The sequence below is a fragment of the Orbicella franksi genome, chromosome 1 (genome assembly GCF_964199315.1).
Source record: "Orbicella franksi chromosome 1, jaOrbFran1.1, whole genome shotgun sequence".
Classification (NCBI taxonomy): Eukaryota; Metazoa; Cnidaria; class Anthozoa; order Scleractinia; family Merulinidae; genus Orbicella; species Orbicella franksi.
The window spans coordinates 13,176,561-13,289,060 of NC_138145.1; the positions used below are offsets into that span (position 1 = coordinate 13,176,561).

General features: G+C 39.5%; 10 protein-coding genes across 14 annotated transcripts in view; 8 read left to right on the forward strand and 2 right to left on the reverse strand.

Moving 5' to 3' along the window:
- Positions 1–3,230: 3,230 nt before the first annotated feature.
- LOC145479826 (uncharacterized) lies at positions 3,231–6,259 on the forward strand. The gene is made up of 2 exons (XM_081458322.1): positions 3,231–3,278; positions 3,666–6,259. The coding sequence occupies exons 1-2, from the start codon at positions 3,231–3,233 to the stop codon at positions 6,039–6,041; spliced, it is 2,424 nt and encodes an 807-aa protein (XP_081314448.1). The 3' UTR covers positions 6,042–6,259.
- A 2,294-nt stretch (positions 6,260–8,553) lies between these two features.
- LOC145491690 (uncharacterized) lies at positions 8,554–27,436 on the forward strand. Of its 4 annotated transcripts, XM_081470939.1 has the most exons (5): positions 8,554–8,681; positions 8,886–9,007; positions 13,269–16,113; positions 16,295–16,385; positions 21,163–27,435. In XM_081470939.1, the coding sequence occupies exon 5, from the start codon at positions 21,175–21,177 to the stop codon at positions 24,625–24,627; it is 3,453 nt and encodes a 1,150-aa protein (XP_081327065.1). In that variant the 5' UTR covers positions 8,554–8,681; positions 8,886–9,007; positions 13,269–16,113; positions 16,295–16,385; positions 21,163–21,174; the 3' UTR covers positions 24,628–27,435. The 4 variants fall into 4 exon arrangements, with proteins under 4 accessions (XP_081327065.1, XP_081327058.1, XP_081327071.1 ...); XM_081470932.1 differs by lacking the exon at positions 13,269–16,113; XM_081470945.1 differs by lacking the exons at positions 13,269–16,113; positions 16,295–16,385 and having other exon boundaries at positions 21,163–27,436.
- Positions 27,437–34,031: 6,595 nt separating this feature from the next.
- Positions 34,032–40,848, forward strand: LOC145491724 (retinoic acid receptor RXR-alpha-B-like). Its single transcript, XM_081470976.1, has 4 exons — positions 34,032–34,307; positions 37,480–38,250; positions 38,487–39,101; positions 39,862–40,848. The coding sequence occupies exons 1-4, from the start codon at positions 34,262–34,264 to the stop codon at positions 40,107–40,109; spliced, it is 1,680 nt and encodes a 559-aa protein (XP_081327102.1). The 5' UTR covers positions 34,032–34,261; the 3' UTR covers positions 40,110–40,848.
- A 2,931-nt stretch (positions 40,849–43,779) lies between these two features.
- On the reverse strand, positions 43,780–62,364 carry LOC145491715 (sarcosine dehydrogenase, mitochondrial-like). The gene is made up of 13 exons (XM_081470965.1): positions 61,010–62,364; positions 59,511–59,861; positions 58,792–58,971; positions 57,969–58,298; positions 57,283–57,590; positions 54,004–54,145; positions 53,128–53,211; positions 52,674–52,787; positions 47,577–47,715; positions 47,015–47,128; positions 45,992–46,139; positions 45,290–45,715; positions 43,780–44,810 (listed from the first exon to the last, which is right to left on the reverse strand). The coding sequence occupies exons 1-13, from the start codon at positions 61,154–61,156 to the stop codon at positions 44,546–44,548; spliced, it is 2,748 nt and encodes a 915-aa protein (XP_081327091.1). The 5' UTR covers positions 61,157–62,364; the 3' UTR covers positions 43,780–44,545.
- A 1,153-nt stretch (positions 62,365–63,517) lies between these two features.
- On the forward strand, positions 63,518–75,305 carry LOC145491734 (mitochondrial adenyl nucleotide antiporter SLC25A25-like). Its single transcript, XM_081470987.1, has 11 exons — positions 63,518–65,145; positions 66,742–66,868; positions 67,607–67,694; positions 68,568–68,682; positions 69,015–69,123; positions 69,638–69,687; positions 70,126–70,278; positions 70,376–70,483; positions 71,237–71,404; positions 72,399–72,549; positions 72,985–75,305. The coding sequence occupies exons 1-11, from the start codon at positions 64,900–64,902 to the stop codon at positions 73,164–73,166; spliced, it is 1,497 nt and encodes a 498-aa protein (XP_081327113.1). The 5' UTR covers positions 63,518–64,899; the 3' UTR covers positions 73,167–75,305.
- Positions 75,306–75,399: 94 nt separating this feature from the next.
- On the forward strand, positions 75,400–77,327 carry LOC145491753 (protein usf-like). Its single transcript, XM_081471004.1, has 2 exons — positions 75,400–76,276; positions 76,909–77,327. The coding sequence occupies exons 1-2, from the start codon at positions 75,940–75,942 to the stop codon at positions 77,325–77,327; spliced, it is 756 nt and encodes a 251-aa protein (XP_081327130.1). The 5' UTR covers positions 75,400–75,939.
- A 1,361-nt stretch (positions 77,328–78,688) lies between these two features.
- LOC145491744 (uncharacterized) lies at positions 78,689–83,959 on the reverse strand. Its single transcript, XM_081470994.1, has 6 exons — positions 83,251–83,959; positions 81,278–81,433; positions 81,050–81,132; positions 80,435–80,535; positions 79,594–79,935; positions 78,689–78,776 (listed from the first exon to the last, which is right to left on the reverse strand). Exons 1-6 carry the CDS (start codon positions 83,333–83,335, stop codon positions 78,701–78,703), a joined length of 843 nt encoding a protein of 280 aa, XP_081327120.1. The 5' UTR covers positions 83,336–83,959; the 3' UTR covers positions 78,689–78,700.
- Positions 83,960–83,992: 33 nt separating this feature from the next.
- LOC145491763 (transcriptional adapter 1-like) lies at positions 83,993–94,878 on the forward strand. The gene is made up of 10 exons (XM_081471016.1): positions 83,993–84,151; positions 84,231–84,267; positions 88,240–88,294; positions 88,934–88,999; positions 89,246–89,346; positions 89,790–89,843; positions 91,503–91,658; positions 92,126–92,274; positions 92,601–92,757; positions 93,748–94,878. Exons 1-10 carry the CDS (start codon positions 84,087–84,089, stop codon positions 93,916–93,918), a joined length of 1,011 nt encoding a protein of 336 aa, XP_081327142.1. The 5' UTR covers positions 83,993–84,086; the 3' UTR covers positions 93,919–94,878.
- Positions 94,879–97,037: 2,159 nt separating this feature from the next.
- Positions 97,038–106,232, forward strand: LOC145491768 (uncharacterized). 2 transcript variants are annotated; one of them, XM_081471036.1, is made up of 3 exons: positions 97,038–97,522; positions 101,200–102,331; positions 102,712–106,232. In XM_081471036.1, exons 2-3 carry the CDS (start codon positions 101,224–101,226, stop codon positions 103,755–103,757), a joined length of 2,154 nt encoding a protein of 717 aa, XP_081327162.1. In that variant the 5' UTR covers positions 97,038–97,522; positions 101,200–101,223; the 3' UTR covers positions 103,758–106,232. The 2 variants fall into 2 exon arrangements, with proteins under 2 accessions (XP_081327162.1, XP_081327155.1); XM_081471029.1 differs by having other exon boundaries at positions 97,038–102,331.
- Positions 106,233–109,478: 3,246 nt separating this feature from the next.
- LOC145491783 (large ribosomal subunit protein uL29-like) overlaps positions 109,479–112,500 on the forward strand; it is a 3,265-nt gene continuing 243 nt past the window's right edge. The window contains exons 1-3 of the mRNA XM_081471047.1: positions 109,479–109,510; positions 110,115–110,251; positions 112,172–112,500. The exon at positions 112,172–112,500 is cut by the window's right edge and continues 243 nt beyond it. Of these exons, the coding sequence (XP_081327173.1) occupies positions 109,508–109,510; positions 110,115–110,251; positions 112,172–112,403 (372 nt within the window). The 5' untranslated portion in view covers positions 109,479–109,507 and the 3' untranslated portion in view covers positions 112,404–112,500. The remainder of the gene's footprint in view (positions 109,511–110,114; positions 110,252–112,171) is intronic.

The following is a 112,500-nucleotide window of genomic DNA, read 5'->3' on the forward strand; positions in this document are numbered from 1 at the left end:
GATTTGCCATGTTTTTATGCATTGTTTAGGCTCATTTCTATTGCAAGATATGCTTTTAAGTCTCCATGAATTCGCTTTTGAGGAACAAAATATGAAATTTACCGTGAACATGTTGCTTACTTGCATTCTATATTGTGACACCGGGCCCGGCTGTGACTAGAACTGTTTACAAGCACAGTAGGTAGATCCTTATCACGGATATCATATTTGTTCTCGTACGATTTCCTTCGGAGACGCCGTAGCTTTACTTTGAGAAAGCTATACGTTTGTCTAGAGACACTCTTATGTTTCTTGCAGTTATCTGATCGAGCTTATGTTTCTCTTGCTCGATGTATAGGTTTATTGCTACTTTGGTTGTTCTGGCACCACATGATTCAAATGTAACTGTTTACGTGCAAGTCCTGTTAACTGTTTTGCGTGTTTTATATGCCATTGTTCGGCTTAGTTCAGACAAGACCATGGTTGCGATCCTCCACGTGGATCTCATCAGTTGCCGGTATTTCTAAAATACTCTGTACGTCTGAAGTCGCTAGCGCAACACGTACCTCTGTGAGAATGCTAGACATCCTGCGGCTTGGCACAAACTTCTTGTGAGACTTCCGGTGTCGAGAAAACCTCATTTTGATTGGTTACCCGCTCATTTCCGGAAATGCAGTGAAGCGCAACTAATCAGGAGGTGTTTCGCATTTTAACGGGCTTTTCGGGCAGGCGTCTTCTCATTTTCCCCCTCCCCCATCCCCCACCGTCTAACATGGCGGTCTAAAAAGGCGGTCGCAAGGTTGTAACGCTAACTCGCCCCAATAAGACGCCTGCACTGCAGGCTAGCTCTCCAGTGAATGAACCTCTAGAAACAGTTATGCGTGTTTTGAATGACTGTTCAAGATTTTATCCAAACGCTAATCGTCGTGAAGTTGTGTCGGAAACGTCTTGTTAGCATGTTGCGTGACAAATAGGGCGTGGCGATTTCACATTGATGTAAACTGAGCCAGTAGATAAGAATTAACAATTACCGGAAATTCCTGTGTGGCCAAACTAAGATAGCTAATACAAGAATAGGATCAAGTAGAATTACGGACAGTTCGAGAATTGTACTTGATGTGATTAAATGGTGACTGTGTGATTAAAATACTTCTAAGACATCTTGTGACTTTTGGAGAGCACTAAAGTAGAGGGGACATTCTCCAAAGTTGCTGTGGATTACTCTATACATCGTTTAGTGGCCTGCGTAACTTGGCGGTTTTTAGGCAATTTGAACGCGCTAAGAAAGCGGCGAAGCCGCGATAACGAGAGCCAAGTGCGGCGTAGCCACGAGGAGCCTGGGGGGTTCCTGCTCGTTTTCGCGGCTTTGTCACTTTGTGCGCTCGCGCTCAAATTGCTTAAAAAATAGCTAAATTGCAAGCTACGCAGGCTAATCCTTTAGTTGACTCATTACCAAGGCGAATGCTGAGAGGATACGGCCGCTAGAATCGCTGGTGAGACAAATGCAACATTTACTACTTAGATGGGAAATGTTTGCATTAAGAGCAGTTCCATGCACCTCAGTGTACTCCCATTAGGGCTTTGCCAACTGTATCAGCTTCTAATGGAAGAGTGGGTCGTCCAGCCTATGATATATCAATATATCTTGTAAAATCACTGCGTTCACCCATACTGGTTGTGCGTACAGCATAGTTATTCCATGCTTCAACTAGGAGGTTTAACTGGTTGTTAATTCTGGAAAGAAATATGTAATACAAACAGAACATATCGATTATGCTGGTCGATTCCAGGATGCCATTTTCTTCCATCCGGTAGAACAGAGTGTAGTAGAACTGATCGACTTCAACAAAGACCTCTCTCCAGAAACACTCAATTCACTGGTTGTGTAGAGACAACCCAGCAATTTTGCTTCCCCTATTAAATCCCCTGTGCCATAGCATAGCTCTTCCTACCTCTAAATTTTCATCCCCTTCGTCTGAACACACTCTAGAGGACAACCCATAACTTTACACAGCAGTTAAGAAGAGAGTGAGCCCAGTCTCAGCAGAATTGTTTGTTGCACAACTTTAAGTCTAAAGCCCTATCAAAACCACCGTGTATTACAAACCTCTAACTGATAAGGCAGTGTAGTCCATCAATGTGCCAGAGAGAATTAGGTCCCCTGACGCTGTCAACACGCCTTGTGATGGTATCGAACCACCTCAAATCAGACCCTGCTGGGTCAGTTCGAAAAAACTGTCCTTTCCCTTACACGCTGATGCTGAACGTAGATATTTCTACTTCACAAATGACCCAGCATGATACTGATACCAGAATTGGAAAACCCACGTCAGTCTTATTTCTCGGGTTGTTCGAAAGCCGGTTAACGCTAACTCAGGATTAAAAGTTAACACAAATATAAATTTTTCTCTATAAAAATGTCTTCCACTGCTTACGTTATATGTATTTTGCGATTACTCAAGTTCAAAACTGAACTGCAAACATTTCCCATCTATGTAGTAAGTATTGAATTTGTCTCACCAGCAATTCAAGAGGCAGAATTCTCTCAGCATTCGCTTGAACACCTCTGTCTTAAACGGTGAACAGAATCCACAGTAACTTCACGACGAACGATCAAGTTCTCTGCCATGTTACGATTAGCGTGAGGATAAAATCTTGAACAGTCATTCAAAAAACGCATAACTTTTTCTAGAAGTTAAGTCACTGGGGGAGCTGCAGTAACAAACATTAAATAGCAGATAGACTAAGACAAGGCATTTCACCACTGCCGCCATAATGCCGATTTTTAGTTAAAGTAAGTTTCAATGCTATCATACACGAAGGTCCGTTCTCTTAAAAAGGCACATTTCGTGCTAGAATATACAACTTAATTTCCGAGACCCGCATATACGCGCATTTTTAGCACGCGTATATATGGGTCCTTGTAGGACGCGTATATTTGGGCATTTATTTCGCATGTCCCCGCGCTTGAATTTACGCAAATCTGTGGCCCTTTAAAAATGCGTATATACGCGATCTAAATGGTCGTATATATGAGCTTAAAGCCCATACGTAACGTATACGCAGCAGAAAAACCCGCGTATACTCTGTCGTAATTTTGAAACGAATGGCCAACCATATTCAGCAAGTGACTGAGACAAAACTCGTTCAAAACCGGTCCAATAATAAAAGTAGGTACGCAATGCGTACGTGTGTCCACTGCTATATTTGCTAGATTTCAGTAGGGTAGGAATGTGAAGAACTCATCGGAAATGATGAAGTTTTGGACCTGTGAGGCTCACTGCATGCGAAGGGAACTGGTACATCTTCAGTATGTTTATGAGGGGATCGTGCATTGAGAAAACATAACTTGAACAGAGACTGACTGATTTTGTAAAGAGGTGAACTTAGTTTTGTTTTGTCAATTAAATTTAATAACACCGTAGGTGGCCTAAGCTCACAAATGAGCGTCCCTGTTCATACAGTAGTACTCAGGTTACGCAACAGTCGAATCAAAAGGATTTGTATCTGGGGAAAACGGCTAATAGATGAACCTATAAGAAATAACACACAAATGGCAGTGACAAACATGTCACTGTAGTTTGTGTGTTATTTCTTATAAAGCTACGATGGCCAAAGAAAAAGAATATTTAAGATAAACCTACCTTGTGTCTGTGGTATTTTTCCTTCGTTCCCGTTGGTGACAGCAAATAATTGCCAGCTTTAGTTACCAGGTTATTTTAATCGTTACAGATATCGCTGAAGAAGAACATGCTGACAAACCGCCTACTCCAGTCCCTTCTGAAAGCAGTGATACAGTGTCGCGCTCTAACATAACTAAACTGCGAGTGCAAAACATCTGCTGTGCAATGGAAAGCAAGCTAGTTCTGGATACTTTAGAGCCATTAGATGGCGTCAAATCAGTTTCAGTCAATGTGATTGGTCGTATTGCATATGTTCATTACGATCCGGAAGTCACGTCACCCAACGAAATGGTCAGTACGCTCAACAAAGTACACCTGGGAGCGAGCATCATGGAAACTGGATCCCATCATCTACAGGATAGGAAAGTGCCGTTCTCTTTGTATTGGTATGTCGTTTATATCCTCATCCAAACAATACTCTTAACTGTAGCTGTTGCAGCGTTCTTTACTCAGAAAACCTGGTTTGAGTGGGTGGCAATCGCAGAAATTATTTTCGGCATTGGCCCAGTACTGAAGAGAGCGTTTATCTCCATCAGGACCTGCAGTGTTGACATCAATATACTCATGCTCATTGCCATAACAGGAACGCTGGCCATTCAAAGTTGGCTTGAGGGCGCAGCTGTAGTTTACGTCTACTCCATTGCTGACGCTATGCAGGAGTTCTCCATGTACATGGTCCAGCGGACAATCTCGGGGCTCATGCTCAAAGCTCCTCCGGTGGTGATATTAGCTAGTTCCGGCGAATGTGTTCCAGTGGAAGAAGTTACCATAGGAAGCGCTATCGCCATTAGACCAGGAGAACTGATTCCATTGGATGGTGAGGTCGTGAAGGGGAGAGCTGCTGTAGACGAGAGTTCTGTTTCAGGCGAATCTGTCCCGGTTGAGAAATCAGAGGGTTCTAAAGTGTTTAGTGGAACGGTCAATCAAAATGGATACCTAGAGGTAAAGACTACATCTGACTCGACCACCTCCACAGTCTCCAAGCTGGCAGAACTAGTCCAGGAAGCTCAAGCTGGTTCAGCAAGAATCGAAGTTGTTATAAATACGTTTTCGAAGTACTACACTCCGACTGTAGTAGCTGGAGCAGCACTGATGTTCCTTATCCCACTGATTCTCGGTGCAGCAGGTGTGGGAAACTACTCACAAGAGCTTAAACAATGGGGCATTCGAGCGCTTGTTATTCTCGTCATAGCGTGTCCCTGCGCCCTGGTCATGTCCACCCCGATTGCTGTTGTCTGTAGCATTACTGCGGCTGCGCGGAAAGGAGCTCTGATTAAAGGAGGAGTTCATCTTGAGACTCTGGCTCAGCTAAAAGTTCTTGCCTTTGATAAAACTGGAACTTTGACCGAAGGGAAGTTTCGGGTCGTCGATAAAGTAAGTCCTTTAGATGTTGACGAACAGGCTACGTTACGCCTAGCTGCCGCGCTTGAAAGCAAGTCCAGTCATCCTCTAGCGGCCGCCGTAGTTAATGATTTTTTTGGTTGCATTGCTGGAAATGTTGATTCTGTGACTTTACCGGAAGTCTCACGCTTTGAACTTGAGGAGGGGCGAGGGATTTCCGGTGTTGTGGAGGGTCATCTGGTAGAGATTGGCAACTATGAATTTATTGATCGGCTGAGCCAAGAGCTGGACAAAGACATGGAGAAAAACTACTTCACTTGGAGCAACGAAAGCAAAACCGTGATCTTCGTGTGCGTAGACGGTAAGCTGGCTATGATGATAGCTCTTGCTGACACCATCAGACCCAACACTCTTGCTGCTCTTGATTGGCTGCGAGGACTTGGCGTCCAGACTGCCATGATCACAGGGGATAACTCGCGCACAGCCTCGGCCGTGATGAGTAACTTAGGCCTGGACGAGTGCATTGCCGAGATGAAACCGCAGGACAAACTATCGTGGATGAAAGAGAAGCAAGATGGAGAAGATGACATAGAAGATGAAACAAAGCAATCTTGTTGGTGCTGCTGCTGTCCTGTTCCTCGTCCCGGCTACGTTCGTGTTGGATCCAGTGGTAAAAAGCAAAGCATTGTGGGTATGGTGGGCGATGGTGTCAACGATGGTCCAGCTCTGGCCGCGGCGAATATCGGGATTGCAATGGGCGCTGGAGGAACAGCTTTAGCAGTAGAGGCGGCAGATGTGGCGTTGATGAATAACAACTTGGCTAAAATACCAGAGCTGGTGGAACTTGGGCGATACTGTCGCCGTGTTGTGACCCAGAATATATTTTTTGCAATTGTATTCAAGCTTGTCATTATGATTGCAGCAATTCTGGGGAAGGCTTCTCTGTGGATGGCTATTCTAGCGGATGTGCTGGGTCTTCTGTTTGTGCTACTAAATGGCTTGAGGCCATTATGGTGGAAGAGTGACGAAAATGACTAAGCCATGAAACTGAACTAACTGTTTATCATAGTTAGTTACGGGCTTTAAATACATGGACACATCCATGTAATAAAAAAATTTCGGGAAACGGACTACTTACGCGATAAATTGGAAATCTCGAGTTGTTTTAAAATACATCTGAGTTACGATTATGGGCCCGGCGCCGATGAAGTTGTTGCGAATTAGTCAGTAATCAATTAATTTGATTATTTGGGGGGGGGGGGGTTCTTCTCGTTAAATATCATTATTATTATCATTATTATTATCATTATTATTATTATTTACATTATCATTATCATTATCATTATCATTATCATTATTATTATTATTATGATTATCATGATTATTATGATTATTATAATCAGTAAGCAGCCCGCATCAACAGAAACGTACGCATCATTGGGTCTTAGATTTCCTATCCCGTTTCTAAACAATGCTGTTTATTAAAAACTGGATCATTGGATAATGCAATACGAGAGTTTTGATTCGCTTAACCATCATGGGTTTTGAGCCATTATACTATGCTCTACAAATATGATAAGCGTACGCGTGATTTTTGGGGGCGTTTTTATTTTTCATTTCAGTCTATTTTTCCATATTTTCTGAAAATTTTTTTTATAAAACAATCATTCCAGGCACGCTTGTTGGATATGAGATGCTTATAGCCAACTTGACGCTGCTCGTCTCGTTGGCTATCTACCATCTCATATCCGACGCGCGCTCGTGGAATAATTGTTAATTGAATTACGAGGTCGAGGTTTCTGTCGCGTGATACTTGACGAGGGCGCTAGCCTGCGAGAAGCCTGTCATCGTTGGTGACAAGAGCAAAGCGTCGGCGAACCAAGCACTTCGTTTCTGACGCATCTCTCGTGACTTGCTCATCGACTTTGGTCCTGCCGAAAACGCATGAGAACCTGCTCACAGGCTACGAGGGCGCAGGCCGAGTCACATTTCACGTATAGAAATCTAATGCGTGTTTATGTAAAGTTACATAAAATGTCTAAGATAGTTGTCTCCATATAGACAGAGTTAATGCACCGATATAGATAGAAATGTATTGCACTGTAGGAATCACGATCACAAGAATAGATATATTTTAACTTTGTTTCAAATAGTTCTTCAGTAACATACATTTTAGCACCTGTTTGAGAGTGATGACACTACAAAGTGACATGGAATTAAAGGGTATTTTCATGCACAGTGAAGTCCGTCGCACAAGTTGCAATTGCAAAACGCCTGCCATTCTTTCCTCGTGCTTTAAGGACTGACAGGGAACAAAGACGAGGATATGTCTCCATTCTGAAATGTTTTGGGAAACTGAGAAACAGCTTATGAGGCAATTATGAGGCCGACGGATTTGTGACCCGCAGTATCTTATCGAGAAACCTGAAATCCGTTCTTGTCGTCGCTTCATGGAACATTTCAACATGTCGTCGCTGATGGAACATTTCGACATGGCGTGCTAGAGTCTACAGGAGCCCGACTTAACCTAACAAAAGGAAATTAACATCCGATCCTCACCAGGAGAGATCATCGTCAAACTGCTGAAAGTCTTGAAACCTCATTTGAACATTCTTTATCACCTTGAAGGAACATGTCAGTTAAGAGATGTGCAAAACACAAGATTTTGAGAATAAACACAGCAGGTCAGGCCTTTCGCTTTGATTTTGCTTTATTATGCTCTTTATTATGCTCTTTTGCGGTTTTGTTGGTGTTTTATAATTTATCTTTTGTGTGTGTCTGAAAAGTTTTCACCTACTCGTAGATGTAGGCGAAACTTAAATTTTCACCAATATTTTATTTTATTTGTGACCTATTTTAGCTTATTTTACTTTTTTCCAGTTTTAAGTTTTGATGTATATCTTTAACATCCGCCTTTCTAACGGAGTCTACAATTGAGGAATGTGAGCAATGACAAGAAAAAGAGTTTATTTACCGAGTCCCCAAGTCCTAACTGGAAAGTGCGGACTGTTTTTGACACAAGTTTACAGGTCTTGGTGGCAAGGGCTCCCCACACATCAGTTGCCATCAGATTTCCAACTTCCAGTGAACTTCTTATGAAAGCCCGACGTTCATAGTTCGCGCGTCCTTCTACTGTTATTTCCTGGTGTTTCAGTCATGGTAATACAATTTAGACAGAACCCGATCATGCGTATTCGTTAAAATTCCCTAAGTAGCTCTTATCCTACTGTTGCTATTATTTCAGTTTCTGGAGTAGTGGTTGATTAGCTGTCCGCAGGATCAACCGAAGTTCCTTTTTGTCTTATTTCCAAATTAGTCATTGGCGGTATTTTTTTTTTGTTTTTTTTTTTTTTTTGAGCCGTTAATGCATTGGTGTTTCACCTTGACTCCATCTTGATACACTAAAAGGAATGTAAAATGAAGAAAGGGTTACTTTTTTGGTTATTTTTTTACGTTTTATAACTTTTGGCCATCGCGCGTGGATCCTTACATCAGCTCACACCACCTGCCTACTGCGCAATTTTATCACTGAATAATCGCGGGCTCATTGAATGAGTTCGCAGTTTAGACGTGTAGACCGACGTGTACGGGCTAAGACGTGTGACTCTCACGTGTGGCTCAAATTTGAGATTTCTCAGCGTCGACGCTTCTATCTTGAAATCTTCGTTGGAAGTAAAGGTATTTGTTTTTTTATGTTTTCTTGTATTTGCAGTTTTTATTTACGTGCACATCACAAGCACTCTTAAATTTGCTTGTTACAGCTTTGTTAGTGATTTGTCGTTTCAAAATCAGGGAATCAGCTGCATACAAAGCTTCATCGAATTATTAAGTCTAAATAACCATACGTTTACGTTCAAGATTTGTTTATTGTACCGCTTTCAGTTCAGCAGCTTCAGGCCGGGCTTTGTTGTCCGCTAAGTGGCGACTGGAACCTTGTTGGACTCTCGTATTCATTTGACTCAATAGCTGTTAACAGTGATCAGACAAAGCTCTTGTTTATAGAGGTGAGTTAAAATATTTTCCAAATTACCTCCTCTTGTAGTCATGATCATGAAGTGATATATAGATAAGTTGTATTTTTCTGAAGTGATATTTTATTTGATAGAGTGAGATGATAGCTTTCGTATTGGCGTAATTTTAATTTTGTTGTGTGGCATGTATTATATTAATTATAGTTTTTACAATAACTGTCTAAAATCTTGCGTGCTGATCGGCTCACTTTGTACAGACAGATACAATTTTAATTTATGAAAGATTTCAAGTTCAACTTTCAGCTGTCAAACTGTCAACTTTTTAACCAATGGAATTTTAGTGACTTTTCTAAGTAGCCAATCAAAAAGCAAGAAGAACTATTGACAACATTCATGTCATTTTGAACAAAATTCACTTATCTTTGTTTAAGGCAAGTTTACGTCGTCTTTTCCCCTCATTTATTTCCGGCATTTGACCATTTTGGGGTCTTGTTATTGTAAAAACAAACTGATGTCAGTTTTTTATGCATTCTCTTATTGATGATAAATTGCGTCATAACATTGTCAAAGTTTACTGTGGAACCACTTGCTTGCGGCTCGTGGTTCCACAGCCACTTTGACAATGTTATGACACAATTTATCATCAATAAGAGGACAGACGCATAAAAAACTGACATCAATTTGTTAAATGTAATAGTTAGTGGTATAACGAGTGTTAACAAATTGACAAAAATGATATCCCACATGTGAGGATTTCAGTTTTGATAACATTTTTGTCCCTTTAACTGCTCTTAAATTTGTTGGTGTATGATCTGGCCAAACATATTCATATCTTCTTCGGAAATCTTCGGAAAACTTCGGAAATCTTTGGAAAATGTTCGGAAATGTTTGTTTGGCCTTTGGACAAATTTTGGAGAATCTTTGGAAAATTACCTTCGGAAAGTGGTCCTGGAAGTCTTCGGAAAATCACCAAAATGTTGTTGTGTATTGTGAGAATTTTATACAATAAAAAGAAAATTACATGGTGACTTGGAGATACAAGTTTCTCTCGATGTGTGGAAAAATATTTCACTCATTCACTGCGCTCACTCCTGAAATATTTTTCAACACCTGAAGGTGAATTTCATATCTCCACGCAGCCATGTAATGTCCTCTACATATGATAACTTCCATGATTTATTACTGAAGATATGCACAGCAACATGGAATCTGTCTTTTTTTATGTAAATTAGAAACAAAAATATTCGTTAATGTGCAATCTATATGTCTGTCTTCCAATGTCACATTAAAGTAAGGTAAAAGGGTAAAATCTGCATACGGGCCAACTGGCTCACCAGACCAGAACTTATCCCAGGTTCTGTAGCATGAAGTGACTAGGAGTATTTTTACTCCCCCCTGGATGGGATTGTGGAGGTGCGGTGGCCTCATAGTTAGTGTACTCCTTTCCGGATCGAGCGGTCCGGATTCGAGCCCAGGCCAGGGACATTGTGTTGTGTTCTTGGGAAAGACACTTTACTCTCACAGCGCCTCTCTCCACCCAGGTGTATAAATGGGTACCGACGAACTTAATGCTGGGGGTAACCCTGCGATGGACTAGCATCCCATCCAGGGGGGAGTAGAAATACTCCTAGTTGCTTCATGCTACAGAAACCGGGATAAGCTCTGGCCTGGTGGGCCACTTGGCTCGTATGCAGACTTTACCTTACCTGGAAGGGATGCCAGTCCATTGCAGGGTTACCCACAACATTAAGTGCACCACTACCCATTTACACACCTGGGTAGAGAGTTGCCAGCAAAAGCATAAGGAGTTAGGCGCCAATGAAAAAAGTTTGGTTGCATTGGCTACCCCAGCAGTCGCAAAGCCGAGCTCTGCTCAATCTCCTGAAAAAGATCAACTTAAACTTTATTAGGTGAGCAAACATTTTCCCTGGCTGCTCTGAGACTATAGAATGCTTGACCTTGGGAAGCGTGCAGTATGTAGACATTTAAATGAAAACTGAGAACTTTTAAGTGAATACAGAAATAAGATTGTATTTTACACAGGGGACCCGAACACTACATTAGCAGTAAAAATAAATGTGCTGTTATTTACCTGTGTTCTTGAGTTTTTTTATTCGTTTAGAAGGGATTTGAATGAAGCGAAGGCGGTTTACATTTCAAATGTTATCTTGTCTGCCGCTTTGTAAATGTGACACTCCGATTACATCTCAAGTTTCCATTATCATTGTTAACTATTAATTCTCATCGGGGGAGTGGCAGCACGTTAGAGAAAAGAGAGAAGGGGTGAAACTTGCTGAGAGCTTTCGTCTAGTCTGTGACTACAGTTGAGGTGACCAGCCTGCGTGGATCCTTGCATGGATATGTACAAGTAAACACAAGACAATGGACAGCAGCCCGGCCTTGACTGCAATTTTCACAATGAATTTTGCAAATCTTTCAGCAACAGAACGGAGCAATTTCAGCTTTGCGTAGTGGTGAGCCGACATATATTTTTCATTTTTCTGTTTCGTTTTCCAACTTTTCCAGTTAAACAAAACATAAACATATTTTAGCCAGGAAATCCCTATGTTTTCACGGCTCCTGGCCGCAGTTATCAAAAAGTAAATCAGTGAACCAAATAGTGAATATTTTCCCATTTTGCATTGATATTTGGTTTTTTTCGAAGATTTATACCTAACTGGAGATTTATCTCACGCGAAGACCAGGTAGTCTGTGCGGTACGTTCTGGGCCGGGTCGTTCAAAACTGCAGTTAAACTAACCTCTGATTAAGCCTAATTGTCGATTAAATTTCCAAATCGTGGGTTAGCTAATTGGGGATTAGAAAACAGTTGTTCAAAAGGAGATTAATCCACCGATTAACTAATCTGTGATTAAGGGTAAAGTGGGTTATTTTCATTGATTATAATGTATTCTTACGCTATTTAACGTCATAGAATTGCGCGAAACTTTTGTTTTCAAATGGCCTCCCTGGCAAATAAACTGCCAGTGAAACTGTGGCCTTGTTTACTCCAACTGTATTGCCGATAACTTGAAGAAAATTGCCATTAGCATGAAATCTTAGTGCTAGCAGCACTTTGGTTTATTGGTTCAAGAGCATGGCCACGCTTCGTTTTCTCCGCAAATCTGCCTCTATGAGCTTTGTGATGTATTCAATGGATGCTCTCCCGAATCTCTAATGAGTCCGAAACTCTTGCCCACTATAAGCGAGTATGTTATGATTATCTCGATAACATTTGTCCAACATGAGGGAGATGAAACAACAAGCTGGACATTTTTGTTCAAGTTTAATCGGCAGATTAGGGAGTTAATCCTCCTCCAGAGGTGTATTAAATTTAACCTACCAATTAGAGTTTGACTAATGCTAATCGGGCTTTGAGCAATGCAATCTAATTGCAGATTAAATTTTAATTGTCCGTTAAGCAATTTAATCCCTGATTAGCACTAATTGCAGTTTTGATCAACCGGACCCTGTTTATTTCTAATGCACGTGGCTGTCAAAGGTAAACAAAAGAGTCTGTCAAGAGAAGAATAGGACCATTTTGATGAAGCTCATGCTCAAAAATTTAAAAGCGCTTCCAGTCAAGTCAAGTGTAGTCACAGATGGGATGAAAAGCTGCATCTAAAAACAACTCGAAAATGAGCTGAAAAAAGGCGCCCAAATAAACAAATTCATTTTCACCTGAATATCAATTGTTTAATCAATCGAGAGGTGAAATTCTAACCGATTATGTTCAGCAACAAAAGAATTAGACACCAAAATAAAACTGACCTCATTTTAGTTTCATCCCTTATCTCTTTTCTCCTTTCTCTCCCCGAACTATTAAAATAGTTAAGGACGGTAATGGAAACTTGAGACGTAGCGTCACATTTACAAAACAGCAGACAAGATAATATTTGAAATGTAAACCGTCTTCGCTTCATTTAAATCCCTTCTAAATGACTAAAAAAAGACACAGGAACACAGATAAATAACAGTACATTTATTTTTACTGCTGATATAGAGTTCGGGTCCTCTGTGAATTTTATTGGTTTTTACTGGTTTTCATTTGAGGTTAGGATAAAACTGCTTATTAGTTACATACACATAACTGTGATGGTCTTTCACCTGCAGTTCAAGTCTACAAAATTCATATAGTCACTTTCATATTTTATTGCATGGCTTGTGTTTTAGCCGATGCAATGATATAACTCTGATTGACTCGAGGTGGCTCCATAGTGTAATCATTTATGGTGTTGCACACGCAAGTGTTATGTTTTGAATGCTGATTTTGCATTTTTTTTTTTTACACCCAGTCCTCTCAAACTTAGAGGCACGGTGGCCTCATGGTCAGTGCGCTCGACTCCAGATCAAGCAGTCCAGGTTCGAGCCCTGGCTGGGGACATCATGTCGTGTTCTTAGGCCAGACACTTTACTCTCACAGTGCCTCTCTCCACCCAGGTGTATAAATGGGTACCTTCAACCTATAATGCTACCTACCTCACAAACTTATTACATGTAATAAGCAATGATTAAATTTGTTTTACTATAGTCTCTGTTAAAATTTTGGGTTTTAGTCTTGAATTATAAATGCCCCAACTAATGTGTTTTTTACTTTTTTTATGGCTTTATTTGTGATTTTCTTGAATTTCCTTCAGTGAAATCTTCCAAAATTTTTACAGCACATCGCATCCTGCAGGATATGAATTTTAAACATGAATGAAAAAGGGTTTGTACAGCAGTTTTCTTCAATTTTTGCAAATTTATGTCTTTTACTGCTGACAAAAACACTGGTCTTATAGATTTCCCTGAAAAACAAGCTCCAACTAAAGTAAAACATTTACTACCAGTCTGCCAAATTTTATGGAATTTCACTGTAGGAAATGCAGGAAAATTCACTGTCAGTTGTGCTTTTTATGTTCATTTTGACGCCATAAAATATCAAAAAACACTGATGTTTTCCTTCAAGCGCATGCAGATTACTTGAGCTTTCATCCTTACTGCGTGCAATCGTAAAACTACAGGGAGCCACCTTAATTTTAGGGCATTATTCTGCTGTTATGCTCACAGGCTGACTACGTGGCTAGCCACCCAATCCATCTTCCCTAAATCTGCCCCTGACACTTTCTGTTGTTCCAGTAAATTTGCTTGGCTACTGACCAAGTGAGTAGGAATGCCCTATAAAAGTGTTTTCCACCTGCATGTACACTTTCATGTGCATCAAAATCATTTTTGTATGAAAAGTTTTGAATGAGGACATGTTTTAAACTGAGGCAAAGGCAACTCAGAAATGGCCTTTTAGTTGGTAATACAAATCATAGGAATGTGTGGTTTTATGGGCTAAATTGACTTTAGAGACAAATGTGCAAATGCTTTTATCTTGGTTGAAATATTTCTTTAGCAAACATTTCACCACCATTCTGTGTACTCTCAATGATCATCTCAAATGGAGCTCATCTTTCTTTGTTTTTATAAGACCCGTCATGGGTTTTTTCTTGGTTTCTTTGTGTAACAAATGTCTTAGTAAGTTGGAATAATGTTCGTGCCCAGTGGCCCATCAGGCTGGCACTTACCGGTATCTCCAGTTTCCATTACTAGCATATAGTGACTAGGAGTATTTCTACTCCTCCCTGAATAGGATAAATTTATCTGATTATAGACGGTTATCCTGAAGCAAGGCAACCTACGGTTAGGAAACTTCATTAAGTAGGAAAATAAATGTCTTGTGAAGTGGGAAATACTATAAGTCTGAAATTTTGAAAATTTTGATACAAAAGCTCTTGTTGATTCATAAAAGCACGTTTATTATGCAGTACATAAAAACTACATTGTAGACGAACTGTTGTACTAGTAAAAGAATACAAGCTGATTTTTTTCCAACAGTTACTAAATACTTGTTTCCAGTGAAATCTTTATTGACAAATAAAATAAATTTACTGACAGATAAAATAAATTGGCAATGTAACAAGTTATTTGAAAGAGACACTGCATGCATGCTAAGGAAGTAGCTGGGCCATGAAAAGAAAAGTAAGCCAACTTGAACAGTTAGTATACTATAATAAGCAGCTCCACATGAAAGTACAGTTCATTAGCTTTCATTTGAATGGTCACGCACTAGGGTATCATCCACAGACTCAAAAGTTCCTTCGCGAAAGTACTTGTCAGTAACAGCTTTGAACATTTATATTGTTTAACGCTTGGGTTTTGTCCTTAGTCAAAAAAGTTTAAAACATCTTACGCTGCGTCATAATAATATTGTTTGATTGCTGTCATTTCAGTGGTAAAGGTCGTCACACACAAGGGGACTTGTTGCGGGCACCTGAAGCTGAGAGAAACCCCCTGTATTTTGGCATAAAAATGTGATAAAGCGGACACAGTTTGAACGAGCAGTGCACACATTGCAACATTAAAATTGTTGTCATTTCGTCCCTGCTTCATGGCGCACGAATTCAAACCAGCTGAATTTCATGCAAGAGAAATTTTTTTTGCAAAAACAGGCATTCCACTCGTGGAAAATTGGCCCTCCATCATGACCTCGCTACATGTTTCACGCAACATGCTCCCCTGGTGTGTGCCGGACTTTATACCCAAGGGAAACATTGCATTACCTAAGCTTTGACTTTAGGAAGGATATATTTAATTCAGAAATACACGAGTATAGTTCCAAAGTAGTTCAATTTCTACGTTTTTAATTATTTTTTTTTTTTTGCAGTCATCTGTTTACATGTAATATATTCATCATTGCTTCTTTAGAAGTGTAAGATAAGGAAGGTTTCTCACGAGTTTAAAAGAATGTGACAGACTTCTTGTTATTCTTTTAGATGAAGCAGATCGTGGTTTAGTAAAGATAATCGGCTTTGTAAAGCTGATAATTTTGGATGTTTCTCTCTAAACCAGTTTTTTTTTTATTGATTTCAAATGATTGACAAGTCTCTTCAAAATGACGCAAGTGTCCATTGTGAGTGAACCATATTTAAACAGAGCAGTTTGCATTTACATTCCTGTTGGAGCCGGTTGACTGCACAAATTTGCATTCCTCAGAGTTGTTTCAAAAGCTAGTGATCTTGGCTTGGGTTGTGTTTTGTGATGCGCTAAGCGACCTGGAGATTGAAGGTGTAGGGGCATCTAAATTATTGCTTCTTTGCTTTGTGCTAATTATTTGTGAGTTGAGACGCTTAATCTTCTAGTTTCAGACTTGTGAAGGTTGTGGTTTTCTACAATTTTCCTGCACATAACGTATTTTAAAATTCATGTTTTCTGTCTTATGAAAATTCAACACGACGGCGAGTTGGTCACCCGCTCTCGGACGTGTTTCAAATGTCTCTCCTTTCTTTCACACCAGCCACACCTTGGGTGATTTCCAATTGCAGCAAAGGAGACTGACCCAGCCTGCGTGCTTTCGTCGACAGTTTTATCAAGGCAGCGATTGATTTGTAAGTAATATCACAAAGTCTTGTTTTTAAGCACTAATCAGTCGATTAGTGCACGGTACACGCTAATGTTGTAATTGATCGTTCGGCGATCGAAGACGGCTCTTCAATTAATTACTTATTTAAACCCATCGTCTGTTGCTGTCGCTGTATTGCTAGTCAAAGGTTTAATTCTGTGCGTTTTTAACGGACCTGTTTTGAACGTATTCGTGTGCAACATTCTTAAATTCTGGGTTCTTCTGGTAGGCGCTGTTACAAAGAGCGCACGGTCGCCATACCACGGCAAGCCCAAAGCGAGTCTTTAACATATAAGTTCCAAACTCTTATTTTTTTGTGTGTGTGGGTAATTTGTTTAGCTCAATGCATTCCGCAAAAGCTTGAACGTTCAGTGACTTCTAAGAAGACTACTGTTATTCTCTCTACATGTTAGTTATTAGGACGTGGGTGTTGTTTATTTATCCACATCAGAAAGCTAGTTCGAATTTGTAGAATTACAACAGAAAACGTGTTGAAATATTAAACGGATTACGAAGGTCTTTTTTTTTTTTCACACCATAAATCCCTCGTAAATATGGTTTCATTGATACTTTATATAACAAGCACTGGAAAGTCTGGAACGTGTGTGGAACGTCACGGATTTCCTATTTGTTTGTTTTTTCTAATTTCGCACAAGGATGCATGTATTGAAGGCTGCTAGATTTTGAAGGTTACAGTCAATAGCCCAATGTCAGAGGTTACTGTTGTTGTAATCATTTTGCACACATCCCTTCGCCGCGCAAACAGTCTTTTTAGCATTTACACAAGAGAAAATGTCGAAAGAAGTGTGCTGCACTATGGTTCCATGATGTTTTCATACGTTCACGGTCTTTGGGAAATTTCCGCCAAGGTTTGCCAAAATTTGTCAGGGTGTTGAGAAGATAAGAAAGAAAATTGTTGTAATTGTTGTGTCTACCATTGTAATCCTTCAGCTAATATTAAAAGAAAATATTTAAAGCGTTATAATTTATAGAGGGATAAAGTGAAGTTTGGCTCAGCGGAGAAAACCATTTTAATGTAAAGCTGGAAATGTTAACTCTCCTGACTTGTTACCATACATTTATATTCTGGTTAGTTTTGAGAATTTGGCAGTACATCGTTATGAAAACCTCTTGGAAGGGAAACGAATGATCGCCTGCACAGCTCCGTATCACAGCAACGTGATGTTTACAGTCAAGATTTATCGCTCAGTGTTGTTTTACTTGTGCGGTCCGCATGCTTGGACTTGAAATTTCGCCAACATTGAAATTTTTTTAGGACGCTTGTCTTGTTTTCAAAGCCGAGATAAATCTTATCTCGCTAGATAAAGCACCATAACATTTCCAAGAGTTTCCTTTGCGTCGTTGGCGAGAATTCAGAAATGTCTCTGATACTGACAACCGAATTTTCAAACATTTTGTCTGCTACACTTAAGGCAAGGAAATTTTTCTTTTCTTAATCATAGTAAATGACTGTCCTCCAATATGCAAAGAAGTCAGATCGATTTTATTGGGGTTTCCTGATTTGCAAATGACGCGAATTTAATTTAGCTTTTTGTCGAAAATATGTAAGTAGTGTTTGGGTCGAGGTAAATTCTCTCTCTCTTTATACAAGATTTGAAAACGCCACTGCAGGTACACATGTATGCAAATCAATTATTAAAGAGTTTCTGTTTCGAGCCGCCTTGTATAAATAAACATCAAAATTCATGGAAATTAGCTACAGAAAGACATTCGTTCAGCTGCTAAAAATTATCGAGGATTGCGTTACGGAAATGGACCAATGACGAGGCTTGTTCTTTCACCAATCTGTCTTTCACAAGCCCATTTCTTCGCGTGTTGCACACTTGATCAGTGTGAGGAAAACCGAAACGACACAAAGGTATGATTCTCATAGTGGTAGGTCATTTATTTTGTAGTTACAAGGATGAAAAGAGCCATGTTCAGCGATGATTTGTTTTCATGGTGTCGCGGTATCTTTTACGATTTACACAAAGGTAGCGTTACCATCGACTAGTCTTCCCTATTCTTTGCTTTCGATCCACAACTAATTATTTCACTTTGAACTTTGTGTTACGCACTGTAATCAAGGGGAACGTTGTTCAGAGGGGTCAGAGAATCAGAAAAGGACAGAAAATTGTTCCTTGCCATGATACGTCAGCAAATTACCCACTGCTATATTTCGCTTCGTCATTGATGTAATAAACGTTCGAAAATTGCATCACGCATAGAAATCGAGAGCGAATAATCTAAGAATCTGCTAGTTGTTCAAATTTATCGTAATCCTCTTCTCAGACACTTCGAAAACGCAAAGAATCGGCCACCATTTTGTTAGCAAGCGCACACTGTTAGGTTATTCAACGGGCTGCCGGTCATTTAGCCACAGCGTATTCACCACCTTCAATAAAATAGACCGTGAGTGGTGTAACCAATAAGAGAACGACATTCGTGATAGAACGCTAATAGATTTATACTAGTACAAGTTGCACTTCTTAAATCGAGATCAACTTGTTGCGGTTCTTTGAGAATCTAAATGCAAAATTAAATATAACGTGGGTATTTTATCCGTATTACTCGACGTGGCATGTAATATTCCGCTCATCTCCCCTTATATGGCTCGGCAATATGTCATGCAACACCGAAGTGTCTATAAGTGGTTTGCAAGGCGCGGGTTTTAGGTTTCGATCTTCGCTTTGGATTTGGAGTTAGTACCTCTTTCCTTGTCGCCTCGAGAAGACAAAGCCATAAATGCGGTGTAACTCTTTCCGATTTTTAGTCGCTTATCCAAGGGCGCGGGTATTCGACAATGTTTATAAGGGAAGGAACGAGGTTGGAGGTTGGAGTGCTACCCCGGGGTAGCTGACTTTTGGATCATTTTCTGTAATCTAACTCTGAATTCGACCTGGTGTTAAGGTTCATTATTTTATTAATCTTAGTTTCCTAGTAGGAGATGTGTTCACTTGTAGACACCACTTTTCCTCTCGGGTATTTTTTAGAGTGAAACAATAATTTTAATTATCTACAGATTTTTTCTCCATCAGAGAAGGATTCGCTTTTCCCTCCCCCCTCCCCCCTAGACAGCGGACCCCTCCCCATACAGCGGGAAAGTAGAGGCCACAGTTCGGACATGGAGCTTGGTTATAAACGTATATCACAGTAGTCCTTAGTTATGCCAAGACAACAGTCCGTTTTTAGTGCAGAGTGCACTATTGGGATGGTTATGGGGGTTGCCTGCCGCTAAGGAACTAAGGCGCTATGGCGCTATGGCACTAAGGTGTAAACTTTAATGTTTGTTTAATTAATTAATTTCAATTAATTAATTAGTCTAGAGCCAAGGAAGTAATGGGAGTAGGGTGGGAAAGGTACATGTGTACTCTACGTAAAACACATTCCATCGCCGTCGCTTAACTTTGAACATCGCAAAGCTATATATTTGTTTCAGGTAACCCCTTGCTCTCCTTGTGGTACCATTCTCCTTAGAACAAAACTAATTTGCCCTAAACGCATGCGTAGATTAGTTAGCGGTCGTGGCTTCTATATTAGGTGAAGGATACATTGCATACGGAATCACGCCCAAATGTTGAGTGGTTTTCCTTATGGTAGAGCTCAACATGTAAGACGCATGCGTTCTAGCATTGTTAGTGTTATACACTATCTTTACACGCAGTATTATATATATCGTGTCATGTGACCAAGGACGGCAGTTATTTTTCAGGTAGCGCCAGTTGTCCCTTTTTATTGCAAAAGTGAAACGTTACTGTGGCTGCGTAGCTTTTAGAGTTACAAACAGGTCGGTTCAACAAATATCATCTGCTGTTTTCAATCTACAATAGTGTGCTTGTCAGAGTTCAAATATATTGCTTCTCCTTAGCGACTTGTTTATTTCTTGCCTTAATTGTGTCTGTAAGAGAGACCAAAAAGTTCTCAAGTTAGTGGCGTTAATACTCCGCAAATTGTGAATTTGTAACAAAAGAGACTAGGAAAATGCTCAAATATTGCTGCAGACGCCGTGGCACCTAATGAAAGCGCAAATTAATTTAATCAGTCTTTGAGGAGACTCATTCATATCGGCCAAGTAGCGCTGTTTATCTTCAATACTTTTCGTTGAAAAGCTTCTCAGCCATCAATATCGTTGTGTGTTAATTTTGAATTGTTTTATTGTTAACAACAAAGGTGGCAACAGAAAAAGAAAGTGGTATTTCGTGACTATCTGATAATTAAATTAGTTCTTTTTCATCGGTAAAAATTTGCATTTTTAGTAAAACATCGTCTGTGTTCCGTTTCCTCATCACTACATTAGATATTTAACTTTCTTTCATTTATCTCCAAAAAACAAGGACATCTTCCGTATGTTTTGGAGAAAACAGGGGTTTCATATTACATGGCTTTGCGAGGAAAACAAAAGTATCAAGTTACAAAGTTGGCGTGAAGAGCTAAATTGTCACGTTTGCTGCTTCAGCGTATTGTTGAATTTAAAATGAACGAAAATCAACTTAAAGCACCAGTAGTAATTAATTTGTGCGTAATGTTTGGACCTTGAATGAAAATACAACCTTGAAACATACACACTGCAAAGGGGAAAAGCCGTAGCAGACTACCAAGGTAGACACAAACCGGAAGTGAACCGAGTAGGGGTGAGTACTTATGGGACTACTGTACCAGAGCTATCAATTGCGCTCTGCACTATCTGAGATGGTCTCACTAGTCTAATTTTTAAACCCACTTTCTTTTTAAAACCATTTTTTTTTGTAATCTTTTTTCAACAGTGGTAACCAACCATGTGCCAGGAACATCATTGTGACTGCTGCTCAGATGAATTACCAGAAGACTCGTGTGCATGCGTCGATTGTTACCATGGCGACGAAGACTCCGAAGATTTTAATTATTTCTCGCCAACTGTGAAATGGTATGGCATCGCAAATCCGACAGATATCTGTCCATCAAAGAAACGTTGTTTCGACAGTTGGGAAAATGATTGTAATGAGAAAAAGCAGACCGACCCATGCCCTCCAGCTCCTTGTGCAAAACAGTCCAGCAGTTCTTTCGACAGTGGGAAAGGTGTGTGTAGTGGAGAAAACCAACCCAGCACAAACCCTTCTTCTTGCGCGAGACAGCCATGTGACGAGGCGACTGACCCTTGTCGCGATGAGTCGAGCTGCAAAAGCAATTGCTGCTCTGAAATTATTGACGAAGAAGAAAGAGGTAGATTTCAGCCAAGCGAGTGCAACTCTCCGGAAAAGACACAGCAACAGAAAGAAGATGTATGCTGCGACAAATCATCGCGGCCACGAGGTCAGGATGCTGCCGCTTTGGAATCGCCTTCATGTGGAGTCTGTTGTTCCGGAAACGAAACGTCACGCAGTGAGACGAGTGAGGCAGCTGATCCTTTGAGAAGAACCCCCCCTGACTGCTGTGAAGAGATATGCAGAGATGACTGCTGCAGTCCTTGTCAGTCAACATGCAACTGTCCAGATGAGGACACTGGGAGACCGTCCAGTTCAGCTGCTGCAAGCTCAGTTTCTACTTGCTGTGATACCGGAAACTCTTGTCAGAGTCCTTGTGGTCAGGGCAAACTCCCTGATGGTAAATGTCAGTCACGCAATCCAGCTATAACCTTCAGCTGTTCGCCACACGAAGACAGGTGCTGTGACAGTAAACGCTGTAATGGATCCACGAGCAAGTTATCTGCAAATTCCTGCTGCGAGAAACATCTGCTCACCATATCAATTGAAGACTTTTTCCCTCAGAGTAAATCCGGAAGCAGAATCTCAATGACCGACTGCAGCGGTTTTTACCCGACCACCCCTCCCACATCACCGCGAAGTCTTCCGGAAAGTGACAGCGCTGGCGGGACGAAACCAGTTGTACGCGAAAGGACAACCAAACTGCGAGTCCAGAACATCTGCTGTCCGATGGAAAGTATGCTCGTTCAAGACTCCCTAGAGCCATTGGAAGGCGTCGTGTCAATCGCAGTCAATGTCATCGGTCGCGTTGTATACGTTCGTCACGACCCGGAAGTGACGTCAGCCACCGAGTTGGTCAATACACTCAACCGCGTGCACCTGGGAGCGAGCATCATGGAAAGCGGATCTCGCCAGCATGGAAAGGACAGTGAAAAGATGCCTCCTTCCTTGTCGTTGCTTTTAGTTTACCTTTTGATCCAAACCATTCTTTTAATGGTAGGCGTTGTAGCATTCTTTGCTGAGACGTCCTGGTATCAGTGGGTGGCAATTGCAGAAATTGTCTTTGGCATTGCCCCAGTGCTGATGAAAGCATATGTCTCCATCAAGACCTGCAGTGTTGACATCAATATGCTCATTCTCATTGCCATAGCAGGAACGCTGGCCATTCGGGAGTGGCTCGAGGGCGCCGCTGTAGTGTACATATTTTCCTTCGCCGAAGCACTGCAGGAGTTTTGCATGTACAAAGTTCAGCGGACTCTCTCGGGGCTAATGCTCAAAGCACCTCAAGTGGCGATATTGGCTAGTACCGGCGAATGTGTCCCAGTGAAAGAAGTTACCATAGGAACGGCTATCGCCATTAGACCAGGAGAACTTATTCCACTGGATGGCGAGGTCGTGAAGGGGAGAGCTGCTGTAGACGAGAGTTCTGTTTCAGGCGAATCTGTTCCTGTTGAAAAAACAGTGGGTTCTAAGGTCTCTAGTGGAACAGTCAATCAAAATGGATACCTAGAGGTGAAGACTACATCTGACTCGACCACCTCTACAGTCTCCAAGGTGGCACAACTAGTCCAAGAAGCCCAAACTGGTTCAGCAAGGACCGAAGTTGCCATAAACCGGTTTGCAAAGTATTATACTCCAGCAGTGGTCATATTAGCCGCATTAGTGTTCGTTATTCCAGCCATCCTTGGTGCTGCAGGTGTGGGAACTTACTCACAAGAGCTTATAGAATGGGGTCGACGAGCGCTCGTTCTTCTGGTCATAGCGTGTCCCTGCGCACTGGTCATGTCCACCCCGATTGCTATTGTCTGTAGCATTACTGCGGCTGCACGGAAAGGAGCTCTGATTAAAGGAGGAGTCCACCTTGAGACTCTGGCTCAGCTAAAAGTTCTTGCCTTTGATAAAACTGGAACTCTGACCGAAGGGAAGTTTCAGGTCGTCGATATTGTATGTGCCTTTGGTGTGCATGAACGAGCTACGTTACGCCTAGCTGCCGCACTTGAAAGCAAATCCAGTCATCCTCTGGCGGCCGCCATAGTTAATGAATTTGCGGGTTGTGTTGCGGAAATGGTCAAGTCACAAAGTGTTACTTTACCGGAAGTGTCACGTTTCAAACTTCGCGAAGGGCTAGGTATTGCCGGTGTCGTGGATGGTCATCTTGTCCAGATTGGGAACTTTGAATTCCTTCATCGCATTTGCGGCAAAGAGCTGAACACATACATGGAGAACAAATACATCACTTGGAGCAACGAAAGCAAAACCGTGATCTTCGTGTGTGTAGACGGTAAGCTGGCTATGATGATAGCTCTTGCTGACACCATCAGACCCAACAGTCTTGCTGCTCTTGATCGGCTGCGAAGGGTTCGCATCCAGACTGCCATGATCACAGGGGACAACTCGCGCACAGCCTTGGCCGTGAAGAGTAAATTAGGCCTGGACGAGTGTATTGCCGAGATGAAACCGCAGGACAAACTATCGTGGATCAAGGAGAGACAGGATGGGACGCAAGAGACTGAGTGCGAGGTGCTTTACGATGATCAGGAATCCACAAGGCGTTTCTTACCTAGTCGCTGTTCACGTCGCCGCTACATTACAGTCAGATCACGTAGCAGCAAGAAAAGCATTGTGGGTATGGTGGGTGATGGTGTCAACGATGGTCCAGCTCTGGCCGCGGCGAATATCGGGATTGCAATGGGCGCTGGAGGGACAGCTTTAGCAGTGGAGGCGGCAGATGTGGCATTGATGAGTAACAACTTGGCTAAAATACCAGAGCTGGTGGAACTTGGGCGATACTGTCGTCTTATTATGGCAGAAAACATCTCGTTGTCCGTCGTTCTTAAGCTGGGCATAGTCATTGCAGCACTGGTAGGGAAGGCCATGCTGTGGATGGCTGTTCTGGCAGATGTACTGGGATTGCTGTTTGTGGTATTGAATGGTTTGAGGCCGTTATGGTGGAAGACTGCCAAGAAGGATGAAGCTAAAACCACGGATGTTGAACTCGCGTTTGCTAAAAGCGCCCGGCCACTCTACTCTTACGAGTCTTACGTGTAGGAAAGGATTTCGACGTTCACGGGAAAGGTCGAGGTTTAGTTGTTCGTCGTTTCTATTCACTTTCTTGTTTTAAACTTTGTTTAGAGTACCATAACATAACACAAGCTCCTGAAAGAAACCTTAAATTTCAACCGTTTAAAAGTTCATTTCATCAAGTACTCATTCTGTCAACTTAGCGATTACTGGGACTGTGGCCAATGGTCGTCGCCTTCCCGAATAATTTACGATGAACATTGGCCAATCAGGGACGAGCACTCTCGTACATTTCCGAACGTGGTGACGTCAGCACGTCATTTGTAAGAACTGCTCATATTACAAGGCAACCTTCCATGGACAACCGCTGTCCAAGAACAGGGTGCAAATTGTTTCTGACTTGTTCTGAGGTGTATTAAACGCTGTACAATGTAGTTCGTTGTTTCCTATCGCCACATGTGTATAACGCTCAACTATGAAAGGTAGTTAGCTCAGGGAACTTTGAGTATCAAACAAGTGTTTGGGGTGTTATGATTATCAAGATTAATTATTGAGATAGGAATGATTCTTATCGGTAGCATTTAAATTTCACCGATCAGGAAATCATTTTTTAGATAGTTACTGGTTAATATATTTAAGATATATTCTGTAAAAACAAGAAGAACAACAAAAAAGAAAAACAAAACATGATGATATTTTTGGATTTTTCAGTTTGGATCAAGATTTAAATATTGGGCTTTAAATTTGGAAAATCAGTTCATGGGTCAGTCTAGTACTACTCCACTAGACTCATTTTAAAGAGTGAAATTATATTCATAAATCAACATTTACTTCTATCCAAAAGAGTCTTCATCTTATGGTCTTGACATGATTCTGTGTTTTGCAGTGTTTCACGTCTTAGATATAACGTTAATATGTGCACAAATACGTAATTACTATAATCTGTCTACTCCGAACTGTTAGCTAGAAATCAATGGAATTTGTTTCCAGGCTCTTTTTATGTGTGCGATGTATTTTGTTAGGTTTGTCATCGAGGGTAGCATGCAGAGAGAGCCTGGGGATGAACTCTCGCCAGGTTATCTAATTAGAATTCTAACCTGACTCCTAGACTTAGAAGAATAACACAAAAGAAAGTACATTGAGGTTGAAAGATGAATAACAATTTCTTTTGTTTTATGTCTTTCAGGCCTAGGGCTAAACTCGAAATTGGCCTATTGTGAATCAGACCTTTTCAGATCTTGTAGTGGTATCTTCGTGTATTTTCGTGCATAGTTTAATTGCGTCTTAGAAATTCCATTACACATGACTTTTCTCAAGATGAAATAAATCAATGAGATGATTTTGAATGAAGTAGTGCTGGGCTGCCGAACATATAGAACTCAACTCAACTCAAATATGCCGTGCAAGAAAAATTCTACCAGAATGCCTAAAATAGCGTTTTTGAGGTTTCGAAGATTTGAATTTCTCCTGGGAGAATTACCACGGGCACGGGGGCGTAGCTAGTTAGGGGGGTGGGGGAGTCCTGCGGTGCTGTGAGCCCCTAGACTTTCTGAAAAGTCCTTCGTCTTGTTTATTCAGTACCCGCCGGACGAAGGACTTTTCCTGCTTGATTGCCGCCAATTTTAGCGACCCAAAAACGGGTCGCTGCGCTTCAACCAATCAGAGGTCCCCTGGATACCCCTTGGGGACCGAATTGTCAAATTTTGCGCAACGAAACGTGACTTGCGGTTAAATTCAATACGGGGTCGATTGCGAAAGCTATTAACGAAGCTTCAAAGGCCATGGGATAGCATGTATTGCGTGACTACCAGAAGAAAACAGTGAAAGCATATCTGTCTGGAAGAGATGTGTTTGCTTCTGCACCAACCGGAGCTGGGAAAAGTTTGACTTTCGAGCTAGCTCCGTATGCGTTTGATTGTTTGAATGGAGATCATGCGAATAGCAACTCCATCGTCTTGGTGGTGGTTCCGTTTATTTCCCTGATGAAAGATCAGGGAGACGACTGTTCTGAACAACAGTTACAGTACATTTTAGATCTTAAAGTTAAACTGGAAGTCCGGAGGCGATTCTCAACAACTATCGCCACGCTCGCTCGGCCGCTTCGCGACCTTATAAACGGTCGCCTCGCGGCCTAACATATTCTACCCTGAAATTCATGAGGTCGACTTGTGGCAAGTCTAGTGAGCCGCTGTTGTAAGTCTTTTTTAAGCAAACAACCTACAACAGGGGGCGAAAACGACATGACAATCTAGTGAATACCCTCATTTTGACACAGTGTGACCAACCCCCCTTGAAAAATCCTGGCTAGGCACCTGGGTCATCCCTACTTTGTCATGTACCGAGCAACATCACTTAACCCTACCAGCTACACAGGTTTGGTTACATCAAAAAACAGTAAATCAGAGGGGGGTCATTGTATTACTATCAAATCCCACCAGTCTCCCTCCCCCTCCCCAAAAACTAAACGGTTCCCACTCCCTTATGTATCAAGGGTATACGTTCAGGCACTGCTTCCACTCGCGAAGATGAGTGAAAGGTGACACAAAATAATAAACACTGTCGCGCGCTTGGCATCCATGACAGCAAACATTGAAGAAAAATTAATTTGTCTCCAGAGTCACCTTTTCCTCGTGCTTAGGCCCCCTCGGCTCTGAGACACGTCTGGGGACGAGAAAGCCCTTGGCACCAGACGTCCTCAAAAAGGAATAACTAAGTGTCCATGTTGAGACTGTTGATGTGAGAATAGGACATCCTCAAGTGAACTCAACCAAAAACTGATTATTCACCCCGATCAATTTATTCAACTTAACTCAAATCTTCTTTTTTGGGTTAAAAAGCCGGATTGTAGTGCCGGCACTGTTTTGCATAGACTTAATGGGCAGGCCATCAATGTTATGCCTTCCTTATCGTTTGCGGTAACTTATGATCTGTTTAGGTCGGCATAACAACCAACAGCGATGTCGTTGTCCCAAAACAGAAGCAAAGAATTAAAATTTTGCCTCGCTGATAAGTTATTCAGAAGCGTATCTAAATGAAATATTTATTTTTCTATCAACTGAGCACCCCTATATATATCTTTTTTAAAAGAATGAAATAAAGATCTGGTTGCTTCTCCGCTACAGGAACGAATAAATGTGAAGGAACAAATTTGTCAATGCAGCTGTTGATAACTTTGTTTTTAAAAGAAATTTCATCAAGACCAGCGCTTGCATTGTTGACAAAAATAGAAAATTGCCAGCTTAAATACACACGAAACAAGACAACCAGTGTAAAAATCAGATTTGGACATGCCGTCACTCTAAAACGTTATGCTTCATAATATGGTTGGATCTTTTTTTCTTTTTGACGAAAAATCGTTACGAAATATAACTGGAGGCAGAGGTGATAACTTTCACGGAAGTTCTGCTCAGTGTCTTTTATTTAATCTATTTTAAGAACAAGCGTATTAACTATATTTGCAAGATAGATTACTGGAAGAAAACCGGAACAGTTTCGTCGTTTTCCTTGTACTAATAAAACCGAAGTAGTGCAATTGGTTTTCTTAATCAATCGGGCTCTGACAGCGCGCAAAATTTTCAAGGCTTGTGGAAATGTATAATTTCAGAAAAGGACGAAAACAACAGCCCGCTGACGCAGCGTGTTTTGCGTGGGAGGATGCAAAATTTTGTCACACATCCCAGCATGAAGTTCGGGGGTTTTTTAACAAAAAGGGAAAACACCAATGTTTTAAAAAGGCGTCTGAAGATGTTAGTTCTTTATTAACTCAAACATGTTCAGAAAAAGATTACGGAAGAGTCCAGTTTTACATTAAGGACTGCTATTTTAACATCAGGGAAAGCTTGCGTTGAATGTGTAATTTCCCATACGAGATCTTTCTTATTAATGCGCCTCTATGTATAAAAGAGAGCCCTTTCTCGATCAGTGGTTTGAAATGAAAAACAGTGATGTGTGTTTTCCACTTCGGGAAGAGCTAAAAACAAAAAGGCCCCTGCCGGTCATCTTTGGTGTCGCCGACAAAAAGGCATTTCATTATCTGGAACTACAATTTAACTTTCAAATATCATTGTTCAATTTTTCCTTACATCTGATCAATACCTTTTTTTCGCAAATTTTTCTATGCTTCAATGGTCACTGCCCAAGGAAATATAATTATGGCATTACGATAATCTTCTTCGAAGAATGTTTTCACTTGAGAGCAATTTTTAATTATTACTATTTAAAAAAAATGGGATTTCAAGAATTATTGGAAGATCCAAAAGGAAACCATAAACCATTTTATTTCTATCTGTGGTGCGCGCATCAAAATCCCCTCTACCAACTACACGGCAGAATAGAGCATCACTCTAAGGGTCTCATCTTCAGAAAGAGCTTTTAATGACATAATTTGAGTTCTGTATTTCGCAACTACAAATTCTTATCTAACACTAAAAGATTTTTTGACAGTGAAAGAGACATCTTTCATCGAAGACAGCAATGCCACAAAGGCAGAATGTTCCAGCAAATATCCGGTGCTATTAGAAAAGTCAGCAAAGTAGCGAATAGTCTTCAGGTTCGTAAATTAAATCCCAAGTGTTGTTGACCAGGAAATCAGCTGTCATTTTGAAGCAATTTCACAAGATCTCAGTCGAATAATTTTTAGTTTCGTCTTGACGAAGAACCATGGTTAAAACGTTGGTTCAAACTGTATCTGTAGTAGACAGCACTGTTCGATCCAGTCTTTCTGTGTATAAATTATTCGTGTTCAACCAAGCTGTAAGATTTCGCAGTCAGCACGGCCGTTATCCAGTCATTTCTCTCAGCTTCAGTACTGCAACTTACAATGTAAGATTCTTTGTTATTCGCTCGAAGGCGCAAACCAAATTTTTTCCGTCGAAAACCGAAATCCTCGGCCATCAGCGAAACGATATCCAAAATCCGAATGATTTTTGCCGAAACAGACTCTTCGCTCTTCTCCTTCAATAAATATAATTTGTCCTCGGACAGAATGAAATACCTTCTCTTCCAACGGCGTTTCAACGGAGTCGACTTGCTCTGTTTCCAAATGTAGCCTTCTTTAATCAATGGATCTTCATTGCTGGTGAATTTTTCTGAGTATCCTGGACGGCGAAAACGCCAGCTTGCAGAAAATGGAACGATGCGAGGAAAACGTAACTTTCCAAACAATCTTAAGAACCCCATCGACAGAACGAATATTTCATCCGATAGTAAAAAAAAATTAATACCGTCGTGGGAGTGAGACTCTCTCTTCGTTCATTCAACTACTGCATTCCAGGCCTAGTTGAAAACAGAGAACTTCTACGTAAGAGAATGAATGGACTAGGAATTCTTCACGAAATATTCGTTGTTCTGAAGGATTATTCCATTATATACCGTGTAAAATGCATATGTATCCTCACTCGCTAAGCCTTAATATTTCATGTCCAGCCACCCACGCGTCAAAATACAATTAAAATTTGAGAAGCCAGTTCGGCGAGGTGACTCGCGCTGATTGTTGGGTAACCAGTGAAAAACAGCTGTTTGATCTTAACAAATTTCGAAATCTTGGAAAAATTGCTCACATACACTCGTCGCATAATACAAAACTAGCACCAAATAGCAAAATTTTCGACATTCTCGGATTCAGTGTGCGTTTTCAGTGAAATATGTGTTCTTATCACACAACTGGGAGACAAATTAGATTCGACAGAATGACGTCATCTGCTTACACTACAGCCGCTCTGCGAACAAAGACATTGAGCAATACTCGTTAGGCAGATAATAGAAGTAGCGGCGTGAGAAACGCTGACGTCGAATTTTCAATTTGCGTTTCTTTGGAATGCTTATTTTATGTATTAAAGACAGATTTAAGCGCAAGGAGAAAAAAATTACGTTTTGGAAGTAAGCTTTATCATGTAGGATTTAAAAGCAATTTCGTGATATTTTTTTTATATTCCAATGAACATACTTAAGACCGTTTATCTTCAGGCAAACCTAAACAGAATTTATGCAAAAACTAGATGAGGGACTTTTCCCCTGACTATAAATGTATTCAACTGATACTGAGTAACTCGTATTCTGTTTAAGAGAAATTAGTATAGTTAAGGCTAAGTCGTGTGATATTCTCGTTGTGAAAAGGAAAATGTATTAAATTAAACGAATAACGAAGAACTTGGTGAAATTTTAGAACTGGGTTTTATTTGCCTGAAACATTTTCCCCTTCGCAATGCCCAGGCTAAAAGAAGAACTCAAAGCTGCGTAGCGCAGGTGTTATATTTAACCCTTACTCTAGCTCTCTTTAAATTCAGTCAGAAAAAAGACAGATAAAAAGTTTGCCCTCGCCCTAATCTATTTGTTATCTACGGAAAATGTCGTTTAGTACTGATCGTGGACGGTCAATTGACTTTCACCCTAAACAATTTAAAGCAGGCGCCGAGTCTTGTTTCGGATGGTACAGTGGACCCTCTTCAATATTAGGCCCTCCTTCCCTGCCTTCTGCTCTACCCACCCTCCCTTCCCTCCCCTCGCAGCAAGACCTAAAATTCTAATTCAAATTTTTGATTTTATTTATTCACTGTTAGCCCCCCGGGGAGAGCTAACAGGAAAATTGTGGTAATTTATCAAATTCCACTTCGAAGCCTGTAATTGGCTGGTCATTCCCTAGCTAACTTACGAAGGTGACTTTGGTTTCCGGATCATAAAATTACAAGGGGAAAATTGTTCCCCGTTTCGTCCAGAGCCTACTTGGAGGGGACATGAACCAATGCAAATATGATGAACTCCCTGTATTATTAGTATTATTATTTAAATTCATTAAGCAGGACCTTTCAAAAATGAAGAAACTCATAATCTTAGGAGAAAACCCTTTGATTTAAAATGCATAATCTGTCTGCGAAGGCAAAGGAAATTTACTAGAGTTTGTGACATAAATGCTAGCAATGTTATCGATGGTTAAACTTTAGAACTAAACTTACTACATCATTTCCAGACCGGCTCTTTCCCCGCCCCGGGCATTTGTCGGCCATTATTTGGAAATTCTTTTGAAACAATATTGCAAATATCCCAGCAAATATGCCAGGATGGGGCTGATTTTTATAATCGCAGAGAGATGCGCGGGGTATGAAGGGGATTGGAGCCATGCACGTTTTCCAACTCTGCACTAAGCCCACGGCGGGCCTTCTTAAGGTTTAGAGGAGAATTTACTTGGGCGAAATGTAGTCAGTCAAATACGGATCGACTCGTGAGGGAACTCGCGCGCACGCTACTTACAATGAGCGCGCAGAAAAACAGGAATACGTGGCGAGAATTTTAACTCTAGACGGGTATTAGGATGTGCGTACCAACTGTTTTAGCGTTCGTATTCCGCAATGAAGATAAACACGGCGGGAAAGCAGTCTTGCTCGCGGGTAGGACCCTCGTGAGAATACTCGTAGTTATAGAATAAATAAACTCCACAAGATTTCCAGAAGTTGCTCGGAAACTTTGTGGCGACTTATAATTTCAAATGTCAAGCCAATCTTTTCCCTTCGAGCAACGGTTTGGGCAATTCTTACCCACCATTTTCCAGAAATTTCGGAAATCTCCGGATGTTGTCTGGATGTTAATGATACGGAAGCCACCGAGAGTATGCGACTCGACTGAAGAGACGGCCGAAATTTCGCAAATCCGGGTCCGCGGGCTAACACAATGACAGAAAAGAGAAAAGGGAAAACTTGAATGTAGTCTATCAAACTATCTTCAGCTTACATATATTTCTTAAGATAGCTTCTTAGACTTTTCAAAACCTCTCAATTTTCTCTCTTTTTATCGCTAAACAAAGGAAAGGGCCAATAACATGCGCTTTTATTGTTAGACAGCAAAAGACCAAAGTAAAGAAAATACTGCTCATCTGCTCGCCGTGCACGCCTGAGTCATATGGAAACTGTTTGGCAAAACATGCTCTCGAGTTGTCAGTTGTTCAGTTATTAAGTTACAAGCATGTTTAACGAGAAAACGTTCCGGCTTTCTGGAGTCTTGCTCCCTGGCATACGAGAAGAAAAACGTCAAGGAATATTCTTAACCGAGGGCAGTCCGGCAGCTAAATTTTTCATATAAGATCACAAAAGATCTCTAACCAGTTTGTCATTAGAGCAGTTTTTTTCAATTTTTTAATTCGCGATGGTTTGTTTTTGCATTAGTATACTTTGGACTACTTTGTCATCGAAATCAGAACAAAAACCAAAACGTATTGGATTTATCGTGACTCGAGCGGCACGTTTTTCCCGCGCTTCGCACCAGCTACACGTATTGGCTTCGAGTTTTGATTGGCTCACTGGATTGTCCGTGTGATAACTTTAGTTTTGGTTTTAAGACACTCAATTAAAGACCGCTCTGTTTACATTAAGCGAAACACGTGAGTGCTGTTAAGCAAAAAGAAAGAGAACTCCCACCGGCATTCACCGGGTCTTCATGTGATTCCGTAGTAGCGTTTTCTGAGTACAGGCATTCGTACAATGTAGATAATACCTGAACTTTTGAACCTTCCTGCATAAACAAACGTGATCATTAGTCTTCATTTCCCTTATTTCATATTGTTGTTTTGTTAAAGAACTTCATTTGCTGCCCCCTTGTCCCGGGGGGTACTCCCACATCAAGGGAACATGATCATAATCTCTAGCCCATATATGAGCTATATGCATGGGTATGTGCCGCTGTGAAGGGTATGGTCTCAGACAGTTTAGTCTGGGATAGGGTATAGAAATCAGACAGTTTTGGTCTAGATTAGGGTGTAATTTACCTGGAAAGGGGCCAGTGTGTGAATAATTTAGTCTAGAACATAATAGAAATTGAAACTCGGCAGTGACTTTGTAAGATATTGCTTTTAGTTAACGCATGTTGAAAAATGATGGTGATAAGGTTTCTGCATGGAAAAGAGCTAGTTTGGGATAGGGTAGGGGGTTTTGGTGCCCAGTCTAGAAAAGGGTTGCAAAATCAAGCTGATCATGCTCTATTATAGGGCAAGAGTTTCAGTGTTGCAGCGGCACACCGCCACCCAAAAATTTACAGAGAACCCCCCAGCCCCTCTCCCCTTCTTCAGGCTTCACACTAAGCTGTCTAAGCTCAGTCTAGGTCATTTTAATCAGCGAGAACCTTCCATTCATTACAAAGGCAATCATGTTTCTACGTGCCAGTTCCTTTTTTTTCATTCACGAAGCAATGTGCAACAGCAAGAACAAAAAAAAAAAGCCGGGAAAAAAAGATCATTGAAATAACAAACCATTATTTTATCAGACGAAGTACAAAATATATATCAAAACTTTACTCGTGGCCGTGTAGAGACTCCGAAAAATCCAGGATTTAATCCTGATTAATCTCCTACGAAAACTTTCATTATTTTTAGTCATTCAGTTCGGTTCAAAACATAAAAATAATCGATTTGTGCCGGAGCAGAATCTCCACAAGCCGCTAATTGAGTATGCGCAATTTAAGGTCCCGGATGTTCTCGTGATATTTTCCCGTCAAGGACCGATGGTGCAGTGATAAGGCAGTGTTTGCTCGTCTGGTCTGAATTACCAAGATTTATGTGTCACCTTTTTCGCCATTTTGTGTTTTGCTGACGTGTTCTACGCTTGTCATGCAGTTCATGGAAGATTCAGAGACTAGAAAGCCGATTTTATCCACGTAAATTGGCGGCCATTGAGGAAGAATGTCTGTCGAGGAAGGAAGGAACGTTGGAACTCGCGAGAGAATTAGTAAGTTGTAGAAACAAGCGCTCTGGTCGATTGTAGATAGCACTTGTCTCACAAGAACGTGTTAGAATAGCTCATTTAGAAGTTCAAACGCATTCTGTTTGTTTTTCTTTTGTCATGGATGTAATTAGACTGTAGCTTCTCCCTCTGGAACGCCGGAGCCTGTGAAACTTGTATTGATTTTTATCTCGAGTTCTCCGACAAAAGGATAATTCTTTGATGGGTCACAATTTGCGTGTTAGCCACGTAGCCATATGTTTGCATTTCGTAAGTCGTTTAGTTTGTTAATAAACGGTCTGAAAGGCCTATCGCTGGTCTTAGAGCGTTAGTTACAGACATTTGAGTTCGAGACCTACTTCCGCCGGTGAAAAATAAGCTTAAACTGTATCGCATTGCAGTTCAGAACATGTTGAAGTGTGCTGCAAGTGTGCTGTGCAACACGTTCCCACATGTACATCTCGTGTTTTCTTCAGATTGCGAGAAATGACGATTTTAGCTTAATAATTTGTCATGATTTTGGTTTGGTGGTAACCAACGAACTATATAAACATTTATCCTCGTACCTCCGGGCACTAGCTTCGTTAAGGGAAGTTTATCGATTGAATAGCCCTTTATTTATAATATTCCTAATCTCCTTCCTCGTTTATTCAGATAAAAGACGACTAAAACATGCCGACAGCCGAATTTAACATTTTAACTTAGCTCTCGATAGCGAATAATGCAGTGGATAGGTACTCGTTGCGAAGAAGAGCAAGAAGTTATCTTTCCCTTCAAATTAGTTGATGTCCTAAGCAATGGAAATGCTAGACTACAGGACGTAAATGATCTATTTTTGTAATTTAATTATTGACAAGCTTACTTGTAACTATTATTTCCAAAATTTGTTGTCGTGAAAAATATTTCCGTAGTTCTTAAACCTTTGTACGATTTAGATTTTTTAATACTTATTTTGGTGCTAAAACTTACGTGAACATTGTACAGTTCACCTTTAAACTGTAAAGGGTGTGACAAATGAACGTAACTCATGACATTCACCAAATAGGGACGTTTAGAAAGTTTCTATTTTTGTGTCTCTTCGATCTTCTGTCTTCTTGAGATGGACATTAGTTACTGCATGTTAACAGCACTGTAGACTTACATCAAACAAGAACTTTAGGTATCATTGATATTGATTTTGAAATTAGGTGGGAGGGGCTTTGGCAACATGGATAGAATCAATTTAAAAGTAAACATATAACATGAATATTTAAGCACTAAACGAATCTCGTTCAAGGAAGTGTTCCACACTATTAAAAGATCAGTATAATAATGTGTCTGTATTTGTTGGGAAATGTATTTTTATTTTGAGTTTTGAACGTCTATGCACTGGTAGTTTTAAAGTGAGAAATTTCCTGACCCATTATAGAATTTGATCCAGTAGAAAATGCTTGGAAAGTTGTTTTGAATCTGAAAAGGCTACCAATTAAGGAGAAGAGTGTTTAGAAGATCAATTCAGATATCTACCCCAGCCTTACTTTACTATTTTATAGAATATCAGTGTGTAAAAGATAGATTGGGAGGTAAAAAAAAAAAATCAACTAGCCACAGTTTTGACGTATTCTATGGTGTAAAAGAGCAGAGCTACCCATTAAGATTTTTGTGTTGCATGACAGTTGCCTAGATCTGTTCAATCATGCATTGATGCAAAACTCAACTGATGAACACACCCTGTGGTGTACTCCCAACAGTGAGATTGTACTTATAAACATTGAGGGCTGGAACTTGTTTCATGCGGCATTTGTGATGTTTCTTATGTTTTGGTTTTAATACAGCTACGCAGTTTTGCTATTTAAATATAAGGATGACACTTTTTTTTGGAAATAAAAATGTATAATTGTAATTTCTACGTACAAAATTAAATTTGATATCAGAGGCACATGTCAGTGGACAGGATGTTTGTACATGTCTGTTGTTAAAAGTGTTATTGATGTGCTGTGAGTGGGTTTGGTTGTCATTGGCAACCTGGCAATGTTTTATGCAAGGGGAAGGAGTAGTTATTCTAAAAATGTTCAAAATTTAATTGAGTTAACAGCTGGCACAGATGAAATTGCCAGGTTTTCCAAAAGAGACCAATAATTATTGTCTAATTTCATGTTATAGCATTAATACAATATCAGAGAGACAGAGCGTAATGAAAATAATAAACATTGGCAAGCTGTCTGTTGATTTACCTTGAAATTCGCAAGTTAAATTGTAAAACAAATGCCTTTGGAAACAGTTAGGGAGAATTTCTGTTTTAAACTTGTGAGTGTAAGAGTCGATCAACTTGTCTTTTAGGTATCGGAAAAGCTTCAGATTGAATGTTGTTTTTCTTCCATACCATGTATTATAATACTCTACATTAGATATGTTGCTGGTATTGACAAATAGATTACTGTAGAGGTGTTGCATGGCAGGAACAATGAAAGCATTTTGCATTAGAAAGATCATTTTTTCCCATAGGAAAAAGAATCTATTGTTCCTGCTATGCAAACGTGGCTGCTATGCAAAACCTCCATAGTCACATTTGTGCCTTGCAAATGCCAAAAAGCCACCAAGTAAATGGAATCCACTTGATACAATCTTAGTAGTCTTTGATTATAAGTAGTAGTTCATGGCAAATTTGAGACTTTGCCGGAAAGATCGATAGAGACATCTTTCTGTGTGTCTGAGACTTTCTTTCTAGGTAGCCTTACAAAAAAGTGAAAATATTCCTTCTACTTGTTATTATTCCTTTGTTGTAAGCTGATGTCATTATTCATGATTATTTATCTAGTAGTATGTTCTTCTATTAATAATTTAAGGATTTTGTGCAAAAATGGCATATATTGCCCCAAAAGCGAAATACGTGTACACCCTTTTTGCACAAAATCAAAATTTTATTGCATAAATCAGGGTCATGAATTAGAATTTTTCCGAGATTCTAACTGATGAAGACAGAAGTTTTTGTAGAAACATAGCTTTTCCTAAACTTAGTTTCAGATGTAAAATTGCATCTACCTCCCCAGGTATACTACTTTTATGTAAGTCAAATTATTGGCCATGTGTGAAAAATACTGTACCAGGGGAAAATTTTCTGGTTGTGAATTTTGCCAGAGAATGAAGGTTAAACCCCAAACTTAGTTTGTCTGATGTTGTTACTGTTTCTATTTTCTAGGTACTAGTTCACATGTCAATGGGTTGCCATCCCCTACAGAGCCTAAAGTGTTTCCTCGTGCCATTTTGGTGGCATCAAATGGACAGCCACTACTTGTTCAGCCACCTTTAGTTCAAGGGGAAAGAGGAATGGTATCCATCGCTTCACCGTATTTGGCCCAAGGCAGCATTTTCTACACCCCTCATTTCTTTTCACCCCACCAACTAGCAGCAACGCAACATGCCGCTCTGCACCAATATTCTCCAACTTTGATACAGTTCAATGGAAACTCATCTTTAACGAGCCAGGAAACGCACAGTGGTACCAACCCACAAAATGGATTTGCTAAGTCTTGTAGCACATCTCCAAAAGCTAACAGAAAGGATGAAGTTGATATGGGTCCTTGTTTAGCGCAAGATTCTGCTATTGTTAGTAACAATTCAGGGAATGTTAGAGAGCCAGATCCTGACATTTCTCCAGCCACACCCTCAGTAGCAATACCTTCGCTGTCACCCTTGACACCAAGAACACCATCAACTCCAGGCACCCCTCAACAACCTTCACCTGCCGATGATGATATTTGCGTGATCTGCTCTGATAAAGCCACAGGCCATCACTATGGTGTTACAAGTTGTGAAGGCTGCAAAGGATTCTTTAAAAGGAGTGTTCAAAATAAGAAAGTCTATTCTTGTCGCAACTTGACACAAGACTGTCCCGTTGATAAACGTCACAGAAACCGATGCCAGTTCTGTAGATTGCAAAAGTGCATTAAAGCTGGCATGCTGAAAGAAGGTTAGTGTCATCTATTCATCTACCTGCTTTCAAAAATGTCTGTCTTTCTTGTGCAGTAATTAAAACCTCCTAGGAATACAATGAACTTTAATAATTGATGGTAACTTTGTATGCATTAATAAGTAACTGTAAAATCTGTAACATACATATAGTAGAATATCATGGCTCATAGTAACAGTTCTTAATATGCTTTATACCATAGAGTGATTTTGTTTTCTCTCTGACTGATTTTTCAGCTGTTCGTGAAGATCGGACACCTGGTGGAAAACACAAAAACACATCTTTTCCTTTTAACACACGCGTCAAATCTGAACCAGCTGCTAAGCAGCCAAGAAAAAGCTCGTCATCAAGCAGTTTAAGTTCAGACCATGTAGATGCTGTCCCAATTGTGAAAATCCCAACAAGAACTTTTCCTCCATTTATTAAAGAACTTTTGAGATATGAACCTCCAGCTGATCACCTTTCCACGTTTTGCCAGGGCTGCCAGTTGGAGGATACTGGGCAAAAGACTCTAGCTCATGTCACTCAACAAGCAGAGGAGCAGATTAAGAGAAACCTTGAATGGTTCAAATGCTTGCCCTTGCTTCATGACATCAGTGAGAGTGATAAACGGGTTCTTTCAAGAAGTGCTTGGATTGAACTTATGCTGATCAATCTGACAAAACAATCTTTGCATTTAGACAATGGAGTACTTCTTTGTAAAGGGCAAGTGTTGGACTTTTCGACTGCAGAAGTCACAGGAATTGGTGACATTATGCATCGTGTCATGCAGCTCACAGCAAAGTTTAAAGAACTGAATTTGGATGATGCAGAATTTGTTTGCATAAAGGTTATCATACTCTTAAACCCAGGTAGGAAAATTAAAGTTAAGTTATAGCTCTTTTTTAATATTCTCTTGGCACATACATGTAGCCAATTGGTTAGTCGACTGTAATGTGGTATTTTTGACAAGTTCATGTTCAGTTTACTTGCAGTGTATTACTAATTGAGTGATGAATTTTGTACTCTTATTTCTTCTCTCTACAGTCCTCTATATTCTCTGATGTTTGTCCCTTGTTTAATATTGATTAGTTAATATATCAATTCATTATTTGTTTCTTTAAGTATGATGTTATTGACTTAGGACCTTGGCTATAGATTCCAGGCTCTCAACCCATAACTTCAGCTCTGGCTTTATTCTTGGACTGTTCCAATTAAATTGTGCTGCCTCTTGTCTGGTCTTGATTTGTTCTAGGTGGTTGTTTTTAAACATTTGTAGTTGGTTGATGACAGATTGCTTACCGGTAGATTTTTTAAGGTTATAAAAATGGTATTTCATACCCTAGTTCTTTCTATTAGTCCTAGGCCTTAACATACGTTTACAATTTTTGTCCAAATTATGTGCTGGTACTTAATTTTTGTGTGAGTGAATCTTGAACTCTGAGGCAGAACTTCTGGGCCACATCTAGCCATTATACAGTGATGGTGGCAAACCATAAATACACATTACCTTGTGATTGGGGGGTTGGGGAGGGGGGGGGGGTTGCAACACTTTACTACTCAATAAAGACCCAGTTACCCCAAGTGAGTTGTTGAGTATTTATTACTTACTTGCTCTGTGTCTCTGTTTAGATGTCAAGGGTCTTTATGACCAGCAGCTCATTGAGAAACTGCAAGATAAAGTCCATGCGTCACTATTGGAATATAACAACAATTTTCACCCCAGTGAACCCAATCGCTTTGGAAACATTCTTCTAAGGTTGCCAGAACTGAGATCGATTGGCACCAAAAGTTTAGAACGTCTTTTTATGTTGAGTCTTACAGGACAGATTAATGCAAGCGATTCTTTGTCAGAACTCCTCCATTCCACAAAAAGATAACTTTGGCATTGGTGTTCAAGTGTCGGTGTTAAGCCATGTGTGTGGAGAGTGGATTCAGACGGTGGATTCAGTTACATTTTGGTCAATGCAGATGTTGGAACTGTCTTATTCGAGGCATTGTGGGTTTAACTCATGAGAAATAGAGATGTAAATTGTCACCAAATGACTGTTCTTATATGCAATACCTATTCTTTTTCAAGTTAGTTTGGTTTCCAACTAGGACTTAGGTTATGGATTTCTTTAGAGTATAACTATGGTATTACTATCTTTTAAATCATTTTGAAACAAATTATGAATGACATTCTATGATGCAAGAATTCAAAACCAATATGACACAGAGCTTTTTTAGAAAGCTTAAAGCATGCCTCTTTTTAAAACTGGGTTACATCAACTTTTAGGTTACTCAGTGTACAACAAAGACAAAGTAACATTTACTTCCCGGGAGGGGGGGAACTCCCATATAAAATGGATGGGGGTGCTTGTTGTACCTTTAAGGGATTTAAAAAGTAGAATTGGTACCACAGCAGGCGTTTTTGCAGTACCTTTAAGGGTATTGAGCTGAAAAAAGTCAGTGTCAGTTAACGTGTTTACTTAGAATAATTTTATCTCTTAGGGGTTGAAAAACGTTTGAAGCCACGCCCACAAAATGGGATCTTGGTACCTCTTAGGGGTTCTTTTCCAAATATCTGATGAGCACCCTCCCATTCTTTTTATATGGGAGTTTCACCCCCCCCCCCTCCCCCCCAGCATTTACTGTGAAAGCTCCAGCAAATGGATTTTGTGAAAATTTATAATTTCATCAGTATACAGGAAGGGTAACCTGTAGAGTGGTTGTCAAAGAGAAATTTGATTTCTTGCAATAGCTAAAAGTTACAAATATTCATGTTACTGTTAATATTAGTTTATGTTTGCAACTGAGCAGTCTTTGAAGCTAATTACAAGGTATCAAGTATTGCCCAAAATTCTGTCTCAAGACCAAAATTATTTAGCAAAAAAATGATGTTTATATTCCAGCAAATATCCACACTCCTCCCACAGAAGGGTTTTTGGTTTAACCCTCCCAGAGCTCTGAATATTCTGGACTAGTTTCATACTTTCTTTTTAAAATTTGGATTTTAAATTCCGCTACACCTCATTTTCTAAGGACCTTCCATAGGGTGGGTATGGATATTTTCTTGAACCACTGACACATTTGGTACTGTTTTAGTTCTTACATGTTTACAAGTCTCTTAAGAGTGGGACATTTTGCAAGACTTTTAGTAACTCCTTAGTTTCAAAGTAGGAAGCTGCCACACTGTGTATTTCTCCTGGTGACACCTTAGAGTGCCACCTAGAAGGGTGCATTACTTTAGGCAATTTCAGCATCAACTAACCAGTTATAGAATAATCCATTATTGTTATATGTTAATCACTGAAATTCGCAGCAATGGCTTAAAACTGTAAAAGAACTCAAAAGAAAAGTGACAAAGGGGCATGGATGGAAAAAAGACACTACAACATATTTTAAGTTTATGTTGATTTGTTTTCATGTATATGTCATGGTTAAATTTTGCCCTTTGTACATCTTGGTGTTTTCCTTTGTTCTGTTGTATGGTATTATGTTATAATGTACATGAAAATACCCAGTTTTACCAAGGGTAATATCGAACCACAATGCATACACTGCATTGGCATGTAAATGGTCATTTTTCAATCCACTTGTAACTCTTTTTGCTGAGACAAAAACGTTATGTATGCATGTATTCAGTGCATGAAACCAGTCGCTGCACGCAGCTGTAGAAGTTAGTTCACATGCATATTTTCAGGCTTCAGTAATTCTTACTTTAGGTCATCTTTATAGCTCTTAAATTCCCACACTAGCACAACCAAGCTGCCCCTCTGACTAAAAATGTTTCCAAAATATTAGTGGATTATGATGGTTTACAGTCAAACCAAGTGAAGCATACCCCTCAAGATTACATTGATGAATTGATTATTTGAATATTGAACCTAGTCATTTCAAGAATGCAATAATGAATTCATTATTGGAAAATTGAACCCACTAGTTGTTCCAAGAATACAGCTAATAGGTTTAATGTTCAAAAAAATCAATTAATATTGATTTTTGAAACGACTAACGTGTTCAAGATTTAAATAATCAATTCATTATTGCATTCTTGAAATGATTAGCGGGTTCAGTATTCAAATAATCAATTCATTGATGTAATCTTGAGGGGTACGCTTCACTTGGTTTGACTGTAACATGGAAAGATGATTAGTGAAGGCTTAACCAAATGTCAAAATATGAAACAACCTAAGTTTGTCAAGTGTATGTAAGATCACAAGACCCAATTCTGTCAGACTTGGTTTTCTTGATTTAGGTCTCCAATAACATCAGTTAGTGTGAATCACTGTTTAGTATTATTATTATTTTTTTTTTTTTTTCAAAAAAAAATTCACAGTGCTTACTAAAGTTCCTTGACGCTCAAGAATGCTTGCAACTTTTGAAAACAACTTAAATGCTCAGACAAGTACTTGTGGCAGAATATGAGCTTGTAATCACAATCCACCAACTCCAAAGCCGTTTTAATGTTTATATTTTTAAGTGGCAACCACACTCTAAAATAAGTAATTTAACTTTTCAGACTAAAATAAATCTCTATTTTGGAGTGGGAAATGTGTTAAATTTATAGTTAATCAAATGCAAATAAAGCCGAAAACCTCTCCTTCATTATCAAAGGGTTCAAAGAAAATCTCTTTACCAGCTTGCCCTAGGATGGGGTAGCATGAAAGTCATTTTCATTTGCCACCCCCTCCCCCTACAAAAAAAAATTATCTTGCTGGCATGAGTAATATATTAAAAATTCTCCCGAACAGACAACTTTCTTTTTACATTGAATTTTTTTAATTTTATGCAAGTCTTTAAGAAAGAATATTTTGTCTCGAAAATGATAACCTGCAAACTTAAATTTTCAGTATAGAACTGATGCATTTTATTATTGAAATTTGGATAAATGGATATTACCCTGTCCAAAGAGAGATTAGATTGATTGTTTGGTTGATTGAAAATATTGTGGTAACTGGGTTTGCTTTGTCAAGGGCAATAACTTATTGCTACTGACTTTGAAACTGTTAAGAAAATATCCAGAGTGGCAACGTTCTCTCATATGTAACAGTTATATTGTGGTTGAGACACAACACTTTTTCCCACCAATTAGAGGTGTTGTATAACAACCCAGATAACAGCTGTTAACAAGGCTACAATGAAGGATGGGCATTGTTCAGTTACAAGAACAAAGAAATTAGTGATAGTACTTTCACTTTCTTTGCTCCTTGATAAACCACTAGGGATTAATGCAAACTTTTAATACCTTGCTTTAAAATTCCTCAAATCACTTTTCTTTGGCATCATATGTTGTGTTTCTCCAGCAAATAATCATACCCCTCCCTCAAAGGGTTTGTTGGGTTGACATCAGCCCCCCAATCTGTCTGGAAATTCCAGTTTTGGTTTCTACTTTCCCTTAAAAGTTTTAGTTTTTGAGATCCCTCTCCCCCTTGGAAGATCTATTTACCTTTCTGCACACATTCATATCCAAGGAACAAATATTTAAGACTGATGGATTATATTTAAGCAGTGATACTAAGCTGGTGATTGTTGTATAACACAAGTCAATATTTTTGATATTCTTCATTTATTTCAATCAGTACATTTTCACACACTACCTAAACTTGTTCATCTATTAAATAGATCTTATCATTTCCATTGAGAGTAAAAAAAAAAAAAAAAATGAGATGTCTCAAAATAATTGGGTACCCATGGAATCAAGCTTTGCTATCAACCAGGTCTACATTATCTATATTATTCAGTTTTCGAACTGAAAGTAACTACAAAATTTAAGTGTTCTCATCTCAAGAATTGCACAAACTCAGATATAAGACCTGACAGATGCAGTGATTATAGTCAAAGACTAAGAGAACTCAAACGTTTGCATGTAGAGCATACAAAGATTTTGAGATTTCCTAAACTCTAAAAAAAGTTTCCTACCTAATTCACTTAAGAGGTGCTGATAAAACAAAAAGGAACAAGGATTGTTTATTAAATTAAGGAAGAGTGGAGAAAGGTTTTGGCTTACTGTTTCAACATTTTACATCAATGACATTGTTATTTAAGTTACGAATTCTTCACTGTGTAAATTCTCTGTACCTTATTTACATTATTGAGAATAAACATGACAAAAGAGAAATTTTCATCTGTCTGCCATTTATAGAATTATAGAATTAATTTCTCCAAAATAGTAGTTTCAAAACAGTATGAAGACAAGTGAGGAAAATTAGCTTTGTTTTTGTATTAATTATTAAAATTCAAAGACTGTCAAAATCACGGCTCAATGTTTGAAGGACTCTTGCATTACACTTCTGCTTCAGTGTGCAGAGCTATGATACTCCATTACATTACATTAACTATAAATTCCTTGTACTCTAAGATTCTTTGGATCAAATGGTGCTTTGATGTGTACTTGTGCAGGAAACAGTTCCCCCATTGATTCAATACTGTATTTGCCTGACTTTAAGAACTGTGTGGTCACTGGCTTGCCACTAGGATCTTTAACATATCCATAAGCCATGCTCTTGCCTATTGCATAACCATACTCTCCTCTTCGGATGAAGCCAACAACTTTGTCATCGCGCCATATTGCTTCAAGACCAAGAAGAGCCTTGTGACTGTAAATACAAGATGCAAATAATCACAAATATTGTAAGCTTACATTGTGTTGTTCCTGGAAATACCCTTGGTTTCATGACTTGAACTTCACAATTACAGGAAATTCCATTTATTTCATAAAATCTTCAAACTTCCCCTAGAAAAATTTGGCTTTTCAGACCCTTCTTTCCCTTGGGGTTCTTTGTGGTGGGTTAACAGCTATTTTCTGGAGCTACACAACATTGCAAAAAGACAAGCAGATTACAATACAGTGTACCACTTCTGACACTATCATTACATTTTGCTCTACTTAATTAAAAGACTTCTTCCATTCAGGGGGCCAGCTAAAACAGTGGTGTCTTGTGCATGCATTGGGGGAAAGCCTACTTACCTGTGCCTGTAAAGTGTATGGGTCTTAATCGAGTCACTACAGCATCTCTATTGATCACAGAGTTTAAGTGACAACTTATGCATGGATAATAATAATTGTGTTTCTTACTCTTCAATGGTGAAGCATACTAATCTCTTCCTAAGACCTTCAGCTTTCTGCCGTTCAAGGGCTTCCCTTCCAAGAAATGGGGTATCTGACTTCAGTTTGCAAGTGAAACCCAATCCTGCCTCCAGAGGAGTATCGTCATGTCGTAAATCCTGATGCCAGTGTTTGTAACCTTTCTCTGCACTGAGTGAATCCAAAGCTCTGTAGCCACCATTTACAATACCAAATGTTTTTCCAGCTTCAATGATTGCTTCATAAACTCGCACACACGAGTCACGGGGGATGTGTAACTCCCAACCAAGTTCACCAACAAAAGTGATCCTGAGAGCACGAACATCATGGCCAGCAACATTGATGACTTTGTGAGTGGAGAAAGGAAAGGCGTCATTGCTAAGATCTGCTGAGGTCAGACACTGGAGTAACTCACGACTGAAAAGAAATCACATAAGATGTATGGTCACTGGCAATGTGTTGGTGATACAAGCTTACAAAATACTACTGCCCAGTAACCCAAGGTAGAATGTCAAACCCATCCCATTTGCATAGCAATACTCCTTAGAAGTCACTCACATGGTGTCAAAGAAGCCTGCAAATCCTGCAACTGTAGTTTTGCACATTATTAGCATTAACATGTAGAAGGTGGTTGTAATCATCTTTAACATAACTATTTGCTACCTACCATGAAATCTTCTTTTGGTCACTTACCTTTTTGGTCCCTGTATACTCAGCATTCCCATTTTCTCTGAGTTATCTTCAAATTTGACATCATATTGTTTGTCTTGAAGAATATTTTGGATATGACACCAACCATGCTGACCTATTCCACCACCGACTGCAATGTAAAATCCATCGCCTGGAAATTGATGAAAGCATGGTAAGGGTGACTTATGTGACATTGTCAACAACCTTTGAAACAGTTTTAGTGATGCCCCTGGAGATATGGGGGTAGGTACTCCAAGTACATAACCTGTAGAGGGATATACCACAAGATAGGCTATGGTTTTTGGCCTTGATGCTCTGAACTGGGTATGGTGACACAACTGCTGTCATTAAACATGGGTTATACAGAACTCAACCATCCAAAATTGGAGACAGTTTTTGATATTAACAGGTGATCAGCCAATACCTCATGGCTGTGGGTCAAGCCTTAAATTGCCCCCACACAAACTTTCTCTTTGACCTTGAGTCATAACAAACACCGCTTATTGTTGTTTGATGTTGGACAAATGTAGAATATTATGCTGTTCTAAAGTTTGAGTCTAAAGAATAAAAATGAATGCTTACACAAGCTGTATGTTCCTGTATACATGGTGCAACTGGTTAATTTTTCAATTAAATTTCTATTTAGAATTTGAGAAAATTTCCTCTTGCTTTCTTTAACTAAAATAATTAGGTATTTTATATGAGGGCCAATGTGAAGGAGATTGGTTGGTTTTCATGTATGGAGTGTACTTGACAATCTGATTTGACTTCAGTTCCCTGCAAACACAGCCATGTTGTCAGGCTTTGAACATTTCACACCCAACATAACTTGTAGCCCTAGTCTTATCCCAGCAGTGATGTTTTAAAAAATGTGTCTACACGTATATTAAATAATTTCAGTCTAATTCCTATTTACAAGTGAGTGATCAGGTGAGCATGCAGTGAGCCAATGAAATAACTGGTTGTTCTTAGACTAATAAATTTACACTTTAAGGATCACAAACTTAAATTTGTTCCATTGCTCACCCTCAAATTGTGGTTTTACAATACTTGAACCATCGCCATTCTCCAAGACACTGACAGTGATATCAGCCTCAGCACCCCCATCTTTGTTTGTCATACAGGTGTAAGTAGTAGCACCTGTAAATTATTTAGTAATAAGTCAGTTATCCAAAAGTCTGAAGGAGATATTAGTTATGAAGTCAAAAAAATTGTATGCCAGAGACCCTTCTGAGTGAAGAGGATGTGAAGAGTGAAGAATGAAGAGTGAAGGGTGATGGTTGATGGGTCAAGGGAGAAGGATGAAGGGTGAAGGGCAAGGATTATTATTAGATTCACAAGATTATTTCACAATAATTTCTCTTACCCTGTAAATCCCAACTTAAATCTGAATATTCAGAATTAATGGGTGTGTGGGAAAGTCAAGTAAGACAAAAAAGTCATTTGATTGATATCGAGTTTACATTGTTATAACAGAGACTAAATAATATACCCCGACTAATAAGATTAATATGTGCAAGTCAAATAATTAAATGCACATGTACCAGTAACTGCAGTTAAGTACTAAGTACTAAGTACACTTTGGTACCTGGAGGTTTTGCCATATTATTGGTGAATATCCAGTCTGCAGCCTTCTGAGCATCAGGGCCAGTTAAATAAAACTTAGCAAAGTATGACATGTTGAAAACAGCTACTTTTTCTCGACATGCAAGGCATTCTTTTCCAATCTGTCAATGAAAGACAATCTTATTTTTAGTTCTTATAGTGTGATCGTCCGGGCGAGGGTAGTTCTGAAAAGAACTGTTGTTGGTGACTGTTGTTGGTGACCCTCACCCGGATGACCACACTATACGAACTACTGATACTCCTGGGTTCAAACCATTTACAATCTTATTTTTGACACCATTTCACAAAATATAGAAATATTGCCATTAACATATGACTCAGAGAATTTGAATCAAATTTCATTGGTCTCGCCATCTTGATGCCACCAAGACTCAATTTCTTTTGCAAGAGTGGGAAAGTCTCATGCTCACTCAAAAGATTTCATTTAGAGCCCTTTCATATTAACCCGGTCAACCAGGCTGGCTTAGTTTCCAAGATCTTGCCTTATCATTCTTTCCTTCATAAAAGTTTCAGTGTAATCATATGAGATGCTGGGCTGGTACAGTGACCGAGATGTTGGTTTTTGCAACTGAGATCTCAGCAACTGGATTTAAAATTTTCCCACATCAACACTCCAGCCCGGGTAATTGGGATAAAACGTTTTTGAAAAAATAGCTTCGCTTGTATGTATTTCCACCTCAGAAGTATGCAAATTTGCTTTATTAGTAATTGAAGGGGTGAGTGCAAAACCATGCTAAGTGACGATTTGGGTGGGAAAAAAAATTTTCGCGAAAGGATTTGAATTTTTGCATGTGGTCTTCAATGTAATAGAAAAACGCGGCCCTGTATTTTTGTTGCTGGTTTTTGCTTCGTTTCCAAGTTATTACGTATGCAAAAAAAATACTTGGCTTTTCCTAGCCATGTCTTTACGAGTTTATTTGTTGAACAGCAAACAGGCAGACTGTTTATAGTGTACGAAGTCAAAATCAGATCTCACAGCATATATAGAGCGGAAATCTGGGAACAGATTGTTTACATCGGTTATTGTGACGTGAACACAACTCGTGAAGCGATTGAGCTTCAAACGAAATACTTCGAACAAAAAATAGATATGCCACATTAGACCTCTGTCAACTAATATCTTAAGCATTGTTTTAAAGTACCTTGTATGCCTGCCTGGTGGTTGAGAGGCATCATAAAGTCTCGATAAACCCGTAAGTCAGCACGTTTTAAAGAATCAAAATGTGTTCTGAAACTTCGAAGGCAGCTGATATACCGTAATCGTGTTATCGGCGTTCAAAGTCAGAGTGAGCCAGGCAGCAAAGTCCAAGAGCAGTTCTTGCCCAAGAAAAATACCCTCTGGTGAGTCGTGGCCCAATTGCCAAGCGTTGCTAGCGTCAAAGTTTGGAAAGCGAGAACTGGTTTTAGACTTATAAAATATGTCTTGTATCAACCACCATATTTCCCGCGCACAAGGTGTAAAGGCCCTTCCTGGCATGCATTGCAATCACGTTCTGTGGACGTTTCTCGAACTGGTAACTAGATTGTTTAAACAATTATGGCCAACAAGTAGCGATCGATTGTAACATAGATCTGTGATCCAGGTTGCGTTGATTTTATTTCAAATCGGCATGATTTGTAGTGTTTTGAGCTTCTGGGATCAGCGGGCATGCAGATGTATGGAGACCCGTACGTTACGCAGAAGGGATAATCTGTTAATCTGTCAGCCCTATTTATAGAGCGTTTTCACATGAAATCAACATCATTGAGCTTATACGTTGCGTGAACTTACCATTTTGCTGTTTTCTAAGTGAAACCAACATCCTTGCCATCACACGTTAACATGAAATCAACATTTTAACCTATTTAGACCTGAAATCAACATCATTGAGCTTATGCGCTGCATGAAATTGGCATTTTGCTGGTTTCTAAGTGAAACCAACATCCTTGCCGTCACGCGTTAACGTGAAATCAACATTTTAACCTATTTAGACCTGAAATCAACATCATTGAGCTTATGTGCTGCATGAAATTGGCATTTTGCTGGTTTCTAAGTGAAACCAACATCCTTGCTGTCACGTGTTAACGTGAAATCAACATTTTAACCTATTTAGACCTGAAATCAACATCATTGAGCTTATCTGCTGCGTGAAATTGACATTTTGCTGGTTTCTAAGTGAAACCAACATCCTTGCCGTCACGCGTTAACGTGAAATCAACATTTTAATCTATTTAGACCTGAAATCAACATCATTGAGCTTATGCGCTGTGTGAAATTGACATGTTGCTGGTTTCTACGTGAAATCAACATATAAACCTATTTAGACCTGAAATCAACATCATTGATCTTCTACGTTGCCTGAAATTGACATGTTGCTGGTTTCTAAGTGAAATCAACCTCCTTGCCGTCACGCATTAACATGAAATCAACATTTAAACCTTTCTTGACCTAAAATCAACATTTTTGAGCTTATAAGTTGCATGAAATTGACATTTTGCTGCTTTCTAAGTGAAATCAAAGTCCTTGCGGTCGCGACGGGCCGATCCTTTGTTATGATAAACCGAGGCGAGACCGACTTATAACAAAGGCTTGGTTTGGTTATTATAAACATAGGCATGCAAGGCGTGCAAGAGTTATTTTTTTCCTGTGAAGTTTTGGAGATAGAAGTATTCATGGTACAGTAATGATTTGGTTAATTTGACAAGTTTTTTTGGTTGCGATGTTACATCGGTCATGGTAAGATAGCTAAATAGTAAGCCATAAAATGTTTGACTGAACAAACTACAGTAATCTGACACGTCTCCAGATTAATGTAGATACCATCTCATTTTCTAACAGGCAATTTGATTCGCTCTTTGATACAACCCGCACTGTGATTGGTGTGACACGCGCACATGCATAACTCCCTTGCTCACCGAGCACATAACCCTTCCAACCCCCAATAGAAATTTTTGCTCAAAAATACTCAAGTTAGTTTAGAGACTTTCTCGCATTTTATATAAGTTGTAAGTTTACCTTTTTACAGAACACAACACAACTTCACCGAAAATAGAAAGAAAGAGAAAAAAAAACTCTGACACGTTGAAAGTCTGATTTAATTAAATGCAATTTAACTTGGTGCCACGCAGTCTTCAAAGAACATTTGAACAGTTTTCATACTTCTTACCTTTAAAAATATCGGACTGAAATGAATGTCATCAAATAAAACTATTAAACTGCTACTGCAGAGACGTAAAAACCGTCCAGAAACAAAACCTTCTTTTTTGTTTAATATCCTGGAAACAATAGCCGATAACTTGTCAGCTCTAATTGAATTTACTCCCATATAAAAAACAAAAGTGTTAAGTTACCATTTGTTACTAAAGATAGCAAACATCTCGTGGGAAAGAGTGGTGACGATTCGTCCGCTCTAATTGAATTTACTCCCTTGTGAAAAACAAGAGTGTCAAATTACCCTTTTTAACTAAAAAACAGAAATGCCTCGTTATATTTGCATGCAACAAGAACAAAACAATTGTTACCCGCACTTACTATTGTAAACGTTAGAACTGTTTCAAATCTAAAGTCTCGTCCCCTCTAAAACATGTCCTAAGAACTAGACGCGACGATTCGTGACCTCTAATTGAATTTACTCCTTGTGAAAAACAAAAGTATCAAGTTACCTTTGTAACTAAAAATAAAAATATCTCATTGCATTTGCATACTACTAACTCGCGAACTGTTTCAAACCTCAAGGCTCATCTCGTTCATTTAACTAAAATCCTCAGCCTAACCCACAGAAAATGTCGAAGTAAACCCAATATATGAATACTTCCTCCTCTTTTATAGAAGAATAAATATGGCCGTTCTGAACTCTATCGGGATCAAATCTTCTCACATACCATTTACCTTTACAACAAGAAATTTGATTGGTTGTTTATAGTAGATCCAATCTGATTGGTGTGACATACATACATCTCTCACTCACTCACTCACTCACTCACTCACTCACTCACTCACTCACTCACTCACTCACTCACTCACTCACTCACTCACTCACTCACTCACCCATTGACCCGTCCATAACATACCCGACGCACCGACTAAGAGGTATTTTTTTTACAAAAAAATAACTCAACAAAGGATTGGCTCTGTTTATCATAACAAAGGCCCGGCTTCGTTTATTTGAAGGCCTCGGTGGGAAAAGGGCGTTAAGTATTTTAATCAAAAGTGAACTTTGTCAAAAACGCTCCAAATTTCGCATGCAGTTTTGTTTAGGTATGTTTAGCAATGTCCCGTAGATTTTCCGCTAAGCTTCGCTTAGTTTTCGAGATATTGCGTATGCAAAAAGACCTCTCAGTTTTCCTAGCGGCGTCTTCATAAACGAAGCAAAAACCAGCGGGAAAATACAGGACCATGTTTTTCTATTACATTGAAGACCACATGCAAAAATTCAAGCCCTTTCGCGAAAATTTTTTTTTTTCACCCAAATCATCACTTAGCATGGTTTTGCACTCACCCCTTCAATTATAATTATAAAGTTACAAGAGTCCACAAAGCTACGACAGTTATGAACTGTTCAAGTTTATGTTCAGGCTCATATGAGCAGGCCCTTAGTCTCACTGTCTTGAGGAGTCACTGATTTACTATTTGGCACCACTAAAGAGGCGTGGTGGCCTCATGGTTAGTTCACTCGTCTCCAGATCAAGCAGTCTGGGTTCAAGCCCTGGCCAGGGACATTGCATTGTGTTTTTGGGCAGGACACTTTACTCTCACACTGTGCCTCTCTCTACCTAGGTGCATAAATGGATAACAGTGAACTTAATACCGGGGGTAACCCTGTGATAGACTAGCATCCCATCCAGGGGGGCGTAGAAATACTCTTAGTCACTTCATGCTACAGAAACCGGGATAAGCTCTAGCCTGGTGGGCCACTTGGCTCGTACGCAGACTTTACTTTTACCTTTTTACCTCTAAAGAGGCACTGTGAGACAGAGTGATCTTGCCTAAAACACAATATACCAATGGCTAATCCAAAGCAAGGCTTCCCTACCTCTTATTGAAATCTGGCAATTAGCAATACTTTAATTTGATACTTACAATATCATGATGAGGTGGAAAGTCAAAGGTGTAGTCCTGACCCAGCAGTTCATTGTATTTATAGTCTTGGTGTTTTTTAACATCATAAGCTCCATAGTAATCATACTCCTTTACCTGAATGTAAACAAATTAAACACAAATTAATATGCCTGTTCAAAGATCTTGACTAATATATTATCAAATGCAACTACAGTAACTAAGTCAGCAGACAGTGTTTTTTTAAGACAAACTTTAAAGTAACCTGGAATGGAGACTTTTACCTCTTACTAAAAGCAATTATTGCTAAACTTTTGAGTTGCCGAATGATATGTGAACATTTTACTTTTGGAGGTAATTTTTTTAAATCAATGCACATCAAAACTGTTGCTTCAAGCATGGAGAAAAAAACAGTAACACTTCCCAAATCATTGCTAAATAAATAATAAAAAGCAGATGAAGAGAGGGTCTTGATTACCTCGGGTACTGCATCAGGAACAAACCAGCCTGGTCTCTCCCAGCCATGTCGCTCCTGATAAATACATCCTTTGTCCAAGAGGACCTGAAATTGACAGTCACTTGGCATGTTATTGAAATATGTAATATAAAGGTATCGAGTGTTTAATTTTGATACTACAGGTTAAGGGAAAGTCGTTTAATAGTTACTAAGAGACTTTATTTAGAGCACTCCTGTATTATGATTTAGGAGAAATATCAGACTATAAAATAGTGTATATTAAACATCAAATATTAAATTTAAGACATTAGTTTAATTAGGCAAACAGCTACAATCATAAAACAGGAGTACCTATAACACATTAGTGCACTTGTCTCTGGATCGAGTGGCCCGGGTTCGAGCCCTGGCTGGGAACACTATGTTGTGTTCTTGAGCTTGACACTTCACTCTCACAGTGCCTCTCTCCAGCCAGGTGTATAAATGGGTATCGGCAAACTTAATTCTGGGGGTAACCCTGTGGTGGACTAGCATCCCATCCAGGGGAGAGTAGAAATACTCCTAGTTGCTTCATGCTACAGAAACCAGGATAAGTTCTGGCCTGGTGTGCCACTTGGCTGGTATGCAGACATTCCCTTTACCATTATAACACATTACTGAAAACCCAACCACAAATGAACTTAAGGGAACTACTGTAACACTAATTCATGTACAACAGAAGACAAACTGCTCAATATATATAACACTCAGTTTAAATGATTTTTGTCTGCAATTTTAGTTTGACTGAAACAATTCTTCAGATTCTAAGAACACGCTTTGAACTCACAGAGACTTGACTAGAAATCATGTTCATCTGGTTAGTTTGCTTATTGAAAGTTAACAAAGTAGACACTACAGTACCTTGTGAAAAGGATCACATCGCATATTTCTAGAAGCAAGCGGTTCATCATGGCGAAAAACCATTGAATAGTTTTTTGCATAGGATTCGTGACTTCTTTCCCTCAGCCATTTTTGATTGGACGTAATTGATGAATGGAAACGCCTACAATAATAGTTAATAAATAAATAAAATTAATGCAACAGAGTAGAAATTATGGGTTGTCATTGTCTTTCTACAATTGACTGAATGAGCTTCAAGATTGACTAGCTGTGTGGAGGTCCTGTGGTCTCATGGTTAATGTGCTCATATCCAGATCAAACAGTTCGTGTTTAAGCCCTGGCCGGGAACATTGTGTTGGAAATTGTGGCAAGACACTAAATACTTTCACAGTGCCTCTCTCCACCCAGGTGTACACATGGGTACCAGCAAATTTAATGGTGGGGGTAACCCTGCAATGGACTAGCATCCCATCCAGGGGGGAGTAGAAATACTCATAGTCACTACATGCTATGGAAACTGTAGATAGGTGCTGGCCTGATAGGCCACCTGGCTTGTATGCAGACTTCACCCATACAAAATAGTCTGTAATATTTTTTTGGTCAATTAAAGATAATTTTACCATTCTCATACATGATAGATGAAGAAGAGACAATTTTTTCAGAAATTGATTACCACAGCCTGGGTAGCAAGTGCTTCTGTGGGGTTCGGGCGCAAAGAATTACAGCGTGAAAAATGGAGCGAGTAAAACACAGGGGAAGGGGTGGGTAAGGAAGGCAGGAAACGCTTGCAGACAAACCCCTGGATTTTAAAAACTGCCCACGTGCACACTGAGATGTCATGCTGTCATTGATTGTCATGAATTAACCAAGAGAATCTTCAGTTTTCTGTAGCGGAAGTGAACTTTGGACCAAAACAAACTTTAATTTGTCAAATATGTCTGAAACAACAAGTGTATGGTGGGAATGGAGAAATCTCGATGACTCCGGGCGACCAATGCAGGCTTTGTAAAATTTTTGCAATTTCAAAGTTAAATTTGGTAATTTATAATCAAGCTATATTTCTACTCAATCCGTCTAAAAGGAAGGACTGCAAGGGTGACGGTTTAGCATAAATCTGCCAGAAAGTTAAAATGTGAGAATTATTCAAGTCGCGTTTGTAATCCTTGTGCTCACAACATTTGAAATCTTGGATCACTGTATTCATTCGTCCAGGAATCAATAAAGGTAAAATTAGCTAGTCAACTCCTACAAAGGCAACTCCAGTAAAGAAGTGTTTGCTGGAAATGCCAGATCCGCAAATCGGTTTGAATGTTATCGCCTGTGACAAAAACAAACTACGGAAAGTCTTCTCGGAAAACTCTCGTATTTGGGCAAGAGAGGCTTCAAACATCGGAGAAAGAAAATAATGATAATCTTGACCAGTATCTGAATATAGATAATCTTCCCCTAGGCAGCCTCCAAGTCAAAGTTGTTTATAACACCAACTCTGGAAATGTCCTCGTAAGAATTCCCTGCGACGAGAAGACTAGATGTTTTGTAAGGCAAATATGTGAAAAAAACTGGCATGCTGCAGCTAACACTAAAACAAATCATTCAGAATTGTACCCAAAGGTTCTAAATGCTGTCAACAAAAATGCTTCTAATGAAATGTCGGAGTAGCTAGTACATGATAAAATCAGAAAGCATGCTATGTAACAACCCAGACAAAATTACTAGGTTTTCCCACTCAGTAGTATCTTATTATCTTGTCCTTGGTGCATGTGGCATTCAAGAAAGTGATGTTAAAATGAAAGGAACAGCTGCAAATTGTGTCGCACTTGCTTCTGTAATAATGTGCAGGCTTCGAAATACCAAAGCATCGGCATTGCACCACAGATTTTTACTGTACTGTCAAAGCTCACGACTAAATCCTGGTTTGGCAGGAAAAGTTAGCACTTTTTATAAACAAGTTTCAAATGCATCTTCCCATCCTTTATGGCACTCAGGGCCGGGTTGTTCAAAGCCTGATTAAGCTAACCCAGGATTAGCGAGAATTTTGATTTCATTTTTGTACATTTTCGGTGAGGTTCTCTGAATATATTGTTTGTGCCAGGGCTCGAAATTGCGACTCACTGGTCGCCAATGCGACCAAAAATTGAGCACTGGCGACTAAATTTTCAGAACTGGTCGCCAGCTGGCGACTCGTGTTTTGTCCGATAACTAAAGAAAACCACGACACAACTTTTGTTTTTAAATCTTTATACTAGGAAATCAATCGGATATGGTAGCTAGTATACAACTCACCTTTCCGTCCCCAGTAAAATAATGTCTGAATATTACACGATAATCGAAAAAATTGAATGTATTTCAACAGGTCGATACTGCGTTCACAGCGCGCCACATTGTTTCAGTGGTTTCTTCTGAAACTGGCATCGCAGGTACACTTCAACGCCATGTGCTTTTCATTTGCCGCGAAAATGGCGGCAGATACCAACCAGTTGCAGATTTACGTGAGTGAAAGGCGTCGAGGCAAGCAAGTACAAAATAAAGAATGGCATTTCGAAGAAGTAGCAAAGGGAAAATACGCAAGGACCCATGTTTGTCTCACAATGAAAACCACGCACTTAAAATGTTTTATACTTCGCTTCATTTAAAATGACTGTGGAGACAACCATCACCTTCGGAGCAGAGACATATCACCTGAGAACAACGGTAGCTTTATAACTAAGTGTTACTTGTGTTGTTTCTAATTGTTTTCGCTCTTCAATTGTGACTTTTCTTGCATGCAAAGTAACGTATAAAATTGAGTTCTTGTGTAAGTTATATATAAAATAAGTTGGCGACCAAAATTTACGATCTGGCGACCAAAATTTTTCCGCTGGTCGCCAGCTGGCTCCCGAACGAAAAAGTTAATTTCAAGCCCTGTATGCTTGAGAAATCTGAAACTACACAAAACATAAGCAATGAAAAACATTTCTGTAGAAGAAAAATTGGCGATTCAGTTAACTTTTAATCCTGGATTAGCATTAACTGGCTTTCGAACAACCTGGCCCAAGTTTAAGACCCTTGATCGACATATATCAATGATGTTCGACTAGCTCAGCCAATCATGAGCCCCATTTGCTGGAGAACGGGGTTTTCAAAATCCAGGGGTTTGTCTGCAAGTGTTCCCTTCCTTCCCCTCCCCCATCCCCATCTTTCTTGTTTTGGCTCTCATCCCACTTTCCACGCAGGCAAAACACCGAAAATCCCGCAGACTATGATTACCACAGCATTAATCAAAAGTCAGTGTCCAATGTGATAGCCTGCAGTTATCCTCACCTGATATCATATCCATACATGTCCAGTTCTGGGTGGCCATGAACCACCCACTGTGCCAACTCTCGACCGCACCCTCCCGCTAGCATAATACCTGATGAGTTAAATCCACAGCCATGATAAAAGCCACGAAGCTCTGGAGCTTCACCCATCAATGGTTTATGATCGGCTGTGAATGATTCTGGTCCACACACAGTTGATTTGACACCAGTTTCTGCTATTACTGGTACTCTATTACATGCGCCTTCTATGTGAGCACTGAATACATCCCAGTCCAGATCAAAGAGGGAAAATGCAAATTTATTACTGACCTGAAAATATAACAGCAGAGAATTGTAGAGGTACATGTAAGCTGATTTTTATTTTATTTTATTTCATTTTTGCAGAAACAAAATTACTCAGACTGACGTATAATGACACAAGGAATCAGAAATAATTTGCATGTCTAAGCACTTCAAAACTGACCAATCAGCATCAAAATATTTTCTAATTCTCAGAAATGGTTCTTCTAAGAATAATGAGAACTTATTCTCTCTTCTCTTTCCTTCCCTTCCCTCCTTATTTTGCGTCATTGATTTTCAGAGGATCTGAGAGAAAATTGAGACTGCTTGCATTGTGCTAAGGTTTCCAGATAATCAAAAGTTAATAATTAATTAGTTCTTAGTGCTATTTACACCAAATTTCCTTACCTCATCCCAGAATATTGGATTATATTCATAGCCTCCGACAGAAAGTCCATCACCTTGGAGTTTGAGATAAACTGACGCATCATGATCTCTCACGTTGGGCATGTTCTGTATTCCCTCAATCCTCTCCGTTACAATGTAAGCATGGTACATGGCAACCAGAGGAACACTGACACCGCACAATCCCCCAATATAAGGTGACCACACCCCAGCACAGTTGACAACACTGTTTGTTTTGATGGTACCACTAGGAGTTTGCACAGCTGAGACACGCTTAATTCCAAGGTCATTGACTTCAGTCTGAATTCCTGTAACTGGACAGTTCTCAAATACCTAGAGGTCAACATGATTGTGTTTATAACGTTGACTGCAGATGTGAAAATGGGAAGCAACAAAGTAGCGTTTCTTGTTGCAAAAATATGTTTCTTATAACCTAGGATCTACAAGTATAATATCCATAGTAAATATTACCATTTATTTTGTAATGGCTGGTCCAACATACCTGTAATAAAGGACTTGTCAAATGATTTAATCAACAGAATTTACGTCAGTAATTGAAGTTGATGAATGAATTTGCAAAAATTGAAATGTAGGCCAAATTGTTGATTAATCATGCAAAAGATGGAATTTATTACATTCTAGATCTATTGAATAATGAGACCATCTTACGCCTTGTTGAGTTCAAGACCAATCACATCTACAGTTACAATAATAATTTAATTAGCTAGTTTACATATGCAGAAACACATCAATCTCGATAATGGTAGATCTCTGTTATTTTATAAAAGGAGGGAAATGCTAATAACTCATAACTAATAACTCATACCTTGCCACCATTCATTATAGCTGCTCTTGAAAGTGTGGTGGCCCAGCTAGCAGGATCAATGGTCCCATCACCAGGACTGTGCAGTGTTCCATACAAGTCATCCACATTTAACAATGGATACAATTCTTTGGATTCTTTGGGTCCCAGAACAAATGACTCCACACCATATACCTTCCCAAGCTGTCCAGTAAAGTTAAATTTGATTAATGAGCATGGTTTACATACTTTATTAACTAGGTAGGTCAAACTATGTATGGTAACCATACATGTACAGCTGAAGTAGTGGACCTACCTAAAAAATAACTAGTTAACTCTCAAGAATAATCCACATTTAAATTATCTTTGTTATATAGAGCAGTTTTCAATTGAGTGTTGAAAGTAATCACAGGCAATTACTTTCATTGGTCTTGGTTTTGGTTTCACTATGGCTTGAGATTGGGAGTCTAAACGGTAAGTAATTGGATTGGTTTTGCTTTTACGACACTCAATTGAAAACCGCTCTAATACACAGACAGTTTAAATTGTCTGGTACCAATTTCTACTCCAATCCAGAGTTCAACACATGTACACTAGCAGTGAACACTTATTTCTGGTGTCATTTTCAGTATAAAAATGCAAAATGAGTACTTAAACCTTGTCCCAAGGGCATCTACTTAAAGGAGCCGAGACTTCATCCATGCAACGAATATAGTGGCTACTACCACCACAAGATAACTTACTGTCATCAACCTCTTGTACTCATCTAGTCTTTCTTTGTTGTTGGCGATAAACAAGCCTCCATTTTCATTCCATCCAGCCCATAATCCTGTCTCTTTGTCCAAAACATCTCTTGCAAGTTCTCTTGTGTGTGCAAGCAGTTCCACTTCTACATCACTAGGTCTCAACCTCCATACCAGACCTGCACTATGCCAGGTTGTTCCAGATGTCAACTGATCACGTTCCAACAAGACAGCATTGTTGACACCAAGTTTGGTCAGGTGATAGAGAGTGCTTGCTCCTACAGATCCTCCACCAATAATGACCACATCAGCTTCTGCTGGGACAGTATCCGGAACTTGTTTGTCATCCGTCTGATGCCAAAATACAACTCAAAATTTTTATTAGTGTTTCACTTTTCTTATAAGTACATATAAAGATGGCTATATTCTATTGTGAAAAGCGTAATGCATGTACACAATTTCAGACCAAAATGACAAATCTATGACCAAATTTCAGACCAAAAGAGCCCTGGGACATTACATACCTATCGGTAGCTCAAACTCATTGTAGTTGAGTATATGAGCACTCTATACCTGTCTAATCAATTAAGACATTGTATGAAGTTCTAATAACATGGAATTCAAATTTACAATGTATCTCTTACTAACATGTATTCTTATCCCCTTTGCTCCTCTATGGAGCATTGTGCATTCACAGTAAACTGTTTTCCTCCACTCATCTCATACAATGCTTCACAGACCAGTAAAAAGTGCTCAAATTCCCTTTTGCGGCTCAATACCCTAAACGGTTCCATGAAAGCTCCTGCTGTACAATATTTTGAGGCGGATGCCCCAGGAGGTACCAAATCCACTTTACAAACCCTACAAGGTACGAGTAGCATCCTCATCCTTTTTACATGGGAGTTCCCCCAAGCTATACCCCCTCCTTCACACACACACACACACACACACACACACACACACACACACACACACACACACACACACACACAAAAGGGGAAGGAGGAGGGGTTATGTAAAGCACTGAACTCAGTTTTTATTTTCTTTAGCTGTCTATTTTTTCCCTTAACTTTTTGTTGTAGTCAAGACTAGTTGGTAACTAGATTTTGTGTCTTAAATAATACTTGTGATGATCCGATTTTACCCACAATAAGCAACAACAAGTTTAAGGTTAACTAAGCTTAAATATAAAGCTTAATTTTCTGCGACTTCTTAACCTTCACACATGCGTAATTGAGGCCTAGTTCATACGTTGCATTTCTGCCGTGTCGAATTCAATTCAATTAAGTGCAACAGAAATGCGACTATGGCTTCATACGTCACACTTGTGTCGCACTTAATTCGGAATTTATACTGTCGGGTATGTCGGCCAGCGGAAAATGTTTTAAACGTAGAGTATTCAATATGGCGGACGAAAATACCGAGCGACGAAGGACTTCAATTTTGCGAAAAATTGTCCACCAATGGAATAGTTTCAACGATTGCATGGCATTAATTACCTGTAGAGTCTTGTAAGGAACTTCAGCCCTCACGTCCGAATCTTTGGAAGTGCTTGATTCGTGACGAGCGCTGTTCCACAGACAAGAAGACGAGCGATTCAGTGCTCCTAATCTGGCTGCCTTCAAAGCTTTCGAAAGGCGCCACATCTTCGTCCTAGATTTAAACTGATCGTACTATACCAGCAAAATTTCATTTACGAAATGTTTACGACGAACAGGACAAGTGAGAGGCGTACCAACAATAACAAGAAAGACTGGAAACACATTACCAGTATTTTAGCCAATCACAAAGCTGTTATCTTTCCCGCGTTTTTGTTCACCGGACTGTCAAGTATATAAACTGACTATATGCCAGGCTACCAAGCAAACAAACCAGATTTACCAAATTTACATATGTAAGAGAATAGACCAATTTCGATATATTAAAATTCAGCCTAACACAATAGACCTCAGCACGAGGCTCTAGGGAATAAACCCCACAAACTCTGTAGTTATTCCCCAGAGCCTCGTACTGAGGTCTATTGTTTTAGGCTGAATTCTAATATATCGAAATTGGTCTATTTCATTTGTTGTTTTTTTTTAAACCATTTAACGAGGAAAAAATTCATACATGTCATCTGACCGTAAAAACATTTGACCCAAAACGCATGCAGTTTGAGATCGCCTCTTCCAAAACTTTTCTATTGGTCACGCTTCTGCGACAAAAGTAGATTGATCAGGTTCTTTAGGGAGGCCCATTCAGCTGGAAGGCTGATATCCAGAGGGACCCTATATCTAAAAAAATACATTATATTCTGTGATAAATCGCAAATTCCCCGCGATTCCTTTGTCTGTACGTGTAAATCTTGGTAAGAGACCTGAAAGAAAAAAAAGGCTAGACATTGAAGACCCCATTGAATTTTGAAAGAAACCTCCGAGATGCAGCGTTAGAATTTTAAGATATGTCCAACGTTGTCGAATATGGGTTATTTCGAGGCTATATATTACAGACAAAAGTAGCTAAGGGGTTCCCACAACTAGTCCTACCCCCCTGCAAAGGCGCTCTTTAGGTTCGTCACACAATCTTTCCTTGCAAGACGAGGTTGATTGCCCGATGTTTTCCTTTTAAAAATTTCCCTCGAATTTGTTTTGTAACCTTCAAGCACGAAAAGAATCTTCCTATTTCCTTTAGGCAAAACCCCTACCTCATGGAACTCTTCCGAGTCTCTTCTGAGGTTGCTTTTCAGCCAATTACATTGCACGTTCACTTCTCAATTCCAAAATATGTTTGCAATAACCTAGGATGGTTGCAGATGAATAATTGAGATCAATGTTTTACTTTTGCCTCTATTGACAAATTCTGTTTCCTAGTTCAGCTGACCAGTCGTACATACCCGCAACATCGTGTCAGTTATTATAAAAACCCCAAGTTGTTCATATTGGCTGAAGCCTTATAATTGAATATTACAAAGTAAAGAAAAGTAAAAGCTCAAGAAGAAAAGAAGTACTTCTTTTGGAAATAACGACCCAAAGAATCTGCAGATCTCATGGAAAATCATTTAATTTTACCTCTGGTAAAACGAACAAACCAAGGTTTGACCATGGTCTGGAAACATGTTGTCTTTATAACGCAGCAGCTAATCTCGTTCCCAGATCTCTTGTGGACGAAGCCGAAGGCGAACAGCGAGATCTCGGCTTCGTCCACAAGAGATCTGGGAACGAGATTAGGCAGCAGCTTATCAGTTTCCTTATCCTCTAGTCTGAAATTTTACCAAAATACCAGTTGCAACTCGACTTGCCCCAAAATGAAATTCCTCACACTCTCCATCATTTCTTGAGAACCATACAATACCTATGGGCGAAACAAAACTATTTTAACTCTCCAAAACTCAAAACGAACTCCTCAAATATGTTCATCAGCGGAGGATTAAATTGTTAAATAGCATACTCTACTGCCATTCCTGGCTTCCATTTTTATTTTATTTCTCGCGGAATAATCTGTTTGATTCACATACGTTGGTGGACGTGGTGAAGTGGTGTTGACAGAAAATTCGTCGCAAACTTTTTGGCCTATTTTGAGAATCGAGTTCGGTCGTACTGAGAGTAAAACTAATGAAAAGAAAAGGACGAAACTCATAATAATAACACTAAATGGAGATTACTACTCGCCTTGGATGAAATGGTAGTTTATCGCAGATTGCCCCAACAATTCACCGTTACCCATTTTTACTCTTGGGTGGAGGGAAGCAAAATGAGAGTAAAGTGTCTTGTCTAGGGGTAGGGTGAGGGCCTTTTTCAACGAGAGGGTTAAATATGAGGTGGCAGCTAGCCAACGAACACGTGTAGCTCCGAGTAGGCTATAACCATCTAATATCCAACAAGCGCGAGTGGAAAACGCTCCCAAAATAAATAAAACTAGAATAAAATAAAAATAAAAACGCCCCCCCCCCCCCCACTCCCACAAAAAATTACGCACATGTAAAGCATATCTCTCAGTTGGTGCGCGAGCCGTGATTGGTCAATTAAGCAGGCCGTATTCTCTTGTACGCAAAAATTTAAAGTTGGTTTTGTTGCTAAACTCAAGTGCTTCGTGATTTATCGCCAAGTATTCTTAACTTTCATAGCAAGTTCAAGTTTAAAACTTAAACTTTTACCCTAAATTGTGCATTAATTAAAGCGTGCTAATTACGACTTGACGAATTCAAATTGACTCGTTTTACTTTCGAGGTGCGTCAGAAATTTGAAGCCTTTCAGCGTGAATAGGAATCGTTCCCAAACCCGCCAGGCGCACAGTCTAGTTATAATAAATATCTTACTAACCTCGTTTTCTCTGATCATCGTTTTTCCCCGCTTGGCGCTTGGGCCATAAACCCTTTCTCTTGCCGTTACTTACAGCACGGCCCTCGAACTCAGTTAGTAAATTTAATGCATATGGTTGAGTCATCATTATAAAGATTATTTGTACTCGATTATTCACCGGTATTCACTCTTAACCTGATTTGTCCAGTTTCGGGTCAATGTTCATCATTGCTTGTTCAGTATGTGAGACTGAAGTGCTGAAAAAGAGAAATATTCAATATTTCTTATTCCTCTATGGTTTCATTGCAATATTCCTTTCTCGATATTTAGCTACCATTTATCCAGGATTCAATACTCGTTATTTCACGTCAAGCCCCGAAAAATGAAATTGAGAAAACTGGTAAGAAACTGAAAAAAAAGGCAAGGAGCTACGGCGTCATATCTCGACAAAAATTGACAATGTCCTTCTTTGTCCGGGTGGGCACGCGACGTTCCCTTTATTTCCGGGACGAGTGTTGCGTGGCGCCTAAGAACTGTTCCAAGTCACAGCCGCGAGGAGCAACGAAAGCAATACATTGCCAGCCGCAACTGTCAGATCATTGTTAGAAATGAACACCCCTTAAGCATATTTACGTGAAACTAGATTGTTTCAATCCCATGACTCGATTTTGAAGAAATCTTGTGATTTTGACCATATAAATTCATCACTACTAAGAGATGAAAATGTCTCTTGTCAGTAGTTATCACAAATGAAAACGAAAATCCATCTCGTCTCACTGATTCTCTTTCTTTTCGCTCTCATTTTCAGAAGATTAAAGAGATTCCCGATTGACCTAATTTACAGAGGATAATATGCGAGTGGGAGGTATGGGGGGTTGCTCCGGGCACAAGACACCCTGCTATGACCCTGCTTTCCTGGCGCGCCTGCAATAGCTCAGCGGGTTTCTCAAAACCACTAATTTGCCAGAAAATTTGTCAGAATGTCCCTCGTTGTGGACGTTTTGAAAACGGTCACATAATGAATTGCTTTTACAAAGTTAAAATGCACACAGTATTTGATTTGCAGATTGTTTTTACCTGATGGAACGTCTGTAAGTACAAGCTTCGCTAACATGAGTCGAGGCCTGGCCGCAGAGTCCGAATCTCACCGCCATCATGGTTGCGAAGTTGTAAACATGGAATCAGAGGCAGATGATTTAGAAAAGAAACACGACGAAGGCTATCAAATGGACCACGAAGAAGTAGAATCTCTTTTCAAGAAACTAGATAAAAATAATGATGGTAGAATAGACGTGAATGAACTTGCAGAAGGACTGAAGCATCTTCATGGATCACGGTACAAGGCAGGCCAAGCTCAGGTTCGTACTAAAAACACAGCTATACAAAATTCTTTCGCGGGCACTTGCTTTAAAATCTTTCTATAAATATATCACTTCTTTTTTCTGCCGATTTGAAACATTTGAAGTTGTATTAACCTTAACAAGATTGCAGTATATGCTTGTGCATCCGTACAGTGTAAATATTGGATTGCACTTGATTTGGTTGTACGCATAAATTAGCTTATCTTACTTTATCATTTTGCTCTCGAGCAAAATGGTTAGCAAAAGAGAAATTGTTGGAAACTTTTATATCGCGATTACATTTAATTGTTGTTGAAATGTATAACTTAACTATCATGTGCAAAAGTGTCTGGATTTGCGTTAAGACGGTACCTGTCGGACAGGCCAGAGATACACCGAACGGAAAATCAATAAATTCTAAAAATCTCCCGAGCGTTTTAACTCAAAATTACGCCCAGGTATTCTTACGCAGTTACCACTTTGAATGCCCGAGAAAACAGTTTGCAAAGAATTTAAAGCAAGGTTATTTTTTGGTAAATTGTATAAAGTTAGAATTGTCTGCTATATTTGTTCCTAGCGGTTCAAATATTACTTTTCAGTGGCCCTGAGTAGCTGAACTGCTTAAATATATTATACACCAAGGTGTCATGCGTCAGTTGGTTTTCTATCACATTCTAAAGAGGAAAGGAGATTATATTGGCCATGATGATTTCCAGTGGTCATTGAAATTTTTCTTCCTCTTGTTCTGGTGGAGATATGATAAAAAAATATGAAATTAATTTAGGTGGTGGTGGTGCTATAAATAGCAATATTATATGCAAATTTAGTTCAACTCACTCCATAAAGGTGATCCATATTTATATCTTAAAGTGCACCTAACCCCCAAAATTTTTTTTCGCTGGAACGAATCTACTTATTATTTGAAATAGTTCTGCGAAAAAATTTTTGGATTGTGTTTGGTTCCTGGGTAGACGTCATCAGGTACCACCGCCCCAGACTCCCTAAAACGCGGTCGTGAAACACTTAATCGCGACTTTGAAAGGGCATAGAAAATCCAGGATTCAACCAAATTCAAAAATGTCTTCGCCCAAATGCTTCAAATAAAGTCTAGATTTGTTTTAGCGAAAAAAAATTTGGGGGTTAGGTGCACTTTAAAAGGAGCTTGCCCTTTCACTTACGTCAACAAATGAAACTAAACATTATTTTTGTGTGAAAGAATTTCAGGAAAATTTCTACTAAGATTGTGTAAGAGCATTCCGTCTTACAGTAATTTTATTGAACTATAGTCAGCTTGGTTACACAGCATTTCAAATGCAATGTAGTCCACTTTTGGTGCTGTGCACAACATGTAAAATTATGCACATGTTTGGCTGCCCTGTTATAATATGTTACAAGAAGGTGGATGTTGCAACAGGAGTGGACAGGCACTTGAAACATGTTTTGGGTAATGATGCTGCAATATAGGGAAGATACCAGTTTGCAAACGTCGAAGCTACTGCAGATCAGATGACCAAACCACTTCACAGTAACAATTTCTTTGAATTTTAATTGTTATTGAGTTTGAAAAAGTCCTGGCTCTAAATTAAGGTGATTTCTTACATTTGTATGTTGCAGCAAATTATGACCCTTGGTGATCAGAATCTTGATGGACACATGTCATTTGAAGAGTTTGTCAAGTATGTGACAGATCACCAAAAGAAACTGTGGATTGTTTTCAAATCCATTGATCAAGATGGCAGTGGTAACTAGTATCTTTCATATTACTTGCTTTAATTAATATTATTTTTAATCTTGATATAAATGTGTGGTGCTTCTATATTTTTTTTGCTTGAGGCTTTTTGTGTTGTCTGCAGACCAAGAATTTATGCCTTATAATTTATTAAGGTCCAAAGAAACATACACTGGTAAAACTCAACATGAGACATTTTAGAATATCACTGTGAAACTCAGAGAACCATGAACAGCAGAAATATTGATGTGATGTTATTGTGTAACAAGGAAAAAGCCAATGAAGGTTGAGAGAACTAAACTGCAAACAGTAACAGTAATTAATTTATGGTTTTGAGGTTTTCTAACATGTCCTGAACTTAATGTGATTGGTCAGTTCACAATTGACCTGTCAGAATCAAATCCAAGTGTTCAAAGTTTTCTGCATGTAACATTAATCGTAAATGACACTTCAGTTGTTCTGTAGACATTTTGAATAGTCGTAATGTAAATAAGTTTTTCTGTGGACATCGCCCTCTGTATTGCTGTTATGGTTGCATTAATTCCCTTCTATTAACCAGACAAGTGATGAGAATAAAGAAAATCATCTGAAATCAGTTGATATTGTGTTGATGTTTTTATTTACCAAATTCGCAGAACTGACATAAAGCAAAATGTTATTGTCAATCAATAATGCAAGTAAACATTTCAATTCCTTGTCGAGTCAGATAGGATTGGTAATTTTCTACATGACATATGTCTGTTTGTTCAGGATGTGTGGACAAGACAGAACTCAAGAAGGCATTTGAGAGGATGGATGTTCGTGTAACGGACAAGGAAGTGGACCTGCTATTGAAAAGGTACTTATAAAAGATCTTTTTTAAGTTTAAATACAGACTGGTACTATACCAACAGACAGTTGTCTTTTTCATTCATTAAGTAACTAATTTCGAATTTTTTTTTTTTTTAATGACAGCATTATTTCCTAACCTTCTTCTGGAAATGAACTGTCAGCATTGTATTTTTAACGGTTTTTAATATGTATCTTATTTTATATATCTTAATAATTCTTGTTTATTAGTTTTTAATTCTTAGCAGGACCCCGTTGATAACAGTACTTTGTACTGTAGGGTTATCCTGAGGAAATATTCGAAAAATATATATTAGCATCATTTTCCCTGTTATAAAATGCTGTAATACAGACTTATCATGAGGACATTATCTTGCATGGATGTCATATTTGAAACAATACTTCCTTCTCTTTTTTATAACACCAAGACTGCTCCTCTATCATTTACTCAAAGATTATTATAATAATTTTAGTTTTGGCTATTACTTTTTGGGCACAACTTTTCAAAAAGGACACTGCTTTTCAGTTTTGAATGAATTTGAGTATACAGGCTAATATACAAGTTTTGTACAACAGGTGATACCTAGAATAACTTACATAATGCGAATAAAATACATAGAATACACCTATTGTACAAAACTTGGATATAACTTGCATATTCACCCTGATGATGACAGATGACACTGTCAAAACATGTATTTTAAACTGAAAAGCATTGTCCATTTTTTAAAATTTATTAATAGCTTCCTACTAACAAGCCATTTTGGGTATAGGGATGAGCTAGTGATTGCCATGGCCTGAGTTTAAAATGCTCTGACTGACTTTGTTACTATAAGCAGTCTACAATGAAAGAAATTGAAATATCTCACATCGCAAATTTCAGCATGGACAAAGACAAAACCCTCAAAGTCAACTGGAAGGAGTGGAGAGAGTATCATCTATTGAATCCCAGCGGTCACAGTATGCATGACATCATCCAGTTCTGGAGACATTCAACAGTGAGCGGCTTTTAAAATAATCCAAAGAGTGGCTTTTGGTGGATTCTAGATGCCTCCTGGTGCAAAATCTCCTCTTTACCTCCTGAAGGACCACCATGTCTTCATAGCTTCTGTTTTGTATAAAATCTGTTTAATGCATATTGTGTGCCTCATTATGACAAAATCTTAGTCTATTCTTTACATGAAAAAAAAAAAAAAAAATGAGAGAAATATGGTGATAATTGTCAGAAGTAAACATAATTTCGTTTGTATTTCTTGTAAGTTGTATCTGTGCTAAGACTTCTTACCCATTTTTTATTTATTTTTTTTCTGGATTTCCTGTTAATTTGCAGGTCATTGACATTGGTGAGGATATGACCATTCCTGATGAATTCACAGAGGAAGAGAAAGTTACAGGAATGTGGTGGAAACAGTTGGTCGCAGGAGGTGGAGCAGGAGTTGGTGGGTGTTCTGTAGTTCTTTGTAGTTACTCTTGAATGTGGCACAAATTAGATAACAAGGTTGCATGTCACTGGTAACTTTCTCAGTTAGTGCAGTGGGTTCTACACATGTCAGCTTCATTTCGTTCTTGATTGATTTGCAGGACTCAAAATTAATTTTATTTCACCTCCATATTGAACAACACAAGAATAAAACAAAGCAACAGTCTTGCTGAGGCAGCCATGACATACTCCATTATTTTAGAGGCTGGGTTTCAGGCAGATTTGCTTACTGTGGTCAAACCTCAATACACATCATGAACATACAATGATTGTCTGTCTCCACATACAACTTAGCTTAACCCTTCATCATGTGGACAGAGAATACTGTGCTTGTTAGGATATAAATTTTTCTACATCTTGTCACAAAATATGTCATCTGGACAAGCATACATGATAGTGCAGGGGATAAGGCAGGACAGCATTATTCTTTACCACATTATTCAACTTAATTTTTATTTTATTTTTTCTCTTAGTGTCAAGGACAGCAACAGCTCCCTTGGACAGATTAAAAGTATTGTTACAGGTCAGGAAATCATCAAGGACTTTATTTTAAGGCTTCTGCGGGTTTCAGTAATGAGTGTAGTCTGATAACAACACTTGAAGCCCTATTCAGTGAAAATATATTTTATGTTCAGTGAGAATTCTGGGATTACATATATGTGGTACTTGATGTCTTTATGTTATTTGACATATGCCCAATATTTCTCTTTACAGGCTATATATGGTGCAACAAAAGTCCATCTAGCACATACAGAGTGTCTTTGTATTGGGCCTGTGAACATTAACTCTGTCATTATAACAGAAACTCCCTCTGCCTTAAAAATTGGCTTTATAACTCTGTTTACTTTTTGTAACGAGATATACCTATTATTGATTACAAATTCGGATTTTACATGAAGATCCTGCACAAATTGCCTCTTGATTCAACATCCAAGTGATAACACAGTTTCATTTCTTGTAGGTACAAGCGTCAAGTACAAATAGAATAGGGATTGGATCTGGTTTTGCAATGATGGTGAAGGAAGGTGGTATCAAATCCCTGTGGAGAGGAAATGGTGCTAATGTGGTTAAAATAGCACCAGAATCAGCTATAAAGTTCTTTGCCTATGAAAAGGTAGGTGCTAATCTATTAGATAGATACTATAGTTTTGACTGAAATACCAGAAAGTTGCTTAAAATTCTTATGTTTTATTTTTTAAACCTTTTTCAAGGCCAAGAAGTTATTAGGTGCTGATGAAAAGCAGCTTGGAGTGAGAGAAAGACTGATGGCAGGTTCAATGGCTGGTGTAGCTTCACAGACAAGTATATACCCACTTGAGGTAACTTGATTAACTTGTAATTTCTTGCCACTATGAGGTGATGAGAAATAGAAATTATTAACTAGGTAATACAATCTTGACATATGAGGAGTTCGGGGATGCCCATCAGAAAATTTTGTATTAAACCTCTGAAAGAGACAATCTGAGCATGGCTCCAGCTTTATTTGAGCCCTAAAAGATACCACTTAAAACGGAAAATGCTTCATTACCAGTTGCTGTTCGGGAAAGATGCTTGCAATAGTAGGCTGGACACGAGAGACTGAAATAAGAGCGTTTTATCATCATTTATTCTTACTTTGACAGCTAAGAGTAGTGGAGTTTCGTCATGAACACCCTAAGTGAGACCAGAATCCTTGATTTATACCCCCTAAGCGAGACATTGAACATCCCTGCCCTTTTAATATGGTAATCTTCCCTGGGCTTAACATGCCATTAACACAATCAGCAGTGTGAATTAAATACCATGACAAAAAGTCTTAAGTCAGGAAACTGTAAATCAGAAAAATGTGCTCAATCTTCACGGTCGGCACGTTCTGCATAGTCTGCAGTCTGTAGCACCGATTTTTCTTCCACTGTAAAGCGACCCTAATGATACACGAGCAAAGCCGCCAACATCGCTTGGCGCTTTCTCTTCAGAAAATTTCTCTTGGATTAAGTGTTATAATTTATTTCCTTCTCCATTGTTTGATATTAGGTGTTGTCTTATGCAACGCCTGCAAGATGCCTTATCTCTCTCTCTTTTTTTTTTTGGAGGTTCTAAAAACAAGACTGGCTCTTCGTAAGACAGGACAGTATAGAGGGCTTGTCCACGCAGCATATGTGATTTTTACGACTGAGGGAATTAGGAGCTTTTACCGTGGACTGTTCCCAAGTCTTTTAGGAATTATCCCATACGCTGGAATAGATCTTGCAATATATGAGGTAAATTTGATACTTCTTTGTTTTGTAAAATGCAAAACTAATTTCTTTAGTTGAAAGGCTTTGTTAGTAGTTATACTGTTAACTTAAAACAAACCGTAAATTTGATTCTCTTTTTTAAAGTGTTACTGATCTGTCTTAGGGAACTTACATGTATTTCTGCATAATGACTTCTACCATGTGGCAAAAAAGTTTTGCGGGTTCTAATATATGCGATTTTTGCGGTTTCTTCCATGGTCCGCAAAAAAAAAGTTCCCGCAAAAACTGTCTCCACAGAAATATACTCCATTGACGAAATTATACATACAAACATCACATGTAGAATCTTGTCGGCAAAATGCTGGCGTTGAAAAGAAAGTGCTAGTGACATCTTGAGGTTTAATGCATCAAGTGGTTCTTGCTGAACCACTGCCAGAGCAATCAGCAACACTAGGACAAGATCATGTAATTGTAACAGCCTGAGTGACACTGATGATCACGTTTTATATCTCTACACGCTGTTTGACTTGTCGATTGCATATAGTTATATAAAAAAAGAAACACAAATGTTGTAATTCTAATTAAACGCGACTTGCTGGAAATCGCAAAAATTAATACCCAGCAAGAAAAATCATTCTTTCACAATCGCAAAAATTACAAAATCCCGCAAAATACTGAAAAATCGCCGAACCGCGATATAAACTATAAACTCGCGAAAAAATTTCGTGTCACACGATAAACCATATTTTGGGAGCTTTTGTGACGGGGATGTATTTTAATAAGAAGAAAAAATCTACTTGCTACTGGCTGTCTGACTAGATGGATGGGCGTAAATGTCAGCATGATTAATTATCCTGTACTCAACACTTGCTGTATTAAATTGTATTTGTTGAACCTCAATTTTGGCGCAGTAACAAACAACTTCTTTCAGTCATTGAAGAAGGATGTACAAGTCAACTATAAGACAGACACTTAATTTAAATTTAACAGCTCATGGTTGTTTTACCTTTTTTTTCAGACACTTAAAAACTTTTACCTCAATTACCACAAGAATGAGTCTGCTGATCCTGGAGTGTTTGTGTTGTTAGCCTGTGGTACAGCATCAAGCACATGCGGTCAATTAGCCAGTTACCCTCTATCTCTAGTAAGGACTAAACTACAAGCGCAAGGTGTGGACTGACTTAACTTTTAATTTCATTATTTAACTTCTCTCCCGCGCTAAAGGAGCTCAGTCACGTTATTTTGAGTTATTTTTGCTACGTATAAAATTATCTTTGGCTTTAGATTGAAGGAAACCTGAAAGTAACAGTTTAGTAAGGTAGAAAAACACCAAAGAGATAATAATAATAAACCACAAAGGAACAAGGATGGTTAAGGATGGAGAAGATTAAAGCGGATTGCAAACGACGAATTTGGAAACTTGGAAACTTTTCAAGATGTGTAAAACCGTGACGTAGCTCTTTTAGAAATCGTTTGTAGTCTCTGCCTCAAAATATAAATTCTCCTCAACTGGTTGACATACATTTCCTTCATTGTTAGTTCTGAAAAGTTGGTGTTGCATCAATAAATTGAAACTAAAGAAAAAACGTTATCTTCTTCCTCAGCACGGTCTCGTACTTCCGACAGAGGAGATAACATGGTTTCAGTGTTCAAAAACATTTTAAAAGAAGATGGACCGCGCGGACTTTACAGGGGGCTGGCACCTAACTTTTTGAAAGTTGCGCCTGCAGTCAGTATTAGCTACGTCGTGTACGAACATTTGAGAATGAGTTTAGGAGTTATTTAACAGACCCGACGAAAGGCAAATATATATATAGAAATGTAAAGATTATAAACGGCGGACAAGAGAGAATTGGACGAAGTGGACGAAGAGAGGGCTTCGAAATTTTAGCGTTTTCCAATCTGCCGTGGAAGATGAATTTTAAACAACAAGACGGATGTGTAATTAGCATCTAATAATTTTTTAATTTGATTTTTATGGACGATTTGAGTTACACAGCACTTAGTATTTAGGGGATTATTTTAAAGGTGGATTCATGTTTATTTTTAAACAGAAATTGGAGTTATAGGGCGGTTTTGTAATGACTTTGAAAATAAGGTACTCGCAAAGTTAGTTACTGTCACAAACCAATCAAAATTCGAAGGAAAACGAGAAACCCATGACAAGTGCGTGACCACTCCTAACCGTTAGCAAGCGCGGGAAAATTCTTGTGCGTCAAATCATGATTGGTTTCTCGTCTGTTCCTGATTGGTTAATAAGACAGCGGCTGATTGGCCAGAACAAGCTTCAGAAGTTCCCAGACCAACAGTCATTGGAAAACGGCTCTACGCTATATTACGTTGTTTTAATCAATTTCCATGGGAGGAATATATCATGAAAGATCGTCTTTGGACCCATTTAACGTTGTAAATCTTTTAATTAAGCTTTGTCTAAAATGACATCGCGTGTTTATTATTATTAATATTTACTAGGCTGTAATATTGCTTTTTATAAAAAATGCCCAACAGGGTAGAAAGATTTTATGATATTAGCAATTTTTTAGTATCACAGAAATGGTTCTTATCTTTGTGGTCGTAGTGTTCATCTGGGAAGTAAGCAGAGGGGGTGGGGAGGGGGTCATCTTATAAGCCTATTTCACGCAGAGCATTTTAGAGCTTTGTTTCAAGACTATTATTTGCGAGGGTGCCAACTGTATCATTTGATGGTTGTTTTGATCTCGGATTCTTTACGTTGACACGCCACACTCCGAAGCCTCACGGGTCGAAATAACAGAGGTGAACTCTCCAGTTGAATTTCTCTTTAAGAATGTTATCGAACTCTTATCTAAGTGATCTCTTCTGTTATCGATTTGTTATTGATTTTTGTCTTGGTAACACATCTTTGACTTCTCTAATATCTTTTCTTTTCTTCTCTCTGTCTTCTCTTCTCTTCTCTTCTCACATCTTCCGTTACACTAAAACAGCAATATTTTTCTTAATTAACTCCCCAAGATGTTGATATTGAGAAATATCTCTGTTAATCGGCCTGTACTGATCATTTTCGATATTCTTTTCACCGGTGCTTCAGTATCTTAGCAGTAATTTATCGGTATTTTAATATTATTTTTAAGGGAAGTTGAAGTTTTATCAGGACTTAACTTAGAATTATTACATTCCATACACCACTATTGTGCACTCTCGTTAAATAGCTTGAGAGAATTGCTTTTATAATAAAAGCTGTGCATAAAAGGTATAAGCTTTTCAATATTTCTGCTAATCAGTATCTTAATAACAAATTAATAGAAGTTAATACAACGGCTATTGTACCTGGGTGAGTCATGGGTTATTGTGCCTGGGGGTCTGCACACGCACAAGAGAAGCCTGCCAGCATTGAACAACACACTCTGGATTCTTAACAAATTGACGTCGGTTTTTCATGCGTCTGTCATAACATTGTCAACTACGAGGCGATAGCCGAGTGGATCCACAGCTACTTTGACAATGTTCTAACGAAATTCATTCAATGACAGGACAGACGCATGAAAAACTGACGTTAATTTGTTTTTTACAATAAATTGTCAAATTGTCCGCTCTCGCTCGTTGACGCATCGTATAAATCATAAATTTATGTGTCTGTCCGCTTTTTGACAATGAAAATTAGCCAATGAGCGCGCGAGAATTTCTGCAGTTATTGTAAAATTGGCAGTTGACGTTTCGAACGTAATTCGAGAAACGCAGGAAATATTTGGCAGAGAGGGGTTTTTTTAATTGGGATATTTTCTATGAGCTGGATGCCAGAGATTTTGCATGCGTGTGCCGTCCTCCAGTCGAACCAAAGCATCCCGCCACATGAGCGAGGAAAAATCTCCGGTACCCAGGGTATATGTATTACACAATCACTTCTCTCTTCATGAAATAAAAAAGGTCTAAATACAGAAAAGCAAAACTTCACTTCTTTGAATCAATTACACCATGAAAGTGCACATCCACCATGATCAGTGAATGAGTCCAGCTGTAGGGAGGTAAACTCTGAAGTTGGGCTCAAAGGATCCCACACCGGGCAGGGCGAGCTTGACAGTGCATCAGGTTCGTTCGATCTTAACACACACACAGAACTGCTTCACTTCCACCGTACAGTTAGTCCAGTTTGGCTTTCTATCACCAAAACGTTATGACCATTTTATTTTGGTAGTTACGCAACTCTTACGCGACGATTCAAAGATTAGCCCGTAGGCAGGTTCCTTTATTGTAAGTTACAGGGCGAAAAAAATTAGAAAGTCGAGTGTTCCTGATTCATCAAGAAATCTTTCTCCCCAAACCAGCTCCATAGTGAAGATCGGGCGCCTGTGAAGGTGAATAAGGGTTACGTGAAGCGATCAGATACATACTGACTACAACATGCAAATATAATAATGTGAATTTATGACACCATGCGTGACTGCCCAACATTGATAGCTTAGCAAAGGAGGTCATGCGTGACTTGAATTGCTGACTCACTTTTGCAAAGAGTAGTCGCAGCTCATAGTCCGTCATTAGTCACTCATTGTAAGGTTGAATGCCACGAGTGCGCGACGGTGAAAATGATGCTTTTAGACGATCTTGGAACGTTCTTTACGGTTCTGATCAACGTGCACATGAGGTTTGACTCTGTTCATGTGCAGAAAGAACCAGTCACTTTCAGTTCTCTTAACCCGCTCGGTGATTGCCCCGGATCACTGAACGGAGGTATGCGTGATCCGATGAAATGCCTTCTTGTTGTCCAAGAATGGTGGGGCATGAACGAGCAAATAAAGCAGCAGGCGCTGGACATAGGGACGCAGGGAAAGTTTGTGACTATGGTTCCTGATTTGTACCGAGGAAAAGTCGCTAAAAACAGCACTGCTGCGTTTCATTTGGTTCAAAACTTGGATTATTCAGGTGAGTTTACAGTCACTCAGAAATCGAATCTATTGAGTAGTCCTCTAATGCTTACATTTACTTGTGCAGGTTTTGCTCTCGGGCCCCTAAAGAACTGACAACTGCGTAAAGAATGTTGCACGGTTTCCTAGTGAAGTACGGGTTGGGTGAAAGTAATTTTTGAACACGCGAGATTGTGTGTGACACGCGGGATTATGTAATCGCGCGACCAGCTTTGGGTAGATACGTGGCCAATGACGGCCTTGTTTTGTTTCCTTATGCAGATTATTCTCACAGCTCCTCCATTTTTTGAACGCGCGAGATTGCGCGTGATCACGCGGGATCATTATGTAATCGCGCGACCAGCCCTGAGATCGAAGGGCATCCGTGCCAATGGAAGCCTTGTTTTATTCCGTTATATGTGTATACAAGTATCTGACTTGGATGATGTAGCATTCCATTCAAGGGTTATCTTCGGCAATAGTCCTTGTCACTTACAAAGAATCCGCAGTTGAACCTGTTTGCATAAGTCTATATTGCAGCTTCCAAAGACATGTTGTTTATGTTTCTTTTAATTTTTGCCCGAACCGTTTACCCACGAACTTGGCAAGAGCTTACGGCACATTCTTACTTCATTCTTCCTTCACTCTCAGATGCAATCAAGGACATCCAAGGAGCGGCCCAGTATCTTATCAAACAAGGTTGCAAAAAGGTCGGCATCACTGGTTTCTGCATGGGAGGATCGCTGTCCTTAGCTGCCGCCGCTCTTGTACCGGAAATCTCTGCTGCCGCACCGTTTTATGGCATTCCGCCGCCCTCGCTAGCGAACGTGTCCACCATTAAGATACCGGTGCAGTGCCACTTTGGCAGTCAAGACGTGTCTAACACAGCTAACCCTACAGAGTACGGCAAGCTGCGGGACCTGCTGGACGCGGGAGGCGTGGACTACGAATTTTACGAGTATGATGCTGGCCATGCTTTCACTAATCCAAACAGCGCTAACTACAACAAGACCATAGCTGAGCTGTCTGTTGGACGAATGATTGATTTCATGAAGAAACATTTGAGCTAAAAAACAAACAAGCAAACAAGAAATTTATTCATTTTTCCTTCATCTAGTTTGAGTGATACCGTCGCAAAATCTGGGACTAAGTATGCTTTTTTAATTCTTTATTTTGTAAAAAATCTGCAAAGTACTTAACAATATTGTTCACGACCATTCACCAACGACACAGCAAACACGCTAAGGGGTCCGACATTTACTTAAAATGTAATAAATAAAAGACTTCAGAATTAAAATTTCATGAGCTCTGACTAGTATTTCGATGCCACACACGCCGCAGCCGTGTTGCCAGAGACAGAGGACGAAACGGTTACATTGAAACAGAAAGTCGATTACGAAAACAGATTGCAAGCAATCTACCAATCAGCGACACGTTACATTACCCCACTAACACAACATACGTCATCAGTTGTACAACAGGGGAATACTTCATGGCAAACTACTTACAATAATCCTACCCTGCACTTCTCAATGTTTCATTTAGGTTTCTTTCTTTGTTTATTTCTTAAGACTTAAGGACGGCTTCGACCATCACTTTACAGAATATATTTTATGATGTATTTTCTAACCATCTTTTCGAGATATGGGCGATGCGATTTACAGATGAATAGCAAGTATATATTTACATCAATGACTAAGCATTTATCAACCTCGTTCCCATGGCCTTACTTCACCAAGGAAGGGAAAGGGTCATGGGAACGAGGTTGAGCATTTATACATTTTTTCCATGATGGCGCCGCAAGGTTTTTGACTTTCTATTATATCTTCCACTTACTAAGCGCGCTGTGATTGGTCAAATTTAGTGGGCTGAATTCTACTGTAGAGCCTGCAAAAATTTAAAGCTGATTTTGTTGCCAAAATGTTTCGTGATTTATTGCCAAGTGTTCTTAACTTTTATAGCAAGTAAAAGTTTAAAACTTTCTTTTACTTTAATTGTGTATTACAGTAAAACGTGTTACGACTTAACAACGATTTCAAATTGACTCGTTTTGCATTTGACGTGCGTCAGAAGTTTGAACCCGTTCCGCGTGAATAAAAATCGTTCCCGAACCCGTCGGATACACATAAGAGATATAATAAATGTCTTAGTAACCTCGTCTTCTCGGTCCGTACCGCAAGTTACGGATCCTCATTTTTCCCCGTCTATTTATGGCCCGCGCGCTTCGCGCCTGGGCCATAAATCGAAGGGGAAAAAACCTCGGTCCGTTACTTACAGAACGAACCGAGAAGACAAGGTTAATAAGAGGTATACACAGGAATACAAAAAACCCTAAGTTAATTACATAGATTTCCTACAATAAACTTACTTACAATTCCTTAATTATTTTATACATTACTTTTACCATTATGTAGAACACCACAAGATTGTTCAGCGCGATCCATCACTTGTCAACGAGTTCTAAATTACTTGTAGTCAGAGGTCTGACATCATTTTCTCGCTCACTTCTGCGGCCAATCCTAAAAGAAATGAACACGGTTACCAATTCTGCAAAACATCAAACTGAGCCTACACAAGAATTAATGGTAAACACGCTCGTTCATCAAAGCGTCCGCTATCTACTTTACAGCCAGCCAGATTCGAACTCAGTTCAGATCGCGACAACCTCAGTCTGTCCATTCTTTGTGATCGTTACGCAATATTTTGTCCTGGTGAAGGAACGCGTTACGAGCACAAAGAAGGAGGAGGCAGCGGTGTATAGTCTGTTTGACCTGGCGCGAGAGTCTGGGACGGGTCATAAATTGACCTCGCACGGTTCAGTCGCTCCTACTGGTCAGTGGTAAGAAGCCTGACCATCAGAGGGGGACCATCAGGTGTATTGTAACGAAAATGGAGATTAACCATTTTGCAACCATGTCCGTCCGTAGTATTTAATATATTTCTGCTCAAGGAAAGACAATTTTTATTATATATCCACACCAGAAAATCTGACGGCGCAAAAAATGTTGGTTTACAGCAAAGTTTTCTTTCATTTCATCCTCAATATAATTAATTTGAAGATTAAAAAAAGCCTTCATTTGCCAGTTTACGGTTAAAGTTTTGCATTAACCTCGCTTGGCAGCTTACGATTTAACTTTCGTTCGTTCACATTTGTTTCGTCTTAATTCGTCGAATGGTTAATAGGAACCTCATTGAAACCCTCCGAACGTAGAATGCCCAGCCACTATCGCAAATAGGGATCCAGTTCCTTTTAAACGGTATTTCTGCCTTGAGGTCAAGAACCTGGACTGTCGGTATACAGTAGTATATTTTTTATAAAACATGCTTAAATCTTACCAGCAAGTCACGCAAATGCACACCCCTAATAAAAACACTACACCAAAGAACGCGCCAAAGAAGATATAAAGAAGTTTTGTCTTTCCAGAAGTGCCAGGAGATTCAGTTGGACCAAAGGTGTACACGTCAAGGTTCAGTCGAGCCACGCCCGTGATTCTCCTGTCCAGCGCTCTACTGAGGTTTCCTTGATACTCTATAATGACGTTCAAGAGAGTGCTCCTTGATAAGAATTTGTTGTCTCCTGTTGACACGAAAACTGCCACACGTAGATCGCTTGGGCTGAAGGAGCTTTGTTTGGGGAATCCGTCCGCTATGTAGACTTGATTAGCAGTTATGGCTCGTCTAGAAATTACAGTGAAGCAAAATAAAGCACAATTAGGAAAATCATGTGTTAGGTTTAAGTGCGACTTTGTTGGAAGTGTTTGTTTTATGCAACAAAATGGGAGGCGTGGTAACCTAAAGCGGCCGGTGCGCCGAGCTCCGGATAAGTAGCCTGGGTTCGAACCCTGGCCGGGGGATCCTGAGTGCGTTGATCGGAATGCATTGTGTTCTTGGACAGGACATTTCACTTTCATATTTCTTTTCTTCTCCCAGGTGTACAAACGCCGGGGTAACGGCGAATTAAATCAGTGTAGGGGGAAACTCGACGATGGTCTAGCATTAAATCCAGGGGGATCTGGGGGGAAGTAAAATACTCCTAGCGGCTTCATGTTACAGAAACCGGAGATAAGCGCCGGCCTGTTGGGCCACCGGGCTGGACTACAAACTTGATCTTTTACCTACATTGCTGTTAAGGCTAGAGGCGGTAAAACAGCAGCCTGGAGATTTATTGTAAAGTTACCTCTTTCGACTTGCTTCGCTACATGTTCGTGTTGGTGCTGAGCAATAACTGTCCACAGCTTTTTTCACGGTGTTAATAAAGACGTCTTCCTTCTCATTGAACTGGAAAAGAGAATATTAATCAACGACAGGAGCCCATGTCCACGATGAACTGGTTTTTTTTAGTTCGCCATGAACTATTCGGATTTTAAATTTGTAAAATGAATGTGACTGAGCGGCGACCGCCCTACTCAAAATTAATGCGTCATATGCATATGAGATCAAGACTTCGAGACATGTCTGGGATTGTTGTATTGTTTTTGTACTGTGTCCTCCACTCTCAAGTATGCACTTTCTCCACCCAGGAGTATAAAGTGGTACGGGCAAACTAGTAGGGCACTTGACGAATAAAATGCTCAGGGAAAACCTGACTAGCCTAGTATCAAAATGGCGAAATAAATTTGTCTCTTGGTCTCGGCCCTGGGATAAAAAAAAATTCAAGGAGCGAGGTTGCTGGTGCTGTTTTACAGCGCGGAAAAAACGACCGTTCACAATATGTGACAAAGAAAGCACGTACGCCTGAGTACGCGTAATTAATCCTTTAACTACTGTACAACAATCAACAAGAGTGCCTCACCTGAACTGTTGTCATGTTAGCTACAGTCAACACTACTGCTTCCTGAGCACCTTCGGATGGCGGCGGCGATGTTGATGTGGAAACTGTAAAGGAGGAGAACAAACTTTAATTTCGGGTTTGTCGGAACTGACGGCGAGACGAGCGCGCATCACGCACGAGTAAAGCGCGTATCTCACACTGGTCTTGTCTTCACCCCGCGCTGTGCAATGACATTTATAAAAGTCATACCTGATGAAGACGGCACGGACATTGCTGTTGAGGAAGGTTCGAGCAGCTGACTAACACTTGTCTTTGTATCGGCAGCTGTCATGGAAATCTGCATTGTGGGACTCGAGAAATTTGCTGTTGCTCTGGTGCTGAACGAAAAATTTGAACTTGGAGTTGCTGCGAAACAGAATGTGGAAAAACGAGTATGAAAACAATATAGCAAAAATTCAACTTTTGGACAGCTGATTTTTTTTGGTAACGTGGTAATGGGCCCTAGAGCCGGGATTCTCTGTACTCTCAACACGAGTTGGTTATTAGCCAGCGTGCAATAGTAAACTGAAAAAAAGTTCAACTATTGTTGTTTATCGTGGGAAATGCGCTTAGCTACACCTAGCTAGTTCTCAGGTATGCCACTTAAACTGAAAGAAAGAAAGATTTCATATAAACCTAATAGGCTTAGAAATCCCAACTAGCGGAAGGCAGACAAGTTGGCTATTTACAAGCATGACCGAGGAGTTGAACCAAGGTCTACCGAGAAACAACTTCAGCTTGGTGCTCAGAGCGAGACTTAAGCCCGCAACCTCAAGTGTAAGGTCAGGTTGTTTCAAAAGAAAAACGTCACAGGAAGAGTAGCAGGATTTGAGGGGGGCCGGGGGAGTGGATGGAGCCAACATTAATTATTAAATCTATTCTGTGTGTTTACGCGTTGTGTTTTTTTAATCGTGCAACGTTACCCTGTAAATATTCGGGGGATGGGTTGTAGTTCCCTCTATGTCATGTTTTTCTTTAGTGGAGCAAGCAGAGTTTGAGTTTACGTTTTTTGCTGGCAGTCTGGGCATGTTCATTTCGTTGTTTCAGAAGCAAGAAAACTGGGAAAAGGAGAGAGAGCCTAATATCGAGGTTACTGGTTCAGCCAACCGTGACGATTAAGGAGGATATTGGTTAGGTCACCTGTTGACCGCGTCACGCTAGCCTGCGTGTGGAAGGGTCAATATTTGCCGTCTCCATAGAAATACATATTCGGTGGTCATAATTTTACAAATTTGACAGAAAAGATTACCGAAAAATATCAAGCTTTTCAATATCATTCAACAGTATATTTTGCTGGTTTAAAGATGAAAGTACAATCAAAACAATATTGATGAGGCTAGTGCTGATATTCAGGCTAGTGCTGATAAGTGGTTAACACTGACTACCAAACTATGTAGCTTGTAATATTTAATATACATTTTAGTGAAGTTGAAAAGAGATTATAAAGGCAAGTTTAAAATTTTGAAAACAGGCGGTTTCTTTTACAATATCCTAGCTTTTCTTTAGTGCTAGGAACAAGTTAGTGTTGCCGTTAGACACGACTAAATGCAATGCACCTATATATAGATTATAAACTACGTTACACAATGTGTACATACATACACACATCAACATCAAATCTTGAATTTTTGCTTAAGAGGCGCGATGTTGTTTTGACATTGTTTTGAACTAGAGAAATCTGGAATGACTTGATTTCTAATATCAAAAATCTCTGAAGACAGATATTGGTATGTTCGTCTCAAAAACTAATTGTCTAGACTCGATTTCCGCATTTTCGAATATCAAATTTGTTATCCGTCTGCACATTCCGTATGACTTTCCCGTATACAAATATGAAACACACCGGTGAATACATCTGAGAAAAGAACTCGCTTAAAGTAGTTGGTAAATTATTACATAAGAAGCTCTTTATTATTCTTTAACTCGCGACCGAGAATAGAGATATTTATTATATTCTATCGTTTCGGTCGGACTGACAGAAGATGAATTGCCCGGGGGTTTATTTTAGGCGGCAATCAAAAGTCGAATTCCAATCCATATGGAAGCAGATTGCAGCAAAGAAAGTATTGCTGGCTGACATTAGTAAGCCATTTATAGGTATACACAATATTCTTCGCAGACAGCTTACTCATAAAGTGTATATTGGATGCATAAAATACGCTACTAGTACTTTAACTACTTACCAGAAAGAGTGATGCTCGCCTCTACGTGACAGGGAATTAAAAACGAAATAATTTGACATGAAAAAAGTAACCTGTATAGAAACATTATTGTCTTGTCTAACAAAAGCACGCTCCTGGTTCCGACCAACAACGAAATCTGCTGCGAGAGAAAGTAAAACTTGTAGCTATTTGTGAATGCGTCATTAGTGGCAGTATAATATCAGTGTAATATCACCTCGTCACAAATTTGTTGATTGACTGTCACGCAACTTCACTTCAGATGTCTATTGCAACTAGCCGCAGCATACCAGTGTGACCATGTCAAGCGAATATTGAAAGTTGAACAGAATTTCCCGAGTTTTGCAAATGGAAAATAAAGGTGTAGGAAACTGAAAGACACCCTGAGCCAAACAATGAAAATGAAAGTCAAATTTTATGCAAAAGTTATTCATAAGAACCTTTCCCGTTTCAGGTTTCAGAGTCGTCGTTCGTTCTTCGGGTTTGATAAAACATTTCAGTTTTCCGCCTTTCCCAAACCCTGCGAGCAGTTGACCGTAGCGTTCGCTTTAGAAGAAACCAGCTACTCGCAGGGTACCTTTTTTCCAGCATACCAACCCCACTACACCCATCCCCTTCCAACCGTCCCAGGAGACTGGGAAAAAAGGTACTCCATTTACGGGAGAATATACGCCTTTGAGGATAGGCAAACAGCATGTTAGAAAGCGTTATCATTAAGGCATTTCTCCAAAAAAAATTATTTCCACAAATTTCCTGGAGAAGGCCGTCACCACTGCGCCGTCACCGTCACTCGGCGTATTTTATTCAGCGGTCTCTCACCCAAAAGTACGAGAACAAAGATGGCGGTGGATTTGAGTGTTGCACGCCGACAACTTGAAGAGGCTCTAGGGAACTACTCTCAAGCGTACGACCTTTCGTTCTTTTCCTTCTGTAACGTAGGATACATTGAAATTTCTTCTATATTCTTTCTTTTTATTTCAAAGGTACTGGAACAACATGAAACTGTGGTACAAACAGAAGGTAAATATGTATTTTGAACTGTCACCCTTTACTGCGCTGCAATAAGACCCCTTTGAAAACTGCACTGTCTAGGAGTGACAAAGAGGAATATTTATTGGTTTCAATCTAACTGAAGAAAGCTGCAGGGAAAGCTGACTGTTCATTTTAGAAAAGGTCATCGTAGACAAGGAAGTCTTGTCGAGTGCAAGTGTCATTGGGTCTTTTGCAAGGTTACAAGTTTATTTTCCTTGAAAAGTCGTACTTGAAAGGTTGACACATGTTAATGAACTGGTCTAAAGTGGCCCTGTAGTCTGTTGATCCTTTATCATCCTTCTCTCCCGAGGACCAGTTTAGTGGTCATTGAGGAGAGGTAAATATTTTACAGCATGTATTAAGGTTAAATTGCCTTTGGATGTGACAAGGCGACTGTGTGATAGAAATAAAAACAGAGGTGAGTGGGGAGAAGAGATTACCATGATGACCACATCCTTGAAGTTAATAAAAGAAGTGGGGTCATCAAGGGCCTGGCATTGGGCAAATTGCCCAGCTGTGAGGATTATTTTCCCTTCCTGGTTTGACCATCTACAGGAAAGTTTTTCTTATAAAGAAACTCAGTTCAGTTGTAAGTTTAACTCGTTGTTTTCAGAGCAATTTTTGTGTGTTGATTGTGTGTATGTTTTAATAAATGAATTAAAAATTGTAATATTGTAATCCCCCTTGATAAGCCCAGGTGCCTTTGGGGAAAACAATAAGATTGCCAGAGAGTTATAATAAGCTACTACTTACTTAATCATAACAATTACAATTTCCTCAAATTTGATTGGTTCATAAACTGGTGTATTTTGCTCTCATTAATCTGCAAAGTTGTAATCGGACAGTGTAATCGGACAGTTGGCTGTAATCGGACACCTGTAATTGGACAGTTATGTGAGCCAATCATTTTAAGTCCTCTCCTTTAAATCCACCAATCACGACATTGATTACAGTCACTATAGTAACCTATTCAAGAGACCGACTTTGAAAAATTGTGGAGGTTTAGTTTCCAGTGACTGTTTTGAAAGAAACTTGACAGCCATTTTGCAAGCTATTCCCATATTCTTAGTATTATTATATTTAAAAATGACTATTAAAAGCTATTTTTCAAATTGTGGGAAATTGTAATGGTTATGATTAATTGGTAACAGGACATCGTGTCGTCCAATTCAGTCTGTGATCATACTCTTGATTAACAAATCGGACTCCCACTTTGCGGTCATCCGATTTTGTTAATCACTCATATGATTACAGACTGAATTTGACTCCACTCAGTCCTATTACCATTATTAATAACAAATATGTTTAAATTATAAAAAACTCATGTGAAAACCAGTTGCCCTCCTGCTGAAAACCTTAATGAAACACCCGAAAAAGGATCATATCTCCTGTCTTAGGTGTTTTTTCATTTTGAATTCTTATCTTAAGGTACTATGGGAGATTACCCAAAGTTGAAACTGAATAAGAAAATTATTGAACACGTTATGGAAATCTGAGGTTTTTGTTCCCCTCTGATTGGCTAAATCCTGTCTTAGGACCTGTTTACATGGAGGGAGGGTGCCCTGGCTAACTGGGGTATCCGGCTAACCAAGCTACCCTGGGAGGGCTAAGTTCTCATACGTTTCTTTAGAAAATACATTGAAGTGTTTACATGCTAGACAGGGTAACCTGCCTACCCGGGACACCCTGTCTACTTGCCCAGGGCACCCGGCTAGGCGGGATAGCTCTTCACCATGTAAACAGTTTGTGCCGGGCTATCCTGGCTAGCCGAGGTGAGAAAAACCGTGAAAACATGGCTGCGCAAGGTGAATTTTTTCATAGTTACCATTAACAACAGTCCTATCCATTGAACAGAGGCCGCTAGTGGAATGAGCGATAAAAAAATTAAACTTGCCGCCAAAAAGTTTCTTTGGTCAGCCATTTTGTTTGTTGTGCTTAGCAGCCGCTCAAAAGATAGCCCAGGCAGCCCACTCACTGTCCCGGTTAGGTGAGTTGCTGTAAAGGCAGGCTATGTGTCAACCCTTCTAGCCAGGTAGCCCGGTTAGCTGGGGCACCCTCCCTCTGTGTAAACAGGCCCTCAGAGACCTTACTATTGATTGCTAGACTATGAGTAGTCCCTCTTTCACTTAGTCCATCGTGCATGACGTGAAAGAAAACTGCAAGAAAAATTGGCGGCGCAAACTCCTGGGGGTGAGGAACACACGAAAGTAGGGACTAGAGACAAAGCCAGAGAGTTTCACCTTTCACAGCCAAGTGATTTTTTGATGTTAATTTTCAATCTAATCAGACTTATCTAATAGGATTCCTTATCTTGATGTCCTCTCATTATCGTCCGTTGTCAGTAACCCCTAGAGATGTCTTGAATGAAATCGCTCTTCTCTTCAAGTAGTGAGGCAAAACCATGCTGTGAGAAGTATATCTTCATTCAGTGTTCGTTAAGTGAAACTGCCAAAGAATTTACGTTAATGTATTTGACATAGGAGATCATCCAACTGCGGTGAAGTGTTTGCCAATAGCAGTGAAGAGTTTCAAGTAAAAGTCCATTTTAATCTTTCAAATAGATGGCAGAAAGGCTAAGCTCAGTCAATTCATATTCATGGAATTATTCTTCAACAATGCTGTTGACCTGATGTTGAGTGGCAAAATCACTATCAAATTCACATTCGGCTCGAGGCAAAAAGCTTTGCCAAACAAAACACTCTTTCGGTAACCTGTCAACAGAATCACAGGAACATCACATCCTGTGAGATGCAATTCCAACGCTTTGATTTGCTTCAGTTCCAAAACTTTCTAATTTCAGAAAGTGAGATAAACATTCCTGCAAGATGTCACACATATCTCAAATGTTGATAATGTGTTGTCAATGCTCCTAACATAAGCCGATCATATTTTTCCGTTGTGAGAGCAACACATAATTCAAACTCTCTGGCTTAGGCAGTAGTCCCTCCTTTTGTGTGCGTCTCACCCCCAGGATATCACAGGGCCATTTTTCCCTTGCGGTTTATTTATGGTCTTGTTTGACGGACTAAGCAAAAGATAGACTAATTTAGTCAACTACACTTACTGTTGGTTTAATCCCCCGGATGTTAAAGTTTAATTAGGTGAGACATGCTGTTTCTGTTGGTCACATGGCCAGTTAAAGGCGCTGAATTACAAGCTACAAAATCCCTCAACTTGTCGTACATCATTGTTTCATTGCAAGTTTTGGTTGATGTTTCGCGTTTTTCACCAAGTGATCAACTTGTTGTGCAGCAAAAACATTTGTTGCGGGTTGAACAAAGTTGTTGCGAAAAGTAGAGCGCAGGTCAACTTTGAGCAACAAATTTTGGCTTTGTTGTTCGTTTTTCATCAAACTCACAACTTGTCATGCAGCAAATTTGCTCATGTTGCAGGACAAATTGAGGGCTTTTGTATCTTGTATTTCATCGCCTTAAGTTGAAACTGAAATTGACCTTGCGAATATTTTTGAAGAAAAATGGCACTCTTGGCTGCAACTCATAGCAACTGTTGATGTCCAACACAAGCACAATTTTCTTTGTAAGAAAAGCTTTACTGGGTAAAGTCATGACTCCTTGTAGGAAGGCAATAGCTGTTATTACAGTTGAGTCTGCTGTCAAATATTATTTTGTTTAAAAAAGCATGCAAACGAAGCAAACAGGTTAATACAAAGCAATTGAACCTTTTGCCTCAGTTGTAATAACAGCTATTTGGCCTATGCTGAATGCCAACATTGGTATGATTTGTGGCTGCAAGTGAGAATTTTCTTGATCATCAATTCAGTGCAGTGTTCAGCTTAAGTGGTTACAAAATTGACAACTTAAGAATCACATGATCAGCATTTCATTTTTGGAAAACTGGAAATGAAGCTATGGTAAATCAAGGTTGTTGAATTTTAATCCTTAACAACATATACAGCTGTGCGATATCAACAATATCATGCCTTTTCTTCAATTGATGCAGATTTCTAAGGAGGAGTTTGATGCACAGGCAAAGAAATGCCTTGGAAATGATAACCGTAAGTGTGCAACAATATTTTTGAAGTAATGTTTCCTGCCCCCTTACTGCCAGAAAGAGCAAGAGGTGGATATATTTCAAGGCTACAGTGTTTTACTTCCTTTCTTAAATTCCTTTTTTTTCATTGTAAACTAATCTTTAAATCTTCAAGATACTGACGTGTTTTATTACTCAAATTTGGATACCAATACCATCTATATGGGTTCTCCCACTAAGTTTATTATCTCAAATAAATCTAATAACAAGTGGAGGTAAGGTAAAGTCTTCATACGAGCCAAGTGGCCCATCAGGCCAGAGCTTATCTCCCGTTTCTGTAGCATGAAGTGATTAGGTGTGTTTCTACTCCCCACTGGATGGGATACTGATCCATTGTCGGTTACCCCCAGCATTAAATTTGTCGGTACCCATTTATACACCCTGGTGGAGAGAGCCACTAAGAGAGTAAAGTGTCTTGCCCAAGAACACAGCACAATGTCCCTGGCCAAGGCTCGAACCCAGACTACTTGATCTGGAGATGAACACGCTATAAACCAAGAGGCCACCGTGCACCTGCAGACTGTTTCATGTCTTTTTTTTTTTTACTTTATTAAGTTGGTTGACAAATTTGCTAGGTTTTTGTTCACACTTCATTGTTTTGCAGTCCACTTTCACAATGACTTCCTGCTGGCAATTTTGGCTAAATGTCAAGCTCTTGGATCTACTCCAGGTGGGTTGATGATACTAGTGGTCACTAATGCCATATTTTCTATTGACTGACTCCAATATGCTAAAATTTTATTGTTTGACCTTGATCTTGTCCATATTGCATGATATGTGAAATGAAAATATATAATTTTACTCACATGTGAATCAAAATCACTTTTGTTTGAAAGGTTTTGCACCAGTGTCATGGCCTTCATATGATAGCAAATAATATAATCAAGGAATAGATGTTTCCTTTTTCATTTTGCAGCATCTCATCCCAGAACACCACAAAAGATGCCTCCTAAACCACAGCTGATCAAAAAAGGAAAAATCAAGAAACAAAAGAAAGTGCTGAAGGCAAATTTTGAGGTACAGTGATAATGTGCTGTTCCAGAAAATATCCATACCCACCCTGTAGCAGGTCGCTTTAAATATTATTCTGAGGGGGTGAGGCATCTCAAATGTCAAAATTATTAAAAGGGAGTATTAAGCTAAAATGGAAATTTCATAGAAACATACCCTGGATGGGGTATAAATATTTTCTGGGACAAGACAGTTGTCATTTAAGGAATGCAAACTTTGTCAAGATTTATTTGGAATAATGATGGCACAGGAGGTTATCTTTTTCATCTGGGCTTCTCCTCCTCAAAGCCATGTATGTGATCCCCATAGATTGTTCTCTGGTTACGAGAGCTTTAGTTTTCACTACTGCAGTTAAAACCGTATCCATGACATAAATGAGTTTTTTCAATGTTAGTTGTTTTTGGAGTGAATAATATTAATTCAGTGCAGCTGTTGTTCTAATATTGCAGCAAAGATTTACACCATGTGACCCCCTGACAGAGGCTCCACAGCTGTCTCTCAAGGTTTGTTTAATTAAATATTATTATTATTCATGGTAGAAAATATGTTTTAACTTCAAGTTAATATTTATTTATAAACTTCATATTTTGAATAATGTGATGAAAACAATGTTAAAAGTTAGTCAAAACAGGAGCTGAATTTTGAGAACTATTCTACAAAATCATTCTATTTATGTGTTTACTCAAGATCATGCAGATAAGAATTGTCACAACGTATCAAACAAGTCTGGAACTATTATCTAATGACTATAGAAATGCTTTTTGTTTTGTAGCCTTAGTAACACAATAATTATTGATAACTTACCACAAACAGTCGTTTCTCTTCAAAGAGGGACTCACAAAAAGTGTCGAAGCTTGCAGACAAGGTTTCTTGTGGTTTTTCAAAAGAGATGAAAAGTCTAGCCTCCAGTTTTCATGTAAATTGATTTTCTTATGTTTAGTTTTCTCTTGTCCATTTGCAAGCAGTCTACAATAGATTCAGAAATTATGTACGATCTAAACTGCAACCTTTTTCGACTTAACTGACTGCTTGCTTTATTTCCATCTTTTCTCCTATTATGTCATGGCAATGTCGCATTATAGGGTAAGTATTAATTAATTAAAAGTATTTGAACCAATGCTGTGTATTAAACATAAAAAATGCATTAATACCTGTTTCAATAGCCTGATTACTGCTATAATTACTGCTACCTGATTATTGCTACCTGATTACTGCTACCTGATTACTGCTACCTGATTACTGCTCTAATTTGTTAAAAGTACAGTCCAACACCTTTAAAATGAACACAGTATAGACCACATTCATTTGCAGTAAATGGTAATTTAAGAAGAAATAGATGTGTGTGCAGGGGACAATGTCTGTTGTCTATAAAAATGGCTGTCCGTATTGAGTCTGCCATGTGGCCTTTGAATAATACTAGATACAACCTTCACTTAGTTACAAAGTTGTAGAGTTTGCCAAGTCAAAAACAATCTTGGTACAGACACATTTTGCATTCTTGAATCAACAAAACAACAAAACAGTAAAAGAGCAAGTCACATGTTTCCATATTACCGTTCACAAAATTCATTGACCCCATATTTTTTGAGAATGAGCAACAGCTAACTTGAGTATGTTATAACGTATCACCATGACTACTTTAACTTAATGTCTAACATTTAGTGTTGACCATTGTCAAGCTTTGTCTGGTACAATCCAATCTGTCCTATTGTGTCTATTGTACGCTACTGTCGCACACTTAGATTGCTTTACGTTAATATGTTATACTGCATGATTACATTGCATACATATTTGTATGGCTACATGTGTGGTCATCCCATGTCCTGTAAACAGACATATGATATTCAGGGCTGCCAATGAGGGTTGTAACCCATAACACATGTTAATGGCTGAGTATGTTTGATGGACCCTTGATGTTACGGGTGAACTGTAGTTTGATACAATTCACCCATAAAGTAACAAGTTTGCTACGGGTGTGAAGATCAAAGCTACAGGTGAATTAAAACTTAATGACAGCCCTGATATTGTTTTTAAGTCTCAAAAGTGACCTTAAAAGAAATGTGTGGAGATAGTAAGGAGAATGTTTTATTAAACCAGGCTGTGTGAAGAATAGAGGGCGTGTTTATGTTGAAGCTTTGATGTATTCCTTTTGTGAATTCACAGAACTCTCAGAAGACAGTGAATTTGGTCTCTGCTCATATGACATGATGTTACCAGATTCTGCTACAATATATGGCCGGTTGTTTCTTGGCGCATGGGATGCTGGACTGGATAATGTGGCAGATGACACAGTCAACCTCATGCTTCATGCAACAGAGGTAGCACTGTGTTATTAATGCGGGTAGTATTGTTGTTAGCGAACATTTCTTTAAATAGAAAATGAAGTAAACACAGGCAATCATTGCAGTCACAGGTATCAGAGTGCAAAGCAAATACTGGTGTTAGGTTTGGGAAAAGTCACTTAGCTTCTTTTAACATCTGATTTGACTTCTTTGAATGAAAATTATAAAGCACAAGGATGCTTAATCAAGTTTACTTACTTAAGTTTACTTACTTACTTATGCTGGTGTGGCACATGGGGTAGCAACCAACAAAATGTTTAGACTACCGTTACGTAGCTAAACTCAGCTGTCAAGAAAATGTATGGCTTGATATTTATACAAGATACAGTCATCACAATGGAAATGCTGTGACTAATAAACCAACTCTGTTGTTATAGTTATTATACAAAACAACTTGCCTTATGGGTAACATCCATGTGTTTGTTTTGTTTATCTTGCTGCAGTATTTAGTCAAAGACATTTTAACCGTTTGTTGTTCAATGAGAAGTGCATTCAGGCTCAAAGATGGTCATTTTCGCTATGCTATGGGTGGCACTTACCCCAGAATGCACCTAAGAAACAGTACAAGTCCCTGGCCACCTGGGTCAGAAAGGTAAGTGTTAGTAATGTTCTTGAATCCATGTACACTGCTTGAGTGCACCATGGACGTCATTAATTTTAAAAGTCTCTTTTTAAACTAATCCTTAGTATCTAATCCTTAGTATCTTTCATGTCTTCCATCGCTAAGCAGTCTCGCATCGCAATCATTCAACGATTCTCCCTTTCATGAGACTTCATGTTATGTTTCTTCCTAAGAAAAGTAACTTTAATAGCGCTGCTAACTTGATTAAGTGTCCTTTCTGTGACTTAAGGCCCTAAGGACTACCTTAGTAACGTAATAGGAGTGGTTATGATGGAAACTTACCTTATTTGTTTCAGATCTTTAAGTTGTGTAAATGGCATAAGCAGTAGCAGTAATAGTGGTAGAACGTTAGAGCAAGCTGAAGCCGAGGCGGCGGTCACGGTGGCTTCCAGTGACAGTAGAGGTGCTAATAAACCTCCAATAACACTTATGGACCTCAGAGATGCACTACAGGTGGGACTCATGGTTATCTGAGATTGACTTCTCTTTCAGAACATTATCTTTGGGTTATTTTTTTTCGTTATAGAGCGTTTACCTCGTGTTTCGTGCGAATAATAATGATAATAAATTAATCACAGACGCTCTCACTTCGACGGTGAAGAGAAATACAAAACTGTCACAACTCAAGGCAAACGCGGGAAAGCTCACGTGGTCCGAGTCACGCTTGGTTTCCTCTCGAACGTGATTGGCCGAAAAGAAATCTTCACCGTGATTGGTCAGAATATGTCTCGTGATTTGCTCTTGAAACGGTCTCGTTCCTAGAGCACACGATCAAATACTAGAGCAAGATAATCCTGGTTCCCTTTGATTGCACGCATGCGTCCAAATTCATTAATGGTTTCTGAAGATGTTTAGAGAAAGAACAACAGAGGTCCCGACATAAAGAATCGCGGTCTGTGGGAGTTTCTGGGAACTATGTTCTCCAGAAACCGAAATAAAGTCCCATCACTTTCAAAGTTAATTGGCCATGCTCTCTGTATACTACTCTTAACCTTTCGTCATTTGCTTTCGCTCCATTCTGTTACAGTGTGGTCACTCGAACCGTGAACACTGGACATTTTTGTTCATTTTTTTTTTTTTTTTTAGTGACTATAAAATGGCGTCCTTCATATCAAATATACGAAGAGCTTTCATTCTTTAGTCACCTAAATAATGTACGAGAAAATGTCAAGTGTTAACGGTTCGAGAGTTCTTACTGTCAAAATCCCGCTTACAACGGGAGGCCAACAACACATAGTAATGAGAAAATACTCAGTTGTGCGTAGTATTTTTCGCTTTGTTGTTCTCTTGCTCTAAGACAACGTGTAGAGTGGAGGGATGAGAAATAAAAATATGAGGTTAACTGAGGGGAAAGACCCTAGCTAATAGCGTCAAACTAGGCAAGGTTAGCCCTATTAGTACACTGCTGAACCTTGTTACAGTTGTACTCTTGTTTTCTTTCAGGTTCATCGCAGAGTGATTCCTTCGCACACCGTTTACTCGGCAAACATCGAGAGAACGCTAGCGAACATGAGCCACCCAAGTCACGACGAACTAGAACAGAACCAGTTACACAAATTGGAGGCGAGACGGAGATATGAGAGACTTAAACAGCAGAGGAGCTTGCGTTTGTAAATAAATATCTAAGGGTGTCTTTTCTTCAGTAGTCAGGCATTTACACGGTGTTCAAATTTGCTGAATTTTCTCTTTCATCTAATCCACTGAATACAAGAAAACGAAGGCAGAAATTGCTACGTCATAACCCAACAATGCAACTGAGCAAGAAATCAACTCGTTTAGCGCATAGTAAGGCGATTACCATTCACTCGATTAGCCCCTTGGCCCAACCCTAAGTCGTTGTTAGTCCCCAGATAATACTTCTCTCTAAACTCAGTAAAATAATTTTCTTTCACTCGTGACCCCGCACTCGTGACATAATAGTTGTCACAATATGGCGCAAACTAAAAGGAATGAACTTGGCAGGCAACGAGCTAAATCAGTTGATGTGAAAGTACTGGAGGAAGGTGTTTTGGTATGACAGTGTACTCTAAAAATAATGAATAACAGGTAAACTCCATTTCTTGACTTGTATTACCCTCCTCACTGATCACTCTGACGTATTTCATTTCGTGCCTGACATCCGTCACCATGTTGCGTTGCTATAATGGGCTTTCAAAGACAGTCCACTTGACCATATCAAAATCTTCCTAATTTACGCGTGAAAGAAGAATCATTTACTGTGTCTAAAGACAAGTTCAATCGAACGGATATCACGGGTTCAGACTGCTTTGGATGACTGAAGCTTGACATAGAGTAAAAGATATTCGTTATAAATGTTATTTTTAAAAGCTGACCTCGCGTTTTCTGTCAAAATGATAAGATAAGCTTCTTTCATATCAATGCGTGATCTTCACACCATAAATTGATATCATAGTTTATATTTCTAAGCGAGAGAAGACGATAAATTTGATTAACGCTCATGTTATCACGGCCGACATGTACACAATAAAACAACAGAAAAATAAAGGCACAACTGTTTGAACACGTGACCTTTTAATGACCAACTCCCATCAGAAAGTGAAAAAAATCCTAAGGGGGGGGGGGGGAGGCCACAATGCTTAATTACGAGATAAAGCATGTTAAAGACAGTGGTGTCTCGGCAAGCTTTATATCAGCGATATCGGCGACATTGCTATCACTGCATTTTTTGCTGATGTTATTCCTTCAGATACCAATAGACTCTCATATAAAAAGGACTGGAGTGCTCGTCGTTCCTTTTACGGGTTAAAAAACCCGTTTTGCTACCTCTTAGGGTGTTCAGCCTCGAAAGGTCCACAGCGGGAGCTTTTGTGGTACCTTTCAGGTTATTGAGCCGGAAAACATATGGTGGTGTTTTAGGCCCAGTTCAGACGTCGTGCTTCTGCCGTGCGGAACTAAATTCAGGAATTAAGTTCGACAAAAGCACGGCAGAAGCACGGCGTCTGAATCAAACTTTTTAATTAAGTTCAGCAAGCAATTAAGTTCGACAAGCTCTGCCGTGCTACACGACTCTGGTACGGCAGCGGTTCAAACGTCATGCTTCTACCGCGCTAAACAAAATTCACAGATTATATTAATGTATTTTGGCGAGATTGCGTTTCCACGGGGAATTAGTAGGGCAATTGTTACGAGGCATCGGTATATCCTGAATTTGGTTCGACTCTGGCACGACGTCTGAATCAGAGTTGTTTTCCTACTGTGCTGCTGAACCGGGCCTTGGAATTGCTACCTCTTATGGGTGAAAAAATGACAAGCGACGCCTACACAACAGGATTTTGGTACCTCCTAAGAAGTTCTTTTCCAAATTTGCGACGAGCATCCCAGTCCTTTTTATATTGGAGTGCCCCGGGCGATAGCCTCCCCCACCCCCCGCCCCTTGCAGAAAGATACTTGTAAGTCGTTCACACCTGCATTCTTTATATTTTCACCGTGTGTTCATTATTAGCACCAGCAGTAGTTGGAACAAGAATCCAAGAAGAATATATCACTGCTATTTAGTATTGTTCCTTTCGATGGGAAACAATCGTAAAGAGCGGCAGATCATTATGTCTGGATTAGAGAGTGGATGGCCACAAGGTAAAAAGTGGCTAAAAGGTGTGCTTCGCCGTTGCGCACAATTTTGCTGATAGTGGACACTCTGAAGTCGTGTGTAATGTCATAGAAGTTGAACGGCAACATCGCGCGGAACAATTTTAGGGGTTAACAAAGGAGAAAGTTTGGCAACTGTGTGCTATGGATGTTGCAACGTTTGGCTAGAGCGCGAGTGAAAACATTCTTACGTTCGCGCGCAAGCTGGCACACTCGACTAACAACGAAATACGAGGGAATTGGGGAATAACAAAAGTCTAGCATCTGGCTTACAGACTTTTGATTGGCTTACTAGACTAAACCCGAATGCGTTTCCGATAGTCCTAGGAAATTTAGAAGTCGACTCTGAAAGAAAACATTCCAGTAGGCAAGTTACCTCTTGTAATTACGATTGATGCAAAAAAAAAAAAAACACGAGAGAGTATTACCCTTCACGAAAAGCCCTATGGTGCAATTAAAAGCCGTATTTGTGCGATAAAAGGCCGTGTTAATGCGATTAAAAGCCGTATTTCATTACAAACAAACTTCAAAACAAATGCTAGGCTGATCAAATATTGTTTTTCTTTTTTTTTTTTTTTGGTTCTTTCGTGTCACCCAATGTTTTTATAAGACAAAACTTATATTTATATAGTCATCACGGATTAGCTTTCCCAACTGCTGATGAAAGACAAAAAGGCTGGGTTTGTTAATATATTTTAAAGTTGTTTCTGTTCAGTCCATGGGAAACACTGAAGTATGTAGCATTGTATACCGAGGGTAATTCAATTTTCAATGCAATTTTCTACTCCACTTCGTCCGTGAAAGAAATTACATTCAGAGGTCAATGAGTTTTTAATACCTTATTCTTAGTGGTATTGTTGTTGAGCTCTTTAATGATCAGCGAAGACTGATCAGCGGTTTTTTTCGCAAAATAATTTCCTGTTAATCAATCAAAGATGCGCAGGTGTTCTGCAGCTCAAAGCACATCTCCCGCAAAGAGCATTGTAACAATTAAAAGAATTTAATTACAAATTTACCCATACAGTTCTTCTTAGATATGACTTTAATAAACGGCTTGTATTCTTTCACTATCTTGCAAGAAGCCTTCGATATCATATTTATCTTTTCTTCCTAGTTTCATATCAAAAGTTGTAACTTCAGCTGAATACATATTCAATGTTTGAGAAATCAACGCCGATACCTCGGTAAGCTAATGAGTTCAGAGGGGTACCATTGGCTAGCGAACTCATTATCTGACCGTGATTAAAACGACTTGATTGGCATTCATTGTACAACTCCTGTTCATCATTGGTTCAAATCAAAGAGCGGTGTGCCTAAGAAATATACGACACTGCCGCTTGTCCAGCTCCGCTTTCTGATTGGTCCGTCAAACAATAGCACCTAATTGCAAAATGAAATCCGCGGCTAATATGCCCTTTATATTCTAATTGCCTTCAGTGTAACGAAGACCCATAGAAGGCGATTTTCAAACGAAGATTTCGTATCTGAACGCGAAAATTTAGTTTCCTTGTGGACGTTTCTTTGGTGTAGATGTCTTTTGTGAGAGCTTGTGTCGACGGGCGCGAAAGGGAATCAAATTTGAAGGTACGGAAGGAAGAGGATCGCGTGAAAGGTAGTTATAATTTCCGATATGAGTATAAGCAAGCTACAGACGGCGTGTTTGTCACTTTGCATGTCTGGTGAATTCAGTCCTATTGAATATTCTTTGTTACGTTGATTCGCGTTGCTTTTCTAAAAGAACACTTATCGGTCGAACGCTTCCGAACCCAAAATTGCCTTTCATCGCGCGATTGAACGGTTGAGGTACTCCCGGGAAATTTAATATCATTATTGTAGTTTTTCCTCCGTGCACAATCGCATGAATTTTGATGGCGTGTCCGATCGAGTTCGAATGTACAGACAGAAAGTAGTGCTTTTGCGATGCGAGTAAATCTCGAATGAAGTACTCAACAGGTGTGAAAATATCGAAGGAAGCACCATAAAATATGAGCTTAAAACAATGCTCCGGTATAATGTACTGTACTGCTTCTTAGAATGTTCTGTTTTTACAAATTATGACGTCTGATACGTTTTGTTTTCGGCCGCGTGACTAAGCTTAAGCTCTTTTTTCTGACGATGTTTGAAAGAGTCAAGTGACTGAGTAAATCTGATCAATGTTATGTTATAATTGTAGATTTTTTTGTACGTAGAACGGTGCAATTTTGCTTGTAGTGACAACATGCAGTGTTACTTTCGTAGAATATAAAATAGGCTTAATTTTTGGTCTAAAAAGATGTTTCTTACAAGTTGTGCTTTGAAACCATATTCGTACGAACGAGTAAAATTTAAAATCCTTCTTTAAATCTTTGAGTTCAATTAAATTTGTTCAATTTACACATAATTTTACTTGTTTATTTCACGTTTCGAATTCTATATTGTTTAATATTTTATTCCCAGACTCTATCGAACTGGAGATCTGTCAACTGTTTTCATCACCATTTTGGTTCCAAAGCCACCATTTAACATTATCAAAAACAACCAAGAAGCCACATATACCCTGGTTGTGGGAAGCTCTTTGATTGACAGGGAATTGTTGACGCTTAATTGACAGGAGAGGTTCAAAATAATTGGAATAACAAAGTTGTTGATTATTTAATTTTCCTTCATGGAGAAATGTCATTATTCATTATTCTGAATTCTTTGAAATACCTTCCATAAATATAACCCATCGCAACTAATAGTACTCAGCTGTATGTCATACTGGTGGTGGTCCATGCCCATGTTCGTTATTTTAATTTAAGGTGCCATTTATCATTCCTATGTACGTAGTTAACAGAATAACATGAGCTTGAGGGAGACAAATCAAATTGTGTTTATCTCTAAATTTATATCTCTGATCTTATTTAATAGTTAAATGGTAAAATTTAAATGTTTTTTTGCCTTGAATTTATAGCTCATTGACTTGGAGAGAGGAATATAAAAGAGAAAAAACATAGCACTGTAAAATTTAATTTGACGTCTTAGGCTTATGTTCATTCTACAAGCCTTCTTTGATGGCCTTAGGTTCTATTTCCTCTTTTTTTTCTTGTTTGTTTGGTTGTTTTTTTTGTGGGGGGGGGGGGGAGGTGCAGAGGGAAGTTTATTAATTAATGTGTGAGAGATTCAGTTGTCTAATGGAATGGTTTGTATGTTCACACAGATCTTCGTAGGCTTGGCCTAAGTTCAGTCATGGGTGTGACTTGTGCCAAATTTAAATATGTACCAGGCTAAAACCTTCTAAAACCACTATCATTTCAGGCCTACTCAATCAATGATAGTTTGACATTCGGGTTAAACCCACTTCACCCCATTTGTTAGCACCCTTATTTATAGATCCACCTATATATACTAAAAACTGTTCTGGTTACAAGCCTCCACAGATATAAGCTCACCTGTACTTTGAGTGCCTCATCAGCCGGTATTTGCCGTTACGAGGAAGCTCTATGCTTCACATACTTGTTTTCTTACCTAGTGCCTTGTGTTTCTTGTTCCAAAGAACATAAAACATCTTTTTAGACTGTGGGATGCAGGTTTCATCAGCTTTTTAAAAAATTTTTTATTCTGCTTTTAAGCAAATATGAGCACCCTCTGCCCACCCCTCCTTTGTTTATCACTGTATAAGCCCGGGGCTTATTACCAGAGTTTTTTAGCATTTCCCTTGCAGAGGGACTTTGTTAAAAATGATTTTACAGAGGAGTGACTTGAGTGTAGTTAGTTACAGGTAAACTGAGGTAATCATAAATCTGACAGAAAAAAAGGAACAACTGCTTGAAGTTAGTGAAAGTACTTGGTTTCAGAAAAAAAAGACACAGAAACAAAAACAATGAGTATAAATGGCCTTTGAAATCAGCCAATGATGAGTCAAAACCAAAATCCTTTTCACCCCTGAGCAGAACCAAATCTGTTTTTTTCTTTTTCTTTTTCTTTTTCTTTTTCTTTTTTTTTTCTTTTTTTTTCTTTTCGATTAACACAAGTTCTTGTCATTTTTTTGGCTCAATATACCCTAAGAGATACTGCAAATATCTCTTTCGTTGATCATTTTTTAAAACTTATCACTGTAAGTGGTACCAATCAACTTTATCCCCTAAAAGGTATGACAAGCACCTCAGTCATTTGAATACAAAGCTCCCCACTCCTTGGTATAGGACATCACTACTAAATTTGTTTTATTTGGTAAACTGTAATGTGGCTAAAAGTAGTTTAAGGTTTGAAATCTAGGCTCGATTTCAGCCACTCTCTGGAGTCTGGTCCACACTCCTCCCCAACAGGAGACAGCTGGACGTGTGAGCAGCAAAGCATGTCCATGATGTTAATTTATGATTTAATTCATGTGGCGCTTCTGGTCACTGGAAATGTCATCTGATGGCGATCATACATAGGGTCACATACGGCTCGTAACATTTGTATATGTGCCATTTTCGCCATCCCTTCTTTTGATTTTGGCCCTCCAACATATTGTGTTTCTCGTTATTGTTGCAGAAGGGCACTATATGCTGTGTTCTATGGAAGAGTTTTAAGAAGAGCAGAGCCGTTTGACTGTGGTGTAGCAAATGTCATGTCAAATGTCACACATGTTGGTCTGCATGGTTTCTGCTGTTAAGTTGACACCCTTTAATTTACCATGTATATGTTGCACTACTTTGGTTTGCTTTGGCCAATTTAAAAATTTAATTTTGTCTGGCTTCACCAGAGCCTGGTGTTGCTTTCCTCCAAGAAGACTATACATCAATTTGACTAAGTGTTTTGTCTCTTGAGCTCGCTGTTTAGGTCCCGGGTTAGGTTTATCCCTCTCTCTGTTGACTTTGTTCATTATCTGACATTCTGGCACCACATGGTTCAACTATAGATTCTCACGCATTAGTCTGGTGACTATTTCTCTTGTTGTTTATGCTGCGATGGCTTAGATTAAGCGAGATTTCATCAGAGGACAGTATTTGGTTATATGTCCTGCTAACGCAATCACACTTTATATCACACAACTTTGCTACTGCAAGAAAGATAATTTATACAGCCTGCTCAGCTCGGGCAGGCAGATTTCTTATCGGTCAAAATTAACAATGCCAAGTCCACGCATCCAGCCACGAGTGTGGGGGAGGCGCGCAGGCTCCCTTTCTGAACAGCTGCTGGTAATCAAGCCTATTTGTAATCCTGAGAAGCATGCCTCCTTTCCCCATCCCCCCTCCCCCTCCTCTCTCCATAGTGGAAGGTAAGTGAGCAAGTTATTCAGTGAGTAATTTTTTGGTCACAATACAATTTTTTTTTTCTTTTCAGTTATAAAGCTAACTTGAAAGTGTGATGGAGCCAGGCAAAGTGACAGAGTATACTTACTCCACATCAGCTGATACACAAGGAGAGTCCAGCAGCATTACAAAGGAACCTAAAGCACCAGAAGGAACTCTGCTGCGTCAAGTTCAGGATGCTAAAGAAAGTATCAGTGTCCTCAAGAATCAGGTCTCCTTTGCAAACCAGTGTTTGAGTCTTCTCCGGAACCAGATGAAACATGCTTCAGACACTTTGAACATTCTTCAGGATCAAGTTGACTTGGCGCAAAGAACTGTTAGCAGTTTGACTGAAGGCAGTGTAGCTGGACTAGCAATTCCACAGCCACACAGTACTGCAGCTTCATCAGCATCAAGCAGGCCCCAGTCTTCATGGGGTCCTGCACCAGCTGGATCATCAGATGAACAGAAGGTGATTGTCCACGATAGTGAAGGACCCAAGGTCTACACATTGAGCAACTCAAGCATCTCATTAGGGAATCAAGTTGCAATTGCATCAGACTGTGCAACTACAAATGAGCATGGTCAAGTGCCTTGTGTGGTGCATCAAGTCCCTGTGCATTGTCATTGTCCAGCTTGTCTTTCTCATGCAAATGTCCATCATGTTCCTCAGTCCCTTCATTCTCCCTGCCATGCTCCTGCAGGAACAGCCATTGTACAAGTAAGCCCAGAAATGCCACCACCTCGTCAAGCCATCAGTGTGGTAGTGACTGAAGCAACAAATGCCCAAACAAGTGTGCCACACTCTGGTGCTTCCAGCAAAGGTGTACCAAGTCACGAACATAGCAAAGACAGCTCAAGCGATGAGAGAAGGTCTGTGAAAAAAGAGTCCTCATCAACTTCACCAATGGCGCATCAGCTGCTTCAGGTCATTGATGTCTTGCAAACAGTTGATAATGACGATGGCAATACTCATAGGTCTCCTTCAGCTTCCCTTTCTTCAATCTCACATGGTGTCCGTGTTGATTATGCGACAATAGGTAATCACCGTAACAACCCCTATGGAAGTGCCTCAGTCTCACTGCACAAGATTTCACGACGGAATCGCAAGCAGACCATGAGTCCTGCAAAGGTAGTACCCTCGGAATCATTAACGACAGCAACTCAAGACAAGAACTCCCCAGGTGAGATCTGCTGTTATTCATGTCATAAATTATGGAAGCCAACTATTATTTGCAAGGATCATTTACTCACAATTCATGCAGAGAGCTATGTAGCATTAGCCTTTTTCACGCTTTGCGGACCTATGATGTTGGCCTGCCGTCCTAGTTTATTTGGTGGAATTATTGCTTCTGTGTGACATTTTGAAATCAAAAACGCATTGTTTGAGAAATTGAAAATCCAAAATGGTTGATTTTTTCAATCCATATTTTAGCAAAACCCAAAATGATTTTCCCTCATTTTAAACGAGTATAACAAGGACGTTGGTTCACATTAAGTATAAACCCTGCTATCAAACAAGCAAACCTGGCAAGATGATGAACTTTGCGTTTTCTTTTCCTAGTGAAAACTGTGATCAGGGAGCACTCGGAGTTGATGCGAGTGCCTGCTCCGGTGCTGGCCTCGTCTCTTGAACCTGAGTTCCTTGTTGTACCATCAAGTTCGTTCTCGTATGACAGCCCTCCTACATCAGCCTCTGATCGCCATGGAAAGGAGGAGGACGGAAAAGAGGAGGTGAAAGCTTCTTCTGGAATTCTATTGGCTGACAGGGCCGTGTCGTCATCATGTTCGCGGGAAGAGACAACGGCCTCTGTACCAGTCTCTTCTGCGGCCCGGCCAAATATGTCAGTTGAATCTCAAGAGAGTGCTCGAGGTAGCTCCTATAAGAGACGTTTATTTGACGACAAATCACAGCCAAGCGGCCATGTCGGTGATTCTCGTGCTCATATGTCGCTTTCATCTATACCCGAACAAAACCAACGGACAGACATTCCAGTGGACAATAACGGTTTCTCTTCGCCCCTTAGTCCAAAGAGAAAATTTATTGGGACAAGTCCCTTAAACTCTGATATCGGCATGCCCTTCACAGCGCACAGTTCCGCCTGCGGTAAAACTGAACCAATTGTCACCACATTAAACAACAGTGCGGTTGAACCTGTCTCCTTGGCAACAGTCGTAAGTTTGTCAACTTCTACTCACGTGACTGGTTCCCAGGCTCCGCCCATGACCGTTATCTCTTTACCTAATAACGTCGAAAGTTCAGGAAATCCGCAAAAAATCACTTCCCCGACGAAAAAACCGATCATTCTCTCGCGACGGTCGTCTCGTGGTAGCGAACAGCAGAACATACCTCAAGGACTTGTTGTACTCGTTCCCACAATAGAGGATGCTAAGCGTCTGATAGCTTCCACAGGGGGAAGTTCCGACGGGCACACGCCTGTTTTGGTTCCCCAGCATATGTTGAATGAGATCCACTCGAAAAACGCAGTTGCTGAGGACGAACGGGAAACACAGAGGCTCATACTGGAGAAACGAAGTCGTGATGCGGTTTCCCCTCCTTTACCCCCACAGTCCAAGAGATCAGCTGTTGATTCAGTTGTTATTGATTGATCCTTTGTCTTGATTTGGTGGTGTTGATCCAGTTGTCGTCGTTTGGTTTTGTAAATAAAAATTTTATTGAGAAAGTGATATTTATTAAAGTATGGTAAAACAGTTGCGTTGAAAAGCTTGTGTGTATGATTTTTCCTTTTCATTGAAATTAACTGACTTTCGTTTAGGGGGCAAATCGAGCCCGTTTCCTTGTTGTTCGATATACCAGCAACCCCCACCACGTTCTCGGGCCTGTTCAAAACACCAAATGGCACCGCGGCTGGCCTAAATAGCGCTCCGTTTAGCTTAAATATCATTGACTCGACAGTGGTTAGCTCTCGAGAATTGTAACGGTGAACCTTCACAGTATCCAGTATCCCTCATTGAGTCTAACCCGTAGTGCCATTTTGCCATTTCGTGTTTTTAAACACGCCCCACGTTCTCTGTCTTTGCGGTTTGAAACCCAAAAGAACCCCTATTTACCGAAATGAATGGATCACCTTTTAAGGTTCTCCACTAGAAAATAAATAGAGAAAATCATGTTCTTTATATAAGGTAGATCTCAAGTTAGCTGAAGTAATCGGTTTATCAAAGTAGGACCTCGCGGAATGCAAGTAGATGAAGCGGCTGGAATTTGGACTTCGTTTAGACTCGCAAAGAGGGAAAGAAATTTTGACTGATCGGCTGCATTAACACGTAAAAACCGTGCATCGGTTTTGTCGGTTCCTCTTTTAAAATACAGAATACTCTAGTTATGCAGCGCCCTCTCGTAGTACAACATGGAATATCCCACGAGTCACTTGTATTTTCTAGGTTTACACACAAGCTTTTTGGTGAGTATGTATACCAAGAAAAATAAAAGTGACAAGTGGGATATTCCACGGTATCCCACGAGAGAGCGTTGTATTACTATTTTATACCACGCCATAGAAGATACAAATTACAATACAATCAATGCGACATACGCGCGGCGTATGGTGGGAAGGTTGGATGTAATTCCGTCGAATATACAACGGATTCCTGTATTGTGATTGGCTGTGTTTTCTATGGCATGGTATAAAACTGTACATAAAACACGGAGGATGCGAAGTTACACGTGCGTGTCTTGTTTCACAGTCGCCTGCAACTGAGCCAACTATAACTAGCTTCACCGGTGACATTGCTAAGGAAACTTGCTTAAAGCTATCTCCTCCTTTATGTGGCAACGAAACAAGAGAGAACTCCCAAACCACACCGCTATCATTCTATCGTGCAATAAAACCAGATCCACATATGAGGAAATTGTATTTGCTTCACTCACTGTTAGGCAAAGAGAAACTTCACGAAAGCGTTGAAATCATTACAAATTTTTCGCGTATTTTTAAACAAGTTCTTGTAATCTCCTTTGCAAGTGACTGATCTTCAATGTGCTGAAGACTGAACTGATGAATGAACGACTAAGCGAAGCAATCACGCTAGCCACATAGCTGTAAGAGTGATGGACAGACATCCAGAAGCTATACACAAGATACAATGAAGTAACAACTACGCCTGAGATCGGTATAACCAACAAGAAGACACCTAACAGACCCAAGAACACTATCAACCCTGCTACACCTTGAACTGCCAGCACGTGGAACAGAACGATACCCATGGATCCCATACTGAAAGATGCAAACAGAAAGACCGGGAGAAACCCAACAATTACAGTAACACTCAGCGCTAACGTGATGACGGGATGGTTTTGAGCAGTTTGCAGGATTTTCCTGGGCACGAACAGAACATAATCTTTGGTGTTTTCCACTGTCTCCTCCAAAAGGTGGATAAACGCATCCAACCGTGAAAACGAAAAATCAAGGTCGCCCATGGTAAAGATTACCTGTTGAAGTAAAAGACGGAGCTTTAAGCACTTGAAAGAAAGAGCCTGCTCGTTCGCTAGCACCTGCCTAAGTTATTTTGTTAATAAGCAATCCCCTGCCATGAAGACGACTAGCTCCGCTAGTTGAGATACTGGCCGACAAATACTTCTTTTCTCTTCAATCGATTTGGTGCAGCATGTAAAGGGTATTCTAGTGGTCTGGGCCTTACCCGTGGATGTTTGGTCAACTTCAGAAACAAACTCCAAATGATTTCACCATAGTGAAAGTTTTAACATCGCACTGATCAGTCAGTTTCGTGAGTTGTCTCATTTGTGATAGAAGAATGTCACGAACAAATGAGGTAACAATTGTTTCAATGCGCGCGCGAGCATACTGACGTTCGACCACACCCGGCAACCTAATCAATCCTCTGGGAATTTCTTTGACTCATGCTCAGGGCGAGTGTGGAGAGAATTTAGATTTTATTGCCTTGGGCACATTTCTATCATTGGACGGTAATTTTTTACTTTTCGATGAGCTTAAGTTCATCCTCGTGTTAGCCTCATGAGCGTCGTAGCCTGACTACGACAATGGTCCGGTGTAAGATTAAGCAGGGGACCGGAGGTGGGACTTCTTAAAATTTTCTATGTTTTAAGCCACACCTTCTGACTGACCGAAAGTCATTTTTCAAACCTCTGTTACCAAGGTAACTGCGTTCCTTCCACTGAACAGGACAACTCGGATTAATATTAATCCGTGGATTATAATAATAATAGATTGTAATAGGGCTATTATAATCCATTATTATATGGCTGTCTCGCAAGGACCGGGAACTAGCGAATTCACGAATTTGATTGGCTGAAATCGATATTGAAAGCGGTCTAGATTTTCCCAACTAGACCGGCATCTAGACCGGTTACATTTTGCGGTGAAAAAGTTGCAAACTAAAATGCAAAAATATTGACTATTTTCTTCTAACAATGTTTATTTATGGAAGTGCCAAAAAGCCTGATGAGAAAAAAGTAAAGAGCAAACTTTGGCAGAATTAAGTTCTCTTCACCGCCGTTCGTGAGCAAAATTTCAGTTAGTACAAACCAGTTACATTAAACGAATTAAATTGTTCTTGTTTGCCATATAATAAACATCTTATTAACCGAGCTTAGTCGGTCTGTATGGGAGAATCTTGACCTCGGTCGTGTGTACAGACCTCACTGCGTTCGGTCTGTACCCACGACCTCGGTCAAGATTCTCCCATACAGACCTCCTGCTCGATTAATAAGAGCTAAGTAATAAATTATTACAATCCAGCAATAGATTATTATAATCCAGTGATAGATTATTATAATTCAGTAATTGATTAAGGCACGACAAAAAATTGGAAGGATAGATTATTATTAATAATATTATCCGGGTTAATATTAATCTCTATTATAATCCAGATAAAATTCCCGTGAATGTTCGGATATATATAACAGATCCATATGACAGACACACTGTAGACATAACACGGGACTGACGGGACATAAAACTGATCATATCAGTCACATGACGATCACTTGCATGTGCTGGAGCTGGTAGGTACCACGATGTTGACCCTAGAAGTAAATGAAAAGGAACAAGCGCCTCTGGGCCAGCAAATCCGTGCCGTGGGCATGTGCTTTTACAAAAAAAGGGGACCTTGAGAAAGGCGATAACTACCAGCTGCGTAGGAATTGCGGCAATCCCAAAGACATTAACTGTTTCGAGGTTCGGAGCCGTCAAATCACGATGGCAACTATGAACCTGAATTTCTCCCGTCTCTTGGCGCCTTTTGTGGATGAAAACATTATCTGGGAACTGACATGGTAAGCATATTGTATATGATGTAAAGTTCACGAAAAAACTATTTCAGCTGTTTCAAACAATTAATCATGGTGGGACATCATAGATCATAGCTTTGTATTTATTCCTAGCTTAGCGTTTGAAGATGCAAAGTAGAGTAGGGGAGATTCGGGTCGACCAGGAAGAGCTCCCAGAGTACGTGTGGTGTTTAACGTTCATGCCTAAGATCGTTAAAAAATGTCAATCTTCGGAAATTTTGGACAATTATTAATCATAGGTAGGAATAATATTAATGCTACATAGGATTAATAGGAATCCTATGAAGGACTAATATTAATCAGATTAATATTAATCTAAGATTAATATTGATCCTTATTGATTAAGGCATAGCTCAAACCTCAGTAAAGGATTATAATAATCTATTACTGGATTATAATAATCATTAGGATTAATATTAATTCGATTAATATTAATCCGAGTTGTCCTGACTGAGAGCAAAAATTATAGTGTTTCCGATCAGTCACTTGTTTGCAACAAAATGCAGTCTGCTGCTTCACAAATTATTGGCGTACTACATATTATACCTATTACAGTTGAGTTTAATAAGTCCTGGAGTTTACAGCTTTCAATTTGTCCCTGAAATTCCCCGTAAGTTTGCAGTACATTCTTGCACAGTCTTTCGTATTCTTTCCATTTGTGTCCACCGCTTTTCCTGATATAAATCATAATCCAAAAAATGAACTACGACGGCGATAGAATTCCACTCTAACTCCTTCGCCAAGACACGGAAGTAAATCGTGACATTTTTGGCTGGCCTTCTTCAGAATTGTGGATGGCAACCACACAATGATGTCTGTCAGGACATGGGCCACGCGGAGAACCGTTGTAATGATGAGGTAGATGATAAACACAAAGGCGGTTACTTTGGTTCCAAATAACACGATCGGCACAAACATCCCTAAGAGACATAGCATTCCCAATGCAAGAACACCACCCTGAAAGAGAAGGAGAGAGAACAGGACGAATACAGAAGACCCGGCCACGAAGGCTAGGAATAAAAAGAAGGGGAGAAAACCAGTAATGATGAACGTCCCGAGGAAGACTGAAGCCACCGGGTGTCTTTGAATCATTTGCTTGAGTTTCCTGGCTTTACTCATAGCTTGGCAGTTGTTTAAGTCTTTCAACTGATCTCTCATGGCGTGAAGGTTTGGATTCAGCCACGGAAAAAGAAGATCGCTTTCAATCATTGTGAGAATAATCTAAAAGAGATAATGTTACAATGCAGTCATGTATTGTTTTACATACGCTCGGACTTGGTTTCTTTTCAAAGAAAACCTAAACATAGATTGGCGTAGTCTCATCCTTAGCCTAGCGCGAGCGCGCGCGATCAATCAGTCTGATGTCTCACAAATACTCACTTAGTTAGTCCTGTAACATCTGCCATGAGATGAGAACGCACAGTGATGGAAAAAAGTGCGATTGACGTAAGATAAAGTTTGAACCTGCCTTTTCCTGAACTCATCAATACCTTGGTGCAGCCTGCAAACTGTGGAGCTCTTCCACTCAATTATATGTCTCAACAATGGGACTGTGTTACGTCATGCGCTATTCGATCTGATATCTGACCCGGACCGTCGCAAATTTTGCTGCAAGTAACCTCGGGGAGAAAAAACGTTTTGGATAACTCTGCATTTATTGAATGCTTGAGCCAGACAATGCGTAATCCTTAACATTTCCTTTACTACCTCAACTAGAGGGAATTTGAGCTAGGACTTTGTCTATACCTAACTTTGTGTTTATGATTTCATACTTGAAAATTTATTTCACTTCTACTGCTCATAATTGCGGAAATCAACAGTCACTGTTCTTTGGCGATGATTTTCCCGCCCGTAGGGAATATGCAATTTACCATGCAAAATGCAAAAGTTCTCAACCTCGTCCCCAGGGCCTTCTCCACTTATCAACATGAAAATCGTCGAGGAGAAGGCCCTGGGGACGAGGTTGCGCCAGCGAAGCACTGAGCCCGCGATGTTAACCCAAACCTAAAGCGGTGTTATCACCCATAAGTCCATGCGAGCTTCCTTGTACCTTTCTCTCTAAGCCAACATCAAAATGGTGGGTTTTCGAGAATGCATATGCTGTAGAAATCCCTTTCCATCGCATCTTTGTATGTTTTTATATAGCCATTTCTTTTCTCGTAGAAACTACCGAACATCCTTCTTTTTCCTGGTTTCTCTATCTCGCTAAAAATTCTTCTATAGCTGAAAAAGAAATCGAACGAAAATAACACTCGTGAATTTCTTGTCTTACTCGCTGATTGTAGAAATCAGCTGCTGTATTTTAAGATATCGCCAAAGTTGCTCTGGATAATATTACGAATAATTGCAATAAAAGCATCTGTGTTATTTCTCATGTGGTGCAAACATCGCATATTGATAAACATTGGGTAGTTGAGCTTATGTAGACCAGGAAAGAGCTATAAAGTTTCGGCCAGTGTAAACTTTGCTCTTCACCTTTGTCATTCAAACCCAATCTTCTTCAGTTTTAAAACATAGCCTCTTTAAGACAATCTTATATGTGGGCAAGGGTACTCTTGTAAGAACGAGGAATATTTGTGTAGAGGTTATGTACACAACATTCAAACTTTACTGATGAAGAAAAGAGTTGGCTAGGTCATAGGGTTTTATTCATGGTATCAATTTGATTAATGGCATTGTAGGTGAAGGTAAAAGCTCACGAGCTTCGTGGGAAGAAGAAGGAAGAACTTCTGAAGCAGCTGGATGAACTCAAGAATGAGTTGTCTCAGTTGGAAGTTGCTAAGGTGACTGGTGGTGCTGCTTCTAAACTCTCTAAAATGTAAGTAGAAATTAACATGTTACTCTAAACCTCAAAACTCTCTTGTGATGTAAACTGCTACTGTTTGATTGCAGTCCAGGTACGCTGGGACTGTGGAAGGGGGAATGGGAACTTTAGAGCTCTCAAGTCTCACGCATTGAGCATGAGACTCGCACAAACAAATTCAATCTTATGCTCTCACGCTGAAACTATTATTTCTCACGTATTTAAGATTCCTTGCTGCCTTAGTGAAGTTCCTTCATAACAAACTATCTTTTATGACATAATTTCATCCTTGTTCGGTCAGTGATCAGACTGACAGCATGTAGAACAAGCATTATAACATGTTATTTTTACTTCTAGACACATGTAAGTCAGAATGTTAAGAAAGAGTTGATATTGGTCCAATAAAAAGAAAATTCTGAGATGTAAACAGTTGCTTTTAAAGCATCACATTTCTGCTCAGAATGAAGGAAAACACGTCTTAACTACTTCCATTTTTCAAAACTTACTAGGGTAGCATGTCCCCAGATCCCCCTAGCAGATCTCACTCTTTGCCAACAAATCAACTTGAGAGCTCTGGAACTTGGTTGTGGTGCACATACTGTCTTTAGGATCTTTTATACAATGAAAGACAGAAACTCACTCTTGAACCATGTGTTTCAGATCAGGCAGCTTATTGAAATCCTACAGAGGCCTGTGGGGGTGGGGGGCTGTACAAGATGATTACAAATACATCACCTACAGTGAAATTATAAATGCACAGGCTACAACAACAAAAAATGATAACTGGTGTGGAAGTGGGTGGGTTGGAAAGCGAATGCCGGTAATGTGAAAACGTGAATAGTGTAACTATTCAATGTCAGTTTTGCCCATAAAAAATTACTCAAGGGCGCTCACACGAATTGTTTTTGCGCATCCTTACTGCGCACACAAATTCACACGCCACATTATGCATAAGCGTGCAACGATAAGCAATGATAGGGCAGATGGTCATTGCTACTACTTTACCTGGATTTAACAACCTCGGACGTTCAGTGACCCCTATTTTTCTTTTGATGGATCATTTTCTCTACCAAGTTTCTACATTTAGTGAAAAAATTAAGAAAATCTATCGATTAGAAGTTTGAATTTTTTGCAAAATGCACCATTGAATTCTGTTCTGGTTAGCTCTTTGTTTATCTGTGTGGTGGTTTCAAATGCCCTTTGAAGGGTTCAGTTTTGTTAAAACATTGGCAACATTTGGAATTATTTACGCAACAGACCCACTTCTACTAAATATGACTAAGATTGTTTGCCTCCATTCCCTCACCTTCAATATTTTTAACTATAAACCCCTGCAGACCATGCTGAATTACATGCGCAATTTTCAAAATCAGGGAAGTTTTCCACACACTTTATCTCTGAAACAAAGTTGGTGACCACCGATTTTTTTTGCATTTCTGATATAAGTAACTCATTACCTGACTGCAGTAAAAATTTTAAAAAAATGGAAAATTTTCGCACGAATGTCCTTAAGATATCTTGACATAGCAATTTGGCATGCTTGTTTCCTTTCATGTCACTTACCTGTTTAATTTCATTCAAAGGCCAGGTCACCGAGCAGACAACTGTAAAATGGTCTATTGACACTACAGTTGGCAGACACCCATATCCCACAGTGACTTTTACTTGTAGTTTCATTTTCATCATTTTCCGTTTTGTGTTTTACAGCCACTTTCAGTGTTACGTGCATGGGTGACATCTTTCGACATGCTATGTAAATGGCTGAAAGACCAGTTAACTGTGAAACTGGCAGGTTTCATAGCATGTTGAGAGATGGCATGTCGAAAGATAGTTGTTATGCACTTAACACTGAAAGCAGATGTAAACATGTCCCACAGAAAGTACTGCATTGGGCTAATTTATCAATTCTAACAAGTGATTTTTCTTCTTTTGCAGCAAACTTGTGCGAAAGTCCATTGCCCGAGTTTTGACTGTTATTAGCCAGACCCAGCGTGAGAACCTGCGCAAGTTCTACAAGACAAAGAAATTTAAACCCCTTGACCTTAGGCCAAAGAAGACCCAAGCCATGAGACGTGCCCTCACCAAGCATGAGGCTTCCCTTAAGACCAAGAAGCAGCAGAAGAAGCTCACACACTTCTCATTGAGGAAATATGCTGTAAAAGAGTAACTCAAAAATGTCTGTCAATAAATACCTTGTGTAGATAAACGTTTCTCTGCGCATTTATTTCTCAGTGGTACCGAGTCATTTTCCTTCCTTCCTTTCG

What these genes read in the sequence shown, in the direction of transcription:
- LOC145491763 (XM_081471016.1), top strand. Translation starts at nt 84,087, where the DNA reads ATGGCGGTGGATTTGAGTGTTGCACGCCGACAACTTGAAGAGGCTCTA. An exon ending in ATGCCTTGGAAATGATAACC is followed by an intron (nt 88,295 to 88,933) that starts GTAAGTGTGCAA and finishes ATTGTTTTGCAG; the next exon opens with TCCACTTTCACAATGACTTC. An exon ending in AGCTCTTGGATCTACTCCAG is followed by an intron (nt 89,000 to 89,245) that starts GTGGGTTGATGA and finishes TTCATTTTGCAG; the next exon opens with CATCTCATCCCAGAACACCA.
- LOC145491690 (XM_081470945.1), top strand. Translation starts at nt 21,175, where the DNA reads ATGTGCCAGGAACATCATTGTGACTGCTGCTCAGATGAATTACCAGAA.
- LOC145491753 (XM_081471004.1), top strand. Translation starts at nt 75,940, where the DNA reads ATGATGCTTTTAGACGATCTTGGAACGTTCTTTACGGTTCTGATCAAC. An exon ending in TCAAAACTTGGATTATTCAG is followed by an intron (nt 76,277 to 76,908) that starts GTGAGTTTACAG and finishes CTTCACTCTCAG; the next exon opens with ATGCAATCAAGGACATCCAA.
- LOC145491715 (XM_081470965.1), bottom strand. Translation starts at nt 61,156, where the DNA reads ATGTGGCGCCTTTCGAAAGCTTTGAAGGCAGCCAGATTAGGAGCACTG. An exon ending in ATCCAATATTCTGGGATGAG is followed by an intron (nt 57,591 to 57,968) that starts GTAAGGAAATTT and finishes TTATATTTTCAG; the next exon opens with GTCAGTAATAAATTTGCATT. An exon ending in AGTATACAGGGACCAAAAAG is followed by an intron (nt 45,716 to 45,991) that starts GTAAGTGACCAA and finishes ATTTCTTTTCAG; the next exon opens with TCGTGAGTTACTCCAGTGTC.
- LOC145491734 (XM_081470987.1), top strand. Translation starts at nt 64,900, where the DNA reads ATGAGTCGAGGCCTGGCCGCAGAGTCCGAATCTCACCGCCATCATGGT. An exon ending in AGTTCTGGAGACATTCAACA is followed by an intron (nt 68,683 to 69,014) that starts GTGAGCGGCTTT and finishes GTTAATTTGCAG; the next exon opens with GTCATTGACATTGGTGAGGA. An exon ending in AGTTCTTTGCCTATGAAAAG is followed by an intron (nt 70,279 to 70,375) that starts GTAGGTGCTAAT and finishes ACCTTTTTCAAG; the next exon opens with GCCAAGAAGTTATTAGGTGC.
- LOC145491768 (XM_081471029.1), top strand. Translation starts at nt 101,224, where the DNA reads ATGGAGCCAGGCAAAGTGACAGAGTATACTTACTCCACATCAGCTGAT. An exon ending in TCAAGACAAGAACTCCCCAG is followed by an intron (nt 102,332 to 102,711) that starts GTGAGATCTGCT and finishes TTCTTTTCCTAG; the next exon opens with TGAAAACTGTGATCAGGGAG.
- LOC145491724 (XM_081470976.1), top strand. Translation starts at nt 34,262, where the DNA reads ATGTCTGTCGAGGAAGGAAGGAACGTTGGAACTCGCGAGAGAATTA. An exon ending in TGGAACTCGCGAGAGAATTA is followed by an intron (nt 34,308 to 37,479) that starts GTAAGTTGTAGA and finishes TCTATTTTCTAG; the next exon opens with GTACTAGTTCACATGTCAAT. An exon ending in AGCTGGCATGCTGAAAGAAG is followed by an intron (nt 38,251 to 38,486) that starts GTTAGTGTCATC and finishes CTGATTTTTCAG; the next exon opens with CTGTTCGTGAAGATCGGACA.
- LOC145479826 (XM_081458322.1), top strand. Translation starts at nt 3,231, where the DNA reads ATGATGAAGTTTTGGACCTGTGAGGCTCACTGCATGCGAAGGGAACTG. An exon ending in ACTGCATGCGAAGGGAACTG is followed by an intron (nt 3,279 to 3,665) that starts GTACATCTTCAG and finishes CGTTGGTGACAG; the next exon opens with CAAATAATTGCCAGCTTTAG.
- LOC145491744 (XM_081470994.1), bottom strand. Translation starts at nt 83,335, where the DNA reads ATGTTTCTATACAGGTTACTTTTTTCATGTCAAATTATTTCGTTTTTA. An exon ending in CTAACATGACAACAGTTCAG is followed by an intron (nt 80,536 to 81,049) that starts GTGAGGCACTCT and finishes TCTCTTTTCCAG; the next exon opens with TTCAATGAGAAGGAAGACGT. An exon ending in AGCGAAGCAAGTCGAAAGAG is followed by an intron (nt 79,936 to 80,434) that starts GTAACTTTACAA and finishes TGTAATTTCTAG; the next exon opens with ACGAGCCATAACTGCTAATC.